Here is a 106,837-nt window from a genome sequence, read left to right on the forward strand (position 1 = left end):
ACTGATGACACCCACATTTATTTCTGTATGTCCCCGACTATTGCAGTGACTAGGGATGGCATCTCTCCTTGTCATGGCCAGCCAAGATCAGCCTCCTCCAGAGCAAGAGCTGATTGAGGCTACACCAGGTGGCAATCCTGCTCTGCCAGGTCCCAGCTGTGCTCTCCCAGCTCCAGAGGAAGAGGCCCAACCAGCTCCTAGTGTAGAGAGGGGCCTCATATGGTGCAACAGCCTAGTGGTGACTCTGGGGAGGAAGCTTGCCTGGAGGTGCCTACGTTCCAAGAGAGAAGGGCTGAGAGTGTTTGCAGGCGCAGATCCAAGAGGATTGCAAAGAGGCAATCAGCCAACCAGCCTCAGGTGGCACGGGGGAGAGTTTCCCTTACTTAAACTGTTGAGAGACCTTTGCTGTTTGCCAGAGTTTATTGCATGATCCCTTGGTGTGATTGCTGCTAGCACTGGCTTCTTGTATCTTGATTCCTTGTTGCTTTGACCTCGGACCGGACCCTTGTTCTCTTCTGGCTGCTTTGACCTCGGACTGCTTTGACCGCTCTGACTCCCAGTATCCGGCTTGGCTTTCGGTTTGCTTTGTCTTCTGGTATCCTGACCTCGGCTTGACTTCTTGGACTGCTTTCATGCTGAATCCTTGCAAGGTCTGTGTTTTGCATCCGCTTGCTTGGCTGAGCCATTCTATCAGCATGTGTCTGTGAGTGCTGGCCGCAGTCCAGGACACTCCTCTGCATGCCTGTCTTGGATCAGTAATGGCTGGATGAGGGAAAACAAGCTCAGACTGAATCCAGAGAAAATGGAGATACTCGCGATAGGTACCCCAAGTCCAGGGATGGAGTTTTGTCACCCAGTCCTGGATGGGGTCACGCTTCCCCTGAAGGATGAGATTCGCAGTTTGGGAGTACTCCTGGATCCGTTCCTACAATTGACATCCCAAATAGATGCGACAGCCAGGAGTGCTTGGTATCAGCTTCGGTTGATACGCCAACTGCGTCCCTATCTGGGCCGAAAGGACCTTGACGCAGTGGTACTTGCACTGGTAATCTCTTGGTTAGATTTCTGCAATGCGCTCTACTTGGGGCTACCCTTGTACCAAATTAGGAAGCTTCAATTGGTTCAAAATGCAGCAGCCAGATTGGTTTGACCACATAACACCAATACTGAAGTCTCTTCACTGGCTGCCAATTAGCTTCCGGGTGCCATACAAGGCGTTGGTTATTACCTTTAAAGCCCTACATGGTGTGTGCAGGTATATTTATATATATGTATGTGTATAGATGTAAATATATGTGTGCATATATATATATATATATACACACACACACACACACACACAGAGTTTATATATATATGTGCTGTGGGTGCAATAGGTCGAGGCCTCTGCTTCTCGCGCTCTGATTGGACGCCAGAGCTCGAGAGGCGGGAGTAGTAGGAGACAGACAGAGTAGCGCGCGCCACTCCCTCTCTTTCACCGCAGCCCTTTTTCCCGCCCACACGCCTCCTCCGATTGGCCGAATCAAGCTTGATTGGCAAAAGGGGCGGAGTCAGAGAGGTGTGTGAGGCGAAAGAACTCTTTTTTTCCACTCTTCCTCTTCCCAGCCTCCAGCGATCTCGCGAGAAGAGGCGGGACGAGAGCGAGAGGGGGCGGGGCCTCCACAGTGGTGGCGGCGGCGGCGGCGGCGGCGGCGGCGCGCGCGCTCATTCACTCCTTTGCTCTCTGGATTGTTGTCTCGTCTGTCTCTGAGAACGGGGCGGGCGGGCCCCTTAGAACGGGAGGAGAATAAAAACACCTTTATGTTTCCAGGACCCGCCCTCGCAGGTAAGAAGGTGGGGCGGGCGGGAAAAGGGGAAAAATGGGGGGGCTTCTATTTTTTGGGAGGGGAACCCGTATTCTTGACCCCTAAAATGGTGGGAAAGAGTTAAATGGAGGCAGTGTATGCAGATATATGTTTATCTGGGGGGGCTGACCTTTATTTGTTCTACATAGGGGGTTGTTTCCCCTCAGTATTGGGGAAGGTCAACAAATCTGAGGGAGGGGTGTCTCTTGTGCCCCCCTAAATATCCCAGCCTTAAAGGGATCGAGGAGGGGGTCACTTTGACACCTCTTTAGGCCCTGTTGGGATTTGTAGTTTCACCAAAGTCCCCTGACCCTAAAAAGACTACAAATCCCAGGATTCCACAGTTAAAGTGGGGTCAAGTTGCATTATTTCCACACTTCAAATGTCAGTTGTTCCTGTTCTGAAGCAACAGGGCATTTATTTAGACCCTACAATAATACATTGCTCATATTTGATCTTATGAGGGGGATTTGTAGTTGCATCTAAGTCCCCCGACCCAAAAGAAGACTACAGATCCCATTATTCCACAGGGAAAGTGGTGTCAAGTTGCATTATTTACACACTTTGTATATGAGTTATCCCTATTCTGGAGTAACAGGCCAATTGTCTAGATCCCACAATAATACGTTGCTCATGTTTTATCTTATGAGGGGGATGATGGGATTTGTAGTTTCACCAAGGTCCCCCCTTAGGCCTTTTGTGGGGGTGCCTCCCAAGAACTACAGATCCCAGCATTCCCCCGGAAGGAGCCATAGAAGTGATAGTGGCCTCAAGTTGCATTATTTCCACACACCTGAAATGTCAGGTATTCCTATTCTGAAGCAACAGATCCCACAGCAATGCCTTGCTATATATATATATATCTAGGTTTTATATATGTCCTATATGCTTTCTCCTATCCAGGGGACATTGGGATTCCCTAGGAAGGAGCCATAGAAGTGAAAGTGGCGTCTGGTTGCATTATTTCTACTCACCAAATGTGTCTGTTCTTCTTATTCCGAAGCAAAGGGCTGATTATTTAGTCCCAGAATAGCATTTTGCTCATGCTTTTCTCTGGCCAGGGATGGGGCCACCAGCCATGGGCCTCTTCTCGCCCCAAATGGCACCAGGTTGCATTGTAAGGGGGTCCTTGGTATCCCCTTGGGGACCCAAACCCAAGGATGCTCAGGTCCCATTACACACAATGGGGCATTATTATTGTTGTTATTGTTATTGCTGATATTACATTGGGACCTTGGTATCTGCTGGGTTTGGTTCCAGGGCCCCCAATGGATACCAAAATCCAGTGATGCTCAAGTCCCTTTATATATAATGGGGCACAAATCCATGGATGCTCAAGTCCCATTAAACTCAATGGCATTGTAAAATGGCGGCCCTTATATAAAATGGCAAAATCAAGGTTTGCTTTTTGGAATGTTTGTTTCTAATGTCCTCAAGCTGTGGATGATGGGATCCATGGTGCAGAACCTGTGGATAATGGAGGCTGTGTGTCTACAGTGCGCCCTTAAAATGTCTCTGCAAGAAAAGATGGGAACCCTTTTTTCTTGGGATGAATTGCTCCTCTTCAGTATATTTCGGAAGGGTAGGCATTTGTTGTTGTGTGCCTTCAGTTTGTTTCTGACTTATGGCGACCCTACGGCTAAACTATCCTGGGGTTTCCTTGGCAAGGTTTGTTCGGAGGAGGGTCGGCATTGCCAAGGCTGAGAGAGTGTGGCTATTCCAGTGGCTGCCAGTGGTATTCTCTTCCTTTCCCCCTCAGGGTGGCCTGCCTCGCAAGAAGGTGGTTGTGAGGATGGAGTGACAGTAGACAACCGTATCCACTGCTTGGAGCTCTTTGGAGGAAAGGTGGGATCGAAATCCGACTCATACTCTTAACTCAAACGTGTGAGCCACATCTTGGAGTGGTTTGAGTGTTGGACAATGACTCCGGAGACCAGGGTTCAAATCTCCACTCACTCCGTTGGGTGAATCACAGTCTCTCAGAGGAAGGAAGGCAAGGGTGGCAAGCCCCCTCTGCCCAAATCTTGCCAAGGAAACCCTATGGTAGGTTTGCCTTTGGGTTGCTGTAAGTTGGAAGTGACTTGGAGGCAACAAAATGTGGATTCATACATCTGTGTACACAACAGAGTGCAACAATAACAACATGTAGTTTTATACAGCCATGTTTCTCCATAGCTCTTTCTTCTTCTTACCAATTTGGTTGCTAACAGGGGTTGCCTTGATGAGCCAGTTCTGGAGGCAGGTCTCTGCAGAAAGTCAACTTGGGTGAAAAGGCTAGGTTCTTGGCCCCAAAGAGCTTGCTGTCTGAATTAAATTGGTTTAATTGGATATTCTGCCTGGTTGAGGTTCGGTGAAGTGGATCCTGACCTGGGAAAAGGTGTGTTTATAGGCTGCCTTCTCATCCTGTGGGTCTGTACATGCAAAATGTATGTGGTTCTGATCTTTCTTTCAAGTCCGTGAGAAAGACTCAAGGGTCCACCTGGCAAGATGCAGGATTGCACATATTTTGGGGGCAGCGAGAATATCATCTCTCTCCTTGACATATCATGAGAGTCCAAGCCAGGCTTGCAAACACTTCCTTTCCTCTTTTCATCCAAGCAGCCCTTTTTCTCCTTCTCCTCTTCCTCTCCAGTCGCTTTGGAAAGTGCAGATGGCCGAACCCTGAAGGTTGGCATATATTGTGTGGTGTGCAAATGCTATCCACATTTAGGGTGCCTTGGCTGAGCAGAAAGATTTATTTTTGTCCTGTGTCTTCTTGGTTTCAGTTGGCTCTCTCCAAGCCCCGGCATCCACGAAGGTGGTGTGTGTGTGTGTGTGTGTGTGTGTGTGTGTGTGTGTGTATTTCAGATTCTCCAGTTGCCTGGAAGAGACAGCTTTGGTTGCTCCTGTCACACTTGCTTTTCCTGAGTGAATCTTCCAACCTGTCTAGTCTTGTCTGTAAGAGTAAAGGGTGCATTGCACGGATGATGTGTTCTGAGAGTTTAGAGACGCAGAAGAGCGGGGTCGCTCTCTGGGATTTCCTGCGGAGCAAGAGGCGGAAGGTGTACCTGTAAGGTAATGGCTTGGAGGGCTTCAGCATCCCTGCGACGGGTGTTTAAACGAGACTTTGCAGGCTGTTTATCTTGCTAGGTTTTGGGGCTGTGCCCCCACTGCTTTGTGTCTGGATGGATGGAGCCTTGCCTTCTTGTGTTTTGCTCCTCCGCAGGTGCCACCGGAGCTTGGGAGCAAGTTTGTGAATGGCTCTTTGTGTGGGGGCCGGCACCTGCTTCCTTGCAGCACTGAGGCATCCAGGCGGGGGGATTAAAATGGCGTAGCATAAGCGCACTGGAAGGGCGCTCTTTGGGAAGCCAGGGCTGCTCGCCTGACCTTAATTTAGCACCTATTACTAGAAAAGTGCCAAGTGTTCTTCTGGGAACCATGGATGTCACCGTGTGGAAATAAATGGCATTTGGAAGTGGCGACGCTGAAAAGCTGCATAGAGGAGCGTGGGGTTTTGCGTGTGTTTGGCTTTGTTTCTTGAAGACAGCAGCCCTTGTCTTTACAGGTTGGATCTCTCCTTTTAGTTTACACATCGTACACCGCTTAGAGACTGCTAAGTTCAGTATGAAGCGGTATAGAAATGTAGCTGCTGTAGCTCTTGCTGTCTGGAATACTGAGATCCCAAATACTGCGACATCCAAGAACATTTTCCATGGGAGACAAGATAGCAACACCTTTGCTTTCTGATGATTCAATGTACACAAACTCTGTTTCATGTACTAAATTATTTCAAAAACATTCTGTATAAAATCACCTTCAGGCTGTGTGTATAAAGTATATATGAAACATGAATGGATTTCATGTTTAGACTTAGGCCCCATCTCCAAGATATTTCATTAGGTAGATGCAAGTATTAGGAAATTCAAAGCACTTCTGGTCGCAGGCAATTTGGATAAGAGAGATCCAACCTGTAATTTGTCTTCCAGAGATAAATCCAAGTCCTCCTTTGTGGTTTTATTGTTTTTATCTTACTTATTCCTTATATATATATGTGTGCGTGTGTGTAGTTTTATTTTATTTATACTCTTTCCCAGCCATGGAACTCAAGGCTGTTGACAAAAGGTAAAACAACTAAAAAGTTCACAGTGCAGAAAAGTTAAACTATAACTAACCTACTAGTAAGATTTAAGGGTAAACAACTAATACAGACAGCACAGCATGTTATTAAAGGGCCTTTCATTGTGAACAGTCACTTCTCAAAGGCATGTTGAAACAAAGGAAGGTGAGTTTTTCTGAATTTTTACATTCAGGGTCCTTCTGTGCTAAATTATGAATAAGCAGCTAGTAAGTGTGTAGTTTTAAGAGGCTGCGCTGAATATCAAAAGGTCCGTGCTTGAAAGGGCTTAGTAGCTGGCCTTGGGAATGTCTCCGCGTTCCCCGGCCAAAAATCTGCAACATGAGGATAGTAGTATTTACAGAGTTGTTAAAGTTGCTCATGGAGCCTTTGAAGCTTTCTAAAGTATGGAATAGAGGTTAGCTATTCTCCATGCCATGATGGCTATCTTCCAGTATGTGATTATTCCACCTGCGAGTGTTTCTTCAGAGTGTTTTACTGATGTGTTGGGCCCAGCAAGAAACCCATGGGAATCATCGTGGGCCAATTTCATGTTCAGTTATACACGGAAATGCCCTCCCTTCAATAGTTTGGTTGCATTTGGAGTGCTTATTCTGGACTGTTGGAAATGCAACCTGGAGGATTCGGCTGTCTCCTTCCTCCAGCCAAAATAGGTCACTTGGTGGGTCTTGAAGACCTGCCGCTCTGTCCTTGCGCACTGATTGATACCTGCAAGGCTTTGTCCAGGAAAGATCTGATAGAGATCTCTTCCTTTCTTGCTTTCCCCAGAAACCAGGCATTCATGCACTGAGAAATGTGCAGAGTTCTGTGCTCGGTGTGGCATGGTTTCAAGGTTCCTCTGGTGAGGAGGAGGATGAATGACCATTTTATTTATGCCCTGATTTGAAGATGCTGGCTGTAGAGATTTCTTCTTTCATTAGGCGAGGAGCGAATGTGAAGCCCATCCAGAAGAACTCCTTACAGCCAGCATTGCAAAACCTTGTTATCAGTCACTTTGTTATTGCTCTTTCTATCCTTCCACCACACCTGATTTCATGCCCCCCTTGTGCCTTCCTCCCTGGGTCTTTGCTCTGGCTAATGCAAAGAGCATGCCTTCTGGGTAGACCCATGGTAGGCGGTAGGCATTGCACATGATGCCATACAAAGGTTTGAGCAGGAAGGTTAGCGAACTGTCACCTGCGTCCTCTGTTCCAGAGTTGTTTTGCTGGCTTTCCACATGGGAGGCGAGCCAAAATTAATGTTCCGGCCCCCTTTTTTCAGAAATCACACCCTGGCGTTTGTTCTAGGGTTGCTTGGCCAAGCTCCAGTGCCTCCTTGACGGTTGCATTAATCCAGCAGCCTCTGCAGACGGCAAAAGGTTAGCAAAAGTACACAGCGGGGTTCAGTAAGACACTCTAGGAAAGAACTTGATGCCGGCTGCCTCTGGTGCCGCTTGGTTTATTTGCAGAGCTCAAAATTAGCAGAGGCCTATAATGATTAGTAGCTGGCCTCGCGCCCAGAAAGACGCCAAGTGCTGGGCCTGGCATTCATTTTCTGGAAGACAATTGTCCCCTCGCTCTCTCTCTTTTTTTATTACCGAATCAATTCTTTGACAACAGTGCTTCTGTTTACAATGCTGATGATGCCAGGGTTATATGGAGAGGAAAACAAGAGTGGCCAGATATGACCCGTTCAGCCGCCTGGCCTGGTTCCGTTTTTCTCTCTTTTCTTTGCAGCTCCAAGCGATGCACCTGTTTACGCACCTGGCCACCAAAGAGAATATGCAGAAGGCTCTATTTTTAGTCTCAAAAGCGCCACTCCTCCCTTGCGGGTTGAAAAACACCCAGTGCCTGGCGATAATAGTGGCATCGGTTTATGATGCCTCGCAGCAATCTTCCCTCCGCTGGTGCCCTTCGGGTATGTTTTGCATTGCAGCCCCCCATAGTCGCCTGGGCCCAGCTGGAGGATTTTGGGGATTGTAGCCCAGCACAGCTGGGAAGGGGGACACCAGGCTAAGGAAGACTGCTTTGCACACACCACATGCGCTGTTCTGTTGACCCTGGTGGCTTTGCAAAATGGCTGCATGTACGTCTGGTTTTCTTCTCTGAGAAAATTCCCCAAAGAAGTCAGTGTATTTGAGTTTTTACCTCTTGGCCAGAAATAGTGTGATGGACCTAGACTTTTGTCCCAGAATAAGTGAATTCACTAAGACTGGGGCTGGCGTTCAGGCAGCCCTCCAGCAAACCAGGGTTGGCTGGTTTAAACCGTTGTTTAAATCTCACTTTAAACCATAATTTAAACCTTATTTTAAACCATCGTTTACTTCCAATGTTTCTGAGAGCCCAGAGGGATGGCAGCTCCGTTCCAGAGGGCTAATGAAGTTTTAATTAAGTCTGGTTTGGGGTGTGGCGTCTCAAATGTGCAGATTTTTCAAAGCAGGACTCGTGTTGTGTTAGGCAGTTGTAGGTGATCTCTATTCCCTGTTGGCAATGCTCAAAATGTTGCAGGGAAGGGGTCAGATTCAAAGGCTGCCTCTTTCCATGGAAGGTTCAGCAAGGTTAGGACATCCTCTCTGAGCGTGCCACTCAAAACGGAGATGGGCTGTCAAGGCATGGAGTGTGTCTTTCCTGGCGGTGTCTGTGGTGACTTAGTTCTCTTATGCAGGTACATCAATGGCTGAAACTGGAATACAGTCAGCCATCTGTATCCACAGATTTGGTATCCACAGGTTCAACCATCCACGGCTTGAAAATATTCCCAAACGAAGAAAGAAATCCCAAGAGCAAGCATTGAGTTTGACATTTTATATAAGGGACATCATTTTACTACACCATTGTATAAAATGGGAGTTGAGCATCCACAGATTTTGGTATCCATGGGGGTTCCTGGAGCCAAACCCCAGTGGATACCAAGGGTCCACTGTAGTAATAGTAGTAGTAGTTGTAATAGCAACAACAACCCATTGTATATAATGGGTCTGGAGAATTCACAGATTTTCGAACCAAACCAAGGGCCTACTGCAATGAAAAGAATAATAAACCCATTGTATAGAATCCAGGGATGCTCAAATCTCATTATGTACAATGACACAATGAAATGGTGTCCTTTATACAAAATAGCAAAATCAAAGGTTGCTTTCTGGAATTTAGATCTTTTTTTAATATTTCAAAGCTCTGGATGCTTAAATCCGTGAAGAATCTGTGGATATGAAGGGCCGACTATACAGTATTTCAGTCTTTTAAAACCTATTCATAGAATCATAGAGTTGGAAGAGACCACAAGGGCCATCCAATCCAACCCCCTGCCATGCTTTTGTTGTTGTTGTGTGCCTCCAAGTCATAAGGCAAGCCTGTCATAGGGTTTACTTCCAGAGAGGGTTTGCCATAGCCATCTTCTGAGGTGGAGAGTGTGTGACTTATTCACTGTCCAAAATCGATGTACCTGATTTTATTTTGATCCTTGGAAATACACTGGGTTGTATATTTTTAATAAACAAGCAGTGTTGCTGTCAACGCAAGGGTTGTGCTGCATCATAAACCTTTAGCTGTGCGTGATCCGATTTAATGCTATGCAGCCCTGATGTAGGATACTGCCAATGTTGTTTTCGTTTTTCAACCAAATAAGTTAACAGTCAAGGTATTTTTCTCTCTCCTCTCTGGTTCTTTAAACACATGCCGCCTCTAAATTTGTCTTGGAAGTTGACCCAGGGGCAGAACAGTTCGCGCAGCCAAGCCGTACCCCGAAGAAGTGCTTTCTTCTCGCATTAGGAAGCGTGGGCCTGCCTGCAAGGTGTGTGCTTTGAACCGCTGTGAACTGCAAGGCTTGGAGGGAAATGTTTGATGTTTCGGCACAGCGGCTTGCCACTTCAGATCTGGAAAGATCTTGCTTGTCAGTCAGGTTTCTCCCCCCGTTCTTTGCAGGTTAGCATAACAAGAATTTTGGGAAAACATATCCAAGGGGAGCTGTGTTGGCTGTACAGCAAAGTACCATAACATCTCAAATCCACAAAACCAAAGCCTTTTGTTTGGCCAACCAAAATGCACAAAATACTTTATTGGATAGAGAACATGGAATTTCTCAAGAAAACTCTGCTGTTGCACTTGGGATCTGCTGAAATGGCCTTCATTTGGAGCAAAAATGCACGGAGGCTCTTTTTATGGCATTGCTTTGATTCTCTTCATTAGAAGGAAAGGAAAATTCTCCCAAATAACGTTGCAGCATTAAATGGTTCTCCCTCTGGCCTCTAGAGACAGGGAATGAAGCCAAAGGCCAGCTTTGGGAATGGTCTGTATGTAAGCACAGGTGAAACACAGGGTCTAAACCAACGGTTCCCAAACTTTGATCCTCCAAGTGTTTTGGAATTTGACTCCCGGAAGCCCCAACCGTCTTGGCCAACAATCAAGAATTGTGGGTGGTCAAGTCCAGAAAATCTGGAGGATCAGTGTTTGGGAATCAATGGTCTAAACTGTATTCATTTCCAATGCCCACTGCTGAACGGAGTCTTTATGGCAGTGATCCTCCATTTTTATCCCTCCAGATGTTTTGCCCTATTCCAAGATGTGCCGGCCGGGATGCCCTGCGGTCAGAGATTTGGGGAGTTGAAGTCCAAAACCTCTGGAAGGACAGAGGTTGGAAGCCATGGTTGAGGTGGCATCGGAGATGTGGTATGGAAATCTATATTTATTGTTGTGTGCCTTCAAGTCATTGCTGATTTATGGCAACCCAAACCTGTCGTAGGGTTTTCTTGGCGCTATTTCTCAGTGGATGGTCGCCACCATTGCCTTCCTCTGAGGCTGAGAGAGTGGTATTTGCTCAAGTGGGTTTCCTCCAGTGCTTTTCAGTAAGTGGGTTTCCATGGCTGAGTGGGGATTTGAACCCTGGTCTCCCACACACATGCATGCATACCCATATATGTTTATCTGAGCTATTATATTACAATCAGTCATACCAGATGGGCTTTCTGTGAGTCATTCTGTAAGTGGTTTTCTCAGTAGGATTGCTAAGCATTGCAGAGAGTGAGTGAGTGAGGCTGAAGGAACTAGGGATATACACCTTTGCAAAAGAAAATGAAAGGTTGCTTTATTAGGTATATAGCTTTCTTCAGGTAAGTATACTAAACATTGTGTTCTTTCAGAAATAGTCTTTTTCGGAGATAGTCTTTCCCTCCCAGAGTTAGACTTTCAAGAGGTTTTTCTTTTTTGGTTAAATGTAAGGGAGTCATGTGCCGTTCTTTACATTATTACAAATATCCCAGTAAAATAATTTCCAAATACAGGTGTGAACGTATTTGAAGTGCCAAATCAGTGGAATCATAGCACTATAATTGTGTAGTGTGTGAAAGGCCCTAGGAGTAGACTGGCTTGTAGGCATCTCTTGAGGTTCATGGTTGTAAAGGGATTTAAACTTGGGTCTGATGCTAAGCCTGAGCTGGACTGTCACTCTGATGGGTTTTAAGATTTAATGTCTGTGTGAAAAGGGGACTTTCTATGGATAACAACAGCCTCCCCAGATTTGGTACCTTCGGGTGCTTGGCACATCACCTGTTCACTTCATTGGCAGCGATAGTGTGGAGTAACCAGTTTGGGGAAAGCTGTTTGGCATGTGTTGGATCAGAACTAGAAATGACCAAGGTGTGCTAGAGAGAGTCCGCAGGGTCCTGTTTTGGGGCCATTCAAGGAGTTTCTGCTTCCCAGTATCGGTTCGATCTTCTGTGATTCTGTAAGCATTAAGATGCTGAAGCTGCAGTCTGAGATCTGAATCATTCTCTGTATGTCTTTGAAAAGCTTCTAAATATGATTTTTCAGCACTGTCCCAATTTCCAAGCCACCCTTAAAATGTAGCTCCTTGGTTGTAATGCCTCCTTATTTCATCCTTTCCGTTCAGAATCCCATATTATCTGCCTTTCACATCTCAGCCGATGAAACTAATCGCCTTCTGTCCGTTATTGTCTTTACAGACCTAAGAAGCTTTCCCCCTTTTTAAGGATGTTCTTCTCTTTCAGTTAGATTATGAGACAGTCTTATCTTTTCCAAAGCAGCACGCAAGCAAACGGAGGAAAGATGCGCTGTAACCTCTCCCCCTGCTTTGTGTCTTTCCAGGAGAGGAGCTGTGGCTTTTCAAGCGCATGTTGTGGATTTTGCACTGGGTTCATCTTTTCGGTTGGTGTTGCCAGGATGCTGTGCTAGGTAGGCCTTTGCTCTGATCCAGGGTCAGAATCCTTTACGTCAAAGTGCTGTGGCAAAGGTGGACCAGGTTTCTGAGCATCTCTGTACATCGTGATCATGATTGCAGGCGTTGCCTCCTGCTTTATTTCCTCTCCTTTCCGGATTGACAGCCCTGTTCACAGCTGTGTCGCTGTGTGATGCAGAAGCCTGGTTTCCATATGGCTGAGCATGGCTAGGATTTCCTATGGTTCTGGCATTGTAGCAGGTGGCTGTCTTCTGTTTGCACTTGTCCGTCCGTCTGTCTGCCGATCCATCCTTCTATCCATCTGTCTGCCACACACACACTCCTCCTTTTCTGCAAAACTGGGACTCAAGCAGGCTTAGAAGATAAAAAGAAGTACAAGTAAAAACATGTAGCTAAAACACAGGAAGTTATGATTAAAACAGTATTAAACCATCCATGAAATAAACATTTAAAATAACTGAGCTATAAATGCAAAGAGTAAAAGTAGTACAGTTTGAATATCCCTTATCCAGAAATCTATAATGTGGGGTGGTTCAAAAAGAAGGGTGTAAAGGTGATCAAGAACAGCTTTACTTTTGCACCATCACCCAAAATCCGAAATCATCCACATGGGTGGCTGAGATAGAGAGACCTTGGCTTTTTGAGGGTCCAGCAGTGCACAAACTTTGTTTCATGTGCAAAATTATTCATAATTTAAAATAGGCTTTTTTTGCATGTTGTACAGGTTTGAGCCTCCCTTATTCGAAATGTTTAGGATCAGGAGTGTTTCGGGTTTTGGATTTTGGGGGATTTGGGAATATTTACATATACATAATGAGATATCTTGGAGATGGGACCCAAGTCTAAACATGGAATTAATTTATGTTTTGTACGCACCTTATATGCATAGCCTGAAGATATACAGTGGCATAGTAAAATGGTGTCCCTTATATAAAATGGCAAAATCAATATATATATATATATATATATATATATATATATATCTCCAAGCCATGGACAGTTGACTCCACGGATGCAAAATCCAGGAATACAGAGGGCCACCTATGCAGCTAATGTAAGAGACCCTACTCTGGCCCTTGGAAAACTGGAGATCTTTTTATTCCATGATTGTTGACCCAACTTTTGATGAGTAAAATATCAACTTGTCCATAGTGGTTTGGACCACTGGCTTCTATTAGGTTTGGGAAGCTGCTTTTGAAACTAGAAGTGGAATTGCCTTATGCCAACTATGCACCCATTTGTTTTTGTGTGGCAAGTCTTGGCAATGATTAATGCACAATTGGATGCAGTGCATGTTCCATTCTAGGTAGCTGCATTAAACTGGGTCAGTTATTTTTAAGTCATGATTATTTTATCAATGCTCTTTCTAAAGTAAACCCCAACAACTTCATTAGAGATGAGCAGATAAGCCCTTTTAGAGATGGATACTCCATTGCAGCGAAAACATGTTTGTTGCTCTTGCGATGGGGAACAACATGACTTACAAAACTGAACCTCCAGCAATCTTGGTCCCCTTTAATTAGATTTCTCTCTCCTCTGCCTCACCTGGATTCATATTTTGGAAAGCTTCTGTTCTCTTTTGGCAGGTGATTCTTTCAAAGCCTTTGTCCTCAGGGTTTTGTTTAGAGGTACATTTTTGTCTTGATGTGTTTTTGTGCTAGAGGAAATCATTAAAAATACAGTGTTTCTAGGCCACGTTCCCATCAGTTTTTTACTCAGCAGTTAAGCCTCTGAAAACGCATCTGCTTGTCTCTTCCAGGTCAGTTGAAGAAGGGACCTGGATATTCTAGTGTTGTGGGAATGCCCAGAAATATCTCACTTAAAGATGGATGGAAGGACGCTTGGCTTGTTGTTGTTAACTGCCTTAGAGTCAGTCTCAACTCATGGCGACCGTGTGAATGGAAGTCCAACCATCTGGCTTTTGGTCTTCCTCTCTTTCTACTTGCCTACCTTCCTACTTCCACCTTTCCTGGCATTATTGTCTTTTCTAGTTGTGCCTTTCCATTAGGTTTGTTGTTGTCAAGACCACATATACTCTGAATTTTGCTTTTAATTTAAGAATGATTTGTTCTTGTGGTTGGAAATCTGCTGAAGACTCAGTCCAAGAGGGTTGTTGAGTGAGGTTTACAGTTGTCATTGAGTCGATACCTTTGGGTTCCATACTGGGAGAAAGGTGGATTATAAATCAGTCAAATGGGTACAAAGAAAATGAACGGTACCTGTTTCCCCCTTTCCCCCGAATTCCTTCCCTCTCGCAGTTCTACCTTGTCTTTGCTGCCTTCTCCTTCCCTGCTAGCTCTTAGTTCTTGACAGAAGTAGCCATAATTCTCTTGGCCACCATCTTGCACACGCCTGTGAAAAGGTAGTACATTTTCCTTGTTCTTGTTGTTTGTGCAGTTTTGGAAACCTTAATGGTCTGGCCTTTTCACCCTCCTGGCTTTGAAGGAGTTTGGGAGGGATAGTTTTCTTTTTTGACTTTATGGGTCCCTGCTGCTCCTTTAATCATGTGTGTAGCTTTGAATTGCCAGTAATTAAAAGGCCGGTGGTACCTAATGAAGACTTGCGCTTTCACTGGTCTGATGTGAAGGCAGATTCAGAGGGGGACCAAGAGATAAAGTAGCCCCTTAACCATCCACCCCAAAAGGAAAAAGTTGGGGTGCAGATTATCACAACATGTCTTATTGGGGCAACTTATTTTTCCAAAATGTTTCATTGGGAGAAGGAGTGGGGAAGGGGTGCAGCACCCCAAGATCCTCGGAGGGTCCCAATGCAGCCCCCATCCAGTTGCCCACATGCCATAATTTGTAATTTCCACTGAGGTAAGTCGATTAGCAAAGAACTATGGCAAGCCTGATGGGTGCATAAAGTTGGACCACTGTAACCCAGACATCTTGGTCAGAGAGAAGGAGGGAAAGTGGAGGAGGAAGGCTTGTACTAAATAGATGTTGCCCCCTCCCCATCCTTACTAAAGAGTCCCAGTTCTTTTATATCCCTTTGATTGGTTTGGCCTCGGTGTTAATAGCCTGGCTCCATTTCTGTAGAGGTTGCTTTTTAATGGCTGTTAGATTGATTGACAGAGATCTGACATCAACTGCGTAGATTCAATCTCCACATGTGGAGGAATGCATTCATTGTGCGCCTCAACCCTTGCGTTGGATGGAAACTGAGTCAAGACGCCAGTTGTGCAACGGTTAAATGCATATTTGCACCCATGCACACTGTGAATCCATATGCACTGGATGCATGCACATCAGTGTGCAATGATGCACAGTGTACAACTCTACTTCTGCAACCTTGAATTGAGTCCAGGTATTCCACATTGGACAAAAATCTCCAAATCCTCCTGTAAAGAAACCTAGCCACGCATGAGACGCTAACTGGATTCTAGGCGTTACATTTATTTTATATTTTTTAAAAAATGAGCGTAAGGCATCTTGGGGGCCTTGTGAATTTTTAAAAGGTGTAAACCTTTTAAATAAATGATGATGCTGATTTCTCTACATCCCTAATCTCTGAATCCATTTAGTGGTAGAATTAACTCCCTCTCTCCTGAAAACCCACTGGCTGCAGAGCCATCATTACAGAAGCATTGCGGAGTATTGATTGCTTAAGAGATTTTTTAGAAAACATGAAAAAGGGCCTTTTTTGTTGGTTGTAGTCAACTATTAAGGGCTAACAAAGGATTCTTAGCTGTGTTCATAAAGATCTGTGTCTTTTCCCCCTCTTTTCTTCCTTCAGCAGTTTAAGGGTGGATAGGAGAGCAAGCAAGAAAACAGCTTCAGTGGCATTTTGCAGTATTAAATTTTCAGGCGTTTTCCAAGTTCTCACGGTTGGTAGGCTGCTCATTAATTCATGGTTTTGCTAGCAAATAAAGTGTTTGAAAAGTCAGAGTGTTTGTAGTTTTGTGAGACTTCACACACAGTAAAAGGCTGGTCTTCTGCTAAGGCATTCTGGACATTTCTATTTCAGACTCTGAACACATTTCTCTTCCTTCCAGTTTAGTCCAGTGCCTCCTTTTTCTCTAGGCTGCTGGTGGACATCACTGTGGTCTGTGGGCTACAAGTGGCCCCTGGACCCAACTTTGTCACCCCTGAAGCCATCATTCTCCCCCCCCCCCAGTTCTTTAAAAAATAAGATGCTATTTTTGCCTCCAAACCATAATGAAAGCTCCCTAAAATGCATGAAAACACAAAAATGCCCCCAGCCTTGTACAGTCGCCCCACCTAACTTGTGGATCTGAGATCTGCAACCTTGAATATCTGTGAAGGGGCAACTTCCACTATTCTCAGTGGCGTGAACACAGCGGCACGCCCCATTCAAGCCTATGGGGCTTGAACATGCATGAGCCTCCATTTTCGTGGGGGGTCAAGAATGGTTCCCCCATGAAAATGGAGGGCCAACTGTATTCCCAAATGTATCTTGTTTTCCTCTGCAGTATCTCTCAGAATGGCACCAGGATGTCCTGTCCTTCCACCTGTCACCATTTTGAGAGGGCCTGCAGAAGAAAAGGGGGCTCGCTCTGTGTGTGTCTGTGGCTCATGGGGGTCTGTGGGGAGGAATGGCTCCTCACCCTCCTTGCCCACTCCTAATCTAAGCAGAAGACAGTCTCCAGTCCACAGTATTTTGTGAATGATTTCTTGTACAACTTGAATGCTTATCTTGATCATTAGGACTCTATTGGAAATCCTTATTGTTTAAGTGGATTGAGTGTTGGACTATGGTCTCCAGAGTCCTCCTCTGTTCCATCAACCAAATCATTTTTAAAGATGATGAACGACAGGGGGGTCAAGACAAAACCTGTGACACCCCACTAGTTGCTAGTTGACTAGAACACAAACCGGTGGATTCAATCAAAAATCCACCCAACAGTGATACCTTTATTGGCCAACCAAAATGCACAGTATACTTGGTTGCAAGCTTTTGAAGGTCCACTGGCCAGTGAAGCCAGTTGGGCTTCGAAAGCTTGCAACCAAGTATACTGCACATTTTGGTTGGCCAATAAAGGTTTCACTGTTGGGTGGATTTTTGATTGAATTTGCTAAATGGTTAGCTAATCCGTTTTGTTTATATTATTTATTGGAAAGACAGTGCACTATTCGAAGCCTCACCCTCCAGACCACAAGAGATTCTGAACTGCATGCCTCGGCCTTAATCCTGTTGGTTAGTGCCTACCAGCGTGCAACCATTAAATCAATTACTGAATGGCGAGTCAATTGGGAAGCGCCTTTGATTCAGTGGGTCTCATTTATTTACGACTAACAATAGAATTCAGAATTAATGATTTAGCCATATTAATCTGAAATATCAGTTTGCAAAGGGATCTTGCAGCACCAGTTTGCGAAAGAAGTTGTAGCATGGACTTCTGTAGACTGGGTCTGCTTCCTCAGAAGCATCAACTCTACGAAAGTTTATCCCACAAATTGATCCAAGTAGTTATTGTTAATATTGGAAAGATACCCGTAGCTTTGGCTGCGATGCTCATGATCACAATGCAGTTTTGCATTGCGACCCTTTGCATTCTCCCTTCAGTTTCCCATTACTAACAGGAGCACGTCAAGGGCCCTGTCTGAGTCATAAGCGAAGCCAAGCCTTTGCAAGATCAAGGAGAGGAACATTTTTCTGGTACGAGAGCCATCTTTGCTGGGTACGTTTCCAAGCAATTACAAACTCCGCTTCTCCTTTGATATGGTTTTTCCCCCTCTCCCCACAAGTATAAAAGCCACCTTCGTTTGGAAGAGTTAATTGGATCCTGTCCATACAGGCTGCTGTTTGAAGTTGAACTTGAAAAAGATGCGTCATTGCTTATGTGGAAAACATAAAACGAAAGTTAGAGAAAAGAAATCAAAACCTCTGTTTCAAAGCCAGCTGGGACCTTCTGACTTTGCCCACCATCTTGTGATCTGATAAGCAGACCTAAATCTTTAGCCGGGCAGTTTATTGAAAATGGTTTGCCCCTTGGATCGCCCCCTAATAATCGAAGGGGCCAGGCGCGTTCCTGGTGGATTTATTCCACAGCCCCTTTTTCCATTGCGGGGGTCTTGTGTTGTAGATCAAATGGTGTGTTTGTGTCTTCTTCCAGCCCCCATTGCACAGTTACTGCAATTAAATAGAACAATACTGGAGACTAAACTAGGACCCCAGTTGCTGTCTGTATCTGAGAGTCTGGGATTCACATAGCAAATTTCATCTTTTCCTATCCCCATAGTTAAAGCAGGGCCATCCTGCAAGGTCTCAATCGGATTAGAAAAGAATGTCTTTGAAGAAGATGAAGGCTCCCGGTTCTATATTGCAGCTCCTTGGAAGTCAGAGGACCTGGAAATTTTATTGTGGTTAGTATGAATTTAGGTTATTATCTTTTTCCAGCCCTTGTTGGAGAAATTCATGTTTCCAGATGCTCTGACCTGAAGACGACTCATCCACAGAAATAACATAATGTCAGGTCTGGTTCAAGGAACCATCTCAAGGTTGATTTTTGCAAGTTTTGGGGTGTGAGTGGGTAGTGTTTTGGGGAGGTAGCGGAAGTAGGAAGAAAAATGGTCCCCAAACACAGAATAGAATCATAGAATCATAGAGTTGGAAGAGACCGCAAGGGCCACACATGTCCATTGAAACCATCACATGTATATGTTGGTCTGGATGAGATTTCTCTTTCTTTCCCACTTTGTAGACCACTTCACATCCTCATTCCTTCCCTGTATTGTGTTCAGCCCAGTTGTCAGTGGGCTGCACCGAGTTATTGATAAGTACATTGGAGAGGAGAAGATGGCTTCCCACTTAATGTTGCCCCCAATAGTGGGACACAGAGGGGACCCCTCCAACAGAACCCAATTCTCAGGCAGGCATATATAGGGAGAGACGCTCCCTCAAGCGTCAAAAATCCCAAGCCACTAGTCTCCACTTGCACAGCGATAGAACAATATTTGCTTTGCATTTATAAAGCTTGACCTCAAAAGGGTTTAATCTTTCTGCACTATTCCAGATCATTCTGTTATGTGTATGTAAGAACAGGTCTTAATGGAGTTTGTTTTGGCACAGGGCAATAGTTTCAAATCAGAGATTGGGTAGGGCTTGTTGACATTCATATCTGATATTAATAGTATTAAAGAGTGATAAAACAGGTTTTTCTAGTTGGTTTACACACAGAGCATTTACAATCTTTGCTCCATAGTCACCTTTAGCTGGCCCCAGGGAGTCACTGTGCTGGGACAGAAAAACTGCTAATTCAAGGTCTGTCTGTCTGTCTATCTATCTATCTATCTATCTGGTGTGTGTGTGTAATAAACTAGATAAATTAAGATAGATTTTATTTAATTGCTTAGCTTCATATGATAAGAGGAAATGTGGAAGGATCAGTTAACAACTGCGGCAGAGGAAAGTTGGATGTCTTATTGTGCATGTTAATATGTGTTTATTAATGTTTGTAGGTATATGCAGTAATGGGATGTTGGTTTGGTTTTCCTTTTTCTGTGTTGTTGTGTATCCATCCTTGGTTTTAACAATAGTTTCAAAAAACCCAACAATGGTGCCTTCACTCATTCAGTCCCAAGACACCCGCTGCTGCAAATGGGTTTTGCTAAGGTGGCAATGGTGAGCAGCTCAGGTCTCTTTGCAGTGACAAGGCAGCCCTAAGTTTCCCGCTGCCCTTGGCTGTAGGACATCATTCTGTGTCCAGAACAAGGGACTCAGCCTTGCTAACAATGTTGGGGGCCTCGTTCTGAGCTCAGAGCGATGTGTCTTCAGTGATGGTGGCAGCGGTCAGCTTGGGGCCACAGGAGTGAAGGTGGCTGCCATCGTCACTGCAAAAAGGACTGGAAAACCTGCAGCAAACAGTGAGCTAAGTCAATGCAGGTGGAAGCCCCAAATGAGGTCTAGGCATCATGAGGACAGTCCGGACCCAATTTGGGGTTTTGAGCTGGCATCATGTTAACATGACATGGCCAACCCAGGAAGAAGTTGGAGTATTTAGTCCATGTAGAGAGCCAGTGTGACATAGTGGTTTCGGCATTGGACTAGGACTTTGGAGACCAGGTTTGGGATCCCAGCTTGGTCATATAACCCAACTGGATGACTTTGGTCAAGTCACAATCTCTCAGGTTTAGAGGATGGCAGTAGCAACCCTATCCCCAAGGAAACATGCCAGTAAAAACCCCTGATAGGTTCTCCTTAGGGTTGCCATAAGTTGGAAACGACTTGAGGGCGCACAACAACAGCAAAAGTCCATGTAGACAAGCCCTTAGTGGCACCTGACGATGGATGGGAAAAGCCCTTTCTCAGAAGTGTGAAAGTGTGTTTTCTCTCTTGTTGCACTCTCTACACCCGCCATGCCTACATGTCTTTGGGAATTAGAATCATAGAATCATAGAATCGTAGAGTTGGAAGAGACCACTAGGGCCATCCAGTCCAACCCCCTGCCATGCAGGAAATCCAATTCAAAGCATCCCTGACAGATGGCCATCCAGCCTCTGTTTAAAGACCTCCAAGGAAGGAGACTCTATCACCCTCCGAGGGAGTGCATATCTATGGTGTCATTAAAGCCCCGGTTTGAGATTTCCATAGCAGCTGAAGTCTATTCCTTTTCGCTGTCGCCTTAGGTATTTTTGAAACTCGGATACTTTTTTGGAGGACCGGAGTTTTGGACGCCAGTTCCGGCATTGTTTCTTCAAATTCTAAGACTTGCTGTTAGGGAGGAGGACCTCGTACGTATGTTTTGATGGTTGTAATGCTTTTTTAAAAAGAAAGATCTGTGGAAGAGAAACTGACAACTTAATGGTGCATGATGCACTAATAAAGCTGCCTGTATGGTTATATTTAATCCTTTAAAAAGGAGAAGGAGTACACCGAAGTTATCAGCATGCAGAAGGCAAGTGGCAGGCTTAAAATATATGCAAAGCCTTGGAGAGGCGATGGGAATGTACTGACGGTCTGGCAGAGAGATTCTGACAGCCTCATCACATCTTTCTGGAAGAGTAAGATCTGAATTATTAAAGCTGCCTTTGTTTATTAAATGGAGCCTCCAGCGGACGGATTATATGGAGAAACGGCATGCGGACTGCGGGCGTATTAGGCCTAGTTTTTAATGTTGGATTTTAAAAAAGAGACAAAAGTAAAATGTTACGGGCATTTAAATAAGATAATACAATTTTCACTCGGCCTTTTGGAAACACTGTTCCTTCCAGCAGTTTTTCTTCTTGTATAAAAGGCAGAAGGAGAGCGAGAAGTCTGCCGGTTCTTATACAGTTGAACCGGAAACCCATTTAAAGCAAAATAAACAAAAGGACCTTTGAATAGAAGCCGTTTTGTTGATATTTGTTATGGAGGTGGGAATGAGAAATGGCAAGGTTGTGTATATAAACCATTTTGGGGTGGGAAGAGTTTCAGGACTGGGAGTTGTTGTTCTCTGTTGATAGGAATAAATAGCATGATGTTGCTTAAACATGCTTAGATTAAAAGTTTGTTTTCCATTTTGCCGTTTGCTTGGAAACTTTAGAAGTGAACAAGAAACGAATCTCGGCGCGTAACATTAAAGCAAAGGATTGGGATTCAGTAATAAATAAATAAAATTAAAATGAAGGCAGGAGTTTAAGTGTGCAAAAAACCGATCCTAAAAACTAAATCATGGAAAAAGCACCTGTGCAAAGTCACACCAGCGTTGCAACGTCTGCAAGAGTAACGGCAGCACCAACCAGGACTGGAAATATTCCAAACAGAGTGCCTTTGGACGGAGGTTGCCTTTGGTGGGGTGTAGTGTGTTTTCCTGCTTTCCAAAGTCTGATTTAAGACATACTCGGCCTCTCCCCCTCCCGGTCCCATGGGTCCTCAGCTTTTATGTCTGGACTTTGAGAAATAGGCGCATGATGGAAAGTCTTTGCTTCTCCCTTAGGCCACCAGAAAGACAGTGCAGTTGTTGCTCCAGTGCATGGAGGCAAGGGGTTTGTTTTCCTTTTTGTAAAACAGAGCCAGAAAGTTTGGGGCTGTTTCGAAAGCAGAAGAGCGGCGGTCGGTCTCTGCCCCACTCTGGAGGCTGCCAGCAAGGTTTTTAATCCCCCGTGTTTTCTTACGCAAGCAAACTCTTTGAGTGCAACTCTGTAATGGTTTATTTAAAAGCCAGAGTCCTGTAAGTAACAGAGAGGGATTTCGGTCCGGCTTCTTCTGAAATGTTTAATGAATGCTGTGCCTTGTTCCTTTCCCTGACACTCCTGGGCAGCGGTTGGGATTAAATCTTCAATTAGGTGGGATTGTGTCAGGCCAAGCAGATTAAGCTCCCTTTGCTGCGGAGGCGGCGGCTGCCTGGCGGAGGTGACATGGACGCCTTTGATCCTTCTGGGAGTCCCGGTGTCGAGTCTTGCCCCTGAGCCGATCGGAAGGGCTGCCTTGAAGAGCCGGTGGAGCTGCCTCTCGGGGTCTCTTTCCCCCTTTCTTTCGGCAGAAGACGTATTTAGGGATCCTAATTGCCTTTGCTTTGTAATCCTCCAGGTGGGGTTCCATGGAAATGTTCTGAAAAGCTGGGATTCGGAGATGCATTAGCGTTTAGAGGCCTCCTCTTGACTGAAGGTAAGAGAGTCTTAATCAAATCAATTTTTCCTTTTTTCACTCCTTCTCCTCCTCTTCTCTGTTGCAACCGGCCCCAAGGAGGCAGGTTTAATTCTTGGAAAATGCACCATGGCCCCTTCAGCCCCTAAGCCATTAATGCTGTTTTAATAACTTCCGCAGGCTGCATCCGCACTGCAGATATAATGCAGTTCAACACCGCTTTAACCCATGCTGTGGGATTCTGGAACTGTAGATTGTTATGGCACCAGAGCTCTCTGAGAGAGAAGGCTAAATGCTTCACAGTATTTCCAGAATTTCCTAGCATGGAGACATGGCAGTTAAAGTGGTGTCAAAGTGGGATATTTTTGCAGTGTGCCCAGGCTTTCAGACTGGCATATGTGGAAGGTGTCATGTTGATAACTAACCCAGAAGAGTGAGGAAGGGAATGATGGAGAGGCTGATGATGATGATGGGGATAAACGGGTGTGATTATACCTTTGCAAAGAGGTGATGGTTTAGCATCAGCAGAGAGAATACTGAAGGTCTCTTTTGTGCCGAATATGATATGTAATCTTCTTGGTTGGTTAGTAGGGGGATATCATTGCAGATGGGGAGAGAGGGAGTGGAACTGTTTAAAAAGCCTTATTTTTAAGATATCATGGCTTCAGGGGCCAGCTGGCATCTTCCAGAAATCACAGGTGCCCCGTAATACACAGTTACTCAATATATGGTTTTTATTTCTTGTCGCTTGAGTCACGCTTTCCTGAGCCAAACACAAGTCTCCTTTTTCATGCTCCATTATGTGACCTTCATGCAGCGTTCATTATCGCTAGGCTAAATTTGTGCCGCTGCAAATTAAAACGTTTTCCTTAAAAGCTTGAATATAATTTTTTAGGGCCGTCACATTAAAAAAATAACTGTCACATTATTGAAAACGTGAAAGTTCTTAAAGCGGTGGAAGGTTTGACAGTAAGGCTTTCTGGAGAACTAATCTGCTTGGCAGTTTCTGAACCACAAGGCTTAACTGGAGATCAGTGCTCACCAAGGCATGGAAGAGCTTCCCAAACAGCCAAATTCATATGAGACCATTGACTTTCAGAAGCTGAACTTTAGGTGTAATTCATCTCCTTTCTGTTCATTGTTTACTGGAGAACTGGAGTTGGAATCACAGTTGAAACACACTCCTTAACCTTGGGTCCAGATGATGATGATGATGATGATGATGTTTAATTGAAACCTCTCCATATTTATTTTTTCCTTTCCAAAAGATGCACAGGTTGAGTCTCCCTGATCTGGAATGCCAAAATCTGAAATATTCCAAAATCCAAAACCTTTTTCATGACTGGCGGAGATAGTGACACTTTGCTTTCTGATGGTTCAATGTATACCAACTTTTTTTTGTGCACAAAATTATTTGTAGTTTTGTATAAAATTACCTTCATTCTGCAAGGTGTATATGAAGCATAAATGAATTTTGTGTTTAGATTTGGGTCTCATCTCCAAAATGTTTCATTAGATATATATAAACAAATGCAGGTATTTCAGAATCTAAAAAAATCCAAAGCACTTCTGGTCCGAAGCATTATGGTTGAGGGATGCTCATCGTATATTGCTATAATAAAGTAGTGTTAAATGTTGCATGTAATGTTATGGATATGGAATCCTCCATGCTCCCATGAGTCCTGTGTTTCCTTCTAATGCAAGATGGGTTTCACCTTTTAAAAATAAATTGTCAAGTTTTTATTTTAAGTGAAGAAATTTGGCAGAAATTTTGCATTGCTGAACCTACAAGGGAGCAAAACAAGAGCAAAAACCATAAGAACTTCTATTTCCCAAGTGGACTTTTCCTTCCGTCCTTGAATTTCTACCATTGCAGAGATGCTGAAAACAGTTCTCTCCTAGTTCTCTTCTGTTTGCTTTTCCTTTGGCTACTCTGATGCCTGCTTTTCTTTGGACACCTACAAGGTATTTCTAAATATTCAACAGCGCTATAAGTCTGGCGCCTGGAAGAAAATGTTGTTTGGGGGGCAGAATGACCAATGGCCTCATACCTACATCCCCTGATAGCTTTGTTGTGAGAAGGGCTAAATCTTTGTGCAAAGCTAGTGTTACACATTCTGTCGCTCTGAGAAAGCCAGAATGATTGGACTAATACCTTGGAATTCTGCATCAGATGTTTGCTCTCTTGCATTTATCCAGAAGGCTCAGTTTGGGCATCAGACTTGTTGTAGTTCCTAAAATTTGTGTGTGTGTCTAAATTTGTGGATTTAGGGTCACCCTGCCTTCTCCCACTAAATATTTAAAATGCATTCTATAAATGTCCCATGCAGTCTGCTTACAGAACCTCCTTTCCGGTGCTTTTTTTAGGATGGAAATGCTTGCTTTTCCGAATGACAAGAGTTTAGATGAAATTAAACTGCAGCAGGATGGCATTTAATATTACGCCATTATACATATTTAGAAGCAGGTTAGATTGGATCCTGGGGAGGAAAAGGAAGGTTATTCATAGACTTCTCTTTTGGAAATGCTGTTTTGGGTAGGGGGAAAAACCCTGATGGATGTATTGAACATGGCTAAGATGTGGGTGCTGGAAATTATTTTGCTGTCATAAGTTCCATATCAGAGCCTCAATTGCCTTCAATGTTAATATTGGGGATTTTATACCAAGTGGGAGCAGAGAGGAGGAAGGTGAGCGATGATTAGAAAAAATGTCAGCGCTTTGTGTAAACTATTTGTGCCACCATGAATTATTCATTTGCACCCTCCCTTGCCCAGACTGCTGTTTTGCAGTGTTTAATGTATTCTAAATGACAGTGATTCAGTTAATACAGCGACGGAAGAGAGCAGGGGGCTGGCTGCTGAAAATACGCATTGCCTAGCAGGTAGCGGAGGTGAGGAATGACTTCTTGGCTTGAACTTAAGAGAAAGATGGTACATGGGAGCTGCCATAACATTGCGCATTGTTTACAATGGGGCTCAAGCATAGGCGGAAATCGCCATACGCGGCAGGATCCGGAACTAGGCTTTCTCAGCTTAATTGTAAACCTAAAAATAATGGTGAATAAACATCTGCAGAATTTCTGAGAATGCCTCTTGGAGTTTCTTGCCAAGAGGATCGTTTTAGGGCAGATCGATGGGTTCCATTTTGTGAGATGATTTTATAACTTCCTAACTTTTTTTGGTCCAGAGTAATGTTTACATGATTAAGATGAACAATGAAGCCATTTTGCTGAAGGTTTTGACACCCTTTTTTGGGGGCGATAGATTTTTCTTAGATCAGTGACGTTATTGTAGAGAGCATGTCTCTGCAGTCAGTGATTGTGAGATATAGGTTTCCAATGGGCTTGCGACCAGCTCCGAGTTTGCAGACTCAATGAATAACTAAATACTGTACAGCTCCTTGACTTGAGGGTTCAATGGAAAGACTCAAAGTGATCAGTTCAGAGGATTTTTTAAAAAATGAGAGATAAGCAGTGATAATCAATAGCCAGAAAGCCAGTGGTCTGAGTTTTGGACTTTGACTTAGGTGGCCAAGGGAGGAGGAGATGGACAAGGCAAAGAGCTCTCTTGTCTGCAAAGCCCAGCTCAGTTTCTTGCAAAGCCCAGTTCTGTTTGATGCAGGTTCTTAGGAGTTTTAAAAGTTTCAAATACCTTCCTATCTCTGATCATGGGTTGGAGGTAAGAGCAGAAGAAGCTTACAGGCCAGTTGGAGAAATCCCCATGGGTTGCACCAACTCGAGACCCAAAGGTTTCCCTAATTTTCCTCTAAGGAGGAGTGCAGGTCCGTCAGAAAGTCTGGCATTCTCATTTCCTGGAAAACTTTGTCCCTAGCCAGCTGGTGTCTTATCTGCTGGGCTTGGGCTTCACAGTTTTGGCCTTCATCCAGTCTCCATGCTAACTCTAGATGCCTGTTGGAAGCTTCCTGTGCCTCAGTTGGAATGTCATGCAAACAGGGCTGTCATCAGCATACCAGTGACACATTACTGGTGTCACTGGCTTCTAGCCAGCGCTCAGGCTTGATTTGCTTTTGGAACAGTTTACTTGTCCTTTTGGCTGTCCATGGTCTCTGCGGAAGTCTTCTCCAACCCCACAATTCAGAATGAGTTGATCTTCCTGCTTTCATTCTCATCACTGTAGGGTTTTCGAGGGAAAACGAATCCAGGAATGGTTCACCATTGCAACCCTCTGCACTCGACTAACCAGAGCAAAGTAGAATCCATTGCCACTGTCTCTGAGAGATCTTTGCTCTAGTTTCCCACATGAACATTTGGTGACAGGCCAGTAGTGATGATCATCTTCTGGATCCTAATTTGGCTTTTTCAGGAGTGGTCTCACAGTTGTGTCCTTCAAGGTGGCTGAGACCATTCCTCAAAACAACATTTATGGGCACCAGAACCACCAGAGGATTACCTCTGTCTCCACTTAACTCCCCTACTAAACACCATAAGGCATGATGGTCTGCTTCAATGGTTCCCAACCTTTGGTCCTACATATGTTTTGAACTTCAGTTCCCAGAAGCCTCAGCCAACTTGGCCAACAGTCAGGTATTATGGGTGCTGAAGTCCAAACATCTGTAAGACCAAAAGTTTGGGACGGCTGGTTCTAGCTGCTTGTCTCCATTGTAAATATCTGAGATGCTTAAAATGGTTCTGCACATTAAAAAGATTTGTAGCCTGTTTGATCTTCTGCCTTATTGGTAATTTCTAGATGTTTTTGGCCCGTAACAGATAGCAGCAATTATTCATATTGCGGCCGTATGAATTATAGTAGCTCTTCTATTAAATAAGACACTTATTCACGGAAAAATAAGCATACCATTGCTGGTGGAAAAATTGGGAAGAGTTTTAATTATTCCCAAAACGTCTGCAATTACTGCAGAAATAAATCTTACTCTAATGTAATAATCAATAAAAAATAATGCAATTGGTATCTAGTAGAGCGCTATTAAGAATGGTTGGCGCGCAGAGAACTTACTTATGATCCAACAGCCCACATGGGTTGTGAAGTGAGCAAAATCTGTGTACTTCAGATGAAAGGGGAACTTACAACTTGGATCCCAGCCTAAACGGACCACATCCCAAAACTCCCTCCATCATTCATAGGGTCATCCACTCGCTCTGGCCTTAGGCAACATCTTCCCTCCTGCCTTTGACACATCTTTAAAGTTGAACTTGTTGCCTCATCACCATACACACATATTTTGTATTCCCATAACTATGCTGACAGTCTGGTTATAAAGGCGCTTCTTGGGCACCAGTTCACGCCGTCCTTTGGTCCTTCTGTGCACCAGTTCACTCCAGTAGACCAAGTCTACCAAATCTTCGGTCCTTCCTGGGGACCAGTTCATGTCATGCTTCTGAGGAAGTAGACCAAGTCTACAAAAGCTTCTTCTGGGCACCAGTTTGCTCCATGCTTCTGAGGAAGTAGACCAAGTCTACTAAAGCTTTGGTTCTTCCTGGGCACCAGTTCATGCCATGCTTCTGAGGAAGTAGACGCAGTTTACCAAAGCTTATGCTATAGCATCTTTCGCTTATTTAGTCTCATGGGTGCTGCAAGATCCCATTGCATACTGATATTCCAGACTAACATGACTGTGTCTTTGAATTCGTCCCCACACTAATGGAAAAGGCCTTCCTTGAGACCCATTGCAAGTTGGACTGGGTAGCACCTTGTCTCAAGGGACCAGTGGCCTGAGAGCCATCTTCTAAGAGGCTTCAGCATAGAGCCGCCACTGTTGCTTGTGTTTTGGGGTGCCACCATCCTTTTCTGGATTTGGCTAAAGTTTTCCCCTCGCCTCTCAAATGGTTAGTAGAGGCTGACATTCCTGGGCAACCTCAGCCACCAGTGCTACCAAATGCAAGTGAATGGCAGTCCATCCAGTTCTGGTGCCTTGAAGGCAGCAAGGCAAACCTGGAGATTCACTGCGGAGAGAATTATTTTGCAGCCTGCGAACAAGGCTTTGTACCTAGAGGTTTCCAGGCAACTTCAAGGCGGAGATATTGAGCCGCTAAGTAGCTGCCTCACAGTCAATAAATTCCACCTGTCAGATTCCTGGAGAACTGATCCGATAATGCCGTATTCTTCCCCACATACTTTTTCGGCTTAACTGACAGCTGTCCCTTGAATGGCGGCATTCCAAGCAAGACCCTTCATTATCTAAGGTTATCCAAGGCTGTGGAGCTTAATCTCTTTAATGGCTGGGCGAGAAGGAGCAGCCAACATCAAGCAGTTCCTGGTAATGTAGGAGCTCCTGCTCCCAGACTCTCGAAGGGAGTAGATTTGCAGACAGAGATGGAGAGCGCAGGGCATAGATATACTTTGGTTTGTTTCGGAGTAGTGCAAGATTACACTTGGAACGAAGGTGTGCAGAATAGTTAGTCCAGGTTGACTCTCTCTTATCCAGAATTCTGAAAACCAAAACATTCCAAAAACCAATTTCTAGAAGATACGGAGATAGCGACACCTTTACTTTCTGATGGTTCAATGTGTGCAAACTTTGTTTCATGCACAAATGGTGGAGAGCCATGGTGACCCAAGCTGATCAAATGGACATATCATGGGAAGGCCTGACTCCCCGGGAAAGACGATAATGCTCAGCTAGGTAGGAAAGGCAGTTGGAAGACAGGTAATACCGCTGAACTGTTTCCATCAAGGTAGCCATGGATGCTGCCCTGAGTTTGCAAGGCATGAGTAGGAGGTCTTGGAGGTCTCTCATTCAGAGGGTTGGCATAATTAGAACCAACAACGGATAGCACCAAGCGGACTTCAGTCTGGGCCCAGAGGGAATGTGCAAATATTGTTGTTGTGGGACGTTCACGCGGTTCCTTGATCTATAAATAGGGGAGCGAGGCTGATGAATGTATTCAGCTCTTTCGTCTGCTGCGGAGTCTTTTCTTCATCAATCTCCAAAGCAACAGTGATGCTTTGCCTGCTTCGAGGGGCTCTCGCAACACATCCATAAACAGCTGGCAAGAGTTTGGCATTATTGTTTGTGCCATTAGCAAAAAAGGGGGAGGGGAACTTTAATAGACTAATCCATCTGGAGAAGAAGTCGATTTATGAGTCTCTGTACTAAATGGGCTCATAATTACGACAGCTATTTCCTTATAGGCTGTTTTCCCCCTGTTCCCATTGACATCTACAGCAGGTTCTGGAGAGGGAATGGGTCCAAATATAGGAGTCTCCAGTTTGCTGTGAAGAGTATGTTGTTGTTGTTGTTGTTGTTGTGTGATTTCAAGTCTGAGCATTACATGGCTGTATTTGGACAGAGGCCCCCATCACTTTGTCAACAGAACTGGACTGCAATAGCAGTTGGTTTGCCCAGTTTTGCTTTCTGGGTGTGCGTTTTGGCCACAAATATGAATTTCCAGCTGTGGCTGTTTACAATTTTCACCTTCAGTTTTTAAGAGTAAGGCCACCTGTTCCTCTGGGGTTGCTCTCTGGGTGTCTGGGGGTAGTCAAAGCCATCCAGTAATAATATAGATTTAAATATACTTCAAGCCAGAATAGGTAACCTATCAGGGATCAGGAATTCACATGCCCCAGACCCTAATATTTCTGCCAGAGACCTTTTGTGCCGAAATGTAGGAAAGAGGCTGAATAAATTCACTTTAAGAGATAGATAGCCTTGTGAAATTCAGTATGTCTTCTGTGAAGACAAATGTTTCATATTAGATAGAAATGCCTTGATGTTTTTGCTATTATATTCGGTTCTAGAAGGACGTTTTGCTCCCGGTTGCAGTTAGGAAACCACAGAAATATTCCTAAGTGTTCTTGCAGTTTTTCTGAAAAGGTAAGACTGCTTCTTTCAAATGCTAGACAGATGGAATATGGCTAACAGCAGTCATTAAATATTAAGTCTGTTCTGAATAGTCATCCGGCATAGAATTCCTCTGTGTAGATTCAATTATCTGAGTTCTGTTCTTCTGAACAGTATTCTATGTATATGTTTTTTGTCACACAAAGAAACAGAAGCTATTGTTTAAATTCTGCCCTGGGTTTTCATTTTAGTCGAGAAGCATTAAAATGCTAGCTGGAGAAAGATGAAAAGGCAGATTAATTGTAAATAAGCCATTAATTGGACATTTGCATTCAAATCCAGTGTCAGCGGGGAAGAGATGGATTCTATTTGGGGAGTCTAATGGCATGAAAGCGGAAGGAAAGCCAGTAGTGCATAATCTTACCTTCTCTATATGACCCTCCTTTCCTGTCCAGTTTTGGCTTCCATCACTTAGTATCACTGAATGAATTTCATGCTATTATGGGAGGGTTTTGCTCCAATTATCCAAAGTGGCACGTCAGGTAGGAGGATTGCAGGTCCTTTCTTTGCAGATGTGAAAATCAGAGTGTCAAAATAGTCCGAGAGCTGAGCTGATGATGTTGGACTTGTTCCCTGGATGAGGATATAATTCCACATTGCCATCCTCTGAGGCTGCCTTACTTCAAATAACATCACTCTGCAATCGTAGGGCTTGGGTTGTTTTGTTTTTGGGGTTGTTGAATGTTGAGTCGACACTTACAAGTCAAGTCCACTTACTCAATAGATCTGCTCTAGCTTACTGTAGCCAACATAGATTTGGGCTTGATATGATTGCCTAGTATTTGGCTCCAGAGATGAGTCCCTACCAATGTTGCCCACATTGGACTTGGTTCTGAACTTGGTTTACAAATGAGGAATGTGATGGTGACACATATGTGATTAAAATAGGTTGTAGGTCTTTGGGGAAGGGACTGCGCCTGCCCCATTCTTCCTATCTGTTAAGAGATCCCCCAATGTTTGCATGGTTAAAGGGAGTCCATTTTGCTCTTTCTCCATTCAGCCATCTCAATTTTTTTTATCATAAATGCATGCTCCAAATGCATGGGGAATGCATCTGGGGAAAAGCAGAACAAGTGCTGGGAGGACGAGAAAAGCGGATGAACGAATTCATCTCAAAAGTATTCCCTCCTTTTGGGCAGAGGGTTGCCTCTAAAAGGCAGCTTCCGCCAGCCTCTCCTTTGCCAGTTCCCTGCTTTGGTGGCCTCTGCGTTCATTTTAAAGCCAGATTAGCCTGGCGTAGATTTTGAAAGTAAACATGGGCCTTATCTCGGTGTAGCAGAAATCCAGCTCTTTACATTTAAAGGCTGGCTTCTTTCGTTTTCCCCCGTCTTCTTCATGCCTCCAAAAGAAGATTGCATGAAGTGCCTGGAGAAATGAGAAACGTTGGCCTTTCATTCTGGATTAAGATGGGGAAAAGACTTGAAACACTCCTCTTGTGTGGTTTGGGCATTTAGCCTCCTGATAACAGACTAACTGGGTAGATTTTAGCTCCCCTTCCCTACCCAGGTCAGGTCTCCTCACCTGCTGACACCATCAGAAGTTTGGATGCAAAAAAAGAGATCCTCTTTTGTCCTATTTGTCTTTTATCTCATTGACTCATTTGTCCCTGATCTACTGGAAATGGACCTATCTCCGGTAAGAACCCTTTCAGGTTGCAAATGGGAGAGCTGATGCAGCTATGAGCCAGGATCCTCTAGTCCAGTAGTTCCCACACTTTAGTCCTCCAGATATTTTGGACTTCAGATCCCAGAATTCCTGACCATGTTTGTATAGAAGAGGAAATGTCAGCAGAGGTTGCCTATCATGCAACCATTTAGCTGCAATTTCTTGTTCTATACAACCGCTAAAGGTACGGGGGCCCTCTCCATTTTTCAGTCTGGCAGTCCTAGTGCCATATTGAATGCATCTTCTATTTTGCATTCTCCCAGCCGCAAGGATGCCATGTTCTCTCTGTGCAAAATGCATAACAGCACAGAGCCCCATTGCTACCTTTGGGGGGAATTTACAACATTGCAGCCATTGACACCTGTCAGAATGAGCAGCTTTTATGCCAGCAATTTTTTTTTTTTTAAAAAAGCACACGCTATATAAATATAGCAAGGCTGTCTTGTGCCTTGTCTGAATGGGCTTTGAAACATTTTCAAAAGGGGAATCATTTCATCTCTTCACACACACACACACACACACACACAAGTGTGGAACAACTTGGCCAGCAAAGCCTGTGGAATTAGAATAATTTTGGCCGTCTCAGCAGAAGGTATGCAAGAGCGACTATAATTCATGCCACTTCTTGGCTGAACCGATGTAATTAATAGGGCAGCTGCCTCATAATTGGCTTTCCAGATTTAATTTTTCTTCTTTTAATAACCTTCCTTTTCCCTTGCATACTGAAGAATGTTTCGGAAACCTTGGTGCACTGTGTTGCCAAACTTAGATTGTTTTATTATATATTGAAATAAATTGCTTTCAGAATGGAATTGGCAAGTTTTGGACCATAAAAAGTTCTATTACCTTACATTTTAATTAGAAAAAGCTCTTTTGAGTAAGAGCAACGCCAAAAAGAGAAACTGAATTGTTTACACACACAAAAAAAGTCTGTATTTAACTGTCTAGTACTGTATTTGAAGGGGACAACATTTCTGATTTTTAACAAATATTGTTTATTAAGGAGATGTAATGAAATGTAAGTGAAGGTAACATTTTCCTCTAACTTCAAGTTTGGGCACCAGTTTACTCCATGCATTTGGGAAAGCAGACCAAGTCTATAGAAGCTTATGCTACAACTTCTGTTGCATAGTTAGTCTCAAAGATGCTACAAGATCCTTTTGCAAACTGATATTCCAGACTGGCATGGCTAGGTCTCTGAATATTAATTATAGTAATAATGTTGATGATGATGATGATGTGTGTCTTCAAGTCATTTCTGACTTATGGCGACCCTATCATGGGATTTTGTTCGCTACATTTGTTCAGAGGAGGTTTGCCCTTCCATTTCCCCGAGGCTGAGAGAGTGTGACTTGCCCAATGTCACGCAGCGAGTTTCATAGCCAAGCTGGGAATCAAACCACTATACCACTCTGGCTCCCAATAACAACATCATCAACAACAATAATATTTTTCGTAGGTTGGTAAACTGAGTCTCCAGCTTGTTGGGGGTGATTGGCTTACACATTGCAAACCGCTTAGGGAGGGCTAGTTCATTGATGAGTGGGATGGAAGTGTACTTGCGATTGCTATTCTTAGTATTTGATTTATACAGTGGGTCCTTGGTATCTGCTGGGGTTATCTGCATGGTATATTCCGTGGATACCAAAATCTGTATTACAATGATGTAATAAAATGGTTTCTCTTATATAAAATGTCAAAATCAATATTTGCTTTTTGGAATGTATACCTTTGTGGAATATTTTCAAGTTGTGGCTGGTTGAATCTGTGAATAGGGAATCTGTGAACATGGAGGTCCAATTGTAATAACGTTTTGTTAAAAATATTCAGTTCCCAGAGTCCTACCATCTTCATCATTTCTAGCGTATTGAACAGCTTTGTGTTTGTTTTTAGGTACGATGTGAATATGCGTTGCTTGGCGGCTCGGATCAACTACAAGACCCTGATTGTCATCTGCGTCCTCTTTGCCTTGGTGACGGTGCTGCTGTGGAACCGGTGCTCCAGCGGCCAAGCGGGGCCCTTCCTGCGCGGCCCCATCAGCAGCTTCCGGGCCGAGGGGCTAGAAAAGCGGGCGGCCGCCTCGGAGAGCAACCACGGCGATGCCCCTGCCCCGGCCAAGCAGCAGAGCGAGGAGGCTTCTCCCCAGGAGCAGCAGAAGGCCCCGCCGGTGGTGGGGGGCTTCCATGGGAACAAGTTCCTGGGGCTCAAGTACGAAGAGATTGACTGCCTGATCAATGATGAACACACCATCAAGGGCCGGCGGGAGGGTGGCGAGGTCTTCCTGCCCTTCTCCTGGGTGGAGAAGTACTTCGAGGTCTACGGGAAGATCGCCCAGTACGACGGCTACGACCGCTTCGAGTTCTCCCACAGCTACTCCAAGGTCTACACACAGAGATCCCCCTACCACCCAGACGGGGTCTTCATGTCCTTCGAGGGGTACAACGTGGAGGTCCGCGACCGGGTGAAGTGCATTAGCGGCATCGAAGGTACCTCTCCGCCTTTCAATCTGTTTCATCGCCGCGTTTTTAATTTCCTGCTCAGGCCTGCTTTGGTTACACTGATTCCTGGACCACCTTGGTCCCTTTCTGGGAGAAAGGTGCCATAGAAATGAAACTAAATAATGAAAACATTTTCCAATAAGGCTGCATTTGCACTGCAGAATTACCATATATATACTTGACTATAAGTCAACTTCATGTATAAGTCAAGGGTAAATTTTGGGGCCAAAATTATGGATTTTGCTATGATCCGTGAATAAGTTGACGGTAAAATTTAGGGGCACATAGCAAAGGATCTAAAGGATGAGGAAAAACAAAACAATGTCAAAGAACTTACAAAATTCCAGCAGACATAACTCTTTGTACTTACTCTTGAAGCTGGATGGAGGGGGACAGTGCTTTCAGGACAACCAGGGGATGGTTCCTTCTTTTAAATAAGAGTTAAGATACAGTACTTACATTGATCCATGGATAAGTCGACTCAGGTTTTTGGGTCAAGTTTTTAACCCAAATTTCTAGACTTAGACATGAGTATATACAGTAGTGTAGTTTGACGCCGCTTTAACTGCCATCGTTCAATGCAATGGAATCCTGGGATTTGTAGTTTAGAGAGCTATTTAGCCTTCTCTGTCAGTGAACTCTGGTGCCACAACAAAATACAAATCCTAGTATTCCATAGCATTGAGTCATTGCAGTTAATGTGGTGTCAAAGTGCATTAATTCTGCAGTCTGGCAGCAGCTTCTGTCTCTGAAGGGGTTACAAAATAAGCAGCCGCACCACGGGCCACTAAGGTCACCCAAATCCTCTTGGGACACTGGGCCAGTGTAGAAAATCATTTTTATTTCATACACACCTTATACATATACCCTAAAGGCAATTTCATACACAATATTTTAAATTGTGCATGAAACAAAGTTTGTGTTCACTGAACCGTCGGAAAGGAAAGGTGTCGTTCTCTCAGTCCTCCTGAGTGGGTGACGTTGGAGTATTTCAGATTTTGCAATTCCAGATAAGGGAGACTCAACCTGTGAGCCATTTTAAAGAGAAGGCCCTTTAAAGCTCAGGCTTCTGGCCCCATTGTTACATTCTCAAAAGGAAGGAATAAAAATAACTCGATATCAGTCCCTCTTACAGTCTGAATAAAAACAGATGGCTCCATCCTTATGTGGGTTCCCAAATAAAGCGAAACTCCTCCTCACCAGGAATCAGACTGTTGGTAGACAGTTTGCTCTGAATTGAGATTTGGGTTTTCTTTCTCCGTTCCCCAGCTGAGTCCATGCTTTTTGCCACAATGGCCCTCTGATTAGCGGGTCTCATGCTTTAAAGATCCAGCTCCGCTCAGTGCTTCCCTTTATATGCTGCCGCCGAGGGTTGCAGCTGTCAGCCTTTGTATTAATGTTTTCCATAAAAACAAATCATCCTTATTATTTGCCAATCCTGAGGGCATTGCTACTGGATAAAAGCCTAACTTGTGCTTAGCAATTTTGCGAATAGCGCAAATCATTTCCGAAGGGGGATGCTGCTGAGACCTCCTTTTGCAGCATCCTTGCCTGCTGTACCCTGTTACCCGTCAGTAGGCACTTTTGTGTTGTTATTTTGTGCCTTCGAGTCTGTTCCAACTGATGGCAACCCTGTCACAGCATTTCCTTGACAAGATTTATGGAATGGAGGTTTGCCCCCATTGCCTTAGCTTTGCTGCTGAGTGGAAGGTCACCCATTGGGTTTCTATGGTTGGTCTCCTGAAGTCCTCTTCTAGAGCAACTTCTGCACCACAATGGCTCTCCATCCTAGGATTTTCTTGGCCAGAGTTCCTCAGGAGTTTTGCTATCACCACCTAAGGCTGAGAGAGTGTGACTCTCAGTAGCTGAATGGAGATTTGAATGCTTATCTCGCACAGTCCTTGTTCAACGCTCAAAACTTCTATATCAGTGCTTCTTAGGTTGTCTGATGTGGGGGACTGTTGGGTTTTTTTCCACCCAGTGAACCTAGAATCAGCACTAAATTTGTCCACATTGATTACAACTATTTCTTTCTTTTCTGCAAACATACTGGAAATGGCCCATAGTTTATGGACCAACACAAGACCACCAGTTTGGACAGCCCTGCTCTATGCCATGGTGACCGTTCCTGTGTCTGTCTCTGTCCCCTCCATCTGTCTCCACTTCTTACACACACCTCATGCTGATTTTCAACAGAAAAACAACATTTATTCCCCATCCTGGTTGCCTGAGTGGAGATGTCTTAATCGCCATGGGTGAGCTAGCTTCCTCCATTGGAATCGGCTTGTTCCTGAATATCTTTTCCTGCCATCACGGCATAAAGGCAACGAAGGAGTTCATTTCAGGCTATCTCCTTGCTTAGTCCCGCAATGTGTTCCTTGAATGTCCTGGGACCTGGAGAATTCAATTATGCGCCCATCTTTCTAAATTAACAGCTGCATGCAAACCTTGTGCACCAGACTTTGCCTTTCAGTTTCCCGAGTCTTCTGCCTCTTCGTTGAGCTCATTCTTCATTAATAACCGGTGTGGCTTTTAGCATTTGAAAGTATAATACATAGGGCCTAAATAGTTCCCTCATTCATTTTCTCTTCAGTCAGGCACGTCCGTCGCGGACTGTGAAGGACAGACTGATCTCATAAATGTCTGATAACACACAACAGTCTTTTGCTTAATTTGGTTTCAGTAGTCTTCATTGTCCTCAGTCTGGATTGCAAGCCAGACGTTGTGTACATGGAGGGAAGGGCATGATCCACACAAAGCCTTTGATGGAGTAACACCTTTGAAATGGAGTCCACAGGTTTCTCTCTCAATGTGTGAACCGTTCATGTTCCATCTTTCTCCCTCTTTCGACAGGTGTGCCGCTGTCTACCCAGTGGGGACCCCAAGGCTATTTCTACCCCATCCAGATTGCCCAGTATGGACTCAGCCATTACAGCAAGAACCTGACCGAGAAGCCTCCGAATATCGTGGTGTACGAGACAGCTGAGGAGCGGGACCAAAGCAGCCGGCCGGGGGACTGGACTGTCCCGAAGGGCTGCTCCGTCACAACACTGCCTGACAAGTCCAGATTCACAAACGTCAAACAGTTTGTTGTCCCAGGTGTGTTGGGGAAGGAAGGGAAGAAGTGTATAGGGCTCAGGTCTTGCTCCAGAGACCCTGGGTGCTTCAGAGACTCCAAAAGTGGGACTCATCCATTCCCATCCCGGGTCTGTGATCTACACTGGTTAAAATTTTAGCTGGTAGTGGGGCACAAGGAAGGCCCGGCAAACCTGCTCTGAACAAATCTTGCCAAGAAAGCCCCATGATAGGTTTGCTACAGCATTGCTATAAGTTGAGAACAACTTAAAGGCACACGACAAGAACAAATGTATACATTATAAAGATGCATTTTGTTTCATGATGAAAGGAGAGGACCTTCCCTCCCAGCAAAATTAATGATTATAAGCAACATTTTCTCTCCCGCCCCCACTGCCCCCGCTCTGAATGAAGACAGCCTCATTAATAGGGGCATAATGTATTTCCCCCAACTAATCGATAGCCATTAGAATTAATGAGTCCATTACTTTAAAAGACAACGAAGTAATTTCATCCAGCGCCTTAGGCTGGGGGTCTCTAAGGTGAAAGCTGTAAAAGACTCCCTTCTCTTTGTAGGAGGCACAACATCGAGGAAAGAGCTGTTGATGGAGCTCTCTGCTCTTGTTCCTCATGCCCTTTTATTGACGGCAGAGTAATCTTCCAGGACTGAGCTAAGATCTGCCAGTGTGCAGAGTGGATTTAGGTGCGCTTGAAGGCAAGGCAGAGCCAAGTTGCCCTTCAAACATCTTTGGTCAGAATCCCGTTACACATGCATAAAAATTCCCCTTCCATAGTAATTGGACATTTTTGTCTGACGTGGAACGTCCACATCCAAGTTAAGGTTGCAGAAGCAGGGTTGTGTTGGGGGTAAATGCACATTGCCCACCAGCGCACATTAGGCATGGGTGGGCATGCACATTTAGGGTTTGGTTGCAGTTGTGGAACATTGTCATTTGAAACAAGGATTGCATAATTACAGAGAGCTCGGTATATGGTGAGGTTTGGTTCCTTAACACACACCCCTCCCATAGATACCAAAATCCATGGAAGCTCAAGTACCGTTAGCTACAGTGGGGTATTAAAAATGGTGTCCCTTATATAAAAATGGCAACATCAAATTTTGCTTTTTGAAATTTATATATTTTTAAAATATTTTCAAGCCCTGGATACTTGAATCCATGAGTATGGAGGGCTGACTGTAATGTGTAACTCGACACATAGAAGTTTACAATATGGAATCCCAGTGTGGAATCTCGGTCTTTGTTTGCTTCATGAAGCTATGGGTCAGCCTTCTCCCTAGTATCCTCTCATGCTCTGACTCATGGAGTGAGTCTTACAGCAAAATTGGGCAACTGTGTGGATCCTGAAAGGGGATAATTTTCAGTCCCTGGAACCCTTGTGGAGGAGCATACAGAATACCCCCAAAAGAGGGGTGGGGAGAAGTGTTTTGTCCAGTGTTTCTGGGTAGCAAATAAAAAAGAAAGAAGCTGAAATCATGACTTATTTCCAAATCGCTATCTCTCCCCACAGAGAAGAGCCATTAGAGAGCCTCTGGTAAAACATGCCCTAGACTAGAGTTAGAAGGTGGAGATGCCAGTCACTTCACCCCTCCACCCCAGCCCCAAGTGTTTTCTCAGAAATAAAACCCCAAAGATGCTCCTCTGTCTTTCTGAATCTGGAATGAAGCTTTGTTTGGAGTTGTGCACTGCTTCTGGTAGCTTCAGGAGGAAGACTTCTTTGCCACAGGAAGCACCAGAAGCGGTTCAGAATGGCTTGGTTGTGTTTGGGCTTTGTGTAAACATGATGCACACACATCCTTATTACTCTTTTAGTTTCTTGCAAAGAGATCCCTTGTTTTCCCTTCTAAATAGATCTACACATTTCTTTTCCTTACTTTCAGAAAGCTCTGAGGGAGCATCGCTACAGCTGGGGAATGCAAAAGATTTCATTATTTCTTTTGATCTCAAGTTCGTAACGAACGGGAGCGTTTCGGTGGTTCTGGAGACGACCGAGAAGAACCAGCTCTTTACCGTGCACTACATCTCCAACACGCAACTGATCTCTTTTAAGGACAGGGACATTTCTTACGGCATCGGGCCCAGGACTAGCTGGAGCACAGTCACGCGAGACCTGGTGACGGACTTAAGGAAGGGGGTTGGTCTCTCCAACACGAAAGCGGTCAAGCAGACCAAAATCATGCCCAAGAAGGTGGTGAGGTTGGTGGTGAAGGGCAAGGGCTTCATCGACAACATCACTATTTCCACCACGGCTCATATGGCCGCTTTCTTCGCTGCCAGCGATTGGCTGGTGAGGAACCAGGACGAGAAGGGCGGCTGGCCCATCATGGTGACCCGGAAGCTGGGAGAAGGCTTTAAATCCTTGGACCCAGGCTGGTACTCAGCCATGGCCCAAGGACAGGCCATTTCCACCTTGGTCAGGGCTTACCTGTTGACGAAAGAACACACCTTCCTTGGTGCGGCCTTGCGGGCGACTGCACCTTACAAGCTCCCATCAGAGCAACACGGCGTGAAGGCCGTCTTCATGAACAGACACGACTGGTACGAGGAATACCCAACGTCGCCCAGCTCCTTTGTGCTGAACGGGTTCATGTATTCCCTGATCGGCTTGTACGACTTGAAGGAGACGGCCGGCGAGAAGCTGGGCCGGGAAGCCAAGCTCCTCTACGACCGGGGCATGGAGTCCCTGAAAGCCATGCTCCCGCTGTACGACACGGGTTCAGGGACCATCTACGACCTCAGGCACTTCATGCTGGGGACAGCGCCCAACCTGGCCCGCTGGGACTACCACACCACCCACATCAACCAGCTCCAGCTCCTCAGCACCATCGACGAGAGCCCCGTCTTCAAGGAGTTTGTCAAGAGGTGGAAGAGCTACCTGCGAGGCGGCCGGGCCAAGCACAACTGAGCCAAGCAGAGCTGGTCAACCAAAAAGGGTGGTGGTTTTTCTCCCTTGGTGGTGGTGCTTGGGAACGGACACAGCTGTTTTGTAAAGATGGTGGTGGTGTCTCAAAACTCTGTGCGTGCGTGCGTGCGCGTGTGTGTACTTGTGTGCTTTTTATAAAAGAGACTCTTGTTTTCAAAAAAAGAAAAAAGTGATCCTTAAAACCCATCCTTTTAAACAATTGCATTCCAGTGGTTGAATACTTTAGAGCAAGGTGGGCATAGGGCAGGCCATATGTGGCCCCGGGCACCACTTCTCTGCCCTCACCAGTCCCCCAAACCTGTCCAGTCCCCTCCTGTTTAAAGGAAAAATCACAATTTTCAGGCAGTTTTTTTAACTAAATCCTAAAGCCTCTCTTGAAAAATACCCCCATCCTACTTACCGTGAGCATAGCAGAACTCTTTACTCTTCCAAAACATCTCCATTTTTCTCTACTGTCTCTCACCAAATGGTGGGGGAAAGTGACTTGATGTCACTGTGTTGCCATTTTGAGAGGGGCTGCAGAGGAAAGAGGGGTATTTGGGGCTCGGTGTGTGTGGAAAAAGGCACCTTGGTCCCCCATGCCATTGCCCTGCCCTTCTATATAGCATTGGAGGTGCCATTTCTAAGCAGGTGTCCAACAAGAAGGACCGAATCAAGGCTTAGTTCACTTACAGTGGTCCATCATGATTTGTGTGCATTATACAATATGTTTGTACTTCAGACAACCTTTAATTTTATGGGGTTTTTTAAGGCCAAAAAAAAATTACAGAAATCATAATTGTTTTTGTTTCCCAGTGAATTTGGGGGGAAATGCTAGAATATACCTCTTTTAAAAAAAGAAAGAAAAGAAAAATATAATTCCTATTCCTTTGAGCCAAGATTTTTACAACTGTGCGTTACCACGACAGAAGCCTATCTACTTGTAACCCAGAGTGTGAAGGTTGTCTGTTTTTCTAAATATATATTTTCCCCTTTTGTGGGGAAGTTCAGAGCTGTTTGGTTAAAGATTCTGTATATTGAGACGTTTTTTCAGAGATTTGTTTTCTTTAGAGATGTACCGTTTTCTAAAGATACGCTTTTGGGGTTGATGTTCCACCAGGAATCTCTGCGAAGGCTCCGCGAGGATAGCGAGGAGGACTACGCAGAGACGCAGACACACACCTGTGTTGTTGTGTGGCTTCCGTTTTTCCTTGCCAAAGTGTGGCTTGTGTCGGAAGCGCCTGGTGGATCACATCTGCGGCCCTTTGGGATATTTTCGTTCTGTAAGCACAACCGGAAGCAGGACTGCACAAAAATGGGGCCATCTTGTCTGAAGCTGGTTCTGCCGTCTCATGTTTTTAAGTTCTGCTAACACCTTTTCCCCCATCCTATTCTTCCCCTTGATATTTCTCATTGAAAGAGTTCTCTTTTTCCATTCCTCGCGGGATTTGGAACGGCTACTTTCCATCCTTGGTACTTGCTGAAACTAAGTGCAAATTATTGGAGGGAAAATGGTCACCTTCATTTGCACTTTTTCTTCTCTAGATTGTGAAACTACAAATGATTGTTGTTTAGTTTGCTTTTGCAGTGTCTTTCATTTTGGCAAGATGGATCAAGTATTCAGAGCTGATTGTCCTAAGGCAGAGATTCCCAAACGTTGGTTCTCCAGAGGGTCTTATCTTCTCTCTGTCCAGAGCCACAGCATGGGCTTCTTTGTACGTTCCCAATCCCATAGCGCCCTGAAATGGCTCTTCAGCATTCCTACCCCACTAAAGATTGACAGGTCACGAAGGACTAGTAGCAGTCCCTTAAGGGTTTCCTTTCAGGTATACGACCATTGCACAAGAACCTTATATCGGTACAGTTCCTCTCCTCTGGTCGAGTGGTTTCGCTCAATCCGTGACAACACTCTTTGGCTGCTCTGCTGTGAACCCAAATATTTCAGTGGGTCTTCTGCTATGTTACAAATCCTTGGAGACTCAGGAGGAGAGTTGCCTTGGAGAGGGACCCCAGTGCCCCCAGCATCAACCCTTTGCAAATTTCTTGTACTCTTCTCTCCATTTCTTCTGCTATAAAAAATATATTTTGTTTTGCAAGTGTCTTCCTGGCTCTTTGCTGCTGAGAAGCTGATGGCTTGAGAAGCCCAGTCTGTACAAAAACATCTTGATAATGATCTGGTCAGGAAAGGAGAGCCTGAAAGGCTTTTTATTCCTATAGACACAATTGCCACTGAGAGGTATTTTTGGAAATTGCCTGACTACTCCCAAGCAAGCCAGGTCCATAGAGACGTTGTCGGCCTTTTAAATATACTCTGTGAGCTTTGCATCTCACACTTAAGATGCCTTCCAGCATAATTGGGCAACTCTTGCTGGGAATTTTCTTTTCTCCCTTTTTCTTCTCACATTGTAGTACATACAGGATACCAAAAGTCCATCAGTAGTCTGGAAGGATGTTAGAAACTCCTGGGCGCCTGAGCTTTTCAGGGTGTTAGAATTATATCACACACATTTGTTTTTCAGAGTGTGATGCCATCTCTTGGGAGGCTTCCAAATCTTTCCCAGTTATTTATCCTTCTCTTTGGTTAAATGTGCATTTGTTTCCCCCGCCCCATGTCATGTTTCTACGCAAGTCTGGGAAAACACTAAATTGCTTCTCGGCACTAGAAATATAAAACCAAACGTTGGCGCTAACACAAGAGCACAACAGTTTTAGATGAGGGTGGGAAACTGCGTATGAGCCATGGGTCGACCTCACCCCAAGGGCACCGAAGTATCTTCCTTTCCCTCTGCTTCACCTTCAAAATGGTGTTAGGAAGTGGCATCCCATTACTTCATGTCACCATAAGGAAGGAAATGAATGTATTCAGCAGGAAGTTAGAGAGAGGATGCATTTGTCCGCATGCGTTTCAGAGGGTTTGGGTTAAGATTTTTACCCCCAAATCATAGCAGTTTTTTAAAAAATGAATGCATTCAGGTACCCCAAAAGTGGAGGCAGCGGCCCTGTGCAGCCTATGGGCTACGACTTCCACACTCCCGGTTTACAATAATCATGGTGCTAGCAATTTGGAAAAGCATTGAATTTCTGGGCACTATTCACTGCACCCAAAGTAGCCCACCTGCTTTCTTGCTTTGTTCTTCTTTTCCAGAGATCTGGGTATGAATCTAAGCAAGAAAGGACCGGTGCCCTTACAGAATAATGTAAAGATGCACTTCTTGGAGGTGCTGTATGTCAGGGATTGGCGTTGCTCTCCAAATGTTGAAGTGCAATGCCCCAAATCCCTGATAGTTGAATTCATTGGGAGTAGTGGTCCCAACTGCATTCGGAGGGCTGTGTGTTGTCTGTCCTTGCTGTGTATGATTTGTGAAATTTTGCAGATTGAGGTTTGAGGGTCAGATATGTATGCAGCCTGCTGAGAGGAAGTTAGTGGTGTGGAGTGAATTCAGATAATTGTCGGATGGATTCACATCTTGGGAGAGCCAGGCCTTGGGAGTTAGCCATCTCTGGCGCTGTTGAGGTCCCTTCTTTGGGTGCTGTGAAAGCAGTCTGGAAAGGCCCACAGTTTGGGGTAGCTCTGAGCCTTGGATGCATGATGCCAAAGTGTATTGTGCAGAATGAGTTGTTTTGCACATCATGGCCATCCAGATTCTGTGCAAACATCCCTGGGAAGCAAATACTGCTTTAGTGATCTGTTAGTGCCTTAACCATGCGGCCATAACTTTCTCTTGCAGCTGGGAAAGATTTAAATAATGGCTTTGATGGTTCTGGGGTTGTTGCCCCCTGTCTGCCCCAAGTGTGCAAAGGTTTGTTGGTTAGCCTGAGAGCAACAGTTGGGACAAAGAAGACTTAAAGGTATTTGAATTGTGCCATCAGCCACTGCAGCATCTCTTGGTTTGCTTGCATGGGGCTGGGCTCACATCGTCACCCATCGTCCACAGCATTGTGGCCCATTGTAGCTCCAGGTTGGAAGCAGCAATTGGATGGAGGGTGGAGAAAGCTATTTCTCAGGCTAGTGTCTTTGAGGATCATCTTGAGAGAAATGGGAATTTCAGTTGTGTCGTGTTTTGGTACGGTGTCTATGGCATGGCGTGACATCCCTGATGGTTTTGAGCATCTTTTTACATCTCCTTCCATCTTTCCAAATCTTTGCCGTGGACTCGCCTTCCCATGCAGGGTGCCCCTTTCCCTGCCTTTTTCGGAGCGCTATATCCGCACCAATATGGCACTAGGTTCACGAAGAGTTGGAAAGATGTCAAAGATGGTTTGAGAAAACCATGGCTTAGCGTTACTGCAGGTGAAGATTTGACTTCGTACTGTGTTTTGGATCCCAAAAGAGGGGAGTGGAAGCAGAATTCATGCAATGGGGAAGGGGAAGGTTTGGGTTCCTGCCTTTGGGCATGGGCTGTCTCCATGCTGAACTTTTTCCTATTTGTGTAGGGAAGTGGGCGAGGGGCAAAAAGCAAAAAAGAAAAATTAAAGTTTATTAGTGTGTGTGTGTGTGTCATGGGGAGTATTTTGGGTGCCAGAAGCGATACAAAAGCATGAAGTCTGGTATGCTGGGATTTGGAGAGCTAGGCCTTGAGATCCCTTGTTGGCTCAGCCTTTTTTTCCTTTTGCGCCATGGTGCCAAAATGTTTTCTCACAAGAAACAAGGTGCATGTTGGGAGATGCAGTCCAGTAACACACAAGCACAACCTTTGGCGCGCAGCTATTTCCCTCGCCTTCCTTACGAGGCTCACCGAATGCTGCTGCTTTTCATCCACCTTGTAATTGTCTTTATTTTATCTTTGAACATTATTGTTGTCATTATCCCTCTTGTTGTTATTATTTACTTGCTCTCTCTTTTTTGCTTGTACATGTGGGACTGACACCATGTGTTAAATATGCAATAAATTGTTTACAGGACGCGCTTCGAAAGGCGCGGAGTCCTTTGTAAAGCTGTACAGACTTTGTGGTTTAAGCACAATGTGCACAGGTTAGTTTTCTATAAGGCGAAACAAGGTTTTTTGCAGCGGGAAAAGCCCTATTATGTTTATATATATATATATATACATACGAATATAAATATATATATAAATATATATATATATATATTAAAAGAAAAGCAAATGAACAAAACTTTGTGCTTCATGTAAAGCTGCTTTATAAAATTGTAAAATAAAAGAGTTTTTAATCTTAGCTGGTGTGTGTGTGTGTGTGTGAATTGTCCAAGGCCCAAATGTTGGCCTCAGGAATTGTGTGGCCCTCCAGATGTTGTGGGACTGCAGGTCCCAGCAGCCCCTAACCAACCTAACCAAAGCTGAGGGATGCTGGTAGTTGCAGTCCAACCACATCTGAAGCAATCTGGCCAAGAAAATCCAGTGATGGGTTTGCTTTTGGATCACCAAAGTCGGAAATGAAGGCAACCCACTTTTGGATGTCCAAGGGGTTGTAAGGACCACAGTATTTGCATCCCTGTTGTGTTTGTGAGCATAAGATGGCGGAGAACCATATAGAGTACCTTAATCTCCTTGGTGGAAAAGTAGAGGTGAGGAATTAAATCACATTTAGGAGTCCTTTGGTCTCCCCAGTTGTGCTTCCACACTGCAGAATTAATGCAGTTTGACATTGCTTTAGCTATCATTGCTCCGTCCTATGAAATCCTGGGATATGTAGTTGGTTGTGGCACCAGAGCTCTCTGACATGGAAGCCTCAATATCTCACCAAGCTGCAAATCCTAGGATTTTATAGCATTGAGCCGTGGGGGTGAAAGTGATGCCAAACTGGATTAATTCTGCAGTGTAGATGCACCCTCATCAGCCTCTGCCACTGATCTTTATCCATTCCGGGAACAAAACCAAAAATGTCTCGTTCTCTTCAGATGACAATATTGATTTTCTTTACTGGGAAATTTGTTAAGGAGAGGTCCATGCGGAAAAGGGGATTTAAATATGTTGTCTTGGTGATGAATCTGACTGTTTGCTGCTCCTTTTGTGGCGGAAGGAGATGCGTTTGCCATCTGCTGGGAATGATTGATCGCTTTGCCTGAATAATAATAAGAGCTCAGGGGGGCTGCATATTAAAGAGCTGCTAATTTATTGCAGCTCCAACCAAAGAAAGAGAAGCAGCAGCACCTTCAACTGAGAACGATGCCTTGGGCTCTCCAGGTTTTGGACAAGACCGGCTTCGGGCACAATGAGAAGCCTGTGCAAATGTGACAAATGTCAGGGGTTAAAAACAAGGGTCCTGATCCTAAAATCCTAGGATGGGATTAAGGTTGGAGTTCGATGCAAAGAGAGTAATATGGTGTTAAGAGGCAAAAAGTGGTTTTATTCTAAGTAACAGGACAGCACATCCATGTCCATCCATCCATCTGTTCATTTAAGGGATTTATACCCTGCCTTTCTCCCAAAATGGGATTTTGCACCTGGAAATGGATATGGAGGGTGGGAAACCAAACAATTGTTAATACGTTAATTGTTTTAAGCAATCCGTTAACTACATCAGGAATGGGCATCTGCCTTGGCCAGGTTTCTTGGTCGTTGTGGGTCTTTGTTTCTGGCTGATGGCGACCCAAAGGCAAACCTGTCATGGGGTTTTCTTGGCAAGGTTTGTCCATCTTGGCCCCCTCCCCAAATTATTCCCTGGGCTTTATCTCGGTCCCTTTTGGAGGGTGATCGAAGGAAACGTCAGCAACCAGCTCTTGAAAAATTATTTATAGAGGCGCCTGGGTTTGCTCAGCTGGCATTTTTGGATGAACGTCCAAAGCCACAGAGGTCAATGGGGTCTCTTTCTCATGCAACAGTCATGCACGGATTATCTATGGATCCTGTCCATTGCAAGATTTTCAAACTCAAGTGAGGCAGAAGTGCTAAAGGCTGCAGCTGAGCCGGAGGTAAAGGTAAAGGTTCAGCATCTGATGGAAGCAGTTGTATGGGAGATAACCAAGGTCCGGCATAAAAACTCAGCGGCTGAAATGAAAACCTGTGGGTTAAAGCTTGGCTGAAGAAGCTGGAGATGTCTCTGGGCAGCTCCCTGGCCAGACTGGGGAGGTCAGCCGGCCAACTTGGCCCCCAGACTGACCAGTGGCCCATGTGCCCCTGATAAGGCCGCAAGGGCTGCTTCTGTGCATGTAGATTACCACCCAGGAATGGCCAGAGGGGGATGGAGGGAAGAACGGACGGATGGATGGATGGAGAGCTATTTATGGGCTGCGCTTGGCCAGTGTGCCTTCTTTGGGAAGCTGAATGGAAGTGCTGACAGGGCAGGAGCAAAGCCACTCTGGCCTCCATGCGTGGCCGGACAGGCAGCAAAAGCGCACACTAGTCGAGAGAGGAGAGGCAGATGACCACTAACCACCCTTTTCTCCTCCCAGGACACAGCTGGACATCTGCTTCGAAGGCCAGAGGAAACCCAGAGGAGGAAAGGTAACCCCAAGGGGGGTCAAGGGGTGGGAAGTGGGCAAAGGGGCATTTCAGAGCCAGGCCACATTCTTCGGCCAGGATTCGGAGCAGCTGGGGTCAAGTGCGCATGTAAGCAAAAGCCAAGGTGACCAGACACTGTAATGCAATGTTCAAATGTATGTAGGGAGATCTTGCATCACCTTTGAGACTCACTGGAAGGAAGAAGTTGGCAGCGTGGGTTTTTGTAGACTAAAGTCTACTTCGGATGCATATGACCTGTGATAGGTTTGTATCAGGGTTGATATAAGTTGGAAACGACTCAAAGGCATGCAACGACAATGACAAAATGTTGTTGCGTTGGGAAACTAAGGCCTCGGGCGCAAGCGCCTTTCCAAAAGTCAAGCAAATTTCCTTGCAAAGTTTGAAAATCACAATTTTGCCTTTAGGATGGGAAGGAGAGGATGGAGCGCGCAAGGGCTCCACCTGCAGCACATTGCACATATATACATTTATCAATGCACTCAAAGTTGCTCCACTTTGAAACTTTCAATAAAAATGATTTAATAATAAACCAAACCAGTTTCGGTTTAAGCATAACTCGGCACGCTTTGAGAAACTGTTGCTCTCTGTTCTTTATCTTTCCGCACTTTAGCAAATAGGAGTAACAGAAGTGGAGCAAAAAGGAAGGACTCCTTTATTTTTTCAGTAGCAAAGAAAAGAGAGCATCGTCTCTGAACAGAGTTCTGAAGCAGGTTTTCAGGCTTTTTGTGGGACACGGGAGGTCCACCCTGTTTTTGTGGCCTTTTAGTTTCATCCTGTTCTTGTTTTGCAACTTGTGGAAGGTTAGAAAAATATTCGGAGCTGCCTTTTCGCGGCATCTGTAGGTTTCCACTGGCTCAGACTCGTCGCACCGGTTCTTCCAGAGCCTTCAAGGAAGGCCAAAAACTCATTCTTCGGGAGGTGCTGGGTTCGGATCCTGCGTTCCCTTTGCATGCCTTTGAGTCGTTTCCAACTTTTGCAAACCTTAATGCAAACTTATGTAAATAGGACATTATTCCTGGCAAGGTTTATTCAGAGGGTATTTGCCTCTGTTTCTGGGGCGTCTTTGGATTCTTGCCGTTGCTTCTGCCTTCCTGCTATTATTGTACAATATCCTCCCAGAGCCAGGATTGCTAAATAACCCCAGAGTTATGAAAAATGTTGTTTGGAGCTGTTGCATAATTTGGTTGAAGGTCTACCGGTTGCCAGTGGTGCAAGATATTTATGAGTGACGGTTTCTGGGGAAGGCCAGGACGGACATCTCCTTTAACCCAGCAATGATGTGCACTGGAGGAATGGCCAGTTTCGGTGCCGGTTTGGAGGACACCGCGTCCCCATTCCACCCCGATTCCATAGTCAGAGCCTTATTATTAACCTTTCTCCATCCATCTGAAACCAGGAGGACAATATTGTGGAGATACAACTTTGTGCCCACAACACAATTTCTGCCGCATCCTGTCCCTTGGCATCCTATGCCATCCATCTTACGCTGCCTAGGGCAAAGGTTGGTCCTTTGGTCATCTGAATGGTTCCTCCAGAAAGACCTTCTGGGATGCTATTGGTATCTTAAGCATGCAAATGTCCCCCTATGGAAACATTTGGGGCCGATGCGCAGCGTCCGCTCTCTCAGCCTCAGGGCTAGGCAATGGCAAACCTCCTCTGAACAAAACCCTATAGGAGTCGAAGGCTTTCAAGGCTGGCATCCATGGTTTTTTTGTGGGTTTTTCAGGGTATGTGGCCCTAAGAAGAGTCTTCCTTCGCACGGGGAAGAAACTCTTCTAGAACATGGCCACATAGCCTGAAAACCCCACAAAAAACCTATAGGGGTTTATCACACCGGGGCTAATTCCGGCATTAGAGAGCGATTAAAGCGCTTTTAAAGCATCCTGCAAATGAAGCAGCAACGGCCAGTAATTGCGCCAATAGCTATCACACGCAAAGTGATATCGGAAATACAGTGTCGCTGAAATCCTGAAAATAAAAAAGATGCACGTTAACGTTTCTTCATGACCATTTTAATGGCGGGTTTTAATGGCGACGTCGTGTGAAATCGTTTTGCGTAATTACATGATTTTTTTCCTGGGATATTCACAGGATAAATTCCTGTTCTCCTTCGTGTGATAAAACTCCTCTTTCTGGTTGCTCCATCCTAGCCCTGCATGCTAGGATTCCCCTTGCAAAGTAACCACAAAGCCCATGTTCCTTTGAAGCAAAAGGTGGATGGCTGAGACCCCCTTGGGCTCCCCAGGAGTCCCTTTTTCTGGCCAAATAAAAAGGAAAGGCGGATGGCTGCTTCCAAAAGCAGAATGTCCGGTTTTTGAGTCGGTTGCGCCTGTCGCTGTTTGACATCCGCACAATACCTGCCACTCAAAATCAGATGCGAACTTTGGGGCCGTTCCAGTATTGTTTTCAGGGTAGAACTTTGACCACAAAACCTGCCTCGGTTGCCCAGCCCTGGCTTAACGCATCGGCCGCCCAAGGATTTAACAAAGCCTGGCTTTAATGCTAAGATGTCTCAGACAAAAGTCACGCAACGGTCAGAGAGATACCAAAAAAGGAGAATTAAATACATGGCAATCCATGTGGCATGAAACCGGAGCATACATGGAAATGCATCTTCATCTATAAGAACTTTGGGATGGCCTTAGTTTCAAAAGTGGCACTTAGGTTGGAAAAGGAACATGGGCTTTGTTGTCGTTTCCATACATTCCTAGAGGAATCCTAGCATGCAGAGCAGTTTCTTCTGGACTTACTGTTACGCCAAGGGAACTTGTATCACCAATAATAATAATAATAATAATAATACATTTATTTATATCTCGCCTCTCCGGTTCGATCGAAGCAACTACCAATAAGAATCAAATACAGAATACAATAAAATACCCAATAAAACCCCATTATCCCTCCCTCCAACACAACGCTTAAAATACCCCATTAACAGTAACAATGGTAAATAATATCCAATGATGAAATAACAGAAGGCGATGGGCATGAGCTTTGGTTGATTTTTTGGTCTATTATCTCGGATGCATGCTTTGGAAATGTAACTTCACTACACCGAAGGAAGTTCCAAAAGCAATTACTTACAGGTAACTATGTCAGTTGGAAATGGTTGCTTCCAAACCTTTGACTGTTTGCAGGTAGATATGTCTACCTTTACCTTTAGATATGTCTCTGTGGGTCTGTCTCCTTCCTGGGAGAAGGAAGGCACTCTGCACATCCTCAGAAACCCTAGAACAGGGGGGAGGAGGAGGAGGAGGAGAAACTCTTGCTCAGATGGGCTTTTATGGTCATTAAAAGTGACAACTGTCATGCAGGACAGCAGCCATTTCCTTCTCAGGATGTATCTACGCTGCAGAAATGGTGCCAGTTTGATATTGCATCAATTGCCATGGCTCAGTGCTATGGAATCCTGGGATTTGTAGTTTTGTGAGAGACTAGAGAGCTCTGGAGCCACAGCAAACTACAAATCCCAGGATCCCATAGGAGTGCGCATCTGCGTGAAATTTTTGCTAAGGCATGAAATACGCCTTGTTTTAACAATGGAAAGGTCCTCTCTCTCGTTCCATTTGCAAGACCTTTTTCCGCTCTGGAGCCGCAGGGAACGCAAAGGTGGAAATGCTCATTTTGCATCACCTTTCAGGTGTCCTCTATGGAGCAAAAATGGAGGGGAAAGGGCCAGAGAAGTCATGTCCAGCTGGTTTTGTGTTTGCTTCTGCAAATACAGCTCCCTCTCCTTCCCTCTGTCCTTCGCCGGCCGGAAAAGTAAATGTATTTGCAGCGACGGCTGCGAGAAGTTAAGTTTTATGAGGCTACGCTTAAGCATGCCTTGCTGGAGGGAAGTGGAGCCTCCTTGTCCCAAGGCACTAGATCTTGGAGATACCTGTTGCAAGAAGGAAGGAGGGATTATTATTCTTTCAGGTCCTCCCTATGCTCTTCTTGCAGTAGGTTGCCAAATGCCTGTTCCTCCTTCATGCCTTTGCCTGGTCCAGTTTTGGTGGTGCAGCCCTTCATATCTTCAAGGCGTAACTATGGGGCCAGTTATAGGGTTGTTCTGAATGTAGGAGAGCCTGTGGTTTGATCACTGGACTATGACTCTGGAGACTGGGTTCGAATCCATTGGGTGACTTTGGGCAAGTCTCAGCCTCAATGGCTGGCCATAGCAATCCCCCTCTGGACATATCTTGCCAAGAAAACCCTATGGACCTTATCGTACGAGGCACTTACCGCGCTGGAATTGTGGCCCAAATGCTTCAGAAGCGCGGAGGTGGGATCGCCGGTGGCGCTTCTCAAATGTCATTGAAGCATTGCGCTGTTCTCCTGTCGCCAAAGCCTTCACGGAGCAGCCATTTGTTGCATGACGTCCGATCCCGTTATTACGGAAATGGCTGCTCCGCGAACGATTTGTCGATGGGAGAAGAGCGGGACGCGCTTCAATGACGTTTCAGAAATGCAACCGGCAATCTCACCTTTGGGCCACGATTCCAGCACGGAAAGTGCCCTGTGCAATAAGGTCCTAAGATAGGGTTGCCTTAGGGTCGCCATAAGTCGGAAATGACTTGAAGGCGCACAACACAACACACAAACACACACCTCTCCCTGATTCCTAGATTCCTAGAATCCAAACTGCTAATGGCCCATCAATGGAAAACTGTGGATCTGGTAAACTCTAAAACTAAAGTGATGATGATAAACATAATAAAACAGCCCCTTCTTCCCCAACAATTAATGTGGAGTACAAAACATGGTCTCCTCCAACGTAAGCCTAGTTGTCACGCAAGATGCTGTACGAGATCGCAATGGGTTTGGCTTTTTGGGCCAAACGTGAAGATTGTTGCCCGGGTTTACGGGTGAATAATCTCCTAAACCCATTTGGTGCCATGCCATCTGAGTCATTAAGAAGTTACTCATTAACGCTTTCCAAGTTCTTGCCCAGAACGGCTGCCTTTTTTCCCCTGCAGGTGCCACTTGCTTGGTTGTATTTTTAAAAGGGCTGCGGGGAGGACACCTGAGCCGTCTTTTTTATATCTCTGCGGGCAAAGCAAGGACGTTTCCCATGGGCGAAAGTCGCGGCGCATGGCGGCGCATTCCTCCTCTCTTAGCAGGAAGGATCGCCTTCAGGGCTGGAGGGTTGCAAGAGCAACAGCCGTCTTTCTGCAAAAGGCAGGTGTGGCTGTGTGTTTTGGGAAAACCTCATGCTCCATCCGTATCGCCCTGAAAGGTTGCGCCTCGCCTGCGCCTCTGGAGATATAAAAACCAGGGAGAGAAACTTCAGAAAGTCCAGAAACCCAGCAAGTCTTGCAGGTCTGAATCTGAGATCCACCGAAGACGCTCTTGCGCCAAGGAAGGTATGTGCCCAAAACGTTGGCTAAGAGGAGGAGCAAGACTTTGGAAATGATTTCAGTATTAAAGAGAGATTAAAGCGCATTTTAAAGCATCCTGCAAATGAAGCGGAAATGGCGAGCAATGGCGTGAATGATCATTGCACGCAATTGCGCAAATAAAGCGATGTCGGAAATGCATTGTTGCTGGAATCCCGGAAGTAAAAAAATGTGCATTGATGCTTCTTTGTGACCACTTTAATGGCGGGTTTTAATGGCGACGTCGTGTCAAATTGTTTCGCATAATTACCCGATTTTTTCCTGGGATAAACTCCCAAACTGCTTCGATCTTTGGAGAGGCGAGAAATATAAATAACCTCTATTATTATTATTATTATTATTCTGTAATAAACTAATTTGACAGATTTGGTGGTGAATTTAAAAGAAGGCAGGAGTCTTGAATTGTGAGCCATGAGTTTCTGGCTTTGAGTATTTCCTTGGCAGGGAAGTTTCGGGGAGATTTGTGTAAATTTACAGCGCTATATAAATAAAGCTCAATAATAATAATAATAATAATAATAATAATAATTTTGGTCTCTCCGTCTGTAAAATGGGTCTCTGCCTTGCGTTCTGCAGGAATGACACAAGGTCTAAATTCCCAAAATTATTATTATCATCATTATTGCCGTTGTTTATTTAAATAGTGCCATCCACATTCATGGCGCTTTACGACCAGAATACAACATTTATAACTATTCCAATAATACAAAATATTAAAACACAATACTAAAAGTATGCTGGCTATTGGCCATAGTAAATGGATTGAACTGAATACTGAAAGGAAAGGTATAGATGCAATAGTAGGCAAAGGTTGGCGTGACAATATAGGTAACTTACTTAATAGAAAGCAGTAACATCAATATTTCCAAGTCTTAGTGCTGAGATGCACCTTCCAAAGTGGACCATATTATGAATACTGGGTTTCTCTATTGCTCAGCATCTGTTTTTGGGATCTTTTGGGTTCCTTGGGAGATGCTTTAATTGGGGTCTTTACAAAGAGAGGATGCAAGGAGATAAAAACAAAAAGGCTTGAATGGAAGGAATTGGACTTTCTTTATTTCTTTCGTTCTTTCTTTCTTTCTTTCTTTCTAAAGTAAAGAGCAGAGGAGCGCCTGATCGAAGGTGTGGCTGAGGTATGTGGCTTCTCCCACCTTGTGCAAATTCTTTCCAGTTCGGCAAGGGTTTGTGGCCGGCTTCTGGCCAATTTCAGAGCTCTGGAGCTCAGAAATGTTGTGGTTTTGGGTCAACGATAGTGTAACTTTCCAGGAAGAAGAGAATGGGGTTTGCCTTCCCAATCCACCCAGTAGAACCATAGAACTGGGAATTTCATCCAAGGGTCATTTATAACCTGACCCACTGGGTGGAAAATATCCACAGCGAACGCATTCAAAGTAGTTCATGGGGTATGCATTTAATTTTATTATGGCATTCAAAGACCCTCTCCAAATGTGTGTGTATAGTTGTAGGAAATCTCCCCCGGTTCTAATTTTTATTGGGGATGCTTCGATTGTGAGTTCCTGCATGGCAAACAGGGTTGCATTGGATGGCCCTTCTTCCAACTCTATGATTCTGTGGAGTTTTATCACACGGGACGGAAAATGGGGTTTAAACTGGGGGAAACCCACCAAAGCAGAATGATTCTGAGACGATGTCCAGGTTGACACAACATTAATTTGGATAGAAACTGGAAAAGACATGCAAAAGTGCCATTGATTTTCAGACACGCATTAACACAACATTAACCTGGACACAACGTTGACAAAACGCAATTCTTTTTACTTTCAGAAAATCCCGAAAGTAAAGAAGCGGCTGGTCTTTCACCACTTTCTGTCCAAGTTAATGTCGCATTAAATGCTGATTAATCCCCAATTTGTCTGAAAATCAACCCCGCTTTTGCGTGTCTTTTTTTGGGTCATTTTTGTGTTTTAAATCTCGTTTCTGCACGAGGATTTCTGCCTCCCGTGTGATATATTCCTATGAAAAGGAGATCCATCCCCAAATGATCCCAATCCGTCAGAGAACGCGGGGCCATTTCCCAAAGCCAAGGGTCAGCAAGGACAATGCGCTTGACCCTCATGCTCAATGGGTGAATCCAGAGATTTCCATCTTCTTTGGCAGACTCCTCCATAACATTCAGCGCACTTTGCAGAATCAGCATCCTTTGGCTTTGTTTTGCAAAGCTTGCATCCTGTTTTTGTTCAAGTGGCAACAACAGAATACAATATAATGTACAATTCAGAGCTGGGCTTCAATTCAGAGCATGTTCCCTTTTTTTGGACTACAGCTCCCAGAATCCCCTAGCCACTTTTGGTCCTCCAAAAATATTTTGGACTTCAGCTCTGGAGCTCTGGGATCTGAAGTCCAAAAAACACTTGGAAGGCCAAGGTTTGGGAACCACTGGCATTTTATGGCACCTCATCCTCCTTTGCGTCTGAGATGCCACTGCAGAGAAGACACTGCTTTTGGGGTCTTGCTACAATATTTTGGAGACGGAGGGGGGACCCTCTGTTCCTTGGGGCTTTGTTTTCCTTTCCAAAGTGGGGCATGGCCCTATTTTTGTCCCAGAACAAAGGAATCCCCAGAATGTGGGTGTAGCTGAAACCCACAAATCCTTCCTCGACACGCCTTGGTTTGCTTGGACCGTTGCCTGCGGGTTGAAGGTGAGGAGGACGTCTTTGGGTTGCTTTCGTTCCTCCTATGCTATGGCAACCTCAGTGACACTTGGTCCTCCCTCCCTCTCCCTCATATATATATTTATATATCTCCACTTCTGGGTTTCTGCACGCAGATCTGAAGGAAGTTGCTTCAAGCAATAAGAAGGAACAAGTCTACAGTGAGTCACTGATGGAAACGTAGCCAAGGCTGGTCTCCAAAAGCGGCCAAGTCCTTTGCAAGGAGAACTCACTCTGCATCCCATTCACCTTCCATCCATTTGCACCATGCTGAGTTTGAAGCTGCCGCGTCTCCTCAATATTAACCAAGTCCCCAAAGTAAGTAAATTTTGGATAGCGCCTTGGTCCAATATGCGCCTAATCGATCTATATGTACATTTGGGATTACTGTGTATACTCATGTATATACTCATATATGTGTGTGCGTGTGTGTGTGAAAAACTGAGTCCGTTTGCTCCCTTTTGTAATGGGAATGATGGACGTGATTCGAATACGACTCGGGAACTCGATCTGAGCCAGATTCGCAGCAAGATTTGTTGCTTTATAGCCCAGTGGGAATGGCCCCTAAAACAACAACATTGCGTGATTAAATATCTCTCAGCATGTGCAGACTTTCTTGCCTTCCAAATTTTGGCAGTGGAGACATCTGGCGGACATGGAGAAGAAAGCCGCCCAATTCAGCCCCATAAACGTAATAAACATAATAATAATAATAATAATAACTTCAGATATGCCCCAGAGTGGGGAGGATGCTGGTTTCTCTTGGTGGGATCTTGCATAGGATTGCCATCTTCAGCACTTCTTGGTTCATGATTTTTTCCTTACTAGAAATAAAAACCAAACCAAAATGGTGAAAGTAGGGCTGCATCTGCACTATAGAAATAATGCGGTTTGGCACCACTTTAATTGCCATTCATTCTGAACAGCTTCATACTGGATCCAATTCATCCAGATGCTCTTGGTCTCCCTTGTGCAGGTTTTCCGGGAGCAGGGCATCCTTTTCGGGTACCGACACCCAAAGAGCTCCGCCACAGATTGCCTCATCAGCGTCTTCCAAATGACCAATGAAACCATGAACATCTGGACTCATTTCTTGCCCTCCTGGTAATGTCAACATGTGCGCATGGATGTGCTTCTATCTCTCTGACTCTCTCTGCACAATGTTTTTGCTACCTTGATGCTTGCGTCACTGATGAGACATTGATGTGGGGCGGCTCAATCCTGGATTATTCAAGCATTGTTGGCCATTTAGCAAATTAAAACAAAAATCCACCAAACAGCAATACCTTTATTTGCCAACCGAAATGCACAATACACTACTTGCAAGCTTTCGAAGCTCCACTGGCTTCTTCTCCATTAGGCATCTGCAACACAATTCAAGCATCTTACGTTTGCTTTGCAACATCTTGCCTGATGAAGAAGAAGCCCATGGAGCTTCGAAATACCTGCAACAAGCATATTGCGCATTTCGGTTGGCTAATAAAGGTATAATTGTTTGGTGGGCTTTTGTTTGATAGTCGGGGGATAGGGGGGATTAAATCCACTCTGGGGACAAGTGTGTCACGCAGATTGCTGTTGATTTCCCAGGTACTTCCTATGGAAGCTGTTGGCTTTCCTCTATGGCTGGGATGCCTGGAGTGACCGCTACACCTGGCCCTTCGTGGCCTACCTGGCCACCTGCTGCGTCTACCCGCTGGCGTCCAGCTTCGCCCACACCTTCAGCACCATGTCCAGCCGCGCCAGGCACATCTGCTATTTCTTCGATTACGGCGCCCTTGCCGCCTACAGCCTCGGTGAGGTCAAAATGCAACGCCAACGGGTCTTGACCCTTCCAGCCCTTGGCACTGTGACTCTCTACTTCATTTTGCTGATTCCCATTCCATCGATGGGATTTGCTTACATGTTTGCTCCATGGTACTTGGCACATCATGGTTTGGGCTCCGTTGTGACCTCTTCCGTGGCTTTTGTTTCCAGGCTCTGCCGTGGCTTACTCTGCCTACGTTTTCCCAAACGAATGGGTCGGCAGCACGTTCCACCGCTACTACCTCTCCGTCGCTGTCCTGAACACAATTTTTAGCACAAGCCTCTCCTGCTATTCCAGGTATGGTTGGCTTTCTCTCCCAATGCAGAAATATAAGAGGTTGGGGAAAATGCTGTTTTCACATAGACTTGACTGATGTGGTTGCATCTGCACTGCAAAAATCATGCTGTTTGATGCTGCTTTAACTGCTAGGGCTCAATGCAATGGGATTCTGGGATTTATAGTTTTGTGATATGTTTAGCCTTCTCTGTCTCTGGGGCCACAATAAACTATAAATGCAAATACTTGCAGTGCAAAAACAATTGCTCACCTGCTCTGTCCATAGTTTGCTTTACATTCTATCAAACTAGGGTCTGTATTCCTATCTGGATAATTTGTTTGTAATTGTACTACATTAGTGTCGTATTACTTCCTTCCCCTGTGTATGTGTGTGCATATAAGACTAGACAACTTTGGTAGGGCTGATTCTTGTGTTGTTGTTGCTTTATTTTGCAAAGTGACACTTATACTCCTGGTGCTATATATGATGATGATGATGATGATGATGATGATGATGATGATGATGATGCATAAAGCTTGACACTTCATGAGTTTCTGCCAAGGACAATCTTGGATTTTCTTAGCTGTTTGCTTAAGAGATTTATTTTTGTTTTTCAATCCAGGTTCGTTGAAATGGAGCACCCGAAGCTCAGCAAAGCGATGCGCACATTAGCCTTTGCGTATCCCTACATGTTCGACAGCATACCTCTCTTCTACAGGGTAAGCTGGGGTTTTCAAAAACAGTTTTGTTTAAAAGTCTCCATCTGTGCAATGCTTTCCACGTTGCACAATTATAGAGGCTTCATACCATTTGAACTTCCATGGTTCCAAATCTGGGATTTGTAGTGTCATGAGATAGGACTCCCTTGCACTATGGCTCTCTTGCATCTGAACGCCCTTCTTTTTCACGTCCAGTTGCACTTGTGTGAGGCGAGCGGCTGCCACGAAAGCGTGGTCCCTGTCCACTACAAGCACACTGCCCTGGCCTTGCTCACCTGCTTCCTTTTCGCGACACACTTGCCGGAGCGTCTTGCACCCGGGCTCTTCGACTACATAGGTGAGCGTGCAAAAAGAAACGAAAAGGCTCAGTCCTCTTCCAACGTTCTGAATTGTTTTCCATTTGCTAAAAATGACCCTTTTGCTTTGACACGCCTGCGGGATTTGATTTTATGGGAAAGAGCTTATATATATATATGTGTGTGTGTGTGTGTGTGTGTGTGTGTGTGTGTGTGTGTGTATATATATATATATATATAGAGAGAGAGAGAGAGAGAGAGAGAGAGATGACTTGTGACTCGTCTTGCAAGGACACAATCCGCTCTTTGGACCCCCCCTGAAATTCAGTCTTGCACTTTGCACCCCAAGTTGGGAACCCAAGGTTTAATGCTTAATTTTTGCATGTTTCTAGTGGCGTTATCTGATTTAATTTTTGTAAGAGAGACAGCATGGGGTAGTGGTTTGAGCATTGCACTCATTGGGGTTCAATTCCCAGTTCGGTCATGAAAACCTACTGGGCGACTTTGGGCGAGTCACACACTCTCAGCCCCAGAAAACCCTATGATAGGTTTGTTTTAGGGCTGTCATACGTTGGAAATGGTTTGAAGGCACACAGTTTTTCGTAAGCCACCTAGCCAAGGCTGGAGGAAAGGCAGAATAGTAATAACTGCAGTGTGTTTCTTGCATCTTTTGCAGGGCACAGCCACCAGCTCTTCCACATTTGTGGGATCATTGGCACCCACTTCCAAATGGAGGCCCTTCTGACAGACATGTCCCAGCGGCGCGAGTGGCTCCTGGCCGCCTTACCGGCCCCTTCCTTCTCTCAGACCATTGGGCCGGTCGTGGCGTCCACCGCGGTCAACCTCCTCATCATCGCCGCTTTCGCCATGACACTTTATTCTGTGCCAAAGTTCTCCAGGAGGAAAAGCAAACGCCGGAGCGACTGACACTTGCTTTGGACATTATTTTTGCAAGCCGAACTATATATGGACATTAACAGAATGGAGCTGCTGTATTCTCTGCTTGGAAGGATTTGGGGCCATAGCTGAGAAATGACTTAAAGGGACATTTTAAAAATTAATTAATTCCACTTTTGTATCGCACTTTTTAAAAAGTTGGAAGTTGCACTTGATTGTGGAGTGGCTCTGAAGTGACGAAGCTGACCGTTCGAATGCCTTCTCCTAAAGCCGGAGGACTCTGTGAGGACTCTGAGTAACTCCAAGCACTGAATTTTGCAACTGTAGTAGTTAAGTTGCACAAGGTTATGATAAGGGTGACTATTTATCTAGATATCTTGGTTTGCACTGTGGAAACATTAATCCCTTTCCATGTCAAAGAGGCCTTAAAGTAATTTTATGCAACTTATATATACTTTGAACTAGAGACAGGATTGTGAAGTATAACTAGCTATAAGCATATATGCACCAATATTTCACAGATTAAAACTGAGATATGCATGTAGAAGACACATGAGAATGTGGTTAAGATGGCAAAGGTTATTAATGAGGTTGCAGCACTTTGCTTTTGCCTGATTCTGTTGGGAAGAGCGAGATCCTTCTCCTTCCTCTCTTCTCCTCAGAGTTTTCTGAATGCAAACTGTTTTTACACTTTGAATTTGGTTTGCAGCAACTGAAATAAGATGAGGACAAAGGGGTCAGAGGAGAGAGAAAGGGGGCCATTTTAAAAGCAGCTGGGAAAGTGGGATGGCAGAGGGCAGAATTGGAATTGGTGCTGCCGAACCAGAGCACTTACAGAGCATATGGTGGAAGCTGTCTATGGCACAGTAATGATGATGATGATAATGATGCACAGACTTTTGCAATTCAAACATTTGCAAACCATTGTCAAGGTTTCTTCCAAATCGTTTCTCTACATTTATATTTTTATAAACAGCCTCTGCCGAGGTTTATTGCATTACAGGCACTTTGGGGGTTCAATAAATGAAGGCATAAATATCCTTTGACTGTGCAATGCATTATTCACCCCAGTTCTGCATTCGAGGGGAAGACCGACTCTTCTGTGGAACTGGTTAAATAGTAAGAAAGGGAACAGAATGGATTGTTCTTGCAATGGAGAGGCATGGCATCCTCCAAAGATTTGTTCTAGACCCCACAACAAATGCCAGTTCCCAGAATTCCATAGCCTTGAGCCAGGAAGTGTTAAAGCAGTGCCAAACTGGGTTATTTCTCTAGTGTGGATGCAGCCTAACTTTTATTCCAAAGCTTTAAAGGAGTTCAGTGCTGGACCCTAATCCTCATTTAAATTTGGGATGGATGTGGGAACTGTCAGTGCTGTTTGAGACTGCCTTGCCTGCTTTGGCTCCATGCTATGGAATTCTGGGAATTGTAGTTTTGTGAGCCTTCTCTGTCAGGTACCACAACAAACTACAGTTCCTAGGATTCTGTATAGCATTGAGCCATGGCAGTTAAAATGGTGTCAAAGTGGGTTGTTTCTGCAGTGCTTTCTTTCTTTAAGGCTTTCTTGGCAAGATTTGTTCAGAGGGGTGCCATGGTCCTCCTCTGAGGCTGAGAGAGTGTGACTTTCCCAGGGTCACCCGCTGGGTTTCCATAGCTGTGGAGGAATTGTTTATGCCAAGCTCAAAGCCTAGTGGGCCTCCAGAAGCCTGAGCTCGAGTAGCCTTCTCCGTTGCCATGGAGACAAGCTTGCTCCTAAAGCTCCTCCCCCTCCTGTGTTACCTTATGACGCGACGCGCATGCGTCGCCGCCAGAAAGCCACACCCACCCACAGAACGCCATGCGAGGCACGACGAGAGGAGGGGATAGAGCGGCACCACACCAAGCCCCGCCTCTTCCTGTCCGTCCTGCGCCCTGATTGGAGGGATTTGAATAAAAGCGGGCCACGCCCCGGATTCTTGTTGCTGCGAGGGAATGTTCAAACTGAATCTTCGGTGAAGAAAAGAAGAAGGGAGGAAGGAAAGAAGGAAGGAAAGAGGCGGCGGAATGAAGGCGGCCGCGTGAGTGAAGGGAAGGGCTTTAAAAGGGCCTTTTTAACGCGCTTCCATCCCGCTTTTTCCTCCAGAAGCAGCTTCGTCGTCGTGGCTGCATCCGCACTGCAGAAATAATCCGCTTTAACCGCCATGGCGGCGTCCAGGGGATTCTGGGATTGGTAGTCTGACAGAGAAGGCCCAATCTCTCGCAGAACTACAAATCCCAGGGTTCCATAGCATGGAGTTTAAAGCGTTCTCAAACCGGATTAATTCTTCAGAGTGGCTCAGCAGCCCAGAGATAGAAATACTCTGGCTCTGCTTTAATTGCCACGATGGCTCTAGCGCTGCGGGATTCTGGGATTTGTAGTTCTGCGAAACAGCCCTCTCTGTCTGGTGCACAACAAACAAAAGTCCCAGGATTCCATAGCATGGAGCCACGGCAGTCGAAGAGGTTGCCAAACTGCATTACACTCAGCCCTCCGTGTTTGTTCTCTCTAGGAATCATCTCTAGGTCCTCCGGGGCAACTCTGTGGTCAACTTTAACCATAGAGTTGCCCTGGAGGACCTAGAGATGATTCCTAGAGGGAATACTCTCCTAGGCCTTTCTAGCTCCTGTCTGTCGGACGTTGGCCATAGGGTTGCCCTGGAGGACCTAGAGATGCTTCCTAGAGAGGTGTGCTCTTGGGCGTTCTTGTGATTGGCGGTTCTTCCATATTCAGGGGGGCCTTGTGCCCCAAACCCCAGCGAGTGCGGAGGGACAAGGGTACACTCAGCAAGCCCCCCGCAGAATAGGCGTCTTGGGAAACGCCTCTCTTGGCTTTGGGGCGGCTTCTCTAATAAACGCATTGCTTTCCTCTTTTCCAGGAGAAATAAAACCCCTCGGAAGTGTCTGCTGAAGAAGTCCTCCAATAACAACGTCCTGAAGGACCCCGTCGGCGTAAGTGGCTGGTTTAAGGCAGGGCTAAGCCCCTCGCGTTTAGCACAACGCAGAGGCAGGATGTATTAAGCAAAGGAGGATACAGCCCAAAACACCCACAAGGAACTATGGAGAAGAAGCTTTTTCTGGGCTTTTCAGGCTCTATGGCATGTTCTAGAAGAATTTATTCCTGGAGTCTTGCCGGCATTCATAGATCTGGCCTCCCTTTCTCACGTTCAGGTGTACTGCCGAGTGCGCCCTGTGAGCGTCCCGGACCAGGAGTGCTGCATAGAGATCGTCAGCGGTACAACGGTCCAGGTCCACCCTCCCGAAGGATACCGCATCACTCGCAATGGGGAGTACAAAGAGGTATGTTTCTAAACCCACCTGTCAAGTGGTAGTGAAATCCATAGCTGAATTACACCATCTGTGAAAAAGCTCTTGGTTTTGTCTGTCCTGATCGTGCACCATCCAGGTTTCTCCCTGGGGAATGTTCTTGCCCAAGGAAATAAGAGAGGAGCCCAGATTGCTAGAGATCATTGTCTGGAGCCCAGTAAGGTTTCTATGGGAGTGTAGGAGACACTACAAAGGGGAAAAGTGCAGCAGCCTTTCCACTTGAGAGTCGCAGGTGGAGACCTCCATGGAAGAAGTGGCTAATTTCCACTTCGGTTTGATACGGAAAGGTTGCAGCATTTGAAGGGTTTGCAGCTAGCATCTTCCTGGGATTTATTATGCAGAAGCAAAATGCTGTCTGTGGCTTCCTCAGTTGGAAGCAAGAGGTAACCTGCCGTTTAGGACTAGCTGCAAAATGTCTCCTGCCTCTCACTTCATAAGAACTTTCTGACTTCCTCTCCAGCTTCAGTATTCCTTTAAGGAGGTGTTTGGCAGCACTACCACTCAGAGGAAGGTGTTCGATGTGGTTGCTCGGCCCTTGGTGGAAGATCTCATCCACGGGAAAAACGGTATGGCGCAGTTGGTGCAAATATTCCAGGATCAGAGATGTGCTCCATTTCCCAGAATGCTTCTGGCCCAAGGCTGATAAGGATATGCTTCATTGTGTTCTGATTACAAACAAGTTTGAGTGTCTTCAATAGAAACAGAAATGTATTTATTTATTGTGCTTATATACTGCCCTTTATTCAAAGATCACAGGGTGGGGTTACAAAAAACCCAAGTTAAAACAATAAATAAGGTTGAGTGGCTTCAATACAAATATAAATTTATTTATTAAGGTGTTTACTGTGTATACCGCCCTTTAATCAAAGATCACAAGGTGGGTTACTACAAAATCAAGTTGAAACAATAAGTAAGGTTTAATAGAATACCAACTTTGTTGCATTAACTGCAGCCAAACTCACTAGCAAGTGCTGTCCAGGAAACAATGGTAGAAAGCCTCCTTTTCCAATGACAGAGAGCATATGTATTCCCAGACGCATTGACTGTGGCTCTGTGTCTTTAAATCCCAGGTCTCCTTTTCACCTATGGCGTCACAGGGAGTGGGAAAACCCACACCATGACGGGGTCTCCTGGTGAGGGAGGGCTGCTTCCACGCTGTTTAGACATGATCTTCAACAGCATTGGACCTTTCCAGGCGAAACGATACGTAAGTCACTTCTGCGTTGGAGCTCTGGTGCGTAAGGAGTTATAGGGCCAGGTGCTTGATTTCTGTGAATGAGCTTTTGACCTCAACTTCCAAGCATTGTGTTCAAATATGTTGAAGTATTGCTGTGGGTGAAGAGCTTTCTTAGGCTTACTGCTTTAGCTAACTGGGGTGGAAATCGTGTGGCATTGCGCATGTTCATGGGATTCAACTGTTCCTTTCCGCCACCAGCTATGTTGGTTCAGGCTGCTGGGAGGTTTATTCTGGTGTCCTCTGGAGAGCCGTGTGGTATCTGTTTCTTTGCTTTTAGAGTTTGTGTTCTTCCCCAAAAATGTTAATTCTTGCTGGCCAGGTAGTAACATTGGCAAGGTTTTTCTTATGGTCTGAAATCCTTGTCTGTAGGTTTTCAAGCTCGATGACAAGAACGGGGTTGATGTGCAATGCGAGGTTGATGCTTTACTGGAGCGCCAGAAGAGGGAAGTCCTCCCAACCCCCAAAACTCCATCAAACAAGTAAGTAGCTGTGAGGGGCATACACCTTTCCATCAGGACTGTTGCAGATGCTTCAGCCTAATAAAACATCTTTCCTTGTCCTGCTGTGGCTTTTCAGCAGGCGGCAAATAGACCCTGAAATTGCTGACATGATTAATGTACAAGATAACTGCAAAGCGGATGAAGTCGATGAAGACAATGTCTATGGTGTGTTTGTCTCCTACATCGAGATCTATAATAACTACATCTATGACCTTTTGGACGAAACCCCCATCGACCCCACCAAGCCAAAGTGAGTAAGGGTCTTCTTCTCTGACAGCTAGCCAGATTTCAGGTGCAGGGGACAGAACTGCAGTTTATTGCTTTGGGTGTCAAAAAAACCAGGGATTGGGACTAGATTTCAGATTTGGGCCTCAGTTTCAAAAAGCTTTTGCACATGATTTGTTCTTCATTAGACATTAGACATTCTGTAAATCTGTGTCACTGAAGTGTTCAATTAGAAATTACCCTTTGCCAGTTGGCAGCCAAAATTTCAGGAATCATATTGCAAGATGGGAGTATTCGTTCAAAATACAGAGCATTGTCTCCATGTTTCCTGGGAAATGCTTCTTGACTTGACATTAATCAAAGTGTGTGTGTGTGTAACACTTGAACTGTATTTCTTTGCTAGGTGGAACAACTGTGGCACTCCAGTTCGGAACGCTGACTTTTTGTATGTGCACAGACTTACTTTCTTTTTATAGCAGTCAAGGCGGCTGGTTTCCACCTGGTGGAGCTGGTAGTGCCAGTTGCTGTGGACTTTGCCGTCTGCCTCCTTTGACTAGATAGTTATTGCCATTGATAGCTTGCATGTGCCAGAATAAACATTTCCCTCCCTGTGTGTAATCTGCATAGTCTGGGACTCCGCTTGCTTGCTTCCTTGGATAAACTAATCCTGGCTGGTAGTTTGTATCCCGGCTGACTTTAGAGTGCGCTTGGCTAGTTTGTCTTCCTGTCACTCTTGATAAGTCTGTTGCTGGCCATAGGCTTCATGTCAGGGCTTTTCCCCACGCAGGCTTCCCCAGTCCAAGATTCTCCGTGAGGATCAGAATCACAACATGTATGTGGCAGGCTGCACGGAAGTGGAAGTTAAATCCACCGAGGAAGCCTTTGAGGTCTTCTGGAGAGGTAGGTTAATGCCCCTGCCCCACAGAAGAGCCATTTTTGTAATGGAAGTAGGGCACTGCAGGAAGAACTCCAGGTATCAAGATGCCTGTGCATCTTATTTACATGGAAGCCTTTGTGGGAGGCAGAAGGGGCTTTGCTAAGAGAAAGATATACATGAGGACATGTTTCCACATTAGGGGTTCTTTGATCTTTCTTGCCTTGCCTTTCTTTTTTTTTCCTGTTTTTCTTAGAACTAAAAAAAACACCAACCCATCAATTTTATAAGTTCCTCATTTGGGAAGGTTCTCTGGCTCTTGTATCAGCCTTCCACTCCCCCGGTCAATGTGGTGAATCCAGCTGTAAACAATATTCCATCTGTGGCTGCATCGTGCTGGCCATTATATTTTTCAGCCTTGTTTCTTCTGTTAACAGGCCAAAAGAAGAGGCGCATTGCAAACACTCAGCTTAACCGAGAATCCAGCCGTTCGCATAGTGTGTTCCTGATAAAACTGGCCCAAGCTCCCTTGGATGCAGATGGCGACAATGTTCTGCAGGTAAAGCTAGAGAAGGGCTGGCAAAAGTAGAGTCTTTCTCAGGGATGATGGTGTATCTCCCCAGGATGTCTTGGTGGTGGTGGTTTTCCTTGATTGAAACAGGGACTGCTTCTTGTTTTCAGGACAGAGAATTGATAACCCTGAGCCAGTTATCTTTGGTAGACCTTGCAGGCAGTGAGAGAACAAACAGAACGAAAGCCGAAGGAAACAGACTGCGGGAAGCAGGTAGGTGCTGCCTTTGCTTCCTTGCTCCAGGTTTCGGCTCCACTTAGCTGGTCTGAAATAGGCACACGTCTCCATATGCCACTGACCTGGCAGAAGGAAATAATCTCCCGCACCCATCCCCAATATCTTGCTTAGGGCCTGTTACAGACTGCCAAACTAAAGCTGTTTCGGGTCTCTTTGGAGGTATGCTGTTTAAATGATGCATGCATCCTAAGAATCCAGAAGCTGCACCAAAGCTGCACTCCAGTGCTTAGGAATGGAGTGTGGCTTTGGCGCGACCTCCGGACTCTTAGGACCCATGCATCAATTAAATAGCATACCTCCAAAGAGACCCAAAGTCCCCACACTTCTATACTTACCTTTCTTCTAGAGAGAACAGCAGTGTTTACTTGCTAAAGCGTGCTCTTTTTAGAGAAGTAAGGAGAGCATTCTAGCCACTGGGAATTTCTTTGGGTGATAATTGCCACTTGTCCTTTTAGACCCTGGGGACACATATGATGTGGAGGTACTTATGGCCGTCTAGTGACAAGCAGACTAATGTTGTTCATTCTTTCAGGTAACATTAATCAATCACTGATGACACTCAGGACTTGCATTGAAGTTCTGCGGGAGAACCAAACCTATGGCACCAACAAGGTGTGTGGCTTTTTGTTTTTGTGGATTCTTTTTGCCTGCGGAGGCCTTAGTCCTAAGAACTTGGGGCTTATTGAACTCTTTCTTTAGATGGTCCCGTATCGAGACTCCAAGCTGACCCATCTTTTCAAGAACTACTTTGATGGAGAAGGGAAAGTGCGTATGATTGTCTGTGTAAACCCAAAGGCTGAAGATTATGACGAGAGTTTGGTAAGTCAAGTGTTTAATTTTCCATTGTTTAAACTTACTAAAATTAGTGGGGAAGGGGCTGCCTCGGTCTCAGTCCCCCTTCACACTAACTACATCACAGCATGTTTAAACCACGTAAACTAAGTGTAAAACTATTTCTTAATGCAACTGCACAATAAACATATGAAGGGGTAAATGTAAAATGATCTGAAAAACTTGGATGAGAGTGCTGTAGATTCCAAGATGGGCCACATGTACATGCTGGCCAGTGTTAGGTTTTGGAGTAAGTGACATTGATTGGGTTTATTCAAGTCTTGATTAATTTGACTTATTGTTTGACCACGTTGTAAATATTGGACACCTAGATGGTCACAAATATATATTTTTTCCTCCTCTAGCAAGTCATGCGATTTGCAGAAATCACTCAAGAGGTAGAAGTTGCAAGGCCTGCTGACAAGCCACTGTGTGGGTTAATGGCTGGCCGGCGGTTTAAGAACCTGGCCTTCAGGGAGGAACTCTCTCAGCAGCTGGAACTCCGAGGCGGACCAATTGATGGAGGTAAACCTTGAGTGGCCCTTGAGACCAATTGACCCTGTCCTTAGTTTTTTGTGGGGTTTTCGGGCTATGTGGCCATTTTCTAGAAGAGTTTCTTCCTGACGTTTTGCCAGCATCTGTGGCTGGCAGTCAGAGAAGATTGTTTGTCTTGTGTCAAACAATCAGTGGTATAATCTTCTTCCGACCTGCTTGTCTTGTTCAACCCTTGTTGCCACTGTCACACCAGGTTCTAAACCTATGTTTTGTAAGTTGTACTGAAGATGGGGGTAGTCACTTCTAGGTTGATTCATAGAGATCAATAATAATGACAGCATGTCTTTAAAAGAGAAGGCTGAGGTTAGTGTCTTCTCCCTGCAAGTTCTCTGCTGCAATGTTGCTTGGTGGGTTTTTCTCACAAGAGACATCTGGCTATTGTTATACTGCAGCCCCATTATAATGTGTAGCTTGAGCTGGAATATATATGTATTAGTACTTCAGTTTCTTTTGGTCATACATGTGCATTTGCAGGCAGATTGGCAGTGTCTTGTTCAAGTGTCCAGCAACAGTGCAGAAGTTCTCAGCACCTCTAGACTGAAGGAAGTCTCTGATTAAAAGCTTGCCTTAGCTTTGGGAAGACATGTTCTTGATGTGCTGTTGTGTTGTTTCCACTCAGGCTGGTAGCAGGGCCTTACTGATACAGTCTGCTCTGAGTCTTTTGAATTGAGTGGGAGAGAAGTCCCAGGCGGTTAAGCAAGATCTGCTTTCTCTCCTGCAGATAGAGAAAGGTCTGTCACAGAGATGCTCTTACAGAACTTACCCCCAATGCCTTCGTGTGAACTTCTGGACATCAATGATGACCAGACTCTTCCTCGGCTGATTGAAGTGTTGGAAAAACGTCATCGCATCCGGCAGATGCTGTCAGAAGAGTTTGCCAAAAATGGTAAGCCCTTGGACTCTCTTCCAATAGATAAGTGGAGGCTGTGAGCTATTCATGTTGCTCCTCTTGGAGTAGGTACCCACACATCCTTTAAGACATGGTTCTTTAGTTATTTGATGTGAGCTGGCAGGCTTTTTCCCCAATGTGCAAGCAACTGGTACCATATTTGCACCAGACACTTGTTTTGAACTGCCAGCCAAGAGCACCCAAATTGGCCCTAATCTATGGATCCTCATTTTGAGTAAGAGACTTACAGTGGCTGCTTCACACTGATGGTGAGCAGTGTGTCAACAGAATAGCTCTTGTTTGATGTATAGAAGCACTCTGAACTTTATGTCTGCTGAGGTCTCCATGTTGTTTCCATCCTGGAGAGTGCAGCAACTTGAGCTAGGCTGAGCCCAGACTTCTCAGTGACTTTGTAGTGACTGAAGCTCTTCCCTTGCAGTGCTTTCTGTAAAGAGCATGCTGCAAGAACTTGATACCAACATTATCTCCAAAGAGAACTTTGCGCAACTGAAAATTGCAGAAAAGGATAAAATAATAGCAGGGCAGAAAACAGAAGTCGAACGTCTGGGGAAGAAAACAAAAACTCTAGAATATAAGGTCAGTGTGTACAGCTTGGCTTTAAGTGTACGTCCGCATTTGCCTCTACTCTTGAATGCTGCGTTGACCTTGTTTAAATGCAGGATCAGAGACTGCTGGCAGATTTTTAAAGAAATGTCAATTTGTCCTGTTTCAACAGGCGGTAAAATGATAAGCATTTGAGAAGCTGTCCCTTTATGCACCTATGCCTCAGCTACTAGTTGTGTTGGTATCCTGCACAAGTTACAATCTAGGATCATACTCTCCCCACAAATCCCTTCCTCTGCTAAATGGATTGGGGGTGAGGTTTTGGACCAGGAACTCTGTCTCCCCAGATTGACATCTTGGAAAAAACTGCATCAATTTATGAAGAAGAGAAGCGTAACCTGCAGCTGGAGCTGGAGAACAAGAGCCAGAAGCTTCAGCGCCAGGCCTCAGATAAGCGCCGGCTGGAAGCGCGGCTTCAGGGCATGGTGACGGAAACGACCATGAAGTGGGAGAAGGAGTGTGTAAGTGCAGATGCTTCTGCTTCCAGGATGATGTTCCTTAGAGGTGGTGAAAGTGTTCTTGCTACCATAAAGCAGCACCAGGGATCAATGGGGCCTGTTCCGTCCCTGTGGGTACAGCAGGGTATATGAGAACCAGCAGCGAGGGGAAGATTGATGCTGGGCCTGCTAACCTTGGTATCTCATTTCTCTGGAGTGGAGCTCCATCTTGAGCTCCTATGTAGATTTCCTTAATGTCAGTTGAGTTGGTTGTCTGCTAGAATATTGTGGTATAGGTTCAAAACTTTTCAAGTCATCTGAGAATGGGAGCAAACTCCTCTCAGAATTGGGATTGGTGTCCCCCCTTTGAGGCTAGCTTTCTTCTTCAAGTTCTTGTAAGCGTTCTCCCTTTCCCAGTGGCTCTTGTCCCAGTTCTACAGAAAGGGCCTTCTTAGCCAGTGCTGCTTCCCTTCCATCAATAGTTGGTCCCTCATTCTTCTACAAGGATTCAAGGTGGTTTAGCGGGATCCATTGTAGCCCCAAACCTCTATTAGGGATGCTGGATCGTGGCTATTCAGCACCTCTTTGCCAGTCTCACCAGTGTGCTCTCTTGCATGCAGGAGCGTCGGGTCGCAGCCAAGCAGCTTGAGATGCAGAACAAGCTCTGGGTGAAGGATGAGAAGCTCAAGCAACTGAAAGCAATCGTCACAGAACCCAAGCCCACCAAACCGGAGAGACCTTCTCGGGAAAAGGACCGGGAGAAGGCCCTACAGAGATCAATGTCACCTCCACCAGTCCCTGTAGGTTGCCTCTGAGTTCTCCTTAACATGGCACTCCTGTGTGTTTTTACTATGGCTGATGTGGCCAAGTTATTCAGGAGTGTGGCTTGGGGGAGGACTGGAAGTTGTATAGTTAATCAGAATAACTTGGCTATGAGTCTAATGCTTCTGTGTCTTTCTGTTTGTGCCTTGCTTCCTTCCTTCCTTCCCACTCATTACCTGGAAACATCTCTTTCCCCCTTGAAAACTTACTTCATCCATACCGGAAGGGCCATGGGGTAGGGTGTGGGTTCACTTGGGCTGAGCCTACCAGCTGACTTCCTATCTGGTTTCTGGAGGGTTTCCTCTTTCTCTCTCTCACCCTTGGTCACTAATGGCACCTCTCTTCAGCTTTCCAGTCACTGCGTCCCTCAGCTCCCTCAGAGCAGCAACCACCCGCCGCCCCCCGCGACTCAGCCGCAGCTGCACAGGCGCTCTAACTCCTGCAGCAGCATTTCGGTGGCCTCCTGCATCTCGGAATGGGAGCAGAGGACGCCTACTCAGGGCAGCAAGTACCCCAGTGGCGCCGGCAGCGTGAGCGTGCCCAGAGGCAGGAGTAGACAGCAGGAGCCAGAGCAAGCCCGGCCCTCGCTCATGCCAGACAGAAGGCGAGGCATGTGCTGGACCGGAGGACTTGAGAACAGCGGGCGAGGGGCTCTAGAGCTGGAAGAAGACCCCTGCAGCAGGGTTAGTGCTCCTTCTGGCTGGGACTGAAAGGGGCATTGGGCAGCGGGCAGCTACTGCAACTCCCAGTAGAGCCAAGTGTAAGGTATGCTTGGAGTTGCAGTCTGAGGACATCCCAGCCCATCCCAGTGTAGAATCTGGTGCAGGGTTAGAAGACCACCCTTCTTTCCTCATGGAGAGGCCAGTTCTCCCAGGACAGCACTTGTTTGCCCAAGGCACCAAGTGTTTTTGAGAGCTCTTGACCATGGCTGGACAAGTGTGGCTCCCATGGCTGTGGGGTTTTTTTTTGTTTTGTTTTTGTTTTTTGCCATTAGCTCCTTCCAAATCCTCAGACTAACCATATTTTTTTGGCCAAGTATTGCTGCTCTTCAAAGCCTCTGTTTGTAATAACTTAATTTTAAATAGGATTCAAGGCCACTCTGTACCCTTTAACATCAGTAAATACCCATTTTGGAAAACCAGACGTAGACATCAAGCACTTCAGGTTTTGTTTGTTTCATTTTCTGGTAGTCTATGTAGTGAGTCCCAGGCCGTAAAAGTAGCCCCAGGACCTGCAGCAGTTGCCCAACCCTGCTTTAAAAAGAATGTTCTGTAGCTAGCACATGTCTGCTGCTTGTGTTCCCATTGGCAGAGTTGTGGTGAGTGCAGAAGCCAAACACAGATCAGATGAGCAAACAAAAGACCTCCCCCACTTTCCCCAAATGCATGCAAATGACAATAGGCCTCTTTCCAGAAGCACGAGTTGGAGCTGGTTCACTTTCCTGACTCTCAGCATTCTTCACATTGTGCTGCGCCTGTGTCACATACCTTTTGCTCTCTTTCCTGAGTAGGAGGTCATGGTCACCTAAGGAAAGGTTTTCATTCTACTTTTGTCTGTCAGACAGTGCATGGACAAACAGTTTGCTTCATATGGTAGCAATGCAGCCACAGTTGCCTTGGCAGGTTCTTCTCTGTAGCCGGTGTATAACTACTCTGACTTTACAGTTCGGACATCTGGTTTAGATGTTTAGACATCCAACTAGTCTTGCAGTCTTGTGGAGGCTTTTAGGTAAACCTGGAACTTCCTGTTTGCTGTGACTGTGGTCAGCCTGCATCCTTGCAAATCTGAAAACATAAAGCATGTAGCTGCCTCTAGTCCTTTAAGCACTGTACCTCAAAATGGTGGCAACGTGAGAGTCTGTTGTACACCATTGTTATATGGCAGATTCTTCTCAAAAGTGGAGGCCTGTGGACCTATGCCACTCAGTGAACCATTGGCTGCCAGTCCTTAGTGAATTCCTAGCAAACTATGGGGATATGAAAATATTGTGGCAGAAATTTGGTACTGGTCCTTGGGGGCGGGAAATGCCAGTCTACCACATCAGACAGTTTTAGACTTAATGTCATACAGTGCTGGGTTTCTAAATGCACCTCTTGGCCCTGATCCTGTTGACTAGTGTAACTACAGGGATATGGGTTGTGCAAAGGTAAAATGGCTGCAAATTCCCCTTCTCTTAGTCCTACTTTACTTGTTACTTTAAATTTAAGGCTCATCCTTTGCCCTCAGAGTTCAGTGTGAGCCTTCAGTGCTAGGAATGCAAATAAAACTATCAGTGTTTTGCCCATAAGCTTTTGTCTGGAGCCTTCCTGCTGCACTCTTGGTGTAACTATGATGGCACTGGTGGAGCTAGCAGCAGGAAGAGCCACAGCCATGGATGCTCACAGCTGGCAGATGTGGTTTGTTTTCCTCTGCCACTGTGCGACCCTAGAAAAAGTGGGGCTGCTGGCGTAATGCACTGACAGATTTGCAACCTTTGCAGCGGAGCCCTCCAACCTGGCCAGGCTCCACGGGTTGGGAGTTTGCCAATGCTGCATTTGGGAGGAAGGGGGCATTGCCACTTACGCTGTTCATATTTCCTCCTTCTTTTCTTCCTGCCCCCCATGACCACTTGTTCGCCTCCGGCACAGAATGCCCCACTGGTTCGCCTCCGGCACAGGCGCTCTCGCTCAGCTGGGGAGAGGTGGGTTGACCACAAGCCCCCTTCCAACATTCAGACAGAGACAGTCATGCAGCCTCATGTGCCTCATGCCATCACAGTGGCAGCTGCCAATGAAAAGGCCCTGGCCAAGTGTGACAAGTACATGCTGACCCACCAGGAGATGGCTTCCGACGGGGAGATCGAGACAAAGCTGATCAAGGTAAAATGGGTTGGCAAGCGGTGGAAGTTTGTAGGGAGCCATGGGGATGTTTGTTCATTTTCTTTCTGGGTGAATGGCCCTTGTTGGCTCCAAAGAAGCGGCACCTTTTTGTGCCCCTCTAATGCCCCATCTATTTGAGTGAGGATCCTCTTCTGGTCTCTGGGACTGTTTGGTGGCTTCAGTGATATTGAATGCAGTGTCCAGCATATTGTTTGGTCTTGTCCTCTGAGATCTGTGGGCAGATGGTGAAGGAATGTAGGTGGAATTGGCAGACCAGACTTCAATGCCAGGCTTGGTCAACTTTGTTTTTTTGCAGGGGGGAATTCAGGGGGATAACATAGGACTCCAGAAGCCACAGAAATAGCCTTGGCCACTCTTGGCTGAGATGATCTTTGCTTCTAGATCAGTGTAATGTGAGCCAATGTCACACAGAAGCCAGCTTTTCCTTCTGGCTTTCTCTGTATATCTAAAAATGCAGTGGAAACCCTCTCAGTGCATCTGAACTGCTCTGCTCCAGAGTCCTCAGTGGAAACATACTTAACAGCTTTTCACTTCCAGGGAGATGTTTACAAAACCCGAGGAGGTGGGCAGGCTGTCCAGTTCACTGAGATCGAGACCCTGAAGCAAGAATCTCCAACAGGGTGAGTTTGGCTTTCTTGGCCCTTGACCTCTCCACTTAAGGTATAGCAGGCCATGGGGCTGCTGGAAGTTACACTCCCCCTGAAATCTCAGGTTTGTAGCAGTGTCCAGGAGTGCATTTGCACAGTGTAAGGTAGTGTGCCAGTTTCACCCGTTCCCTGAGATGTCAGATCTGGCTATAGTGGCACACGCTTTGATTTACATCCCCTTTAGACTACTGTAATGCCCTCTGTAATGCTGCCTTTGGAAACTGTTTGAAAACAGGTTAAAAATGCAGCAGTCAGTGTGCTGAGCACTGACCTCAGAACTATTCCTTGCTTTCCTTCTCTTCCCCTGCTGCCCAGTCGCAAGAGGCGCTCCTCTCCTGTGAGTCCGGTGCCACCAGATGAGGCCACGGAATCAGAATGGACTGACGTAGAAACCAGAGTAAGTCCCAGGAAAGGGGCGATGGGTGGGATGGGGACCAGGGAGGAGGTTCCTGAATTGCCTGTTGATGGTGGGGCACCTCTGCGTGCATCTCTTCCTTTCCCCCACCAGTGTTCTGTTGCTGTCGAGATGAAGGCTGGCTCTTACCTTGGACCCGGATACCAACACCACGCTCAGCCCAAGTAAGACCCTCTTTTTTTCCTCCCGCATCGCTTGCACCCAAAAGAGGCTTGCTATTTCCTGGAAAGGCTGCTGGCCCCTTGGTTCCAGAGAGAGACTGGGCCAGAGACCGAGGGAAGCACCTATCTAGCCCAGAGACGTGAAAGAAAGAGAGAAGAGGGCTGGCTTGGGAGCTGGCAGGGCTTGGGGCAGGTGGGCTGAAAGACCCAGAGGACTGCGGACCCAGAGTTTGCCGTTGCGGTTTGGCCTCTTGCAGATAGGTGCCGGCCGTGCCGTGGAAGTGATCTGTTCAGCTCAGGGGAAGAAAAGTGGCAGTTTTACAAGACTTGTTAAGCAGGCAGGAAAGAGGGCCTTGGAGGTAAAATTAAAAAAACAAAGTCGTCAAAAGGTTTCCCCAAATAGACAGGGAGACCCGTCAGGTAGAGCTGGTCCTAGCTCGTGTTGGGTTTTGCCCATGCTTCTTCCAGAAATGCACACATTTTTTTACCTTTCCCCCCAAAATGAAGTGATCACATCCATTTGGGCACCCTTCATCTTCTCTCCCCCCTCCATCCCCCCTCTTTTTAGCAGGGTTGGGGCTTGAAAGCTTATAACCCTCCAGATGCTGGGTTGCAACTCCCATCAGCCTTAGCCAACATAGCTAACAGCAAGTGCCGCTGGGATAGGGATATCCACTCTGCCAGCATTTGGAGGGCTGGTCTTTTCTCTCCACTCTGAAGGAGACCCTGCCTCATGTTCTTTGGGGGGGGGGGGGGCTTACTCTTCTGAGAGGCTTCCAAGATCAGTAACTTGGACTTTAAATTAGCCTGACATTGGAAGTGGGCGGTTAGGGAAAGCGAGCCACTTCCCTGTTCTCTTCCCTGATCCTCAGACAAGACCAAATGTCTTGTAGGACACAGACACCTGGCTTGTGTGCCTTCCCACTGCCACCATCCCACTCCCCTCACGTTTATGTTCTGTGAGCTTAAAGCACAGTACGTGGCCCTGCGTTATTCCCAGATAGGAACTGGGTTGAGAGAGAGTGACCGGCCCAAAGGTCACCAGGTCATCCTGTTGGCACAGTAGAGACTTTGGCCAGGATTTCCCAAGTCCAGCCGAACTGAAGTCGAAGGCTTTCATGGCCAGCATCCATGTTTTTTTGTGTTTTTTTCGGAGTATGTGGCCATGTTCTAGAAAATGCTCTTCCTGACGTTTCACCAGCATCTGTGGCTTTGGCCTCTTCAGAACCGATGGCTTCACAAGATGCCCGCCACAGATGCTGGCAAAACGTCAGGAAGAACATTTTCTAGAACATGGCCACACAGCCCGAAAACCCCACAAAAAATCCAGCCCAACTCTTGTCTAGCAGAGTTGTCCTCGCTGGGTATTGTTGGAGTCTTGTTTGATAGCTCTAAGGCGAGGAGGACAACACCACAACTCCCATCTCCTTGGCCAATTGTTTGCTTGTTCTAAACCAGCCTGCCAAATGCCAGTTTGTTATTAACTGCATCTTTTCCCACAAAGGCTGATGACAAATATGTTTTGTCTTTGCAGGCGCAAAAAGCCATGAAACGCTGAGTATGTCCGTTGGAGCTCTTTTGTGAAAGACTTTCATTGCCGGCCAGTGGCTAAAGGGAAGAGACAAAGATATATAAAGATATATGCTTTTTTGTGTATGTGGCCCCGCTCTGCATCGTGGCATTGGGGAAAGATGGCCTCCCCTTGTATTCTGTTACCTCTTGACTGTTGCGTGGGAAGGCCATCTCTCCCTCCTGAATAAGCTTCCAGTACTTGTGTTCCTGCCACTTTTCTTCCCCTTGTAGTTTCCAGGTGATCCTTCTTTCAGATTGAAGAGACTATGTAAAACACGCTGCTATTTATTTAGCTGTGCCCATAATGCACTTTAGAATACCTCGGTGCCAGTTTCAGACTGTCATCCTGATTTAGCAAGGCACTCCCTCCTCGGCTTTTCAATGGCTCTCCTTGGGCTGTGAGCATCCAGGTATATGTTGCAAGGACTCGCCTTCAAAGTCCTAGCTCCTTTCTTCACCTCTCGGTCTGCTCTTACCTGGTTTTAACGTATCGGGACTTCTAGCTAGCTGTGCAGCAAGCAGATGTTACCCTGTCTATGTGTGGTTTTGTTATATCGAGATAGCAAATAAAAAAAACACAACCCTTTTCACTCCAAAAATTTGAAAATGCGATGTCCAGTTTGACTTTTCTGTCTGCTGCTGATGTGCTTTACAGGAGAAGCAAGGGAGTGCGTTGCTGGGCAAGTTCCACTGGAGGGTGCCAGATGCTAAGAAGTAATTCCCAGGCAAGAAAAAGTGCAGACTGCTCTCTGTTCCTTGTTGGGGAAGAGGCGCAGGGGTGCTTCCATAGTCTAAGGAAGGGTTTTGGTGCAGGCACACTCTGGAAATGGCTACTGCTGTCCTGTTCCTCTGTATTCAGCATTGAGCAATTAGGTCAGCTTTCTGTTTTTGTCCTGTGCCTTCAAGTCTTTCCTGACTTATGGCAGCCCTAAAGCTAACCTATCATGGAGTTTTCTTGGCAAGATTTCTTCAGAGCAGGTTTGCCATTGCCTTCCCCTGAAGGTTGAGAGCATGTCACTTTTCCGAAGTCACCCAGTTGGGTTTCATGGCCAAGCTGGAAATCAAACCCTGGTCTCCAGACTCCTAGTTCAAACCACTATGGTATTTCATGCTATTCCTGAGGATAAATGGGCACAAATGGGACCTTAGCAATGGGAATAGTACAAAATGGATTCAGCCTGAAGTGTTGTTTGCATGACAATTCCCTCTTCTGTGCAACTGTTGTTTTGCCCAGCTGCCCTAGATGCAAGTCACGTCTTGGTCCAGGATGAAACAAGTGTTGAGCCTCTCAAAGGCACCTTGGGAAAGTTAAGCTGCCTTGTTACTGGACTCACCAATGGTTGTCTTGAAGAAGGTGGGCATCAGTGTGCCAGTCAGTGATTGCATGGTGCCTTTCCTTCCCATGGCAGGGAAGTGGTAGCTGGTGGGGTCCCATGTCAGTGGGGTTGTAAATCCACCCCAAGCTTTCCAGGGTGCAGAACCCACTTCCCAAACAGCTTCAGACCTTTGAGGCTTATCATAACTTGGAATGCCATCACTGCTTAGTCACATTTGCACATTTATTTGTTGCAACAGTTGCCCTGGGATCTGGTGCCCTGTGGTTGGGGGCTTCATCATGTTACCCCGAAGCCTGGTTACAACCCAATGGCCTTTTGGGACAGAGCTTTATTTTATTAAGCTCGACTGAAGAATGTAAGTAGATTGGGAGTTTTTATTTGTAGTTTTCCCACTTTCACGGGGGTCCTGTGCCCCTAAATGCAGCGAATGTGGGAGGGGGCAACCTTTCCTCTGCCTGCCTTCTTTTCAGTGCCAACTTGTGCCTCTTGCTGCAGTGACACAAAACCAATTCTCTCTTCTTTTTATGACAAAAATCTTGCAAAGGAAACCATGGTTGATTCCTGAGCATTTATATTTCGCTTAAGCTCAAAGGAGAAAGAGCTATTTTTGGTAACCTTGGGCCCCTTTGGTCCTTTTTGTTTGCACCGGGTCATGAGTTCTGAACCCAAAAAAAGCCTCTCCGTAAACTTGGCCTGAGCTTTGTAAATCTGAGCATGAAGGTGCTTTCCTCTCCCGGGGACTGAGCGGACCTTTGTCCCGCTGCCACCGCCTGTAAAAATATTGACTCTGTTAACACCTACGTTTTGTTCTCTTCCTCAACACGACAGCTGCTAAGTGCTTGGGAAACAAAGATTGCATGTTCCCTGCGGGGCTGACAATGGCTGCAATCTAATCCGCTCAAAGGGCTGCACAAGGGACTCTGGCCACTTTGTCCTCCTGTGTTTGCCCTGCCAGGGCCATGTTCAGGTTGTTCCGACATGGAATTTATGAAGCTCTATCTTCCCTTGATGTTGCAAGGGAAGGAGCTGGGCATCGGTGTGCCATGCTGTGGTTGCATGGTGCCTTTCCTTCCCATGGGAGGGAGGTGGTAGCCAGTGGGGGCTGCAAATCCACTCCAGGCTTCAATCCAAGCTTTCCAAAGCACTTCCTAAATACCTTCAGCACTTCTTTAAGTCTTGCCAGAACTTGGAATGTAGTCACTGCCTAGTCATATTTGCACATTTGTTTCTTGCAGCAGCAGTTGCCCCTGTGTCTGGAGAGTGTGCTCCAGGTTGCAAAAGGAGCAGCATCGATTTGCTCTCCCCCTGTTCCTCTTTTGGTAAAATTCAGTTTCACTGCTCCCTTGATCTTCTAGTTGCTCAGTGGCATTAATGTCACCCACTTTGGGTGTCTGGAAAGGGCTGCCCAGGAGGCACAGATTGCCCCACATTTGTTCCCATGGCCTTGCTCACCTGCGCCAGGCCAGTTGACCGCTGATTGGCCAGATGGCTGCTGAGAGGGGAGATGTTGCAGCCTCCAGAGGGTCTGAGCCTGGCATGGTGGTTGGGCTAGTGAGAAAGGGAACCAATGCCCCTTCTCACTTGCCCAGTAGTGTGCCAGCCTCACCCAGTATGGTCCTTACTCCCTGCACCCCCTTATGATGGTTCCTTTGCTTTCAATGGATGAAAAGGAGCACACTGGCATCTTAATCGTGCTTAAGTTCCCCATCTGAAATGGACATTTTTGTGTGATGTAGAACAACCACGTTCGGTTTCAAGTCACAGAAGTTGGATGGCTTCAATCTCCAGGGAAGGGAAAGATCCCACCTGTTCCTCTTTTCCTTGCTGAATTAACGGAGCACTTTCAGCTCAATTTTCAGCAGCTGAAGGAAGCTAAGGCTGAAGGGAGAAAGCAAAGAGAGAAAGAAAGAAAGCTGGGACATTTTAAAAGCAGCTGGAAAAATGGGAAGGGGCAAGACTAACTGGGAATGGGACACCGGGAAAGAATGAAATCTGGGATGAGACATTAGGACCTCGGGTATGGGATGCCCTGAACCGAATGGCACACCTGGCTGGCTTCCTTGATCCCAGAGAAGGAAAAGCCCTTTCAACAGGTAAGGGAGCCATTGCTCCATGGAGAAAGAGCCTTCGGTTAGTTCTGTTTGCCTTTCTCATGGCAAGGGAGCGATCCTTTTGTGGCCTTGCTTGGCAATGGCTTCCACTTTGTTGTCCCATCAAACAAGCAGATTGTCTCCTCCTCGCACTCTGCCTCTGAGTCACCCAGCTTTCCCTCCCATGAGTTATTCTAATACAACAAACACTCCTTTGGTGCAGGGCAGGATATAAATATTTGAAGAGAGAGGTCCATTGCAATCAGGGCACGAATGGTCCCAAAGAGAGGCTTCAGGAGGTTGGGATTGTCTGAATCAGGGGAGAGATAGAGATTGGGGATATGCATTGATGGCTGATTTTGCCAGCTCTGGAATATAACTGCTCTGCATTGGCCAAAAAAAATCCAAATTCCCAGCATCTTCCATCCTTGTTGGAGGCATTGCGGAGGATCTCCCATTTTGGTCCACAGGGATGTGCAGAAGGCCTGTCTGTTCTCTTGCTTTCCTGGGCTTTGATTTATTGATTGCATTAATTGGTGCAATTAATACCTTTTCATACCAGGAGATGTCACTGCGATGCTGGGCATTAAAATGAATAAGTCTTGCAAACTCCTAGGCGCCTCTTTCCTCCTGTGCCAACAAACGGTGAGGATGAAATTTGGACATCCATCCCAGCCATCTTGATGCCACCCAAAGCGAGCTGCAAAATGACTTGGGAATGCATTTGCATTGGGTCAGAGCAAACCTGTTAGCAATTGCTCTGTGCGGCTTATCCACCTAGATCCACAAAATTGTGATGCCTTTATTGGGCTAATTACATAAAATGCACAAAAATGCATCATGCAAGCTTTCGAAGCTCCCCCGGATTCTTCATCATGCAAAGATGTTCAGTGTCGCAGAGGAGAAGAAAAGTAAGGATGGTAGACAGGGAATAAAATGTCAGTTCCATTAGCGGCAGCAGAGTAACTTCCATTGAGATCCAGGCTAAGAGCTTTTGCATTATAGCTGGGAAAAGTCATCAGAAGAAATCTTTTAGCATCTATTAAAGTTCCATTGTCTAATTCAGGGATATGTATTATATGGCCTTTTAGATGCTTTGGGAGTACAAGTCACAGCATCCCAAACCAACATGACTAATGGGAAACGGAGTCCAACATGGTTCCTATCATGGTAATTCCTGCGCATAACGTCTGCAACAACGATCTTAAGTCTTGCGGCTGCAGTTCCAAAACGATGCAGCCATGTCAAACTTTGAACTTTGGCAATATCAGCCCAATCATGGGGTCACCGGTTTGTGGATTTGGGGTGTTGTCATACTTTATTGTAATATGGATATGTTATCTGAGCGTAATAGATTTACAATATACAAGCATCGCTGGCCCTATATCCATGAATTATCCATGAATATTTTTGAGACACTCATAGACCAAAAAGGGGAAAGAAATGCAATTACCTTCCGAAAAGTTTAAGCTTTATTTTCATGCTCATGAACACACACACACACACACACATTAAAAAGGTGGCTAATTGGCTTTGTGCTTTCTCCTGTGGCGGCTGTCACCTCATTAAGTGCGCCTTGATTTGCACATAAGCAAATTCAAAAGGAAGCCTCTTCGCTTCAGATGAAAGTATTGTCTTCTCCCCTTTTAAACAGGAAAAAGGGGCTGCTTCCCACCCGCTAAAACCCTGCAAAAATTAAAAAACCCTTCCCAAGCAAAACCCCCTCCCCACCATGCCAAGCCCATGCTTTTTGCTAGATAAAATAGCATTGTGTGTTTCCAGGGGATGCTTCTGAATATTGCTTTCTTTTATTTTTACTACATATGGGGATGTACAGAAGAATTCAATTGCAAAGACACAAAAGCCCAAGGGAACACAGGACCCCCTTGTTGAAATCATTGATCCAAAAAAGAGACACAGTTATGCAGTGGTTTGAGCACTATGGCTCTGGAGGACAGGGTTCGAATCCCGGCTCAGATTGTGAGTTCCTGCATGGCAGAATGGGGTTGCAATTTACGGCCCTTTGGTGTATCTTCCAACTATGACCCTATGAGTGTGTTACTTGATACTCACAGAATTATGCAATGGTTGTGAAACAGTGTGCCATTAGTGAATTGCAACACCATGTTTGAATGCGCATGGGCATCTCATGTGCAAAGCACAATAATGCTCAATATACATCCATGCACAACTCTGAACTGAACATGTCCATTCTGGACCAAAATTACCCGCCGCTCCTTTAAGGGAATTTATAGCACCGTGAGACGACACCAAGCGCATTCCAGCCCATGCGTATTTAAATGATGCACACAGATCAAGCCATTCCTGCCAAGTTAATTAAAGGCACGGCTGGCACATTTCTCAGAATTACACCCGTCGTAACCCTTGACCTGCTGAGTCCAAAGAAACGCCAGACGCCTTGCAGACTTTATGTGCTGCTCATGCGGCGTTATCTCAGGAGGACGAAAAGCTAACATGTAAACACCCAACCGCGCGCATACATTACTTTAACCATAAGTCCAATGTCGACCTTATTGCTTGCATAACACTTTTCCGTTTTAAGAAATCTGTAACACAAATTACTTATATTCCACGGGGAGAAAAAATTCCAGTGTAAACAATGAACTGAAGCAGTATTTAACTTGCAAGACTATTGTGCTTTAACTGGAACATAGGCAAAAACTTGACAGCACACATCACCATGTGCAATAATAATAATAATAATAATAATAATAATAATAATAATCAGTCTGCAGTTTTATATGCAATGCATTGGGATCATATTCTGTACTATATGGTGTTTGTGTGCCTTTATATATAAAGGCATTTAAATTCCTTTTGCATCCAGATTCAAATCAAGTGCTCTTACAAACAGAGGACTTTCGCCACTTGGGGGCGCACTTCTGTTTTAAAAGAGACTATACTAAACTTGTAATTTAGACCAAAGCAATTGACGTTATTTAGCCAGCACTAAAGTCGAGCGGATTCTACAGGCGTTTAATGGGAAACACTAATTTAAGACAAAGTCTGCAAAGCACCAGAAACTCCGTTACCTCTGGCATTTCCTATCTATTAACATACTAACTCCGGTCGTGCGGCATAATTAAGATATGGACTCCGATTTCCAAGCCGAGCAGCTCTTCCAAGGTCAAAAAACAAGCCCCGACGCAAGCATTATCGCCGGCGTTGTTCTACAGCTGATTGCTTCATCTACATAAGAAACAGAACGTAATTAATATTTGCCATGCTCAGTCGGTCACTCAACATCTTCACCCAACCGCCCCTGACGCCTCTCCATTAATCGCTTGGCATAATCAAGCATGTCGCGCATGGTAATAAACTGCCGGAGTCTCGGGTCGCCTCCGGTCGGAGCCGGAGATGGGTCCCTGGTTGGCAACGCCTGGGAGTCGGGGCCCAAACCTTGACGCAGATTTGCTTAATTAAGGGGAAAGGGGATTTTTCACTAAATTGGGTGGCTAATGGATAATGCCAGGGTACCCCAAGGATGAAGGCTGGCATTTGTGCAGAAGGCAATAACGTTCAGCAGACATCCTAGAAGTTAAAACACTGCCAGGATGGTCCATTGCAGAGATGGAGCATAATAACTTCACTCTCATAGAGTTGCCTCTTGTGAACTGCAGCATCCTGCAGCTAAATGTGCATTTTGCACTGATGCATATGTGTGATGTGCACCAGTGTGTCCAGAGGAGGGTCACCAAAATGGTGGATGGTCTGGAAACCATAAAGCCTTATGAGGAGTAGTTTAGAGAACTGGGTATGTTTAGCCTGGAGAAGAGAAGGTTAAGAGGTGATGTGAGAGCCCTGTTTAAATACTTGAATAGATGTCACATTGAGGAGTGAGCAAGCTTGTTTTCTGCTGCTCCAGAGAACAGGAGCCAATGGAGCAATGGATGCAAGCTCCAGGAAAAGAGATTCCGCCTCAACATTTGCAGAGCTTTGAAAGCGTGCATCATGTATTTTGTGCACTTTGGTTGGTCCAATAAAGGGAGCGCTAGTTTGTGGATTTGGGATATCATTGTACTTTACGCTCAGTTAGTTACAGAGTGGTTGAGCTGCACCGTCCTTCCATTGGACACAGCGGTTGTTTTCCCCATCCAAGTGAGCCAAGTTGTGGCTCGAAGGCACTGAGGAATAGCGATGGAAAGAGGATTTGGAAACATTTGGGAAATGGTCAAAAAGGGGTTTCTTCTTTGCACCACAGCAGTTAAAGCGGTGTCAAACTGGCTTGTTCCTGCAGTACAGATGCAAGCACCAATACGAAAACCAAAAAATGTCCTCCTTAAACTGGCTTTGCTCAAGAAAGTCGGCAATGTTTTTCCCTTTCTGCTTCAGTCCTGGATTCTTAAAGGTGTTAAGTGCTGCTTAAACTCTTCTGTCGAACCCAAGCACTTAGAGATTAAACAAGATGCCATTGCGGCTGTGAGCGATTTAAAGCTCATTTTGTAGGGATGGGGAGTAACTCGCCGTCCAACTCTTGCATCCGTAAATGGGAATAGGGCATACAATGGCTTGTAGGATTTTAACTTTATTAGTGCTGTATATCCTTATTAATTTTATGATCTTGTCTAGTTCTTTCATGGCTGTGCTTCCCATTCTTGCCTCCTTCTGATTTCTTGAGGGCCGTCTCCGTTCTGGTCAATATTTGCACCAAGGCCTGGGACCTCTCTTTAAGACCCAAACAATTCTCCCTTTACATTTTCAATGTGTTTCTGATCTATACCGCTCCCTGCAAAAAGGCTTAAAGGGCGAGAGGACCATACATGGTTTTCTGGTGAGTCATGACCCTTGCATTCCAGGTAGGACAGGATCCGAACCCACTTTCCAAATGCACTCCAGCTTTGCATGTTCTTTGTCCCCTTCTAATGATTAACAGAACGGTCAACAAGAACGGCTTAATCTCCCGGCCCTCGATGACTGTTTGCCGAAGCCATGTAACCAGCAGAAAACAAATCCCTGTCATTTAAGAAAACAAAATCTAACAGTCTTTGTTGCAGGATTGCGGCCTTGGAGCATCGGGTGCAGGGCAAGAGGTCTTCTGAGCATGGGCCGAATGCACTTCCAGTTTTCTAAGATGGATGGGGTTCTCACTGTTCTCAGAAGTGGAGCAAACATGTGAAGAACCATGCACAGTTGTGTGTGCACATAAAGGTACAAGCAAAAGTCCATTTCCATGAACTTGTACTGAATGTAGGACATACTGGACTCCCTTTCCATGAGCTTGCACTGAATTCAAAACAGTCTCAACTCCATTTCCATGACCTTGAACTAAATGCAGGATATTCTGGACTCCATTTCTATGACCTTGCATTGAAGGCAAGACATCCTTGACTTCATTTCATGACTTTGCGCTGAATGCAGACATCCTTGACTCCATTTCCATGGCCTTGCTCTGAATGCAGGGCATTCTGCCTCGGAGAAACCCTGCCAACCAACAGGACCCTAACCCTTATTTTCTTTGCAGACATCCAGGTCATGCGTGAGCCAGAGGAGACCAGAAGGAGGGCCATTTCTCTCTGGAAACCCCAGTTAACTTTTTTATTGCTTTGTGGATTTAAGGATCAGGAGGAAGATAAATGCCACAGGTAACATTTGCTCACCTGGGTGGCATTTGCAAATAGTTGGGGAGGCATGTGCACCAACTCTGCTGTAACCTTTGATGCCGCCGCTGATCCTTTGGAAGGTGGGATCCAAGAGGGATCGGGTCCGGGTGAACGCCCAGACCCGATCCCTCTCGGATCCCACCTTCCAAAGGATCGGCGGCGGCATCAAAGGTTACAGCAAAGTTGCCGCACATGCTTCATAATCAAAGGTTGCATCAAGGTTGGCGCACATTCCTCAAAATCTATTTGCACAGCTCTTGAGTTGCTTATGCTAACACAAGCCAAGACTCGTTGCAAGAGTGCTATTTGCCCAGAATTAGGACCTGTTTGCCGAAACACACCTCCGAGAATCCAAGGCTTTCTAAACATCTGGCCCCATCTGTCCATCAGTGACGCCAGTCGGTTCCCCCGCTCCGAACGGCAGACGCCTCGGCCAAAGCCAATATTTGCCTAAACTTTTACTGATTCTTGCCGTTCTTTTCTTTTTCTTTCCCCCTTTTTCTTTTTTTAAATGTAAGAGTAAAAAGCATTGGAGGAGAAACTAGGCTGCGCACAAAAGGCTCTCGCTTAATGGTTAACTCTGGGCAAACAAGACGGATAATTCCAGTTAACAGAAAGGAAGGGAAAACAAATAGCACCTCTGTATTGACACAATATGTGTGTGTGTGTGTGTAGTGGCAATAGAGAGATGCTATTTGCTCTTCCTTCCTTTCCATTAACTGGAATTATCCATCTTGTTTGATTGACTTTGGAGATCTCTTGCAATTCTATGTTTCTAGACAAGGATTGGAGAACTCACCTCTCCTCAGAGAAATCTCGGAGCAGATTCATTGCCCAACCGACATGGGAACCACTGGGCAGCACTGGTCAACCAGAACAGCCCTTTTCTGGCTCTTCTTGCCTTCCTAGAAAAAGAAATATCCAACAGTATGCTGCCTCTGGAGATGGAGGTTCACTTTCTCCATCGTTGTTATAAAAGACAGGTCCATGCTGGCTTCTGCCTTTGCAAAGCTTGCATTCACTCAGTGCAAGGTGAGATTGGATCACGGTCTCCAGACACATCCTCCTTTTTCAGGACACATCCTCCATTTCAACCTCCTGTCCAGGAGGACTTCCAAAATGACCGCCATCCAGAGTGACCAAACATCCTTTCTTTCCAGGACATCTCCTCCAATTCAACCTTCTGTCCAGGAGGACTTCAAAAATGGCCTCAGTTCAAGGTGAACAAATGTCCTTCTTTGGAAGAACTCCAAAACGTCCTCCGTTCTGACCATGAATTTATATTTTCGTGAGTGCTTTTAGCTTTCCTTTGGTAATACCCTCCACTTTTCTTGAACGTCTCACATTTAGCGGTGGTTTGTCCTCCTTTGCGTTGAGGGCATCCGGTCCCCTTGGGATGCTCTCCTGGAAAGGAGCAAGAGAGGAACCATTTGCAAAAGAGGACTGCAGCGCTGCCATGTTTGGGCCTACCTTGCAATATATCAGAGCATCTTCATTAGCCAGTCTTTTTCATTTTGATAATTTAAGCAGCGACGCTTGTTTACAGAAGGTGTTTGTTGTCGTTTTTCCCTCCCATGCGACTCTTTAGCTCCTAACGCTTTTTCGGTGGCACTTTTCTACAAGAGACCTCCCGGAGTTCGGCTGGCGTTAAAGCGATTAGATCTCAGGGCCCCTGAAGGATGACAGCCGCGCTTGTCTTGTAAAGGCATTTCTTTATTAGATATCCATTTTTTCCCCTCTTTCCTTTTTTTATCCCCCTCTTTTGCTGTCGGTTTGTTCAGAGAGTTTTCGTCGCATCTTGGTTCATGTTTAATTCATTGTGTTTTGCAAAGGAGAAGAAAGGCGAAGGGGGAGGAAAGGAAAGAAAAGAACGCTGCGGATAACTGGGCCGGATAATGATCTGTGTGTTTCTGATTCTCCCCCTCGTTTTTTTAACGTTGCATTTTGGTAACCAAATAAATCTCTTTTTTTGAGATAAATGTCAGAATGGTTTTTTAAAGCTCTTCCTCGCAGGGAAGGCGTCTCGCACTCGAGTCGAGGGGGGTCTCAAACAGCCGTTTTCATATGGAAAAGGGAGCTTAATTGGGTTTGACAAGGGAAGGAGAGAGAAGAAAGAAATGCACCTTGCAGAAATGGAAGGCAAAAGCATGCGCATATATATTGCTGTTGCCATCCTTGTTTCGAAATCTGGGCTGCTTTAGAGAGTATGACCAATGGGTACCATCTTCCTCCAAGGTGCTTCTTGGTTTTGTTGTTGCATGCCTTCCAATCACTTCTGACCTATTGCAATCCTAAAGGGTTTTCTTGGCCCAATTTGTTCAGAGGAGGTTGCCATTGCCTTTCCCCAACGGCCGAGAGAGTGTGACTTTCCCAACATCTCACCCAATGGGTTTTTCCATAGCCGAGCAAGGATTTGAACCCTGGTCTCCAGAGTTGTCGTCCGATGCTCAAACCGCTGCGTCGCGCTGGCTCTCTGGGCTGCATCTATGCTGCAGAATTAGTGAAGTTTGACCCCACTTTAACTGTCGTGGCTGAGTGCTATGGAATTCTGGGATTTGTAGTTTTGGGAAACTACAGACTGCAAATTCCATAGCACTGAGCCATGGCAGTCAAAGTGGGGTCAAACTGCACCCTTTCCACAGTGTCTATGCACCCAGCTGCACATGACAACACCAGGAAAGAAGTCAAACTAGGACCTACAAGCAGTTGAGATTCCTTCATTGTGTGCTATAAAACTCCAACTGTGGAGTTATACATTGCTTGCCCTATGAAACCCTTGTGTTGAGCGGCAGTGTTGCACATCGGAACAAGACACTGAAGTGTACAACTGAGTGCACAGCCATAGGTGCGCATGTGTTCTTGTGCAATGCACAATACAATCCCAGATTGTAATTTTTTAAAAAAGGATCTTGTGTCCACTTTGGGAGAAAGGGCAGCATATAAATAAAATAAAATGTGTGCAAAAGCATAGCAGGGGCAACTTTGGTTCTGCAACCTGAACCGAATGCAGACTTTGCACATCAGGCAAAAAATGAACACTTGCTTCCGATGTGGAACTTATGCATTATTTATCAAGAAGGATTCTAGCCAGAGTATTTCTGCTTTGCTCAAGGGACTCTGAGTTTTGGACAGTCTAAGAGTGGAATAAATAGTGATTTTGCATTGCGCATGCAGAGGCCAATGGGACTAGACCCTTGGACTGTGTTGCTGTGTTCTTCCATCAATAGATTTCACCCCAAACCATTTGCTCCCCGAAGTTCCTGCTCCATCTCTAAGGCTTTGGGGTGTCTAAGGGAAGCATGCACAGTGTTCAAGTCATGTGCGGTGCCACTGACGTTACAATTCCAGAATTCAGACAGATGATGGCAGTAGAAGAGAATTGATGGACTCTCCTCTCCTTCTCTTCCATTGTCCTTCCTTGTTCAGTTGCAAAGACTTTGCACCACAGATACTCAATTGTCTCTCTGTTGTGTGTTTGCCTACAACAACAACAGAAAGGATATTTGTGTTCCCAACCCCAGGGCTTCCTTCCTTCCTGTTTTGCCCCTTCTTCCAGTCCACCAAGCCCTGGCAAAGAGTTTTATGAGCAATCCCTGCAGTTCCAAATGAAGCCAAGAAATGTTCCAAATCCGAACAATTAAAGATGAGGAGGAAATAAGCCACTTCTTAGGGCCTCCTGAAAGCACACCAGATTTTATGGCCTGCAATAAACTCCATGTATTTCAGTGGGGTTCCTCGCAAGTAACTGTGCAGTGACTTGCCCCAGTCCAGAAGATAACAGACAAGATCCTACACCAAGGAAACAGAGAGTAACTATAGGAAAAGAATTCCATGTAAATATTAGTAAGAACTGTTGGAAAACGGAAGATGCTGCCTCAGAGTGAGTTGGAGGCTCCTTCTTTGGAGGGTTTTAAGCAGAAGCTGGATGCTGTTTCTCTGCAGCAATTGGATTGTGTATTCCTGCATGGCAGAATGGGGTTGGATTGGATGGCCCTTGAGTCCCTTCCAACTCTAGGATGCTATGACTCTATGTATTCCTGCATGGCCCTCGGGGGTCTCTTCCAGCGCCACAATTCTATCATTCTAAGTTGCATGGCAGTTTCACAATTACAGTGTTGTGCAACCAAACACGTAACCAAATGCTCACATTTGCAATGCGCGTCCATGCACAACAGCTTTCCATGTGAAGTGTCCATACACATTAGTACACAAAGTACACGCACTTCCACGTGCAGCGTGCCACTGTGCTTAATGCACCACATGCGCAAGTCACTTTCCGGCACCTTGACCTGAACACAGCCATTCCACGTTGGTCTAAAAGTGGCTTCTGGAGGAGAATACACCAGTGAAGTTGTGACTGATGGCTCCGGTTTTCCTCCCTTCCATCTCTGTTATCCCTCCTCCTTGGCTTTCCTTCAGTGGCTTGTCCTCTGGAGTAACCATGGCCAAACCTGGCCCTCGAGTTGGAAAGATAATAGCCAAGCAACAGATCTGGCACAAAGATAACCCACCTGCCACCAACACCAATCCTTGATGGAAATGGCTGACTCCTATCTCCACCAGACGCTGGATCGCAACCTTTGCAAAAGCCAGTCTTGATCGGAAGGAACCCATTCCTTTTCCTCACTGGAGGACAGTGCGCTGTATCACCTTCTCAGCCCCTCCGCATCGACTGTTTGGATTTGCCAGAGCGCACTGTTTGCCACTCCAACCTTGGCGTCAAACCCAACCGTTGCCCTTGAGTCCTTCTTCCCGCTTGTTCCCATCCAGCCATCCAGCCCTTTCTCCGCTGCCTTGAGCCCCTATGGCTGCCTTGATGGATGGATTTTCCTGTTGCGTTCGGCAGCGTTATCACAGCGCTTGGTCTAATGCTAGTCAAACATTATTCTGAATAGCCAAACACAGTGGCAGCAGTGGCAGAGTCAATATTAGTCCAGCAAACAATGCAAACAAAGAGTTGCTATTTGCGTAGCCATGAGCATTTTGTGTGTGTGTTTTTTTCCACCAAACGGAGCCCTGTGCCACAAAAATTCTCTGGCTCAGCAAATGGCTTTCTGTGAGGTTAAAACAACCTGGGTTTTTTCTTCTTTTTCTTTAAACAGCATTCGAGATTAAGCTTGGTTACCATCTTTTTTCAGGCAACCTTTTGTACTCACAAACTGGAGAGCTAAAGAATGATACAATGGCATGTTTAAATGCCTTGCATGAAAGCAGACATTTTTCAAGGCTTGAATGTTGCTCTGAAGTTTAACTATAGGCTTGCTGGGTCAAGCATCCATGGATTGCTGGTTCTCCAGGTGAGGAGATAACTCTCCAGGTGAGTAGCACTGGAAGAGGAAGAAGCTCCATTTTTTCCTATGAGATGAGAGCCTGGGTGCCCATCTCCAGCCATTCCCATCCGAAGGTCTTTGGATATCCCAGCCATGCCACACTTCAGAGTTTGGCTCCAGAAGTTGAAGCAGACCTATTGCATCCATCCTTCTGCTCAACCTGAAAATCACCTGAGTTCTCCAGAGGAAGGAGAGAAAGCCTCAAGTCCTCAGGAAAGGTGAAGGCTTCAGCACTTGGCACAAACCCAACCGTTCCTCCGCAGCAAAGTGAGAATCTGTGCCCATGCAGCTGAAAAACACCCTCTTGAAATATGGTCTGCAAGTTGGGTGAGACCAAGTTGGCTGGCTTTATGGGGCATTTTCCCCATTTGGTTTGCTGGTAGCAAACTTGGTTTCTCTTTCCAGCCCCTGTGATTTACGGCCGCTGGACTGCTTCTTGACTATGATATCTTGCTGCTCCTACTCAGGCTCTGCTTTGATTCATGGCTCCTGTCCCCAGACTGTTTGTTATCGGATGCTGTTTAGCACAACCAAAGCACAACTCCGCATGTGGAGTTTTGTGCTGTGCAATGCGTAGGATCTCAGCCACAGAAGCCAGCTTTAGGGGTTTCTGCAACCAAGCAGAGGCAATGCAACTGAGAAAGCAGACCGAGTTTGCAAAAGCTCATGCTACAACTTCTTTTTCACGGTTAGGGCCCAAACAGACAGGCCAAAATAAAGCTATTTCAGTTCACTTTGAAGGTATGCTGTTTAAATGATTCATGCGTCGTAAGAGGCCAGAAGCTGCACCAAAGCAGCTGCACCAAACCAGTGCTAAGGACTGGTGTGTAGCTTTGGCACAGCTTCTGGCCTCTTAAGATGCATGTTTCATTTAAACAGCATACCTCAAAAGTGACCCGAAGCAGCTTTATTTTGGCCTGTCTGTTCAGGCCCTTAGTCTCAAAGGTGCTATAAGAGTCATGTTTTTTGGTGGCGTTTTCAGGCTATGTGGCCATGTAGAACAAAAAAACATGGATGCCAGCCATGAAAGCCTTCGACTTCACACTATAAGATCCCTTTGCAAGCTTAGGGAACAGGCACTATTTTTGAATGGATTGTCTGAAATAACAAATGAGCATTTCTCCTTGAGGTGAGCATCCTTGCTAGCGATTCCTGCTGTACAGCCATAAGGTCACATAGCATTAGCCTGGTGTTCCTTGCCGGCGTAAATGTCAAATAGTCTTCCCAGTTCTCAGATTGGCTGGTTGGTGTGATCTCTCTTCACATCTCTGCAAGCTGACAGCCATTTTGGTCTATGTTACTACTGCAAAGGGTGCATCTGCGGGGCTCTCGCAAAGACGGAGAAGCCACCTACGAAATTTCGCGGCGGTGGCCTTGTCGCCAATGCAACTCTCATTTACGGTGCAATTATAGCAGGAGCGGAACGATGTTTGGAATAATGAGGCTCCTGTGACAAACGGCGCTGCATTAATTTTATTTATCTTGAGTTTGTGAGCAGAAGCTGGCAGCAGCAGGGGAAAAATGATGATTATTTTCCTTCTAGGTCACTGGGATTGCTTATCTGGAGGCATCGCCCAGACGCTTTTCCCTGACACAAAAGAGGGGCAGATGAAATGCATGAGGTGCTACTGGGGTGTGTTACTGTGAACAGTTGTTGGGTTTTTTTTTGGGGGGGGGGTTATGATGGAATTAATGAGGCAATAAGGTGGTTTTAATGAGCGCAAGGTCTGCCATAAATGTCACCGCTCCAATGTCTTCATTGTGAATGACTGTGTGAATTTCAGAAAACAGTCTTCGGGAGGAAAGACCAGATGGATGCGCTGATGCAAAATGGTGTGTTTGTGTGTGTGTGAGAAAGTGTGTATGCAAAGTGTAGGTCTATCTCCAGGGGAGGAAGGAGCATCCTCTGGTGCCTTCCATGTCAGCGAGGCAACGAATCTGCTCCTGGTTTTAATGTAAAGAACTGTCAGAGATACTGGATCCAGTTCTTCCAATAGAGAGTCAATACTTTGGATAATCCTTTTAAAGTCTTGATGGGAAACCAGAGATGACTGACTTCCCTGACAGGAAAGGCACACACAGACACACAGTGTGAAAACCTAATAGCCAAGATGGGCAAAGTGCACCCGGTGAACGCATGCTCTGCCATTGACTGTAAAGAATCCAGCTCTGGGCTGAACTCTGCAAGGTCTGCTCTTTCCAGTCTAACCTTAAAAGAAAGGTTTGGGAGGAAGAATGACAGATCTGGTTGCACCCCAGAGTAGGATGGAGCAAGGTGTGTGTTTTTGGGTCTGTAGCTAATGTAAGGATCATCCAAGCCATTGCATTCCCCATCACCATGTACGGATGCAAGAGCCGGACAGTCAAGAAAGCAGATGGGAAGAAAATCAACTCCTTTGAGATGTGATGCTGGAGAAAGGTGCTGAGGATCCCATGGACAGCCAAAAGGACAAACACTGGGGTCATTGGACAGGTCAAGCCTGTAATCTCTCTTGACTTGGTATCCCTTGACCAACTCTTCTCTTGGAGGCGGATGGCAGGGATACAGTCCGACAAAAGCAGGGAGTCAATGTACCTCGACCCAAATTAACATGGTGGCTCAGTAGCCTTCACTCAACGTTCCTTCTGTAACGAGGGAAGGCTAAAAAGGCCATCTTTTTCATGCTGTTTTCAGCCTGGTAATTGGTTCTCATTGTGGAGGTTGCACTGATGTTTGATACCTTCCTAACTGGTTTTGTGGCTTCGGTCTTCCTCTTTCCAGTTTCTCCTCTATATGAGATGGGATGTTCGGCACCCCACAACTAGACAGGGCGCATGCATCCCCCGCACCTGTCCCTGGAGCATCAGGCCCTCCTCATGTGCCAATGAGTCACTTCCAGACTGAGTCACCTCCCGCTTTCTTAAACCTGGCTCAGCAGCACTGAGAGAAATTACCATTGCTATTGAATTCTGCAAAGAGAGAGAGAGATGAGAGAGATTAGTAATTCTGTCTCTGGGTGCTGAGAGTCTCCCTTCATGATCCAGGATAAAAACCTTCCCTGCTGGGAGACATCACAGAACAAAGTCGGAAAGGTGATCCTCTCCCCCGGAAGGAGGGCGAAAAGGGCCTTCTTGCACACCTACGAGCCCTTTCCTTGCACACTCCTTCTCTCGTCCCCAGAAGTTAGGGAAGGGCTTAATCCCAAAATGGCAAACCATAATTAGGAAGACGAGGAAAGTAAGGTCCAAATGCAGCTGGTGTCTCTTTTCTATCATGAGCAGCGTCCAGCTCTTTTAATTAAACCCATGGCAAAGAGGAAGACTGGGGTATGGCTCCCACATGCAAATGACACCTTGCCTTGGAAGCAATATTTAATAATAATAATAATAATAATAATAATAATAATAATATGAAGTCGAAGGCTTTCACGGCCTTTTTCAGGCTATGTGGCCATGTTCTAGAAGAGTTTCTTCCTGACGTTTGGCCAGCAGCATCTGTGGCTTTGGCATCTTCAGAGCCAGATAATAATAATAATCATTTATTTTTATCCTATGGATCGAGGCGGGTTACAAAGAGATAAAAATACATAACATAATCCAAATCACACAACCCCGACCTTCCACCAACATCTGAAAAGAATCAGTTACAAATTCAAAATTAAAGTTATTTATAAAAAAGTTAAAATATATATTTTTTACTTGGTGGAAGGATCTAGACGTCTTGTGGACCACAAGCTAAACGTGAGTCAAGAGTGTGATGCGGCAGCCAAAAAAGCCAATGCAGTTGATCCAGACTGATGGAAGTCATACTGTCACTCTCTTCTGCTTTGGTCAGGAGTCACTAGGAATCCTATCCTTTGTTCAAAGAGGACATGGACAAAGCGGAACACGTCTGGAGAAGGGTGACCAACATGGCCAAAATATTATTATTATTATTATTATTATTATTATTATTATTATTATTATTATTCATCTGGAAACCAAGCCTTATGAGAGACCACTGAGGGAGCCAGGGGCGTTTAGCTTGGAGAAAAGAAAACTGAAAGGGGATATGATAGCCATCTATCCGTATCTGAAGGGACGTCATGCGGAAGATGGAGTGAGCTTGTTCTCCGCTGCTCCAGAGACCCCAACATGGAGCAATGATGAGAAATGGGATCCCACTTAAACATTAGGAAGAACGTCTTGACTGTAAAAGCTGTTTTGAAAGTGGAACAAAGGTGGGTTCTCCTCCGTTGGAGGTCTTCCAACAGAGATGGGCATCTTCCAGGGGTGCTTTAGTTGTGCATTCATGCGTGGCAGAGGGGTCAAACTAGATGGCCCTTTTGGTCCCTTCCGACTCTAAAAGACTATGGTTCTAAGTGAAGCTGTATATTTGTAATAGAAGTATTAAGTATTTTTAAGCTTGCTACCAGATTATGTCTCTGATTTGTTATTGTTTTAAAAATACAGCTCACAGAGACAGTCATGCTGGACATTGCAAAGGTGCAGCCAGTGCAACATTTTGGAGGTTCATGGCTTCCTTGTCAGTGGGGCAGTGAATTCACTCCAGGTTTTAGTTTATATTAACAATCTCTATTCTATGTCCTTAACTCTGTACCCCAAATAGAAACAGTACCTTGGAGGCTTGGACTAGAACCAGAAGCAGAACCACCTCCTTGACATGGCAGCCATCATGCACCACTGGCGGAATTGCTTTATTGCGCCATTCACAAGGACGCTGGGTTTCTCAAGACTTTCCACATGCCTTTGCACCTGGTTCTTTGGCTCAGTAAAGCTACGAGACAAATGTGGATTTTGGAAGGCTGAAAAGGTGGCCATCGTATGCCAAGGTGCATCGAAGAAGAAGAAATCCAGGAACGGTTGTTGCTTGCAAGCAGAGGTTTCTCTCTGCCATGTTCAGACCTCCCTCCGGCTGCGCATTCTCTTAAGCCCATTAGAAGGCACCATCTGCCGAGCGCATGTTTGCTTTCGGAGAAGGGAGTTTGGGGGCTGGATTGACAAAGAGCTCTCCCGCTCCTGTCAAGAAGTGTCAGCCTTTTGTGAGGATGTTTGCTCTCCGCTTACATGCCAACAAACTCTTAATCTGCTTGGCCTGGCGGAGGAAAAGGCAAATATTGATCCTTTGGGCTCATAACGTGGCCCCACTGATATTTGCTTGTAGGGGGATAGGAGACGGTTCCTCACATCTCTTCAGTCTCCGTTCCTTGATCCGAGCAAAGAATGCATGCTCAGTTTCATTGGGATTAAAACCAAAAGGCTGGGATCCCGTCAGTATCTTAGCATGCACCAGTTCCCGTCCGGATGCGGCCCGACATTTGTGTCTGTTGAGGGATGTTCATGTCCAGTTCATGGTCTCTCCAAAGTGGAGTTTCGTATTTATGGGTGTGCATCGTACATCGATGCTCAGGCACATTATGCATGGGTGTTTATTGGTGTGCATTTTGCATTGAGGCATAATGAGTTGTGTGGTGTTGCAGATTACTAATAAGGTGAGGTTGCCACATCACTCCATAGATGTAAAAATGGGCTCTTCTATATAGGACCTTGGCCAGGGTTTTGCAATGTGAAAGGGGCATTGCCACCCCAGCAAGAGTTCTGCTCCCAATAAAATTTTGCTTTTCTCCCCAAATTTCCAGCATTGCAGTGGCATAATAAGGCAAGAGAGAGAATGTGAATGGGGTGGATAGAGGAATGATTTTGCTATTAGTTGGAAATGACTTGAAGGCTCATAGAACAACAACAGCAACAACAGATTTCGCATTCAAGTGCCATGAAGAATGCCAACTTTTCTATTTGTTTTCCTCCAGGGTTTCGGGGGCTAGTAGTGGTGGGTTTGGGTTGAGTTGGTGTAATGTACGTTTGCTCCGGCCCAGAGCTGTTGAACTTATCTAACTATTCCTTTCTTCTCCTCCGCTGCCGTCGATGGTGCCGCATCCATATTTTGAATTTTGGGGCTGGTTGGGTGGGTGAAGTTTGACTCATGCAGTTAGCCTTTGGCTTTAAGCTGATTATGCCAACTTCGGAGACTGTGTTGATTCAATTTATCCGTCGCCCGGTGTTTGTGCAGCGACTCCGCGAATAAACCCCAAGCTGACTATGAACCTAGAAAGGGCTTGCCTCTTGGCTCTTTTCCCAAAGACACATTTGGATAAACAAGGTGAGTTCCCAGGTGTCTCCTCCCTTTTGGAGACAAACCTGTGCTTTTAGAAAAAGGTGGACAGTTTATGTTAATTTGTTTCTTTCTTTATTTCATTTATATGCCGCCTTTCTCCCCAAAGGGACCCAAAGCGGCTTACAGACAGAAACTGTACAATCATTATAAAATTCAAACAATTAAAACATCTCTATATAAAAATCACATAAAATATATGCAATAAAATATGCATTCGCCCCTCCGTTTTCATCGCCTTGAGATCTGTGGTTTTGATTATTCACGGAGGGGCGAACTCCATTAAAGTTAATGGTGCATGCGCCCGTGACGCATGCACATGGCCACACACAGGAGCATGCGGCCATTCAAAGCTATGGGGCCTGAACATATGCGAATTTCCAAATTCACAGGAGGGTCCGGAACGGATCCCCTGAAAATTCAAAGGAAGGGCTGTAATATAAAACCACATAAAATGGGTAAGTTAAAAACAGACTAAAAACCCACCTGCTCCATAAAACCATCCTGCGATGTACAGAAGACCATAATTCTTCTGATGATGGCAGGCGCATAATGCAATATCATTGCATTACTCCGGCCGATGATATGCTTGCACCATTATGCAATGGAGATACTCATGTTTTGAGTACAGGAGTAAAGTAGCATGTATGGTGGCAGTGTGCATGTGTGTGCTTTGCACAAATGAGACATGTTGCACAACTGTGAGTTTAAAGTTATCCATTGTCTCCTTGATGTGGGATCTTGGCCCCCGATGGCTGCAATCTTGTCGGCCAACGGTGTGTGCTTTCCATGCGCTTATGCTCGATCCGCCTGCGACCAGAAAAGGAATTGTCTCCCTAACAAATACATGAGGCCACTAGGCATCAGTTGTTGCCAGACAATTCTGTGTGTGTTGGTGTGTGTATGTGTGTACGTGTGAATATAGTACTCTCTTCCCAGTGCATTGCAAAGACAGAAGAGGCTTGAAGCCTGCTAATCGCGCATCTGCCAGCAACCTTAACAAAGCTTTGATGTATTATGATGATGCATTACTGGGACAACAGCAGTTTGATGCATTGCATTAAAATATCATCAGAACAAAGGCACTTTTGATATATTATGGAGCTACATCTCGAGAGTGGAAGAGCCTTGGCATATTATCTTACTCTGCTGCCGATGCGATGGTCTCTTAATGTATTTTCAATAATACATCATTTAGGAGACAGGGGAAGAGCCTAATTTGTGGAAGAGCTGCTGGGGAGGAGACCAGAGCCACAGGTAACGCATGGCGTTCAATCAGGCCTTTGCACATCACCTGTTCACTTCGGTGATGCACATGCAACATGACTTTCTGGTGCCTTCTCATGGATCTGCTCCTGCCTTCTGCCTCCTGCGCTGCTGTGTTTAAGTGCATCTCAGATCGTCAAAGTGCCAACTTCGATTTGCTTCATGAAAGAACCACTTCTATGTGAAGTTGTGACCGTCCCATCTCAAAGCCCAGACATCCTTCAAATTAAGGTGGCTGCCATATGTTTACATGAGACACCTGCACACAATTTCTTTTGTGTGCAGATATCAGTAGATTTGGGGCAGAGGAGGAGACCAGGAAAGTGCGCCGAAGCAATAATAATAATAATAATAATAATAATAATAATAAATTTTATTTGTATACCGCTTTTCCATAGATCAAAGCGGTTTACAGACCATATAAAAACCATTAAAAACATCTCATAAAAATAGATAAAAATAGATAAAATCCACTAATACAAATTATACAAAATCTGAACACAATCATTCAACAGGGTAAGGCAGAGAATCGATGGGAACGGGAATACACAGCTTCATTGATGTCTTGTATCCAGTATTTCTGCAAGCGCTTGGGCATTTCCATCTGATGCAGGATGTCCAGTTCAAGTTTGCAGAAGCACAGCTGGACAAGTGTTGGCATTGCGCTCTGTGTGTTGCTCATTCGGGTGCGCTATACTCATGGCACATTGTGCATTTTGCAGGCAGATATAAATTGCACATGCACGCTGGTTGCCAATTTACTCACACGCTGCGATTCGCGACGGAGGCGTGTCGCACATTTTGCTGCTCATAAAGTTATGTTTCATCTTCTTGATGAAGATCCCTTGTGAAAGAGTCCAGAGTTGCTAGCCATCTGCACAATGGCTACACTGCAGAAATAATACAGTTTGACACCCCTTTAACTGCCATGGCTCCATGCTAGGGAATTCTGGGACTTGTAGTTTGTGGTGGCACCAGTGCCCTCTGACAGAGAAGGCTAAATATCTCACAAAGCTACAAATCCCAGGGTTGCTTCTTGGCCTTTTGGCTATGATCCGGTGTGAAACTACAAATCCATGGCAGTTGAAGCAGTGCCAAACTGCATTATTTCTGCAGTGCAGATGCAGCTAAAGTCTTTCCTCATTTAACTTCACACAAACACATATTCTGGATTTTATTGCAAGCATCTAGGCCCATAGACCTAGTTCTGCAGCGCTCTTCCTAAGCGGAGAAATGCATGCCTGGTTTTCTCCAAATGAATTCAGAGACAGGGAGCAAAGAGGGGGAAAAGAAAGCTCCAGCAGAGGCTGCCAAAAGGAATCTATCTCCGAAGCGGCGCTTGGGGAACGGCGCTAATACTTTTGGAGATGGAAATGCCGCCCATGAAATTACAGACCATTTATCATCGCCAACTGCTTCGCCGAGGAAAAATGGTTATTGCTTTTTAAAGACTTGTGATTGGAAAGCAACACTCTCTAATCTCACCTCTTTAATATGCATCTTATGAAAATGTCCACAGGAGGAAGGATTCAGCCAGCGCCTTACCGTGATGTGCGCGTGCATTGTGTGCATGCGCATTTCAACACAAACACTTATTTTACTCAGTTTATTCCTTGGAGTTCTTGAGCTGGCCCACCGTTGTGTTTAAGATCCTATTAGTGACTTATTCTGGTGTAAATGCCATGTCGAACAAGGGTTCGGATCAAATCGGGATGGTGCAAGAGGTGGCATAATAATAATAATAATAATAATAATAATAATAATAATAGACTTTATTTATATTTCCTGCCTCTCCGAAGATCGAGGCGGGATTACAAGAACGGTTGTTGGGTATAAGGCTTTGCCACCTCTTGCTTGAGCAATTGCACAGCATTGCAATCCAGTTGTTGTTGTTGTGTGCCTTCAAGTCATTTCTGACTTATGGTGATCCTAAAGCAAACCTATCATGGGGTTTGGCAAAATTTGTTCAGAGGGGATACTGCAGCCACAAGGTTGTGAGTTCGATCCCAGGGCTCCAAGGTTGACTCAGCCTTCCATCCTTTCATAGTTTTGGGAAATGAGTATCCAGCTTGTTGGGGGCAATTGGTTTATAGATTGTAAATCGAGAGAGCTTGGTTCACTATGAATTGGTATAGAAATGTTATTGGTATTGGTATTGCATTGCTATTGTCTGAGGCTGAGGCTGAGAGAGTGTGCCTTGCCCAAAGGGGATTTCCATGGCCAAGTGGGACTCAAACTCTGGTCCTGAGCATCGTAGGTCTAGGAAAAATGGTTAACAGAATAAAACATTAAAAATAATTTTAATATCTAGAATACATTCGATAGATGCAAGGACAAAAGTATTCCCTTATATCAAAATAAACAATGCAAAATACACTGTGCAAATATGCAAGAAAAGGGAAAATAGACTCACATCCAAATGCGTTTCGACATAATGCCTTCCTCAGAGGCAAAGCAAAGGTAAAAAATAGGAATGTGGTAGAATCAGTTAGTGTATAATTCACATATGAACGCCCCTAATGTAAAATAATAAACAAATCTACCTGGCTTCCTTCCATTGCTTTGTTATTGCTAGATGGAATAACAATTTCTCGGTCCAAACGTTGCACTTTTGATGCACAAGAGTGCGCACCCACTTGCTCTGCTAAGCATAGGCAAGTTCACACATTGCCTGCAGATTCCTTGCAAACTCCTGCAAATGTGCCTTGCAGATCATTTTTCCATTTCGAAAGCTGGAGGAAGGAACGAGGGGATCGACAATCCTGGACTCAATCCCAACAAATAGGGGTGAATCCCATTGGAATCAAAGCAGTTGGTACTTTGGAGAGAAGCGGCCATGTAATGCTAGAAATCGGGATTGTGGGATAAGTCCAAGAAGAGTATAGTCAAACATGAACCTTGGATTTTGGGCAAATCTGGTTTTATCAAGCTCAGAGCAGAATCCCAAGCTAAAGGCATGGATATCTCTCTATCAGCTCTCTGACTAATAACAAGGTTTAAGAAAAGCAGTTAGGAAAATGGTTGGATCCCAGCAATTCTGTGCAAAAAGTAGATTGCACCTTGTTTTGTTGAAACTCCCCAAATCCTCTTTCACACATCTCACAACATTGAGATGCAAAAGCCATTTCTTTTTCAAAAAAGACATATATTTCTGTGCTAAAATGTTGATTTTTTTAAAATTTAGGTGCAAAAATGTTTTTGCTGGTCCAGATGCATACATTTTAAAAAGGCCCCGAATTGCAAAACCTATGGGATAACCCTTATCATCGCCTCTCCCGGTGGACAGAAAACTTCCCAAACACTTGGATGCCATGTGCAAAATATGGCTTTACCCCCCGGAAGGTGCGCCTGTCTCCCTTTCCTTTTTAGCCCCAAAGAAAAAACTGCATTCCTTGCCTTCTCCCTCCCCAGCCATGTTCTCTGGCACATCAAGCGATGCGACAATGAATATATATTGACCTTATTATAGCAGCCGGCTGCTTGTGCCAGAAGCAACCAGGCATACTTTGCTCAAATTAGAGCTGTCAGCGTGTAATTTATGGTTCGTTGCAAAAGAGGAGTTGAGCAGCAACGAGGGAAAGAGGCGGGCGAGGAAAGAGGATGGCACTCCGGTGTCATTTTTGGACCGTCTGGCACACCTAGATGAGCGAAAGCAACACATAAAAGGACTCCTTTGCCCCCAAGCCATGGTCTTTCTGCCTCCCACCTCCTCTCCTTTCTTGCCCCTTCCTTTGGCATTGCATCCAACCCTCAAAGCCAAATGACTGGTTCCACCTGGAAAAAAGATGAAGTAGGTGTGAGAAGAAGAAGAGGCGGGCGAGACAGGCCTTGTCTCCAGACAATAATCGGGAGCCTTCCTTTCCTGGATTCCCCCCCGGTTTCATTGCACAAAACACCAAACAGATTCAGTCAGCCCCAGGCTTTCTCTCTTCTCTCTGGGAGAGAAAGACATAGAGACATAGAGGATGGAGGGTTGCAAAGTACACTCAGTTCTCCGGATTCGCAGGTGCTGCATCCATCGATTGCACCGTCTGCAGATTGAAAATATATATATATATATATATATATATATATATATATATATCGCAAAAGCACACCTTGATTTTGCCACATATATATAAGGGACACTGTTTGACTACGCCATTGTATATAATGGGATTTGAGCATGCGTGGATTTTGATAGCCATGTGGGATCCTGGTTTGGAATTAAATCCCAGCAGATACCAAGGGACCACTTTGGGGTGCTCCAGGGAATCATGGGGCAAGGAAAAGTCCTGGAGGGCTGCCAGTGACTCATGCATTGCAAGTGACTCATGCTTTGCAAGTGACTCATGGTTTGCAAGTGACCCATGGTTTGCAAGTGTCCCATGGGTTGCAAGTGACCCATGGGTTGCAAGTGTCCCATGGGTTGCAAGTGACCCATGTGTTGCCCACCCTTTGGCCAAGAGAACAAGGTTGTTGGATAGGAGTTTACCTCTCCAGCCTTTCCCTGATAAATCATCCATGCCTTGATTCTCATTCACAAGTTGGTCAGTGCTCCCCCCCCCCTCGTTTTCTGTTTGTTCCTTTGTTTTTTCCACCTTTCCTTCCATCTCTATAAGGCCATCTTAACACAACAGACAGGGCCAGACTCGGCTCCTGGGTAAAGCTGCAGCCTTGGCTGCTTTGAATAAATGCAGCCTTTGCTCTCTTCGGAAAGGTATTTGCAAGTCAAAGCGTGGCACCAGACGACGGGGAGCTGTCAGCGGCCGCTGTCTTTCTGATGCCAGCTCAGTCATCTTGAGATTAGGAAAGCCAGAAATATGAGGCCTTGGTTCATGGGGCGAGGGCACTTCTGACACGAGAACGACGTCAATAAATAAAGGTATTGCTGGTACAGATTGTTAAACAGCATTTAGAAAAGGACACCTGATCCCTTACTAGAAAGAGACAAGGTACGTTGCTAAGATTCATGTTAGCTTTCCCTTTGTTTGGACAGATTTACAAACCTGGTGGATCAGGGGGAAGCTGCGCATGTAGTATATCTTGATTTCAGCAGGGTTTTTGACAAGGTTCCCTGAAGGTAGTATCGCAGAGAAGCTGGTAAAATATGGACTGTGGGGCGGTTTCGTAGCTGATTGATGGACCAAACCCAAAGATTGTTGGCCAATGGTTCCTCATTGGCAAGAAATGACAAGTGGGGTCCCATAGGGTTCTGTCCTGGGATTGGCGTCGTTCAGCAATTGACTTTGATGAATCAAAAGAAGAAGGTGTCCATCATCATCAGATGACAGCTTGGAGACAACCAGTTGCAGACAAGGAATTGCTTGATGAAGTCAAATTGCTTAGTTGAATTGCTTGGTGACCGATGCTTTTCCAAAGCCAACCAAGGCAGTGAATCTGATGTGAGTTTTAGCCTTGGATGTAAAAGGAGATCTCCAAGATGCTAAATCATATGCAGCAAAGTAGTTTGGGCACCTTCACCCCAAAACCAGAACTCAAGATAGCTTACTAATTCAAATACAGCCGACCCTCCGTTTTCATGGGGGATCCGTTCTGTGAAAATGGAAATCTGCCGATATCTGAGCCCTATTGGCTCCCCATTTTAAATCCCTCCATTTGCCCCTCGCAAGTAAGCCAGGGACGCGGATTCAAAGTCTGCACAAACGGAGGGACGACTGTAAATGCAATATAGTTTCAGAGGAAGGAACTGGCAAAACCGCCTCTCCTTGCCTAAGAAAACCCTATGAAAAATTCATGGGGTCTCCATAAGTCAAGAGGCGACTGGAAGGCACCCAAACACACATATAGTTAAACCATACAGCGGATCGGCAAGAGAATGGAATGAAAGCATCGACAGTATTTAAAAGCAATTCCTTTCCTCAGCGATGAAGGGATAACGTAATGAAGGGCGGAGGCCCAGATCTGACTGCTAATCCCAACTAGCGAAGACCGGTCGAATGGGTTGGATTTACCTACATATTGGTTTTCCCTCGGAGAACGGATATAATGGGTCTGCTCTTGCTGGGAACGAACATCACAGACTGACATAGCGCACCTTTTGCAGCGCAAGTGCGGCTTTGAAGTCTCTTTTATGGCTGCAGGGAGTCTTGGCTTCAGTGAAAGGCAGAGGAGGAGTGATCTCACAGCCTTCGCCAAAGAAAACAATGGCCTTGCATCCTTCTCTTTTCATTTCTTGAAACCCAGGTGACATCAGTCTTGGCATCTACTTGCTTTGCAAGCTGAGTTCTTCCCCTCCTATGAATATCCAAGACATCTGGGTTTCCAGGGAAGCTACTTTCCTGTTGCCAATGCAGTTGAAATGTTATTATCTGTCTTTATTTTCCCAGGAAATGGCCTTTGCTTGCATTGAAATCCTTAGACCAGCGTTTCCAACCTCGGTTTCTCCAGATGTTTAGGACTTCGACTCCCAGAATCCTTCACCTTTGTCCACATTGACTACTAGTGTTTCTGGGAACAGAAGTCAAAAAGCAGTTGGAGGACCAAAGGTTGAGGACCACTGCCTTAGACTTTCTTAACTGACAATGTGAAGTCGAAGGCTTTCAAGGCCTGCATCCATAGTTTCCTGTGGGTTTTTCGGGTTATGTGGCCATGTTCTAGAACTAGAATATGGCCACGTAGTCCAAAAAGCCTACAAGAAAATAGGATTAACATCTGAGACAGAACGTAGGCCTGTGACTCCGACATCGTTGCTTTTCTTCCTCTATATGACTTTTAGCATCCTCTGCCTGAAGAAGAAGCCAGTGAAGCCTTGAAAGCTTCCACGGTTTATTTGGTGCCTTGGAATTGGCCCGATGAAGATATCACTGCTTTGTGGGTTTGGGGTTTTGCAGTATTCTGCAATATGTTTCCAAGACATCTAGGCATCTTTTCTATAGTGCCAATTGCAAAAACTGATTTAAAACCCCCTGGGAAGGGAAAAAGGTGCGCAATTGCCATCCGTCACGGAGGCGGGGATGTCTTACATTTCATTACCTGCGGAAGAGACCACTAGCCTTGCCTGCTTCTGGGTTTCTCCGGTTCCAGATGTTTTGGGGCGCTCAGCCTTCCTCCTTGCAAACCTGACCAAGGCCTTAATAATATTAATAAGGGGGAGATTTGGATGCTGCGCATGATTTATAGGGGAGCCATTCCATAAATAGGTTTTAAACTCCCCCCTCCCCTCCCATTCCCACCGAGATTTATTTGCTTCCCAGCTAAAAGCCATCCGGCTGAGATGCCGCCTCGGCTGCTTAGGTTAATGATGCTATTTATATGTAAGATAAATGGTCGGACGGGCAGCATGCCAAGGCGGCTGTTTAGCTGGATGCTAATGTCTCCGAGCAGATTTCTGTCTCTTTCTTTTCAAAAAGGAGATCCTGCTGAAAGTTTGTCATTAGATGCTCAGGAGAGAGAGAAAATATATATATATATATATATATATATATATATATATATCTTCCCCGTGCAAGAAAGAGGTTGGCTTTGCACCGTCAAGAGGCCATGGAGATTTCGTATTAATAATTCTCTTTGTTTGGCTTTTTCTTCAGAACATCCTTGCTTTTGAAAAGACGTCTTTCTAGGATTTCAACCTATGCTATCATTTCTGTTCATCCCTTTTAGGGTTCCTCTCCACCAATCCTGCTTTTCTATTGCCAGCTGCTGGATCCCATGTAAGCAAGCAAAGAGTTCGCTCCAAGTTTTTGGCCTGAATTTCAAAGTGCCAATCCCAGGTTCCCAAAACAGCCCCAAAATCTGCTTCTCTCCACCTTTTTCCTGCCCCAGACTCTCTGCAAGTTGCAAAGAAGAGCCAGGCCCTTAACTCTGACTTGGAAATGACGAAACCTTGGAGGAATAGAATAGAAATCCTGTTTCCCTATTATAGGAGGAGATTCCCACCTCATCCTTTGCAGTTTGGTCATAAGTAGATTAAAGTTTGATGTGTTATGCGCCATGCCGCGCTATGATCTGATTATGCCATACGCGAGCATTAAAAGAAAAACCACAGATGGCTGCGTAAGGAGGATTTGCTAAAGGAGTGCTACTCCAAAAGGCCATTAGCGAAGGAATGGTAGCAAAGCGATCATCAGGCGCGCAAGCAAAAGTTAAGCAGCATCTGAGAGCAGAGGGGAATATATATATATAT

General features: G+C 45.5%; 3 protein-coding genes across 16 annotated transcripts; all 3 read left to right on the plus strand.

The window, feature by feature from the left end:
• Positions 1 to 1,741: 1,741 nt before the first annotated feature.
• LOC149307510 (D-glucuronyl C5-epimerase) lies at positions 1,742 to 45,782 on the plus strand. 7 transcript variants are annotated; one of them, XM_089539320.1, is made up of 6 exons: positions 1,742 to 1,825; positions 3,604 to 3,887; positions 22,600 to 22,677; positions 34,034 to 34,626; positions 37,492 to 37,737; positions 39,614 to 45,782. In XM_089539320.1, the coding sequence occupies exons 4-6, from the start codon at positions 34,047 to 34,049 to the stop codon at positions 40,636 to 40,638; spliced, it is 1,851 nt and encodes a 616-aa protein (XP_089395446.1). In that variant the 5' UTR covers positions 1,742 to 1,825; positions 3,604 to 3,887; positions 22,600 to 22,677; positions 34,034 to 34,046; the 3' UTR covers positions 40,639 to 45,782. The 7 variants fall into 7 exon arrangements, with proteins under 7 accessions (XP_089395446.1, XP_089395447.1, XP_089395448.1 ...); XM_089539321.1 differs by having other exon boundaries at positions 3,604 to 3,689; XM_089539322.1 differs by lacking the exon at positions 3,604 to 3,887 and adding an exon at positions 10,475 to 10,601.
• Positions 45,783 to 47,365: 1,583 nt separating this feature from the next.
• LOC149307511 (membrane progestin receptor gamma-B-like) lies at positions 47,366 to 61,124 on the plus strand. The gene is made up of 8 exons (XM_089539328.1): positions 47,366 to 48,038; positions 56,223 to 56,424; positions 57,083 to 57,210; positions 57,694 to 57,899; positions 58,081 to 58,207; positions 58,810 to 58,906; positions 59,102 to 59,243; positions 59,879 to 61,124. Exons 2-8 carry the CDS (start codon positions 56,374 to 56,376, stop codon positions 60,127 to 60,129), a joined length of 1,002 nt encoding a protein of 333 aa, XP_089395454.1. The 5' UTR covers positions 47,366 to 48,038; positions 56,223 to 56,373; the 3' UTR covers positions 60,130 to 61,124.
• A 991-nt stretch (positions 61,125 to 62,115) lies between these two features.
• On the plus strand, positions 62,116 to 77,502 carry LOC149307512 (kinesin-like protein KIF23). Of its 8 annotated transcripts, XR_016282410.1 has the most exons (25): positions 62,116 to 62,156; positions 62,994 to 63,066; positions 63,286 to 63,414; positions 63,902 to 64,007; positions 64,512 to 64,648; positions 65,048 to 65,157; positions 65,255 to 65,428; positions 65,807 to 65,848; positions 66,191 to 66,303; positions 66,715 to 66,836; positions 66,959 to 67,061; positions 67,618 to 67,697; positions 67,785 to 67,904; positions 68,282 to 68,441; positions 69,193 to 69,357; positions 69,800 to 69,957; positions 70,272 to 70,445; positions 71,042 to 71,221; positions 71,591 to 71,926; positions 73,871 to 74,101; positions 74,660 to 74,742; positions 75,085 to 75,166; positions 75,278 to 75,348; positions 75,603 to 75,704; positions 76,880 to 77,502. XR_016282410.1 is itself a non-coding variant. In XM_089539329.1 (24 exons), exons 1-24 carry the CDS (start codon positions 62,143 to 62,145, stop codon positions 76,893 to 76,895), a joined length of 2,979 nt encoding a protein of 992 aa, XP_089395455.1. In that variant the 5' UTR covers positions 62,116 to 62,142; the 3' UTR covers positions 76,896 to 77,502. The 8 variants fall into 8 exon arrangements, 7 of the variants coding, with proteins under 7 accessions (XP_089395455.1, XP_089395456.1, XP_089395460.1 ...); XM_089539329.1 differs by lacking the exon at positions 75,603 to 75,704; XM_089539330.1 differs by lacking the exon at positions 75,603 to 75,704 and having other exon boundaries at positions 65,258 to 65,428.
• Positions 77,503 to 106,837: the final 29,335 nt, after the last annotated feature.

This window comes from Sceloporus occidentalis, unplaced genomic scaffold (genome assembly GCF_023333645.1).
Source record: "Sceloporus occidentalis isolate IW3139 unplaced genomic scaffold, rSceOcc1.0.p SCAF_9, whole genome shotgun sequence".
Lineage (NCBI taxonomy): Eukaryota > Metazoa > Chordata > Lepidosauria > Squamata > Phrynosomatidae > Sceloporus > Sceloporus occidentalis.

What these genes read in the sequence shown, in the direction of transcription:
- LOC149307510 (XM_089539320.1), top strand. Translation starts at nt 34,047, where the DNA reads ATGCGTTGCTTGGCGGCTCGGATCAACTACAAGACCCTGATTGTCATC. An exon ending in GTGCATTAGCGGCATCGAAG is followed by an intron (nt 34,627 to 37,491) that starts GTACCTCTCCGC and finishes CTCTTTCGACAG; the next exon opens with GTGTGCCGCTGTCTACCCAG. An exon ending in CAAACAGTTTGTTGTCCCAG is followed by an intron (nt 37,738 to 39,613) that starts GTGTGTTGGGGA and finishes CCTTACTTTCAG; the next exon opens with AAAGCTCTGAGGGAGCATCG.
- LOC149307511 (XM_089539328.1), top strand. Translation starts at nt 56,374, where the DNA reads ATGCTGAGTTTGAAGCTGCCGCGTCTCCTCAATATTAACCAAGTCCCC. An exon ending in CCTTGCCGCCTACAGCCTCG is followed by an intron (nt 57,900 to 58,080) that starts GTGAGGTCAAAA and finishes TTTTGTTTCCAG; the next exon opens with GCTCTGCCGTGGCTTACTCT. An exon ending in GCATACCTCTCTTCTACAGG is followed by an intron (nt 58,907 to 59,101) that starts GTAAGCTGGGGT and finishes TTTCACGTCCAG; the next exon opens with TTGCACTTGTGTGAGGCGAG.
- LOC149307512 (XM_089539329.1), top strand. An exon ending in CTTTCCAGGCGAAACGATAC is followed by an intron (nt 64,649 to 65,047) that starts GTAAGTCACTTC and finishes CCTTGTCTGTAG; the next exon opens with GTTTTCAAGCTCGATGACAA. An exon ending in TGAAGTGGGAGAAGGAGTGT is followed by an intron (nt 70,446 to 71,041) that starts GTAAGTGCAGAT and finishes TCTTGCATGCAG; the next exon opens with GAGCGTCGGGTCGCAGCCAA.